The sequence below is a fragment of the Esox lucius genome, chromosome 19 (assembly GCF_011004845.1).
Source record: "Esox lucius isolate fEsoLuc1 chromosome 19, fEsoLuc1.pri, whole genome shotgun sequence".
Classification (NCBI taxonomy): Eukaryota; Metazoa; Chordata; class Actinopteri; order Esociformes; family Esocidae; genus Esox; species Esox lucius.
The window spans coordinates 35857269-35988582 of NC_047587.1; the positions used below are offsets into that span (position 1 = coordinate 35857269).

Here is a 131314-nt window from a genome sequence, read left to right on the forward strand (position 1 = left end):
TGTAGAGTGGCTTCTGTCACTTTGGTGATTTATGTGTGGTGGGCCACACTTCGGGTTTGATTTGACAGGTGGGTGGGCCATCCGGTTTGGTAGGCGGGACTTCCGTTTTGTTGGGTGGGACTTCTTCCTGTGTGATGTATAGGCTTCCTCTATGACGTGTGTTAGGGCAGAACTTCTGGAGTGACGTATGCATGTCTGGTGACTTTGTAATTTATGATTGCATTGTTGTGTTCATGTTTGATGTTTTACAACGATTGATAAACCCCCTCCAGACAAACTGATGTGTTACAACAGTAGCAAGATGTTTGATGTTTAACAATGGGTCTTAGGGTTCCAGAATGTTAAATTCCCAGGCAATAGATAACGCTGTATCAGCAGCAAGATCTTTGATGTTTAACAAAGGGGTGCCAGGGTTCAGCAATGCTAAATTCCCCCCTGCAATTGATGACACCACAAGTGGGTATGTAACAGGAGTCAACCTTTCCTGTTTTTGACGGTGTTTGTGTAACATGGAGTTGTGGAATATGTGACTTTAACAAGTATATAATTTCATACGTGAGAGCGTTTATTAAATCTTGCTTTTTTGAGGTAAGACATAAAGGAAACACCGAGGCGTTTTTTATTTTAATATGAAATGGGTCTTAAGATCCCTAAAACAACCCTTAGTACAAACTGTAGTATTTGCAGGTTGATAAACATAAAAGGTTTGTAATCCACCATAGCCATACCTTAAACGCACATCGAATGAGCAAAGTTGGTATTCTGAAGGAACAAACTACGCCTGGGTCAAGCAGACATTATGGCTAGGTTGATTGTATCATGGTTGGGTTGAAAATATTGTAAAAAATGAATATGATGACTTTTGTACATGTGTATGTATGAGCAATGATTATTTGTGAAATCAAAATGGGTATCTTAAGTCAGCATTAACTTTTGAGTTGCATTATATAGCAAAACGTTACAAAGTTACCCAGAAGGTTGAGTTAAAATGTACATGAACAACGGTGATTCATTGACAGCTTAAGAAATGTTATTTCAGGTAAACAAAACCTTTGTAATCGCGTCTTCTTAATACGAACAAATCAATAATGCTCAACAGCTGGCGGCTTATACTACTACACTGTCATAAAGCGCGATTGGAATTATTGATTAATAGATCTGGGGCAATTTTTTTGGGGTGGGGGTACATTTGAGATCCGGGGCTGTTCAAAAAGGACCTGGAGCTATAGACCCGTACGCCCAGGCCCAATGACGCCACTGACAACAGGGACAGCTGCTCTATCATCGACATCCTTTAGTTTTAAAATTATTATTTTTTTAAATTGTTTGTGGTTTATAAAGCAATTTTCCATTATAAATGATCAATAGCTCGGGCCCAATAAAACCATACCATACCATACCATCATCTTCCCAAAGCTCATGACCATAGGTGAGAGTAGGAACGTAGATTGACTGGTAAATCGAGAGCTTCGCCTTGCGGCTCAGCTCTTTCTTCACCACGACAGACCGATACATCGACCGCATTACTGCAGAAGCTGCACCGATCCGTCTGTCAATCTCCCGTTCCATCCTTCCCTCACTCGTGAACAGGACCCCTAGATACTTAAACTCCTCCACTTGAGGCAGGCACTCTCCACCAACCTGAAGTGGGCAAGCCACCCTTTTCCAATAAAACCTAAATGGAAATAATCAACTGATATTCCTTCAGGGACAACTGCTGTACCATAAACATTCTTTAGTTTTCCATCCATCCATCCATCCATCATCTTCCGCTTATCCGGGGCCGGGTCGCGGGGGCAGCAGTCTAAACAGGGATGTCCAGACTTCCCTCTCCATATACAATTAATGTTTAATGTGTTAATGTGACACTGAAAAGGTAGGGAATGTTTGCATACTTTCTCTGTAAGAAATGTTGTTGTTGTTCCAGTTTTTAGCTACATCAGAACAGTACCAAAACACCAACATGTAATTATATTCCAACTACCAAAGTACCAAGCTATTCTGCAAAATGTAGTGTAATTACCAGTTGAAATAAATTATGCAAAATCTGCTCAGCCTTGTCCCAGACATAGTATGTCTGATCACTCCTGGTAACAACCTTGAAGCCAGCCCATCTATCGCAGAGGCAGGGGAAGAGTTTAAACAACTCCTCCTTGCTGCTAAATTGAGATGGCCTCAGGTAAAACGTTAACTGCCATTACTATGCCAGATATTTGTCCTTCATTTTCCACACCACATTGATATGAAAAAGGACCAAAATTAACAAGAGCTGCTGGCCCTGGAGTATGAAACCCAAGCATGGGATCTGGATGTGACTTACGGAAGGGAGACGTCCAGGGCCTTCCGGGCCCTACGAGCAGTGGCCGAAAAGATTCATATGAGCAATGATTTTGAGATGCCAGTTATGGCTACCCTGATCAAGGACACTTTGTTTGAGGAAATACAGGTCATCGGTACAACTAGACATCTTTGTGCTGGGGTTCAAATTGTAAGCTCTCATAATTTAAGGTAATTTCTTTACTTACTAGTAATGCAAGTTCAATATAATCCACTGTTAATATATACAAATATCCACTGTTTAACTTCAAATATTCAAATAATTTATAAGGTGCTGTCAATGGTGATGTCATCAGCAACACCCAGATCCCCGTCAATGGTCAGCCTAACATGGACTCCTAAAAACAGTACGAGAAAAAACTGCAGGGCATCCTTCACCCACTAGTAAGTATCTGGCGTTACAGTATTTGGCGTTACATGCAAAGGTTGTGGACATTGTTCTAAAATATTAATTTTATCATCGTTGTGGGAATTTCTAAGCTCAGGAAGATGGAAGTAGTTGTGGTCCTTATGTGTGTTTGTTCGCTAAAGCGGTCCTATTTGGAGATAACATTCATTCATTCATTCAAAACAACATGAGATGTTCTATTTTATATGAATTATTAGCATTTTCTTTATTGCATTAATGTCACAACATATTCAGCTGATGGTGAAAGCCATTACATTTTTCTATGTACATTATTACAAGAAGTTTAGGTTGCAATAATGTGATCATGCAATAATGTGCACTAGCACTATGGCTCTCAGAAAGTTTTTTGTATTTCAGGTGCTGATATCCTGACCCTAATCTCACATAAGGACATCCAAGACATTTGCTCTGTTACTGTCTGGCAGGAGGTACTGGACCACCGGGGCTCTGAGACAATGTCTGTACCCAAGCAAGAAGATTATGGCTGGAATTTTGCTGAAATAAAATATATCCCTCTAATAGAGTTGATTAAGTTGAACTTGTTCTAGTATGTAATAGTTAGAAATTGGTTATGATGTGACTTTATTGTAAAAATTATTTTGCATATCTAAAAAGTATAAAACTGTAAACAGTCTTTTGGGCTCAACTACATCTCTAAAGGTGGTACAACAGGCTAATGACCAGTTAAAGTAATTGACAACTACATTAGGTCATGGCTGAATTGGTAAGTAATCACCATGTGGTGATTATCACCTCCATTAACAAAAGGAGTAATGGATTTAAATCGAAGGCTATTCAGAAATTTGGAATGTGGCCAATGGTTATATGTATTTCATATCCATTGAGTTACATTGTTGGCCAATGGGTGGAGTAAAATGCCAGCAACAATTGCAAATACACAGTGCCCCTTGATATCTTTGCATATGATTACTCTATCCACTCTCCTGAACATTTCCTACAGTACATTTTTACAATATACACTTAGCAAAGTGGCAAAATAGATTCATTTTATATTATTACATTTGCGTTACCCCTTCATGAACTGCCACCTTAACATGGTGGAGGGGTTTGAGTACCCGAGTGACCCTAGGAGCTATGTTGTCTGGGGCTATATGCCCCTGGTAGGGTCTCCCAAGGCAAACAGGTCTTAGGCGACAGGTCAGACTAAGAGCGGTTCAAAACCCTTTAATGATGAAAAAGAATTTGAGGACCGTGACGTCGCCCGGTATGGCGCAGCCGGGGCCCCACCCTGGAGCCAGGCCCGGGGTTGGGGCTCGTATGCAAGTGCCTGATGGCCGGGCCTTTTCCCCATGGGGCCCGGCCGGGCTCAGCCCGAAGGAGCAACGTGGGGCCGCCTTCCCGTGGGCTCACCACCTACAGGAGGGACAATAAGGGGTCGGTGCGTAGAGGATCGACCCGGCCCCGGATAAGCGGAAGAAGATGGATGGACATTCGCGTTATACCACTGACTTTTATTTTGAAGACAAAATCCGAAAACGGAAGTCTAATTGTTGCTACGGAATCTCTAATGTTGCCAGCATGACGCTACTCCGTCCGTGACTTCCCCCGAAAAGACAACGTAAAGTTCCGATACAAGGCATCAACAGCGACCCCGGGAAACTGTAGGCGGTTCCCACTTGAACTGACCAATTATAAAAGAGAATCCCCCTTGGTTATATGGTTCAGTCCGAACGCCTCAGCCCTTCTGAGCTGGAAATAAGAACAAGATGCCGTTTAGCCTTTCAGTCGATAAACCAAAAATAAATAAAAAATTTAAAAAAACATAAACCATTCAACCCATTTTGTTAATTCTCTATTTACGGATATTAATTAGATTAATAAAATGATAAGCGTTACACAGACCGATGTGGTAGTTGTGTCTGGGTCTTGATGTATTCACCATTGGATTTAAGGTAAAGATGAAATACCTCCTAAATTAATTCTTTAGTTGTTACTGAGGTTTATTTCTTTTAAGAAAAAATATTTGTTCATTTGAATTCCTGCTCATTTTATGAGCTAACAGAGGAGCATAAATTACATCAGTCATCAACAAGGCTTCCCAAAGTTGATACACTGATCCCCCCACCACTCTGAGTGTCACCTTCAGAGAGCCGCAACACTTGACCAGAAAGTATTTACATACCAGCTCAAGTGAAGCGTATTTTAGGGCTGACAGGTGGGCTCCAGGAAAAATATGTTTGGCTAAACAATAACTCACAATAAGTCACCATGACTCTCTGTGACTCATAATAAGGAAACCAGAGTTAGGTGGTAACATTATGTTTCAATTAACGTAAATAGATATTATCAGAGAAATTAATTGATTTGCACTGTCATTTTACTGACAATGATTAGCTATTAAAGAATATAATGGGTAAGCAGATTTTTATGGGGGGACTGAAACATTCATTTCTACTCGTATGTATAATCAGAAAGGGAAAGTTCAGTGAGATGATAGAGTTACAGAGTTCATTTTCAGAATCATGAATTTTTCCCTTACACACAATCCTATTTAAATATTGAAATCAATAAGAAACACTGTAATACTTGTTGTGTATTGTTAATATTTCCCATAACAAGAAAGCTTATTGAATCAGTAAATATTAACATATAATATTAACAATAATTTGATCTGTTTCAGACTATAAATTCCAAATTAAAATATTATACAATAGTTCAATTCTGAAGATCAGTGAATATTGTTAGATACTGTCCACTTTTGATCCATGAACAAAATTAATGCAACCAGGAGTCAGGGGAGAACCTTTATTTAGCATGAGTCCAAAATGTTGATTTTCCATAGGTCTTGCTTGTTCTCCAATACTTACAAAGTTAACACAGTCTTTTATGCCAATACACATAGGAGGTGCTCAGTGTTCATAGCCAGTCATTACACAGTCCATTATCCTCCAGCATCTGGCTGTCTTCCAATCACATGTATTCTATATCCTAACCTTACATGGGCTGGTAATGTCCCTTCTTAAGTTCCTGGCTCCACATGCTTATCAGGTTGTGTGGGGCCCCTCAATAGTGGATACCAACTGTTTTTGATACGGTACATATAGCACAAGATAACGAACTACCACTCCACTAACAAGAGAATAGAACTAAAATACATGTATCATCAGGTAAAGACAGGCTTCCTCACAATGGTATGTTCCAACCTACGGTCCATGGGTCTATTCATAGAGTCTATGACAGTCACATGGAAAACTCCTATCAGGAGGTATGGCCAGGATGTGTGGGTAGGGTGTGTTGGGCTCATCAATAACAGGCCCAGCACCACATCCCATCTATTGTACTTTGTTCAGAGTAAGTCAGCACATACGCATTGTGTTAAGTTTGTCATGCCCAAATTCTATTAATATGTTGAAACCTATTTGTTTTAAGTTTAGTCAAATGCTCAACCTGCTGGACAGGTTGATTGATGACTGTAGTATGACATGCCACTGAGGTAAACATTCCAGATGAATGTACAAGACTGAAACATTTAGGAAAATATCACATTAGGGCTTAAAGTCAAACCAGACTGCAACAGATCAGTAAAACAGCACATTTGTCATGTTAAGGTATATTCCAATTCATTTGACATTTGCATCATTAAAGGTGAATGAACAGACTTAGCAAACACAGACATTTATTTCAAAAGCTGCTTTAATGAGAAGATTAAATTGAAAAATGACAGAAATCTCTTTAGATCAAATCAGTTGGAAAAACCACATTGTAATGAAAAACAGAGCAAAATAAAGCATCAGATACGGTGACTATCAACATGTCCTTTATCTATGAGACCCCTGCTACAGTTTGTAGCTCAGCAGTACCACTACTGTAGATTTAGAGACTAAACCCATGATGGAAGGGCTAATGAGTGAATCTGGTCTGGGCTCTGTGGAGGAGGGTCATTGTGACATAGACACTATAATAGGACAGATAGTACATGTCAACAAAAATTATCTGACCACAAAAAAATGTACAATCCAAAGCGACTTAAGGAGTCAGTAATCACACCTAAACTACAATTTCCTTCCCACACAAAGTTTTAAAGGCACTTAGAATTAATAAAATGATCTGTATTATTTTATATCGTCATAAACCATTTAATTAAAGAATAAGCGCTACAAAACTGATCTGTCCCAGACTTAAAATCTCTGATGAATATATTATAGTACAATTCGCAACATTACTGATACTGTGTTCAGTCAAGATAATTTGGTCAAAAGAACCCCTTGTGAGCAAGTACATTTTTGCTTGACTGAGCAGTAGGAAATAAAAGATATCTTACTTTGGTTCAGTTTCCCGGACATCACCATTGAAAATCTCCATTAAACAACCTTGTTGTGCATTTAGTTTCTGGTAGTGATTTGTTAATGTCTGGATGATCAGGATATGGTTGGACTTGCTGTGTATCAGTAACCTTCTTTTCCCCTTCAGGCAGAGAGAGTTGTTTAACCGCTGAGCGGCTGAGTTCATATAAATTGGTGTCAGGTGAGATAATTGAGATGGTGTTCCCTTGACAACAATAAATGAATGTGCTGTAAAGCTGGTATGTTGCCTTTGTCTGGTCTTAACTTTCCTACAGTTACATTTTAACAATAGTATATAGTAGAACTATTGCTTTATATAAACACTCCAAAAAGTGTATAACATCTATTAATATCTGACCACCAACTATAGTTCACACAGTTCAGCAACGCCATTGAAATTATGTAGATGTAACCCAGGATAGAGGGGCTGAGTGAATGTGGTCTGGACTCTGTGGAGGAGGGTCATTGTGTCAGAGACACTGTAGAAGGACAGAGTACCTGCCTTGTAATCCAGGTAGACTCCTATTCTGGAGGACTGAGGGCCTGATACTTTAGTCTCAACATTATTGTGTCTGAAATAATAACCACCACTAGAGAACTTTAAACTCCAGGAGTTGTCATTGGATCCAAATGTATCATCTGTCTTGCTGATGTCTTTATATGAGACTGCTGTATCAACCAAGTACCCACTCCCCTCCACCTCCCAGTAACAGCATTCAGTCAGACCCTCTCCACACAGAACCATCCTGCTGTTAGTAAATCTGTCTGGATGGTCAGGATATGTTTGGACTAGGAGTGTACCAGTAACCTTTCTGTTCCCTTTAGACAGAAAGAGTTGTTTGTGTACTGTGTTTGGGTCCAGTGTGAGCTGACAGGAATCTGGGGCAAGAGCAGATTCCAATGAGGGGAGTTAGAAAAATGAGTTAAATGAGTTAATGTTATTTTTTTTTACTTTTAGTAGAATAGAGATCAAATCAGAGGAGAATGATAGCTTCCCAGGCTGGGATCATACAGTATCTACTACTAAATGCAATACTTTGTTAAGATTGTTTTAAGATTGTTTTATTAAAAAGAGACTCACATTGTATGAACTGTTCTCTGGTCTTGGGCTCTGGAGGCAGTAAAACATCCACTATATTCACTACAAAAATACAAACACATTCACAGAGAGGGAATGTTATCATCATACCATATTAAACATATATATGACTAGTAAATAACTTTCTGAAGCAGGGATCTATACACTTTTCCCAACAAGAATGAGATCTTGCTGTTTTTTTGTCTTATCTCATCAATTATTGAACCCACCTGGTGTCCCAAGTATGAATAGATCCCTGATGTGAGGGTTGAAATGAAAAAAAATAGTGGAATAGGCTTAAAGGTCCAGAGTTGAGTTTGAGGGGTCTGAAGTGTAATGTTCTGATTATTAACACACCTGTAGTGGAGATCTTGGTCCATTCTCCTTTAAGGACGTCTTCTAGTTTCTCTCTCAGATCAGAGACAGTCTTACTCACATCTCCAAAGTACTGAACAGGACGGACAGTGATGCTGGGTAAATCTGAAGATACACTGGTACTGGAGAGAGACTGATAACTCTGGGGGGAGACATGATGTTGTAGAGAGAGAGCCAGAAGGTGGGATGGGAGAGCAAATATGTATAATTAATTTACCTTGAGCAAATTGTAAATATATACAGTACAATGAAAATACATATTTCTTAAAGAAAGACATTGTACACTAATAAATAGAACAGAGACAACAGAAATCAGATCAGAATGATAGTTTCATATTAAGTTTTTCATATCAAATGTATCAAGTCAGTTTAGTTACCTTGAGGAAATGGATATGATCCTCTATGTGTGAGATCTGCTCCAGCTCAGTGCTTCTCTTCCTCAGCTCAGCAATCTCCTGCTTCAGTTTCTCCAGGAGTCCTTCAGCTTGACTCACTTGAGTCTTCTCTTGGGCTCTGATCAGGTCCTTCAACTCAGAGCATCTTCTCTCTATAGAGCGGATCAGCTCCGTAAAGATCTTCTCACTGTCTTCCACTGCTGTCTGTGCACAGAGCTGAATGTTCTCTTAAATTAGACAACCTCATCACTCTAAGAATTCACCATCTCTCCCACCACCCTCTACACAAACAAGCATAGTTCATTGTAGACAAACAAATTACCATACAACACAATCTCAACACAAATATTTTACATTATACAAACCTCTATTACCAAACACCTATACAAAATCATATACACACCACCATACAAACATACCACAGCACCTATTTACAAACTGACATCCAAATCCTTCTGTCCAACTACACAAACAGCCCTCCAAGTCCCCAAACAATTCCACATTGTTCATCATCATTTTGTTAAACTCTAATTCAACCCTAAGGTGTCCAGAGACCGTCTCCTTAATTAATAACACAGGGTCTGTAGCACCCAACCCTCTGACCCAGTCACTTCTAGTCAACCAAACTGACAGTTTTGGTCAAACTAATAATGAAACATACATCTTCTTCCTCAGCCCAATGACATCCCTAGACAGTAAACATCTCCCCAACCTCACACACATTTTCTAACAAATCAGTTAACTGTATCCCCCCGTCACATACAGAAAACAAACAGACTCAGTTGTTGTTTAGAAAAGACATCCCTCCCCAACTCCAGGGTCAATCTGACCACGTAGAACCCTGGATTGGAGGTCACCTGAACTTTTTAAAAGCACCTTACATATGACCCTGGAACCCCTTGCCACTGGTGACCCCTGGAAAGTGCTTTCTTCCCAGGTCTCACACCTTCCTCTAGTGTGACTCTTATCAGTTGCCGGGCCTTTAAAACTGGAGCATAAAAGTCTGAGACCCCTTCCATTTGTAGCCTCTGTAGTGTAATGAGGAGGAGCTGCTGGTCCAGCCCCAGACCGCCAGCCCCAGATGATCAGCCCTAGACCACCAGCCCCAGAGGACCAGCCGTAGACCACCAGTCCTACATCACCAACTCCAGACCACCAGGCTCAGACGACCAGCCCCAGACCGCCAGCCCCAGACGATCAGCCCTAGACCACCAGCCCCAGAGGACCAGCCGTAGACCACCAGTCCTACATCACCAACTCCAGACCACCAGGCTCAGACAAACAGCCCTAGACCACCAGCCCCAGACGATCAGCCCTAGACCGCCAGCCCCAGACAACCAGCCCTAGACGACCGGCCCCAGACGACCAGCCGTAGACCACCAGTCCTACATCACCAACCCCAGACCACCAGGCTCAGACGACCAGCCCTAGACCACCAGCCCCAGACGATCAGCCCTAGACCACCAGCCCCAGACCACCAGCCACAGACCACCAGCCCCAAACGATCAGCCCTAGACCACCAGCCCCAGACGATCAGCCCTAGACCACCAGCCCCAGAGGACCAGCCGTAGACCACCAGTCCTACATCACCAACTCCAGACCACCAGGCTCAGACGACCAGCCCTAGACCACCAGCCCCAGACGATCAGCCCTAGACCACCAGCCCCAGACCACCCAGCCCCAGACGATCAGCCCTAGACCACCAGCCCCAGACCACCAGCCCCAAACGATCAGCCCTAGACCACCAGCCCCAGACGATCTGCCACAAACCACCAGCCCTCCTCAGTAGAGTCCATGCCAGTACCCTCCAGCTGACATCTGTGTAGTAGAGTCGTCTCTGACACCCTGCTCTCCATGTCCACCAGGCCTTGTCCTCCGTCCTAGACAGTAAAAACAACTCCTCCTACGTCTTCTAGAGCCACTCCTCTAAGCCCAGATACACCCCTAGAACCCCTCAATGCCCCAGTACAATCCCCCTGGAGGACGTGGAGGTTCCTTGTCCCACAGAACGCCTCAATTTTAACATATCTGATTACGCCCACCTTCAAACCTCATCCTGCACCTGAATCCCTCTAAGACTAGTATCTCATCCTGTACTATCAGTGCAGTGCCTTTCTTAAACACCCAAAATTGACTCCCTTCTCGCTGTATTAAGTTCATACACATTTATGAAAACAAAAATAATGTTGTCAATTTCAGGGTTAACCACCAACAACATGCCCAAAACACACCTCCTCAGAGGAGATAATGTTAACGCCCAAACCAGGGGAAAGCACTGCTACTGTGGCATATGGGAAACAGAAACTCAGATATAGGGCGAACTGCACACCTACATTTTTGGCAGAGTGCATAAGCGGCCTAGAGGGAATATCTCTTACTGAGTGAGTGAGTCAGTGGGTGGCTGGCTGGCTACTCCTTGTTAAATAGCGTAGTGGTTAATGACGCAGACTTTCATGTTAATGACGCAGATACATCAGAAAAGCAGAACTTAATATTTGGTACAGAAACCTTTGTTTGCAATTACAGAGATCATACGTTTCCTGTAGTTTGCACACACTGCAGCAGGGATTTTGGCCCACTCCTCCATACAGACCTTCTCAAGACCCTTCGGGTTTCGGGCCTGTCGCTGGGCAATATGGACTTTCAGCTCCCTCCAAAGATTTTCTATTGGGTTCATGTCTGGAGACTGGCTAGGCCACTCCAGGACCTTGAGATAATTCTTACGGAGCCCCTCCTTAGTTGCCCTGGCTGTGTGTTTCGGGTCGTTGTCATGCTGGAAGACCCAGCCACAACCCATCTTCAATGCTCTTACTGAGGGAAGGAGGTTGTTGGCCAAGATCTCGCGATACATGGCCCCATCCATCCTCCCCTCAATTCAGTGCAGTCGTCCTGTCCCCTTTGCAGAAAAGCATCCCCAAAGAATGGTTTCCATCTCCATGCTTCACGGTTGGGATGGTGTTCTTGGGGTTGTACTCATCCTTCTTCTTCCTCCAAACACGGCGAGTGGAGTTAAGACCAAAAAGCTCTATTTTTGTCTCATCAGACCACATGACCTTCTTCCATTCCTCCTCTGGATCATCCAGATGGTCATTGGCAAACATCAGATGGGCCTGGACATGCACTGGCTTGAGCAGGGGGACATTGCGTGCGCTGCAGGATTTTAATCCATGACGGCGTAATGTGTTACTAATGGTTTTTTTGAGACTGTGGTCCCAGCTCTCTTCAGGTCATTGACCAGGTCCTGTCGTGTAGTTCTGGGCTGATCCCTCACCTTCCTCATAATCATTGATGCCCCAGGAGGTGAGATCTTGCATGGAGCCCCAGACCGAGGGAGATTGACCGTCAGCTTGAACTTCTTCCATTTTCTAATAATTGCGCCAACAGTTGTTGCCTTCTGACCAAGCTGCTTGCCTATTGTCCTGTAGACCATCCCAGCCTTGTGCAGGTCTACAATTGTATCCCTGATGTCCTTACACAGCTCTCTGGTCTTGGCTGTTAGATTCTGTCGAAGTTTGAGTCATGAACAAAATAAATGCAACCAGAAGTCAGGGGAGAGCCATCTTTATTCAGCATGAGTTTATGATGTTGTCCTTCCATTTCTCATTTCTATCTCTTCCATAATTACAGAGGCTACACAGTCTTATATGCAAGGATACATAGGAGGGGGCCAGTGGTCATAACCAACCATTACACATTCCAATACCCTCCAATAAGAAAGGTTTATCCTACAACAGACCCTTGTATGGTATGTTCCAACCTATGGTCAATGGACCTATCCATATAGCCTATGTCAGTCACATGGGCAACTCCTAGCAGGAGGTATAGACAAGATGTATGGACAGGATGTGTGGGGCCCATCAATAACAGGCAACACGTCCTATCGATGGTCCTTCTTTCAGAGTTAGTCAGCACATCTGTGTTGTGTTAAGTTTCTCATGCCCATTTCTTATCATGGCCATTGTGGAGAGGTTGGAGTCTGTTTGATTGAGTGTGTGGACAGGTGTCTTTTATACAAGTAACGAGTTCAAACAGGTGCAGTTAATACAGGTAATGAGTGGAGAACAAGAGGGCTTCTTAAAGAAAAATTAACAGGTCTGTGAGAGCCGGAATTCTTACTGGTTGGTAGGTGATCAAATACTTATGTCATGCAATAAAATGCTAATTAATTATTTAAAAATCATACAATGTGATTTTCGGGATTTTTGTTTTAGATTCCGTCTCTTACAGTTGATGTGTACCTATGATAAAAAAAATTACAGACCTCTACATGCTTTGCAAGTACGAAAACCTGCAAAATCAGCATTGTTTCAAATACTGGTTCTCCCCACTGTATCTAAACCAGCCAGGGACAACAACATTCATCCCTTCTAATTGCGGGCCAACAGAACTAGGCTTGCCTGTTCCTTTTCTGGTTTGTTAAGTTTTTTAGTTTGTCTCATCAGATACTGGCATTCTGAATATGATATGTAGTTCCAGCTTCCCACCACTAGTGGACATAAGTAAACATAGTCGAGGTGGATGCACTCAAGTTGCAGCTTATGCTAAGATGAAACATTGAATAACTTCCTCCATTTATTGCAGAATAAATGACACTGAGAGAGCAGCATCGCCAGGTGTCATCACTTATCTCAAGTATGTAGCGCTGCCTGAACAGACAGATTTAGAGGGGCAACAATTCCTCTGTCTGCGGTAATATTAGTCCCCTGACTCAACACCAGAGCACCCAATCCACTTTATTAACAGCATCATTGTGTCTCCTATAAAAACACACACATTTCCTCCCAGTGAAAAATAGTCACACAAAATTCTAAATGTGATGTAGGCCTATATCAACAGTCATGAGACAAATAAAGGTCCAGAGAGCCTGTGGTCTCAGTGGGATTAAAGAGGGGCTCCTCAACCTCTCTCTGACTGGAGATGTGAAAAGGTGTCTCCTCTTGTCAACAATACTGACCTTGAGAGACTCCACAGCTTGTTGGACCTCCTTCACCTCCTTCTCTCTCTCCTGGACTCTCTGATGGACCTTCTGCTGACTGATCCCCAGCTGACTCTGTAGAGAATCACTCTTCAATGATTATCTGTCCAGTGAGTAGTTCAGCAGTTTAAAAATGTTTCATTTGGCTCATTAAAGATTAGGATTAAAGTGTTGAGGGAGTCATGTTGCAATATTATGTTTCATTGTCTTATGTGAATGGTGATAGATTTTATAGCAGACCAACATGTATCAAGAATGGTAGACTGAACTTTGGATTCATAAAAAAACATTCAAAATGATAAGAGTTGATCTTTCAAAAATACTTAACCTGTATATTCATGTATGTTCTGCTGTAGATCGATTTCCTTTGAATTGTCTGATAATCATAGTTCCAATTTCTACTTATCTTTAATTCTTTGATTATTAAATACTAAACGTTGTGATCATACCTGTTTCTCAGTCCTCTCTGCTGTAGCTGACACTGTATCATGGCCTTTATGTTCCCCCAACGCACATAGCAGACAGATACACTGCTGATCAGTACGACAGAAAACCTCCAGCAGTTTGTCATGATCAGAGCAGATCTTTTCCTGTAGTTGTTTGGTGGCTTTGATCAGCTTGTGTTTCTTTAATGGAGGTACCTCATAGTGAGGTTGGAGGTGAGTCTCACAATAAGAAGCCAGACACACCAGACAGGACATGAGGGCTTTCTGCTTCCTGGTCCCTGTACAGAAATCACAAACCACATCTCCAGGTTCAGCAGAGCACACAGCAGGAGAAACAGTCTGGAGTCCTGTCTTCTTCAGTTTCTCCACCACCTCAGCCAACATGTTATTTTTCCTCAGAGTTGGCCTTGTAGTGAAGGTCTGTCTGCACTGGGGACAGCTATAGACCCCTTTCAGATCATCCTGATCCCAGCAGCCCTCAATACAACTCCTACAGTAACTGTGTCCACATGCAGTTGTGACTGGCTCCTTCAGTAGATCCAGACAGACAGAACAACACAACTGGTTCTGATCCAGCAGAACTCCTTGCTGAGCCATTTGGACGGTTGTTGTTCACTCTCTCCCAGACAACACAGTGATTTGGATCAGTTTGGTTTTCTCAGAAGCAATATGTCTAGGGGGAAGGATACTTCCTGGTTCTGTTGAAGGGGTGTGGTTAGAGGAAAAGGGTGCAGGAGGGAGTTTGATTAGAATAAACCAGATATGGCCTGTCATGTGACTGGGAAATGAGGTGAGAGAGGAGAGCCTTTTTCAACTTATGCTGTAATCAGTCAAATTGTCAACAAGACACCATTCAGAACCACAGAATATGTTGTTTTCTAAAAAGTACAGAATATTATTTCAAACCAGATGAGCAGAAAAAACAACACATTTTAATGTCAAATCTCTGAATCTTGAGTCGTTACTCCATGTGCTTGACATTATTTCACTTTAATTTAAAATTACTTTGACATCAGAACCAAGATATTTTTTCAGCATAGAGATTGAAAGAGCTGTCATCTGTGTATTTGGGTAAGAGCATTTCCCTGATGGTCCATGACAATCACACACTTCATCCCTTTGATTCACATTCAGCAGCAAAACAACATGGTTCTCAGTTTTAAGTCCCTTATTATATGGGTTATAATTCCTTCACAAAGGTGACTGTGTTGCACATTTTATGTCTTTGATTATGTTTGTTTTTGACATGTTCACTTTGGTTTTTTTTTCTGAATGTAGTATGCAACACCTTCTCGGATGGATTCTCAATCTATTCTTGGTACCAGTTTTCAGTTTTTCCCATCTGTCCTGAAGTCATGGCCAGTGTGAAGTGGGACAGCAATTCCATCGAATAGAACCTATTTGGAAGTAGGTACAGAGACAATCCTCTTGGCACAATTATCAGTTTTATTACTTACAAGGAGAGTGGAAGCAGAGTTCACAAAAGGTAGCTCAGAGAATCATCAGTACTTATACAACATAAGGGGGTGGTGAGACACAACACAGCTGTCAACAGTGCATGTTCCCTCCCTAAGTGTTTACCCAAGGAGCCAAACTGCCCCTCCGTTCTCCAAGGGGCTAAAGGGGCGTGGTATACAGCCTTTTTAACTGAAATGGGCCACAAACCTTCAAGAAAAAGAACAGATACACTGATGGTTTTAGCAGATTGGTTCAGAGGACCCAATGATTCACTGATACCATTCAGACATGAGTGTCACAAACAAACAAAGACTAGATCCCCTCTTCTACATTAACAACACTGTCAGCACCTCTGACATTCCCCTTCTAGTCTAAACACAACAACTCAGTACTATTCTATGAACTCAATACCTTACTAGAAATATGCAATGTACCATCCATTAACACATAAGTTCAGTAAAATTATCACTACAGCACAGGAGGTGCTTTTGTACCTGCTGTAGTATAGCTCACCAGCTAAGAAGTAAGCACAAACGTATTGAGTGGACACATTATGAGACATGATAAAAGTATTTATCCTCGTTGACGCTTTTTTATCATTGTACCCAAACTGTACTGTATGTGGGAACATGTATACACAGCTGCAAAAGAGCCCCTAGTCTCAGTCCATGTTTCTTGCTGAAATAAAGGTATAATAATAACAAGAGTTCTTGTAACAATTAAGCAAAAGAGGGTTTTCCACTCATAAATGGTATTAAAGGTTTGATATGGTATAATATACAAGTTAATTACTACAGACTTCTACTGTTGACTGAAATACGGTTATCATCCACCATCTGAAAACATGATACACAAATAATATCCCAGTTTCTTTTATTTATTAGAATAAACTACGATTAATCAATAGGCCTATATGATAAACTATGCAAAAATGAAATGTATACAAATTACTCAGTTGTTTGGAGTTGATTGTGATTTGCAACTGTGTGTTTTGAGTTAAACTTGTAAACGTGGCATTATAAATCCTAACGATAAATTAAATGATGACAGTTTTACGCTGCTAGGTCTTACCTTGATATTGCAAGGGTTCGGTAAACTTCATATTTACACAACAACATTAACTTGACACAAGCTATCTATATGGAGGGCCTATGGGATACTAATGGACAACACTTGGCGTGGTGTCGTAACAGCTTTGAATTGCTGTAAGACGACAGTCACGGTAAAAGATAAGACAACGCTTTGATAGTTTATGTCAAACAATAATGGAATAATCAACAGATGTGTACTTGCAAATCTCACCTAACCAAAACCTTAATTGTTCCTTGGTTTCCTTGGTTAAGCTTTCGGGATATCCACCATAGTTTTGGTCATTCACAGTGTTATTGGATGTTGCAGGATCCATTGTTTTGATAACATACTATTCAATATGATATTAAATGCTGTCCAATAATCTAAAGTTTATAAAATTTGCAAGTGGTGTTATCTTGATAATGAATTGAGATTGCCTAATGCCAGTATTCAATGAAGCGCTTGTTGCTGTTTTACTAACAGGCAACATGCAAATAAGCTGTTTTGTGAAGTTTATGTAGGTAGGCAAGAGTTGTTATGACACCTAATACAAAAAAGGAAAATCTTTACTTAGCAAAAAACATGATCCACAGAACAACCTAAGCGTTAACAATGTACCAGAAATAATGCAATTTCCCTATAGTTTGGTCAATAGCATCACCTGGTGGCCAGGTTTATTGATGTGGTGGAAATTTCCACACATGAGATAATTGAGATGGTGTTGCCTTGACAACAATAAAATGTAATGTCTTGTAAAGCTAGTAGGTTGCCTTTGTCTGGTCTTAACTAGTGTATAGTGGAACTATATTCAGTTAAACTTCCACTGTCTGAATTCTACATAGTGTTTTATCTATCTAGGCACAATCTACAGTTTGCATAGTTCCGCTGTTTTATAATACCTACAAAGACGAAACCCAGGATAGAGGGGCTGAGTGAATGTGGTCTGGACTCTGTGGAGGAGGGTCATTGTGTCAGAGACACTGTAGAAGGACAGAGTACCTGCCTTGTAATCCAGGTAGACTCCTATTCTGGAGGACTGAGGGCCTGATACTTTAGTCTCAACATTATTGTGTCTAAAACAGTAACCACCCCTAGAGAACTCTAAAACCCAGGACTTTTTATTGTATCCAAATGCATTACCATTAACTTTTCTGCTAATGTCTTTATATGAGACTGACGTACAAACCCAGTTCCCACTACACTCCACCTCCCAGTAACAGCGTCCAGTCAGACCCTCTCTACATAGAACCATGCCCTCGCTTGTAAATCTGTCTGGATGGTCAGGATATGGTTGGACATCATGGGTAGAAGTCACTTTTCTGTTCCCTTCTGACAGAGAGAGTTGTTTATGTACTGTGTTTGGGTCCAGTGTGAGCTGACAGGAATCTAAGAGAAGAGCAAAGAAGAGACCAATGAGAGGAGTTAGAAAATCAGATACTGTTTCTACTGTGTCATTCAAATCAAGAGTCAGATATTCACAGTCTAATTACATATACAGGCGGAAAAGACGTCCTCACCCCACAAATCAGCATCGCACCAATGCCCCCAAAAGAAACAGCTGCTACCATCCAAAAGATTCCGGAAGCTACCTGCTTGGCCAGCCCCGCCCCTAAACACCTGTCTCCCCTTAGGATCTCATCAGAGAATGTACAATATTTAAGGGCTCCCAGGGAACAGCTCGTGGTGGAGGCCAGAACAGAAGTGGAAGAAAAAAAAAAAAAGAGTAGAAGATGAAAAAAGAAAGAACAAAGGAGGAGGAGGTTGGTGATACTGGAGTAGCCACCAAAATTACAAATACCTGCACCCAAAAAAGAATTATCCCCATAAATGGAGTTTGTCTTTCAAGATATATTTCTCCCTCACCTCCTCCTCACCCTTCTAGTTTTGTTAATTAAACACCCACCAGGGCACTGAAGACACCTTCTGTGTCCTCTACCAGTGAACCATCCAAGTTGGTTTCAAAATGGATGTAAATCTGAAGTAAATGTAAGACCAAAGAGCATGGTACAAGTTAGAGATAGTCATAAAAATGCATACATTTGGAAAAGTATTCAAAATGTAATCAGAAAAACAGAAGCTGCATTACAACACCCAGTAACAGTCAAGAAAAGTCAGTCCCTCAAAACTCTGCACTTAATAAAAGTGAGACAGAGTGGCTGAGTCACTTTGAAAGAGCTGGAGTGGAATAATGGTACACCATTCAGTCATATCAACCGCTCTGCATAAAAATGGCCTGTATATGAGGGTGGCAAGAAAGAAGCTGTTACTCAGAAATATCATCACAAAGCTTAAGAGTGTCCCAGCAAGGAGCTCAACGAGGAGATCAAGATTAACCTTTTTAGCCAAAACTCTGTTATACACTCACCTAAAGGATTATTAGGAACACCTGTTCAATTTCTCATTAATGCAATTATCTAATCAACCAATCACATGGCAGTTGCTTCAATGCATTTAGGGGTGTGGTCCTGGTCAAGACAATCTCCTGAACTCCAAACTGAATGTCAGAATGGGAAAGAAAGGTGACTTAAGGAATTCTGAGCATGGCATGGTCGTTGGTGCCAGACGGGCCGGTCTGAGTATTTCACAATCTGCTCAGTTACTGGGATTTTCACGCGCAACCATTTCTAGGGTTTACAAAGAATGGTGTGAAAATGGAAAAAACATCCAGTATGCGGCAGTCCTGTGGGCAAAAATGCCTTGTTGATGCTAGAGGTCAGAGGCGAATGGGCCGACTGATTCAAGCTGATAGAAGAGCAACTTTGACTGAAATAACCACTCGTTACAACCGAGGTATGCAGCAAAGCATTTGTGAAGCCACAACACGCACAACCTTGAGGCGGATGGCCTACAACAGCAGAAGACCCCACCGGGTACCACTCATCTCCACTACAAATAGGGAAAAGAGGCTATAATTTGCACAAGCTCACCAAAATTGGACAGTTGAACACTGGAAGAATGTTGCCTGGTCTGATAAGTCTCGATTTCTGTTGAGACATTCAGATGGTAGAGTCAGAATTTGGCGTAAACAGAATGAGAACATGGATCCATCATGCCTTGTTACCACTGTGCAGGCTGGTGGTGGTGGTGTAATGGTGTAGGGGATGTTTTCTTGACACACTTTAGGCCCCTTAGTGCCAATTGGGCATCGTTTAAATGCCACGGCCTACCTGAGCATTGTTTCTGACCATGTCCATACCTTTATGACCACCATGTACCCATCCTCTGATGGCTACTTCCAGCAGGATAATGCACCATGTCACAAAGCTCGAATCATTTCAAATTGGTTTCTTGAACATGACAATGAGTTCACTGTACTGAAATGGCCCCCACAGTCACCCAATCTCATTCCAATAGAACATCTTTGGGATGTGGTGGAACGGGAGCTTCGTGCCCTGGATGTGCATCCCACAAATCTCCATCAACTGCAAGATGTTATCCTATCAATATGGGCCAACATTTCTAAAGAATGCTTTCACACCTTGTTGAATCAATGCTACGTAGAATTAAGGCAGTTCTGAAGGCGAAAGGGGGTTCAAACACAGTATTAGTATGGTGTTGCTAATAATCCTTTAGGTGAGTGTATAACAGTGTACATTTGTTGTCCCCTCAAAACAACTCAACGCACAGCCATTAATGTGAACTTCCAGTGACCAGTATGAGGGAGTGTGAGAGCGATAACACCAAATTCAACACACCTGCTCCCCATTCACACTAACGAGTCACATGACACCAGGGAGGGAAAATAGCTAATTGGGCCCAATTTGGAGATTGTCATTGTCACATGAAAAGATATAATCAAATATTTACAAAAATGTGAGGGGTGTACTCACTTTTGTGAGATACTGTATATACCATGCATTTGGATATTATTCAGACCTCTTCACATTCTCCACACTATTTTGTTTTATAAACATATAATAAATTCAATATACAGTACCGTATAATGACAAAGAAAAACCTTATTCAGAAATGTTTGCCAACTTATTGAATATAAAAAAACGGAAATATCTTATGTACACAGGTATTTACACCCTATATTCAGTGTAGAACATCCTATATACTGTGTTGAAGCACCATTGGCAGCGATCACATTTTCATATCTTCTTATGAATGCCTCTACCAGCTCTGCACACCTGGATTTAGGCAGTTTCTCTCATTCTTCCCCACGGATCATCTCAAGCTCTGTCAGATTGGATGGCGAGTGACAGTGAATTTTGATATTTAGGTCTCCCCACACATGTTCAATCGGATTCAAGTCTGGCTGGTCCACTTATGGTCATTCATTGACATGTTCCAAAGCCAATCCAGTGTTGTCTTGGCTGTGTAGGCCTACTTCAGGTCGCTGTTGTGCTGAAAGATGAATGTTTGTCCCAGTCGGAGGTCCCACGCTCTCTGGATCAAGTTTTATTCATGGATCTCTCTGTATTTTGTCACGTTCATCTTTCCCTCAATCATGACTGGTCTCCCATTCCCTGCTGATGAGTTGCATCCCCAAATCATGATGCTCCCTCCACCATGCTTAACCATAGGGATAATTATAGCCAGGTGATGAGCAGTAACTTATTTTAAGTAGCACTTGGCATTACAGCTGTGGAATCTGAGCATTATCAATTACCATATGAATGTACGTTTCATTGGAAGTGCATGTGCCTAATAATGAGAACAATAGAAACATCTCTGTTTAGATTATCTCTCTGTAGGTTGTGCTCTGATGACCACAGAAATGTTTACATTGACCATTTGGCATGGGGGTTACTGTCTTGGAAACCTGATCTTTGCTAGGTAGACACACCCTTTAATGTATATGCTAGCTTGTAACCAACATTACAGGTAGAAGATAATGGAACGTTCACCGAATGACATCTGTGCTGCAATTTTCCAATAAACGTGAGCGAACTTCTCCCTCGATTTGATACGGGTTCTACATTATTTGACCACTATACGAAACCGCCGATTTCTAACAAAGCCTAATAGTTTAGTTTCATTTTGTACAGTTTCAATAGACCCCCCCCCACCCCCCCAAAAAAAAAAAAACTCTCATGCTCTCAGCATCCTTTGGATGGCATGTGATCGTCATTTTACTCAGGAGTGGAATCCATCGAGCAAATCTACCACAAAGGTCTGATTGACATAGTGCTGCAGAGATGTTTGTCCTCCTGGCAGGTTCTCCCATCTCTGTAGAGAAACTTTGAAGCTCTGTTAAAGTCGCCATTAGGTTCTTGATCATCTCCCTGACCAAGACTTACTCTGAAGTTTTGTTATAGAATCTCCTAGAATACCTCAAAATTCATGGTTCCCTTAATGATGTGCAGTTGATCAGGTCCAGAGGAAAAGCAACCTCAGAACTTGACATTCCCACCACAATGCTTGACTGTTGGGATAAGGTTCATTGGTTGGTAGGCAGTGTTGGGTTTTTGCCAAAACTAGCTGTTTTGATTGTGACCAAAAAGGTCAATTTTGGACTCATCTTCACAGAGAATGGACTCCAGGTGGTCTCTCGCTAAGTTAAGATGGCCAGGTTATTTTTGACTGCTGAGGCTTCTTCCTAGCAACCCTCCCATGAATTTCATTTTGATTATGTGTTCTTATTATTGAAGAACAGTAATCTGAGATGCAAAAATTTTGGTTCAGGCATTGTTTAACAATTTTTTTAAGAAAACATACTCAACAATACACTTAAATTGTCTTGGTGTTAGGTTCTGTTTCTTAGGAGTAACTCACCGCCATCACATGGTAGTGCATACAATCCTACCAGTAACATTAACACTGTAATATTAGAATAGCAATACAGATAGGCTGGGGTGGTGAGTGGGTTTAGCAACCACATGCAAGACGACCAACAGGGTAGCAGACAGAGTGAGTACCCTGACTAACTTAAATAGACCGCCATTTTAGATTAGGAATCTTGAGACTGTGGTAGGTTTGATTCTGAGGTCAGCTGATGCATCACTGAGCCAATGCCCACTCAGGTTTCCTGGCTGAACTATGTTGTGGAAATTCTGAAACCTGATGCATTCTTACTTTTTAAAGGACTGAGTCCCATTGTTTGGATGTGAAGATGAGTGTGTTAGGGAGGGATCTGGTGTTTGTCCTAGGGGGCATTCTTGATTGGTAACAGAAAATTATTAGGTTAATCGTAAATCTGCATATCTGTAGGTTGTCCAGATGAAGTCCCCCTCAAGGGTTGAGAAAGTTAACCACATGGGGGAAGACACCATGTCCCTTGTGTCAAGCCCAGGACATGTGATAGAACAAAGGGTGTGTGTTTGATTGACATGAGACCGATGGGCAACAACTTACCACACCCCTTTTTCTGTGTAATATATAATATATATATATGAGTTAGAGACTCCTCAGACGATTATGTTTGTAAGCGGTTGACGCGTCTCTTATTTGCAAATAAATAATTAATAAACTGTTAATTGTGCCGAGAGTATTTCGTCTCTGTACTTCCTTCTTAAAGAGTTCTGATCGATAAAATTACCATCACAACTACCTTTGCATTCTGCAAATGTCCATATGTTATGTTTGGGTTGGCATTTACCCGTTTTATTATATTTTTTGTGGCTCATCTGGATATTTCTAGTCCAAGTTGCTGTCATGTTAAATGCTCTCCATTTACAGTGATTTGCCTCACAGCGAAGGGTTGTATAGACTTCCACTAGACTGGTGCTCTCACTACCCTCTTCCAGATGTCCTCTGAGATCTCCTTTACTCTCAGCATGGAGTGTTTTTCATTCACCTATATGGGTAACACCAAATCTGACCAAGTTTCTAGTCTCTATTTATCATAGTCCTACCCAGACTCTTTCCTAAAGATCCCTCCTTTAATTGGGTTTTCAAATCATTTACCCACCTGATCATATTTACCTACTTTATTAACCAAATTATTTTTGAATGTGCACTAATTACACCTCTAAACCAGCATATGGAATTGATAGTTTTACAAACCTGTTTTGTTATGTCAGATGAAAGACCGTTTCTGATTTTTAAATAAAGATTTCATGGTGAACACAAAAACAATGACAGTATAATTGCAAAAAGGGTTCACATACGTTCAATCAGGACTTTATAGGAATGTAAGGAGCATCAGTAAAAATATTTTTTATCCAACAAATAAGTTACTCACATTGTAAGAACTGTTCTCTGGTCTTGGGCTCTGAAGGCAGTAAAAAATCCACTATATTGACTACAGAAATACAAACACATTCAACAGAGAGGGAATGTTATCATCATACCATATTAAAGATGTACAGTGGGGAGAACAAGTATTTGATACACTGCCGATTTTTCAGGTTTTCCCACTTACAAAGCATGTAGAGGTCTGTAATTTTTATCATACGTTTCCTGTAGTTCTTGAACAGGTTTGAACACACTGCAGCAGGGATTTTGGCCCACTCCTCCATATAGACCTTCTCCAGATCCTGTTGTTGGGCAATATGGACTTTCAGCTCCCTCTAAAGATTTTCTATTAGGTTCAGGTCTGGAGACTGGCTAGGAAACTCCAGGACCTTGAGATGCTTCTTACGGAGCCACTCCTTAGTTGCCCTGGCTGTGTGTTTCGGGTCATTATCATGCTGGAAGACCCAGCCACGACCCATCTTCAATGCTCTTACTGAGGGAAGATCTCGCGATACATGGCCCTATCCATCCTCCCCTCAATACGGTGCAGTCGTCCTGTCCCCTTTGCAGAAAAGCATCCCCAAAGAATGATGATTCTACCTCCATGCTTCACGGTTGGGATGGTGTTCTTGTGGTTGTACTCATCCTTATTCTTCCTCCAAACACGGCGAGTGGAGTTTAGACCAAAAAGCTAAATTTTTGTCTCATCAGACCACATGACCTTCTCCCATTCCTCCTCTGGATCATCCAGATGGTCATTGGCAAACTTCAGACGGGCCTGGACATGCGCTGGCTTGAGCAGGGGGACCTTCCGTGTGCTACAGGATTTTAATCCATGACGGCATAATGTGTTGCTAATGGTTTTCTTTGAGATTGTGGTCTCAGCTCTCTTCAGGTCATTGACCAGGTCCTGCCGAGTAGTTCTGGGCTGATCCCTCACCTTCTTCATGATCATTGATGCCCCACAAGGTGAGATCTTGAATGGAGCCCCAGACCGAGGGAGATTGACCATCATCTTGAACTTCTTCCATTTTCAAATAATTGCGACTACAGTTGTTGCCTTCTCACCAAGCTGCTTGCCTATTGTCCTGTAGCCCATCCCAGCCTTGTGCAGGTCTACAATTTTATCCTTGATGTCCTTACACAGCTCTCTGGTCTAGGCCATTGTGGAGCGGTTGGTGTCTGTTTGATTGAGTGTGTGGACAGGTGTTTTTTTATACAGGTAACGAGTTCAAACAGATGCAGTTAATACAGGTAATGAGTGGAGAACAGGAGGGCTTCTTAAAAAAAACTAACAGGTCTGTGAGAGCCAGAATTCTTACTGGTAGTTGGTGATCAAATAATTATGTCATGCAATAAAATGCTAATTAATTATTTAAAAATCATACAATGTGATTTTCTGGATTGATGTGATCTTCTGGACCTCTACATGCTTTGTAAGTGGGAAAACCTGAAAAATCGGCAGTGTATAAAATACTTGATCTCCCCACTGTATATGACTAGTAAGGAACTTTCAGTGCTCTAAAGTGTAATATTCTGATAATCAACACACCTGTAGTGGAGATCTTGGTCCATTCTGCTTTAAGGAAGTCTTCTAGTTTCTCTCTCAGATCAGAGACAAACTTACTCACATCTACAAAATACTGAAGAGGACGGAGATTGAAGCTGGGTAAGTCAGAAGACACACTGATACTGGAGAGAGACTGATAACTCTGAAGAAAGAGAAATGGAGAAAGAAAAAGAGAGAAATTATATTTATTAAGTCATATATTATGAGATAAGATTTCTAGGCACATTCATGTATCAAACCAAACACACACATCACAAGCTTTGAACAGAACATAATAGCACATGAAGAGTTTCATACTAAGTAAATGTTCATATTACATGTGACAAGAAAGTTTAGTCACCTTGAGGAAATGGATGTGATCTTCTGTGTGTGAGAACTTCTCCAGCTCAGTGCTTCTCTTCTTCAGCTCAGCAATCTCCTGCTTCAGTTTCTCTAGGAGTCCTTCAGCTTGAATCAGTTGAGTCTTCTCTTGGGCTCTGATCAGATCCTTCATCTCAGAGCGTTTTCTCTCTATGGAGCGGATCAGCTCAGTAAAGACCATCTCACTGTCCTCAATTGCTGTCTTTGCAGAGCGCTGAGAGAGAGAGAAATCTCCATGTAAAACGTTCTATTCTCTCTCTAGAGCCCAGACAGCTTCTTCCTCGGAGTGGGTCTCAGTGGGACTAAAGTTGGCCCCTTCTACCTCTCTCTCTGATTGACTAGAAGAGAGAAGTGAAAAGGTGTCGCCTTTATCAACGATACTCACCTTGAGGGACTCCACAGCTTGTTGGACCTCCTTCATCTCCTTCTCTCTCTCCTGGACTCTCTGTTGAATCTTTTGCTGTCTGATCCCCAGCTGACTCTGCAGAGAATCACTCTTCAATGAGCTATCAAGATTCACAGTTAGGTCCGGAAATAATTGGATACTGACACAACTTTGGTTCTTTTGGCTGTTTACCAAGATATATTCAAGTTACAGTTAAATAATGAATATGGGATAAAAGTGCAGTCTCTCAGCTTTAATTTGAATGTATTCACATATGTAGCCCCCTCTTTTTTAAGGGACCAAAAGTAACTGGACAATAGACTCAAAAGCTGTTTCATGGACAGATGTGGGCTATTCCTTCATTCTTTCTTCATCAATTAAGCAGGTATATATGTTCTGGAGTGGATTCCAGGTGTGGCTGTAAACCCACAACATGCGGTCAAAGGAGATCTCCAAAAAAAATCCATCAGAAAGATAGCGGGAACATTAGGAGTGGCCAAATCTACAGTTTGAGAAGAAAAAAAAACACACTGGTGAGCTCTGCAATACAAAAATGCCTGATATCCACGGAATACAACAGTGGTGGATGATTTTAGGATCCTTGCCATGGTAAAGAAAAACCCCTTCACAACATCAAGCCAAGTGAAGAACACTCTCCAGGAGGTAGGCATATCATTATCCAAGTTTACCACGAAGAGAAGGCTTCACAAGAGCAAATGCAGAGGGTTCACCACAAGGTCCAAACCATTAATTAGCCTCAAGAATAAAAAGGCCAGATTAGACTTTGTCAAAAAACTTCTAAAAAAGCCAGCCCAGTTTTGGAACAGCATTCTTTGGACAGATGAAACTAAGATCAACCTGTACCAGAATGATGGAAAGAAAAAGTATGGAGTAGCTTAAAATGGCTCATGATCCAAAGCTTACCACATCATCTGTAAAACACAGTGAAGGCAGTGTGATGGCACAGGCATGCATGGCTTCCAGTGGCACTGGGTCACTAGTGTTATTGATGATGTGACAGAAGCAGCTGGATGAATTCTGAAGTGTATATGAATATATTGTCTGCTCAGATTCAGACAGATTCAGCAAAGTTAATTGGACGGCGCTTCACTTCACAGATGGACAGTGACCCAAAACATACTACGAAAGAAACCAGGTGTTTTTTAAGGCAAAGAAGCAGAATATTCTGCATTGACCAAGTCAATCACATGATCTCAACCCGATCGAGGATGCATTTCACTTGCTGAAGACAAAACTTAAGGCAGGAAAACCCAGGAACAAACAACTGAAGACCATTGCAGTAAAAGTCTGGCAAAGCATCAAAAAGGAGGAAACCCAGCGTTTGGTAATCTCCATTCGTTCCAGACTTCAAGCAGTCATTGCCTGCAAAGGATTCTCGACTAAATGTAAAAAACCTTTATGATTGTGTTATTTTTTCCAATTACCTTTGAGCCCTTTAAATTATACTAAAAGTGGACTGTGTATGAAAATGTTTGCAATTGCTAAACATTTCATACAATATTTTTGTTCAACCCCTTGAATTAATGCTGAACTTTGATTGTATCTCAGTTGTTTAATTTCAAATCCATTGTGGTGGTGTACAGAGCAAAAATTATGAAAAGTGTGTCAGTGTTCCAATATTTCTGGACCTAACTGTATTTGTCCAGTTTATTAATGTGACATTGGGCTCACAGAAGATGAGGATTAGTGTTGAAGTTTCGTTATGTGAATGATTATCATTTGTACATGGACCTCCATGTATCATTGAGTGTAAACTGAATTTTGGAATGATAAACGGGCATTCTGAATTTGAATGGATTTAGAGATATACTGAGCGATTTAAAATAGTCTTCTACTAGAATACTCAAAGTGTGTTAATATTTGTTCTGCCATGATAGATTTCTTTGGAATTGTCTACATTTCAAACAGCATTAATTACTGCTGTATCTTTACAACTTGTTTGTGGTCTTACCAGTTTCTCAGTCCTCTCTGTTGTAGCTGACACTGTATCATGGCCTTTATGTTCATCCATCACACACAGCAGACAGATACACTGCTGATCAGTACGACAGAAAACCTCCAGCAATTTGTCATGATGAGAGCAGATCTTCTCCTGTAGTTGTGCGGTGGCTTTGATCAGCTTGTGTTTCTTTAATGGAGCTACTTCATAGTGAGGTTGGAGGTGAGTCTCACAGTAAGAAGCCAGACACACCAGACAGGACATGAGGGCTTTCGGCTTCCTGGTCCCAGCACAGAAATCACACACCACATCTCCAGGTTCAGCAGAGCACAGAGCAGGAGAAGTAGTTTGGAGTCCTGTCTTCTTCAGTTTCTCCACCACTTCAGCCAACATGTTATTTTTCCTCAGAGTTGGCCTTGGAGTGAAAGTCTGTCTGCACTGGGGACAGCTATAGACCCCTTTCAGATCATCCTGATCCCAGCAGCCCTCAATACAGCTCAGACAGTAACTGTGTCCACAGTGGATTGTTACTGGATCCGTCAGTAGATCCAGACAGACAGAACAACAGAACTGGTCCTGGTCTAGTAGAACAGCCATTTGGAAGGTTTTTGTTCACTCTTACACAGACAACACAGAGATTTAGATCATTTTCATTTTCTCAGACGAGTTAGGGAGATGTAAAACACTTCCTGGTTCTGTCAGAGCGAGGTTTAAAGAGGGAGTTTGATATGGCTGCCCCAAGTGGCCTGTCATTTGACTGGGATAAAGTGCTGAGGAAGGAGTAACTCAAATTCAACATTTACACACCTTTAGAAGATACTACATTCAATGAAAAATATGTGTGTATGTTATGACTTTAAACTAACCCCACACACACTGGCCCAATCCAAATGTTCACACTCACGGACTTTGAAGCACATTCTTGCTAAGGCTGTGAGTGCTTAGGGCTGTCCCACTGTCAAATTGTCAAGTGTACAAAGGCCCTCTCACAGACATTTTGAGCCCTTTATGCACCCTTTTCATTAGTCAACATTTCCGTAGACTTTGCCTGAGGGAATTCCCCACAATTCATAGCGTTGTGGCGTGAAACACGTGGGTTACCAGGGGAAGCCTGGATGTGAGAAAGGTCCCAGCAAAACCGCCTTTTAAGAGAAGAAAGAAGAACGGTAAACTACACCACATTAAGAATATAAGATGGCACATAGCATAAATGAAATCAGAGGAATGCATTCACCTTATTACACACCTTGTTTATTCAACTATTTATTAAAATGAACAATCCTGTTTTTACCAAAAATTTTACATTGATTATTGACAAATATTGATTATTATTGACAATGACCTCTCATCCTCTCTGTAGGGCAAGAGCCTTCAAGACATATAAATCAGGCAGTCGGTCTATTAAGTGCCTTGGCCGCGAAGAAAGTAAAAAATTCAAAATAAAAAGTCCCAAACCCACAATAGTGTGCAACATGTTTCAGTGTCGTCAAGGTAACATGATAAAGTGGCAAAGTTCTGTCCCATTACTATTTAAAGCATTGAGAGCTGCAGCCCCTTGCACTCAATCACTTACCAGGAGACGTCGGGTAGGTCTGTCAGGGTTCAGGGTTTAGGGGCGACATTGGGATTGGGCCTCCCCCTCACTCCATCACCACACCTGCTCAATCCTTCATACACTGATAGAAGATTATTTCGTTCCTTAAGCTCACCTCTCAATGTTTCATGTCCGCTGATGTTGTTTTGACCTTTTTTATTTCACCACTTGGGCCTTTCAAAAACTGTATATAATTCCCATTAATTTTTTTTGAATTATCATTAAGTTGAAGCTAGCAGAGGCCATGATCCAGAGTCATTGATGCCATCTCCATGTTCAGTAGTCAATTTTGGTATAGTCTTGCGAGGCCACACGTCCAATCACCTCCTCTCACCTCCTAGCGACTTTCTAGGCCTGGTTTAAGAGGCTAATTTCAGTATAACTCATGTCATTGTGACTACATAAAAAGGGCGTATACTTTCAATAATGTCTATGTTGGAATATGTTTTCTCCCAGTTATCTTTGAGGTTTCAATGAGTGTGGAGACAACCAACATCTAAAGGTCTTAGAGGAGCTGTTTGGAGTCCTTTCCTCTTCAGTTTCTATACCAGTTCTGAGAGAAATCACTTAAAACATGGCTTTCTGTTTGGTTCTGTGTGAATTTGGAAATCAGACAGCATCTGCCCAGCAGAGGTCATCAGAATCCCTTTATTTACAAAGTGTACCTAGAAACTGACTGAGTGGGTGCTGTACGCATAGACAAGGTAGGCCTACAATCAAAATATATAACCACAAGTCAACAAATAGGCTATACATACAATAAATGGCAAGCATAACCCTGAAGTATCAACAGTGATGATACAGCATTTAGAGGGGATAGAAGCCACAGAGGCCGGGATGAATAATCAGTATACTGCACATAATGCTGTGCATAGGTCCGCAGCAAAAATGCAGATTAGGGTGGTTATTAGGATCGCATGTATCGGACGGCAAGGTGCAGTGTTTCGCTCAAATCCAAAATATCGTAAACCGAATGATATGTGGTCTGTCACAACCAGAGAATAAATCCTGATGTTGATTTAAAAAGTGTTGTCAAACAATTACAATGGTTAAATCAGATGAATTACAACATAAAAATGTGTCAGGCCTGAATAAAAATAAATCTGTATTATGTTAAAGACGTAATGTGTTTCATAGTAACGGAAATAAAAATGCAAGAATAATAGGACATGGACTTTTTGGCTGGTTTAAGGCATTATGGAATTAATCAGCTGTTGCAGCGCTACCAAAGATAAAGTGCAGGCCAGTCCTTAAATTTCACCCCTCAATTTACCACAATAATTGCTGGTGTCTATTTGTAGCCCATGTAAATCGAAATAGAAGGTTGGTGGTCTTTGATCCCATATGGTTTTGACTATCTCCTGTCTTGATCAAGGCACCAAGTAGAATAACTTCTGTTAGGCTACAGAATAAAACACTCCAGCCACTCAGATCTGGAGAGCTGTTGGATGTACAGACAGTTGATCCAACCTTGGATCACACCAAAGCTTCAAGGTATTGTCCTGTAACTTGCCTGCACACAGTAGCTCACTTGGTTGGCCATCTTTGACAAAAATTATTGCAACATTACAAATAATATACCTTCTTTACTAAATTACTCCTGGATTCAAAGAATGAGCAAGGAAATCCTAAAGGTGTAGGCTCCTTTAAAGCAAGGTGGGTTCTAAAGTATATAGCATTTGTCATTTCAGCTATTAGAATATGTTTTGGTGGAAACGTGAGTAGTGACGACATAAATGCTTACCTTGGGCTCGCAAAAATAATAATTTACCTTGCAAACAACTACGTGTTAGTACCTGATGCTGAAGTCATGCTCTCTTCGTATAACAACCCACTCGTTTACAGGCACACACAGCCTCTTCCAAAACCTGATCTTGGAGATGAGGGTCAGATTGGAGGCACCGGTTTCCCTATGGAGATAGAGTTCTATCAAAATGTTGTAAACTCAGGGGCAACTGGTCATTAGGGGCAGGCACAGCCCCACCTGTTGTCAACAGAAAGAACTGCAACAAAATTGTTATTTTTATTTCTTGAAGATTACTTCCTATAATTTATTATCTATGTATATAGCATCTTCCTGAATTGCATATAATTGGTGTTAGGATTTTATATAATGTTCATTGGTTCCTGCCTTGCTGCTTCAGACTGTGTTCTGCCGATTCGAGTTCGTAGTAGTAGACCATAGGCTAAGCATGAATGTGGAGCTAGCCCCTCTCTCACAATGCAATGTACATTGTACTTTTGAAAATCTTAATACGCATGCTTAGAATGTTAGTATGATCAATGTAGATCACACGAATTTGATGCCAAGTGGGGCTGACAGCCAGTAGCCCCACTACAGCATAATTTCGTATTTCAGACCTGATAGGCTGTCTGTCTGTCTGGCACCAACATTAGTGGGCAAGAAGAGCGAGGAGGGTAGATTGTCTTAGCTAGCTTGTTAGCTTCACAAAGCCAGATAACTTGAGAAAATGAATAAAGTGGATTTCATACTCGAGCACCGGTTTGAAACTTGAAATAAAGCGACTTGGTACCCATCATCCACAGGATATTGTCATCACACAAACTGCTGGTAAAAGTGACCGCGGGTTTAACGTGGAGTGGTTTTTGAAGAAAAAGTGGCTAACGGTTAGCATACAAAAGAAGGCACTCTTCTGTTTTCCATGTCTGCTATTTGGTGGAGATGGTACTTGGACGAGGACGGGTTACAAAGATTTGAAACATCTTTCTGAGAAGACTGCAAAACATGAGAGCAGCGGGATTCATAACCAAAAGTTGATCGCTAATTAACATCTAAATACATTCTGTTTCTAAATGTAATTATTCTGAATTATTTAAAAACAGATTTAGTAATTACTCACCAATGATTAAAGTCATGAAACATTAATGGATTATGCACATTTCAAATTGCAATGTGTCAAATGTTTTTTTAGAAGGTTTGTTTATCAATGAATTCTACAGCTGTCTTTTGTTCTTCATTGTTCACACTGCAAAGTATCTATTTAGTATTAAAGTCTGCAGGCAGTTGAATCAGCTAGGCCTGAAAATGTGGAGGCACTTGCAATACAAAATAAAGTATTTTGTTTCTCATTATGGTATATGATTACTTGAGATAATAGGATTGGTCACTCTTGCTGTATAATGATTAAAGATTTTATATGTTTGTGACATATTTGTGATATATGGTGGCTGTTTGAAACCTCTCAGGACTCAATGGTTTAACTCCTTACAGTGGGGAGAGCAAGTTTTGATACACTACCGATTTTGCAGGTTTTCCCACTTCCAAATCATGTAGAGGTCTGTCATTTTTATCATAGGTACACTTCAACTGTGAGAGACAGAATCTAAAACAAAAATTCAGAAAATCACACTATATTTTCAAAAAATAAGTATTTGATCACCTACCAACCAATAAGAATTTAATCTCTCACAGACCTGTTAGTTTTTCTTTAAGAAGCCCTCCTGTTCTCCACTCATTACCTGTATTAACTGCACCTGTTTGAACTCGTTACCTGTATAAAAGACACCTGTCCACACACTCAATCAAACAGACTCCGATATCGCCACAATGGCCAAGACCAGAGAGCTGTGTAAGAACATCAGGGATAAAATTGTAGACCTGCACAAGGCTGGGATGGGCTACAGGACAATAGGCAAGCAGCTTGGTGAGAAGGCAACAACTGTTGGTGCAATTATTAGAAAATGGAAGAAGTTCAAGATGACGGTCAATCTCCCTCGGTCTGGGGCTCCATGCAAGATCTCACCTCGTGGGACATCAATGATCATGAGGAAGGTGAGGGATCAGCCCAGAACTACACGGCAAGACCTAGTCAATGACCTGAAGAGAGCTGGGACCACAGTCTCAAAGAAAACCATTAGTAACACACTACCCTGTCATAGATTAAAATCCTGTAGCGCATGCAAGGTCCCCATGCTCAAGCCAGCGCATGTCCAGGCCCGTCTGAAGTTTGCCAATGACCTTCTGGATGATCCAAAGGAGGAATGGGAGAAGGTCATGTGGTCTGATGAGACAAAAATATAGCGTTTTGGTCTAAACTCCACTCGCTGTGTTTGGAGGAAGAAGGATGAGTACAACACCAAGAACACCATCCCAACCATGAAGCATGGAGGTGGAAACATTCTTTGGGGATGCTTTTCTGCAAAGGGGACAGGACGACTGCACCGTATTGAGGGGAGGATGGATGGGGCCATGTATCATGAGATAAGAGCATTGAAGATGGGTCATGGCTGGCTCTTCCAGCATGACAATGACCCAAAACACACAGCCAGGGCAACTAAGGAGCATCTCAAGGTCCTGGAATGGCCTAGCCAATTCTCCAGACGTGAACCCAATAGAAAATCTTTGGAGGGAGCTGAAAGTCCGTATTGCCCAGCGACAGCCCCGAAACCTGAAGGATCTGGAGAAGGTCTGTATGGAGGAGTGGGCCAAAATCCCTGCTGCCGTGTGTGCAAACCTGGTCAAGAACTACAGGAAACGTATTTGCAAACAAAGATTTCTGTACCAAATATTAAGTTCTGCTTTTCTGATGTATCAAATACTTATGTCATGCTATAAAATGCAAATGAATTACCAAAAAATCATACAATGAGATTTTCTGGATTGTTTTAGATTCTGTCACACAGTCAAAGAGTACCTATGATAGAAATGACAGACTTCTACACTTTTTACAAGTGGGAAACACTGCCGATGTTGCAGGTTATCAAATACTTGTTCTCCCCACTGTATCATCTGTGCATGTCCTACAGAGTAATGATCAGCTAGTATTGGAAATCCCAGACTGTGGACTTATATAATGACTTAAAGTAGTAGTCCCCCACCTCAAATTTTTTTTCATTAATATTCCAGTATGGTTTATTTATTTTTTTCACAAACTAATAAATAGAATTGAGTAAACATTAACCAGTATTCAGGATACAGATAACACTTTGAAAGATTCAGTCACTTTACTGCAAACTTATGTAGAGATCTGCAAAGTAGCATATTCATTAATCATGTAGGTACAACTCTTATCTGAGAAATACCACAAAAACAACCATAATGGACTTTTCTATGCTGCAACACAAACAATATGCACAATCTAAAAAAAATTAACTGGAGTTGTGAGGTTTCAATAGAATAGAAAATACACTGATAGATGTTAATACCCAAACGCATAAGCATATTTTGGCATGTCATACCACTGTGATTAAGATTCTGGCTTCCAAAGCCCATGAACAATAAAGGGTCACCATCAATTCAAAGAGTGCATATTTCCAAGAAAAACAAATGTATAAAAAGACTCCCGTGCACACAAACGCAAATAACAAATAGCTGGGGACAGTGCTCCTGTGCCACTAACACAGTATTCAGTGCACAACACACAGAATAATTCAAGTATTTTCACTGTTTGTAACACACATGGAAGAAGCAGATCTACAAATGGGATCTTGTGTAATGTATACTCTGCTAATGTTCTCAGATCCTACAGGGAACAGTGTGCTGGTTTACACCCTGACAATCATATCAGCCACTGCTTCAGACCAGACTAACTAGACTATGTGGCCACAATTCTAAAGACAGTAGATTGCATTGACCTCCTGCTGCATGCCGGTGTTTCTATCGAACCTGTAGGTACAGAGTAAAGCCCTTGGCCTGGGTTACGGATGCCCTACTCCGCAGGGACTGAGCAGAGCTTTAAGCCTGGGATACAGAAGCTCTACTTCAAAGGGACTGAGCAGAGGCCTGGGTTATGGAAGCGCTACTCGACAGGTACAGAGTAGAGCCCTGGGCCTGGGCAACGGATTCTCCTCCACAGTACAGAGTAGAGCTCTAAGCCGGGATTACTGACGCTCTACTCTGCAGTTACTGAGTCTGGTCCCTCATCCCTCAGTACGCCTATCTCAGGGCTAGGTGGGGCTGGGTCAGAGGTGGGCGTGTCTGCCTGCTCCTGGGAGAGGTCTTCCGAACACCGGCTCACAGTTGGGGAAATGACATCAGGACTGGTGTCACACGATTCGGTGCTCTGCTCCGATGTAGCAGTGGTGAGTGTCGTGGCGATGCTGGGCAGGACAGGATCAAACTCGTCATCTTCCTCCTCCAGTGCAGGTGATTCATGAACGTCTGTGTGAGAGAGAATTGGACGCTCGCTTAATCTCAACAGTCTAAAGTGGCCTACATCTACAAATTTGAAATAAATAACAGCACAGGTGAAAGCAAATGGTGCATCACCTCTCCAATTCCTTTACTATCAGTATAGAGAAAAGCAGAGACAATTGAATACTATTAAGATGCACCCACAGAGAGGTGCCCTGCAAAATAATTCACAGTATATGGAAACACCACATTCTGTTACATCTCGTCCAGTAAGTGCCTGTGTGGGGGGGGGCTAATTTAACCAGATAAAAGAACATGGTTACGATGGAAACTATTTACATGAAATGTACGATTTGTCTGCCAGTGGTGTTGTCGTGATTGAACAATGTCAAACTCACTGCTGAAGGCCTCTGGGTACTGCTTGGCGATCTTGCTCTTTAACGTCCTGCATGGTCCAATGAAGCCATAAATGAGTACAACGTTCACAGAACAGAAGGAAAGCAAGGTTAATTAGGTCTACCCCTTTAATGAGCTAGAGAAGAAAATTGGACTAGACACACTAGATATTCTAAGCATTAACGTTAATAAAGCATATTAATTGATTCAAGAAAAGTCACTTTCTTTGGTTAGAGTGACTGGTCAGATTGTATGGATCCCTGATATTCTATTGCCGAGTGGAAATTATTGGAGGAAGTATACCAAAAGAATAATGCCAAATTATCAAGTAACCCATTGGCACATCCCCATGGATATTTAGTGTAGATCTGGGGTCGTATTCACAAAACTTCTTAAGGCCAAAAGTAGCTCCTAACTTGCTGATTTAGGAGGAACTCATAAAGAATGAGTGGTGTTTAGAACCAGTTCCTAAATCTGGGAAAAGTTAGGAGCAGTCAAGAGGACTCCTAAGTCACTAAGACCAGGTCACAAACAATCCTGAAAGGGCTGCCGTCAATCTGCCTCGTAATCAGGTCGGTGTTGTAGAAACATTTAATGATACTGAGAATTCAGAGTTTTTATTGAACTGATGTTTAATCAGTAACACTTCAGCTACATTTTTATTTTAATATCTTTACTTTAATATGGCAACATGACATCCTTCTACAGTATTGCTATGATGAATTAACTGACAAAGACCCCTCCCCTATCAGCCAATCACTGTGGGCTTAGTAAGTAAGCTTGTTCATGGAACATGACATCACCCATAACAACTGGGTCAACCCCCGCCCCTTCTCCCAGTTTCCTTAGTAAAAGATGGTGTTAGCAGTATTGTGAATAGGTTTTAAGAGGAACATCATGGCTTGGAACTTTTAGTGCTGTTTTGGAGTCCTCCTACTGGTAAGATAAAAGGTTTTGTGAATAAGGCCCCTGAACAAAATAGAAAACTTGGTAGTATTTTCCATCTTGTGGCCTTATAGGCTGTTCCCAGACATATGTTGCCATATTGCTAAAACCAACCCAACAATATCAGAGCTGGAAAAAGGTTTAGGGAGAAGTTGTTTTGTGTAAGCACTGGATAGGATTACAATGGGCCAGGTCCAGGGGTAGAAACACTATTTGACAGCAATGAGTGGTGTTTAGAAAAACATAATTGGTCAAAAGACAGTAGGGGTAGGTATCAGGACTGGTCCATCACCTGATTCTCCTGAAGATACTGTCCAGGTCCTTCTTCATCTCCACCAGGGTACGTGTGTGAAGCACAAAGTGTTCGTTCATCTGCTGCAGCCGCACGTTGGACAGCCCATTGAAGTTGATCAGCATCTCATTGGTCTTCTCAAAGCGGTCAAGCCTAGGAGGTGAGCAAATTATGGGCTAGGTTGAATAGGCAAAATTATATTGCTCATTATGAAATTAATGGTGAGTGGAAGACTTTCAAATCCCTTTTGCAGCCAGTTAGTCTGTCCTATATGTAAGCAATATGAATTCTCTCTTTAGATATTAGAATGGACTCCATGTACAAATTTAGAGTGTCACTCACATGTGCCTCTGGGCTTGGATGATGGCGTTGACATCCTCAGAATTGACCATACTGAGCATTCTGTTACAGAACATTCCCGAGGCCGTGGGTTCCATGGTGGTTGTTATACTGGAAAACTAATTATAAACAATCAATACGTTAAAATGACCAATTATATCAAGACATCTTGCTAGCTAAGACAATTATGTCGAGCCTGCCAATGCTATTGAGTAGGCCGTTGTTGTCAGTGAAGTGACTTAGCACTGCCGGCAAGATGCAATGCTAATTTGCGATGATATTTACAGTAACGATGGTAGTTACAGTACAGTAGACTCTTGTTGGTTGCAAAGTAGCTAGTTAGCCAGCTAACAAGACGTCGTTAGTTGGCTTGCATACTATCTTTTATACGAACTTGCTAGTCATGTAGATAACACGGTGGAAAGACAGACTGGTAAGATAAAAGACAATAGTGCCTACTTACAATTTGATAGGTCTCTAACTCGTTTTATCCTTTAATGTTCTTTAACACATGAATGGGAAATATAAAACCTTACATTAAGAAACTGTGGGTTAATTCCATAACTGGGTGTACAGTAATTGAACAAAAAAAAGAAGAGAGAAACACGTCTTGTGACATTTAAAACAGCACTTCCGGTTCACGTAAGCTTGGACATCTTCAAATTAAAAGTGGCCATTGGAATTAGTTCAAAACTGACAAATTAAATACATAAATTGTTAAAGAAAATATGCCTCTGTAAACATGAACAATAAAGAATATTTGTTCGTATTTAAGAGAAATGTGTCAAAAGACATGTTCCAAGATTAAAAATGCATCTAATACGAATGACTGAATATGGATTACATATTGCCTTACAGCTTATTGTCTCACTTCCGTGTTGTTGAACGTTTATTTATTACGTGACATGGCAAATACATAACAGTCGTTTCCTATGGTTTTCCTTATTAATAATGTTATCATTTGTTTTATATATTTTTTAATATTAATCTGTTGGTCAGACTCTTGACACAAGTTATGCATGATTGATCCACGACTGACGCTTTTAAAGCAACAGGGAACTGGGATAAGAACAAGGTCAGGGATTGATGACTGTTCTTAACGATTTTTCCCAGTCGGAACTGGTAGGAACTAATGATATCATTGGTCGGCGCTCGCTTTCCCCTTGGGATTCTTGTTCTCGTGCAACCACATTGGTGGGAGAACTCCGAGTTCCCAGTCCAAATAAATAAAAAGGTTAATGGCACCGTAAACTAAGAAAATTGTTGTGGGATGCATGTATTAATTAACATTTCATAGATTATAATGGTAAATATGCAACATATATATTTATTTCATGTTACTGCTTTTTAAAACTGGTGGACGAAGACAAAAGGAAAAAGTAAACCTACAATTTGAAACCCACACTGAGATCCAGAAGAACCAGGATGGAACCAGGATGGGTCGGGTGCTGCATCTGTGGCCATGGGGTAATTTACGACCTTCACCAAGGCAGTGTCAGTATTGAGAATGTGTCTGAAGCCAAATTGAAGAGCCTCCTGAAGTGGATTAAGCGCTGAGGCAAGAGTGAAGTTGAGTTGCCACTGTCTTGTACATGACTTTAGAAAGAAACATGGACATAGGCCTGTAGTTTGAGAAGAGGTCAACAGGTGTTTTTTCTCGGCCAACGTGTTGCACTGTTTGGTAGCTGTACTGGGAGGGCCAGAGGCCTGTAACCTGGAGGTGGCAACAGATGGCAGAAAACAAGCTCCTGGGATTTCCCCTGCTGGATTTCCTTTTTCTGCAATCACAGAAAAATAGGAGGTGAAACGGTCTGCTTTTCGTGCTTTGAACTAACAAGGCCTTGGTGGTCTTTATTGCAGGGGTTCTCAACTTCGAGCCTGGGGACCGAGACTAGAGATTTTTCTATTCAGCCTGAAAGTTAATTGCATTTACCTGGTGTGCCAGGTCTAAATTAGTCAATATTTAGAGGGCTCAAATGAAAACCAGCAGTATTTTGGGTGCATTTTGTATAAATGAGGGGGCATGACTAATGAAACGTATATATGCTTGTCGAAACTCGTTGGTCTATGATGAACGCAACGTGTTGACTGCGACAATCGGACTGGATCAAACTCATATACGATCGGCTATTTATATGGGGAAACATAACCGAAGGGGCACAAATTGCATACCTGAGGGTGCAATGCCCCCTTTTGCCCCCCCGTGAAACCGGGCCTGGGGGACCACAGAAAATGTACATCACGTTTACAGAAGCCTGGGTGTTTGGAGAGTTCCTTCAAGTGGACAGGAAGGGATCTTCACTGGTGCAGAAGCTTTGGGATCTTTTCTGAAAAATATGTTTTTTTTGTCTTCATAAAGTGAGAGAAAGGGGATCTGCAGCCACAGACTTATTAAAGGAGATAAAAAAATACAAAATAAATTTGCAACAAACAAAACTCACTATGACAAATGTTAGTGGCAAGAATTTTGGCCAAGACCCGAATAATGCCAAAAAGAGAGAAAATCCAGACTCAAACTCACAAAAGTACTTTTATTGAAAGTCTAGTAAAAAAAAGGTACATCATGTATAAAAATACAAAACGTTGCTTTGTCTAAATATAACCTGGTAAATAAATGCAAGTGTATAGCTACAATACATGCATGTATCACTAAAGCTAAGAGTCAACTTCAAATTTTATTCAGGACATATACAATATCACATGGCAAAGATGAGAGGAAAGGAACGTTTTAATATACGTCATATCACAGAAAATCATTATTCAACCAGCTGGACACCTGGTATAGGGATACAGTCCTAATGAAATGTTTACATAATAAATTACTACACAATAATGTTGATAAAATAATCACAAGTACTAATTCCATTATCTCGCAAATACTGTCAATTGTTGAATTTCAGACTAGAACATTAATTACTTAAAGCGACAATCCTTAATTAGCAAAGTGTACTCCCGGCACAGATTCAGTCAAAAGCTGAAGCAGGAGGGGCTTGGAAAATGCAACCTCAATAGCCAACACTATGGATGCACCCATGATATCAGGCTGGTTTAAAATAAATTGTTTTAACCATGTTTTTAGGCTATGTATTGTTAGTTTAAGATTTATTTTGTTGAAAAACACTGGAGTACATCAAGCTTATATTTTGGTTCTGATGGAGTACAACTTTTGAATTAGGCTCATGAGGAATTTATATGTTATATTATTTAAAAAAAGAAATGGGTACATATTAATTTCTAAGTCAAATATATGTAATAATTAAGGTTTGCCCCTTTAAGAACTACAATAAAGCTAATCATATAGAACTACAAAACTTTAAATGTAAAATCGTTAAGCAATTACAAAGTGAGAAACCAGCATCAGAATACAGTTATAGAGGAAAAATTGCTGTCATACAAATAAATATAAAATAAATAACAGAAAAACTGACCTAGAAAGCCCACCTTCCCATTTAAATATGTACATTTACATACATTCCCCACTACAGTTTGGATAATTTAAATCACCAACAGATTTTAGTGTCCTTTTAATACTACTAATAGCCTAATAATAAAGTACCTGTTTTGCATTTGAAATTGAATGAATTTAAGTGTGCTTTGGTTTTGTTTGATAATGTTGCCTAGTATAATGTAATCACTTGACTAACCACAGAATGAGGAAGGTCTTAGTTATGAATATGAAAGTATGTCCTCTAATATAAAACACTTAAATAACGATTGACATGGGAATCATAAGTAGGCCTGTCATTCTATTAAAGTTGAAATCACATGCAGCACCACAAGAGCAAGTGATGTGGAAGTCCTGCAGACAAACAAATCAAATTACACAAAAAAAGGAAACACACAAACCAATTCCCCAGCCAAGGAAAAAAACGACACTGTTTTTGTCAGCAGGGTTACAGATTTAAAAGCTTGTGCTCAAGTGGAGAGAAGACACTTATTGCATTGTAGGCCTACGTTGTTGCAGTGAATCCAGTGTGTGCGTACATGTGTTCATTACATAATCCCAGTGACAGTAAGGAACCAAGCACTCCAGCCAGACCTTTAGTAGGAATCATTTATGATCTCAACCGGTTGCTATTAGAAATGTGGCGGAAAAGACAATCATTTATTTTTATTTATTTTACCTTTTAAATAAATAAAAATACTTTGGGGCTTCGGGGCACTGGGTCTAGAAAATAATAACGAGATTTACAATACAATATAGTAAATGCTTTTAAGGCCATGCAATAGCTTATTATACTCATGCATCTGATCTACAGATGTTTTAGGTGAGAGGAGTTTTTCTTCGGCATTCATGCACAACACACCCGTGTTGCTTTTCTTCATTTCAAAAAGCCCAAGGCATCCATTGCAAACTTTAACACATAATAATCAGAAAACTCACAAACTACCCATCTAGCACAAACTATTTGGCCTTAAATGGCCATTTCACCATATTCATCAACTCCAGCACACAGAGGCTGCACTACAGCAAAGAAATCATTGACACAATTATTATCTGGGCTATTTTCTTTTTGGGGAAAAGTACTAACATTTGCTAGCTCACAGTTGAGGGTGAAAATCACATGGTGCACAACCGATGTTGTCAAAGGTTTTTCTAATGACATTCCCCTGGGACATAATTTTAACGTCATCAGGTGTGCATCATTTTGACAAAGAAATACAGAAACATGCCATTTTAAAAAAAGTGGATTTCTATGTGCTGGAGATAATGAATATTAAGCTGGGGGGGTGGGGGGGAATCTGTCATTGCCCTTTAATATCATCCCTTAGTACCAACAGTGACAAAACACTAGCGCTGCCTTCCCTCGCTTAATTAAGGCTGGTGTATTGGCTGTTGGTGCTGTGATCAGGCCTTTCTTGACCAAGGCCCATATAGAAATATATACAGGCTCATATATACAGAATAGATAAATATAGTGTGAATGTGAATTTGTTTCACAATTATACTACTCTACTAATACTAGTGCTACTGTACAACTGTTACCTGTGAAGGTAGACGGCTGATCATTCAAAGCTCCAGCATTTTATGTTATTGAGAAGAACACAGAGAGACTGTGAGGTGTCCGAACATATTGGTCGTGTTCATTAGGCACCAAAAGAAAGAGTGGACTACACCGACCTAACCAATGAGAAACTACTATTTGTATTTTCCAAGCGTTTTCAAAAATGTTCCACTGCATGCTCTTTAGTGTTGTTCCGATACCCGAATGTTCATTAATTAATGATGGAAGATTTTATATCACAATAGTCAATACCAAGACGATATACTCTGTACCAAAATGAAACTTAATATCACAGCAAAAAATATATGCCGATTACTGCCGGACTACATGTTTTTGCCTATAGAACACATCGTAAATGACAGCCAAATTTGCAATGATTAAAATGTTTTGGTTGCCCTGTAATTCAAATGACCGTGGACTTACCACAATAGTGCTATTGTAGTGCAGACGCTAAGGAACGAGCTGTCCTTTTAAGCATAGCTTGTATTTTAGTAAACTATTCCACATACTCAAAGACGTATGTCTTATCATTCATTTGGGCAAATTCAATAACTCAATGAATTCATTAGTTTAGCTGATTTCCAAATGTGAGACGTGACAGCGGAACCATAAGTAACCAAAAACCGTTGGAAATGTTTCGGAACTGTACCGTGGTACCGTGCAACACTAAGGGGTACCGAGCAACACTAATGCTCTGCCTAATGAGGACAAAACCAGAACAAGGAAAATACTTAGTACAAGACCAGATGAATCTGGGTTGGGGGGTGGGGGCAAGAGTCCGTATGGCTCAGTGAGTTCAGAAGTTACCAGAAACAAACAAAATGAGAAAGAAAATCCTAACAGGATTCAGCTGCTCGCTGGCTGAAGGCAATCCGAGGTAACTACTTTTTGTAAGTGCTTGTAAACCAGGAGCACTCGCAGGGCTTCCTCAAATATGCACAATGATGCAAAATCACCAGTCCACCTCCTCCGCTTCCTCTTTGGTCTGAGACATGGTAACAGTGACCTGTAGCTGAGGCGTCTCTGTACTCTCCTGGGTGTAGTTTGACCTCTTCACCTCCTCTACTTTCTCCTCGGCTTCCTCGTTTCTCTCCACCTCCCCTTCCTTCCCCACCTCCCCCTCCACCTCCTCTGCCACTTCTACCTCCTCCACCTCTTCCTCCACCACCTCTTCCTCCTCATAGCCTTCCTCTTCTTCCAGCTCCTGGCGCTGCTTCTTCTTGCGGCAGCAGGGCTTGAAGAGATGAGGGTCGATGAGCACCTCCCCAAAGCGGCCCTTGTAGATAATCCCACAACACACTTTCTGCCTGGAGGAGTAGTGGAGCATGGAGTCATTCATGTGGTACTGATACCATTAACCATGCCAGAAACAGACAATTACAGTTACAACAACAAATACATCGACTGAATTACAACAGCAAAATATCCTCTGCTACTTTCCTCTTTCTTTCTATACTTCCTGTTTTTAATCAGACCTCCACAGCATCTGCTGAAAATTAACCAGGAAGCTTCCGGGGTGGATGTTACAGATGTTGTTTGGAAACACATGAGCTCACTGCACACACACGCACATACTCAACTACAGTATGAGAGGTTGATGCATGTATCATACATTCAGGTTCAATCTGGTACCACATTAAAGGAACAGGTTTCCACTTGAGATGTGGGAGACTGCATAGGGCTTCATACATACAATATGTGCTTCATTAACGTTCTGACTGCTAGTTAGTAAATGTGCACCTTTCCATTGCACTCTCTTTCTACTCGTATCTACCCACTTTTATCACAGAAACTGAGCAGTGACAGAAAACCTGTCCAAATACAATGATATTAATCTTATTTTAGCACTAATTGGTGTATTTTAAGATACTAAATGCTAGGAAATTCACTTATTATTACAAAAAAGCCTTTTGTTTCAACAGCCTTTACACATGAGGCAGACAAAAATGACAGAATTGAGAGTGAAAGCCTCAAATTGAGTGTGCAAGATTCAAAAGAATAATTCACCAACATTGTGAAAAAGTTTAAATTCAGTTTTTTCAGCAACAACCACACGTTGGTTAACAGAATTAACAGAATGCATGTAACAGAACACTCCACCAAATGATTGTAAGTATATTGGCAGCTAAATATGTGGGGTAATTAGCCCAACTGATTGCTGATACAGACAGTGGCTGTTATTCAACATATTAGAAATAGAAAATGGAACATTATGGTATATAATTAAAACATTGGATCTAGCAGATTGGATGTACAGTACATATATATCGATAAAAGAGTCAGTTATCAAATTAGTGTTTCATGGCAATACAGCCATTAGAAAAATCTCCAATCTCCAACAGAGTTTGCAGAACACAGGGTATGGTTTCCCACACCAAGACATCAATGCACTTTCAGTGGACATTTCCAGTCCAGGACCAGGTATAATCTGGCTCCTGGGAAAATGGGTCATACCTTACCTTTTCCAGTAGGTGAGGTCCAGGAAGGAGAAGACAGGGGAGCGGCTGGAGCCAGGAGAGAGCTCGGTCTCCGAACCCTCATCTGAGGGGCTATAGCTGGGAGACTGGGCCGGGGAGGTACTGGACGTGGTGCTGTGAGCATCGGAGTCTGGGAAGGGGGGTGGGTTTGGAACCATTAATGTAGTAGGCTACGATGTACTGAACATCATCAGGTAGAATGCAGAAAGAGGTATTCCGCGGGGTATGTATACCGGCCCAAGTTAAGGCCTTAACCCTTAGGGATTATACATATTAAGGCTACAATACAAGGGTGGAATCAAATAACAAAAAACTGCCTTAGCACCTCATCTTTGGAAAAGCACGGAGATTGGGGTCGTATTGATCTTGGATTGAATTGGCAAAACAAACCTAAAAGGGGGACCGACCCCAGTGTGTTTTTATGGAGCAGTGTGAATAGGACTTACTGTTTCTCTTCAGCTCTTTCTGCAGTCGGCTGATCTGGCTTGGCCTTGCTCTCTTGGAGAGGGACTTCAGCTTTTTTGGCCTGGAAGACATTTTAAGGCTGGGGCCGCCTCGGGCATCGACCACCTAGAATAGGACGGAAGAGGAGCAGGGATGGGAATGAGAGGAGAGGACATGGGGGAGGACAGAAGCTCCCACTAAATCTATAGCAGTATTCTTAACCATTTTCAAAAGGCAGTTGAGCTGGGACGACATTTACACAAAATGGGGAGCTTACATGATTCCAGTTTTTCTTGGACCCCACTGGGAGTTTCTTCCATCGTTTCACTAGGAGTACACATGCGTTACAGATTTCTCCAGACCTAGTTTCACACAGTCTACAAGAAGGAAAACGTGAAATATAGATTAAGCAGGGCAATACGATTGTAAATATTATGGTTGTTCCTATTCAATTACATTTTGGTTAGCAACACATTTGCTTACATGTTTTTGAAGAATGTAGGTCCTCACAGGAACAACAATGTTTTTCTCATATTCAGTGTGAACTCGGGAGGCAGCAGTGTGTTTGTGCTTTTTCTTACAATGTCTGCAGCCGTCATTGTAGTCATTACATTTTTAAAAGAAGGTAGAAACGTATAAATTCACTATAATTCACAAATCATTGCTTACCCGAAACAAATAGTGAAGTCCTTTTCGTACCGCTTGCTGTCGGTAAAGCGCGAACTGGAGGACTTGGCGCGGCAGATGCAACAGCCGTCTAAACTCCGGTACATCTTTGGCTTGTGAAAGCCAAACATCTGTTTAAAAAAAAAAAAAAAAAAAAAAAAGAAGCAAATGCATTTGTAGTCTAATAAAATAACAAAAATTGTACGAATAATTATGGACATCATAGCTTAACAGGCTATGGTTATATTTTACCTTTTTGTCATTTATAAGACTTATCCAAAGCGTTAAAGGCTATAACTCTACATATAGCGTTATATTGTTGATGTCGGACATCTATTCCCTATAAATTGTTACGTGATTTAAAATGATTATTCCAGGAGAACAATAGACCACAATTGCAATCATTATACCATGTAGACATGAAATACTTTTTAAACGGCTATTGCCCGTCAGATAAAAGTGAGCATCTTGCCATGCGTGACCCAAATGTAGCGAATATAGGTCAGCAGTCTGCGTGTCAGACAGATAATGTCACCCTGCTGAGCACTCTTATCGGCCCCTCGCAGATCACCCAGATAGCCCAATGGCACGATGTTAGGCCCTACATAGATTATCAAAATGAAAACAGTTTTAATGCTTAAAGGCAGACGCGTCGACTTAAATAACGTGTAGGCCTGAAGTTGTTCAGACCTGCTTGTTTATTAGGATGCTCAGTAGCAGCTCATTCTATCGTCAACACAAAACAAGCCATTATATGCGAAATACTGATAAACAACCGCTCCGGACAGATCTGCATATAGTTTAAAACAATAGAAAATAAATCGTCAAATTCAAACGCATATATCTAAGATCTGTCTATTCTGTCAATTTAATGTACACAGCACATACTAGCATAAATGTCCACATAAACATACACAGCAGCAGACCCGCGGCCTAAATATCAACATCAACTGCATGACATTATCAGATCACGGGAAGATCATTACGCAGACTGAAATGATAAAGGAGAGTCACGGTGTCATCATGTTTTATTATTTTCTAGCCTAATTCTTTGAGTTAATTGATATGAAAGGAGATGTGTTACCATGGTTCTGACACCGCATTGTCAACATGTGTTTGGGGACTGAGAAGAGACCATACAATGTCTTGTTGGATTTGTCTTTCAGAAATGAGTGTGAAGGCCCACCTCGTAGGTAAAGAAATTGTAAGAAAATGTAAGGATGTTCTTTATTTCATATCCACATTTATATGACAATGATATACTATGTTACTATGCTATTACCAAGCACATGGGGATCTTTAAAATAATCATGCGGCAAAACCGTGAGCCGCGCCCCCATGCTACTTGTTTTGCCGTCGAAGCGGCAGTCCTTCGGGTGTCTTGACAGTGCAGTGGCACAGCCACACAGACAGTAGCAGGATAATACAGTACGTGACGTAACATACATGGCAACTGACTTCAAAGGCAGGGCGGGGGGATGAGGGAGGGGGACAGGGTGGCAGGAATTGTGATCGTAGGTAATGCGCCGATATGTGCAAAATATTTCGAATTTTGAAGTAAAAAACGACTAAACACGTTAGTCAATTAAATTACCTATGTTTAATAACAAAAGTATTCGGTCTTGGTGAAAAAGAGAACATTTCCACCGAGGACAGACTAGACTACTGTAAATCGACACGTTCACCGCCCACTTTCGCGAGAAAGCATGGCACACGAGCAGCCTCATGCGCACCCATTTTAACCGAACCGTTCAACCCACCGTCGAGTCCATAAACTCTATTATGTGGGTGATAAAAACGCAATATCAAACACATTTCAGAAAATAGACATGTTTATTTATTAAACGAGGCAATTACGCTTTGGGGTAGACTTGTAATGTGATCTTTACTCTTTGTTATTAAAGCGATGCTGCGTCGGCCAGTGCACCTCCAAACACCAAATGCGCAACTAAGTTCCAAAGCTTTGGTTTCTAACCGTGACAACTTGGCTACTTCAGTCATTTCAAATAGTTTTTTATTGTTGCTATCATTTGGATGAGTTGATATGATTTGGTTAGGCTATGACATATTTGTGTCTAAATAGATTAACCCGTGTTTACAGAGGAATCGCCGGCGTGTTGAAAGCGCACTAGATCGGGTGGGCGTGATGGGTGTTCGAACTTGAGCATTATTTACATCAGTATAAAGTCATATATCACAAGCAATACGTGGACATTGCAAATTTTAAAATCAGTGGACTTTGTAAAATTAATCCACCCCTGGAATAACAAATAAACAGATCAAATAAACAGGAATACACAGCCAAACACATTCAAAAAGCCCCAGAGCTAGAATTAAGGGGGGTACAATGCTTAGGCCTAAACAAGCTTTATGTCAACCACTGAATTTTAGTTCACTTTCACCATCACAAGTATTCAAACCTAGGCCTATTGTTGCCATCGTTTCTCCAATATTACAATGCAAAATTACCTATCACATGTCGTAAGTGTTAAAAACAACTATAACTAGTCTTAGTTTAATTAATGCTGTTTTTCTAACTGTAAAAATCCGTGTTACTTGTTCGCCTTGTCAGGCGGCCAATATAACTCGAAGCTTGCTTGTTTTGAACCATAGCTTAGCTACAATAGCCATGCAAACAGACACCAACATTTTGCACATTTTGAGTAGCTTAACTTTGAATAATCGCCGACACAATTCTTACCTTGATGCACGTCGAACGTAGCTGATACAAAGTAATAACCTTGAACACGCGTCGTAACAATGTAACTACTCTCAATTCACCAGCATCAGTTACCGCTCTCTTGTTGATGTCTCGAACGCTGTGTATGGGACTGGGTAGTTGTGGACTCAGTGCGCATGCGCATCATCCACGCCTCCATTTTCTGATTTTCTTCAATCAACCTGATTTGCATAAACGACTGACGTTTCAGTGCGTCTGCACTCTGCTGGCCTTATAAGGATGGGAATATTGCGCGGGAACAGGGGGCTCGTCTCTCGTTGCTATGGTACATTGGAGAATGTAAGCAAAGAGGCGGAGACAATCGTTTTACTATGGAACGCCAGATGGCTTGTCTGAAGCGAGGCATTCAGGGAATCGTATTAAATGCATTTGCTTGAGTAGGCGCCATGTTAAACACGTAGCTATCACAACAAAGCATTTAGTTGACTCGTAAAAAATGTAAAAGTTTAGGGCGGTCATCAATACAGGTTATTTTTGCCCAAGTTTGTTATACAACAGTTCCCATCGCATCAGATTACATGTGGGCCAATTGCATACCAATCCTGAATTGTTGTGAGAATTGTCACACCACAAACATAAAATACTCAGTTTTATGTGTTAAGAGACTTTAATCTCTATAGACATTTCATATATATTTACAATAACTATTTGCGATTACCCATATGTATTTTCAGTTCATAATAATAGTATTCTAGAGACTTGGTGAATAATATGGAGAGTGCTTGCAGGACAGTGAAGGAGACAGCATCTTACACACATACAAAAATCAAATCTAGCCTAAAGCCTACAAATATCTGAAGCTTGTTTTCCAATACTATTCTTTGTGTTCAATGTTTTGTCCTAGCAATTAAAAGGGAATGGGCAACATTGACTAAGATGCAAAATGCAAGTTTCCTTCAAGTGTTGTAAATTGTAACACTTCTTAACAGATGTATTTATTTGAATTTAAAGGAAAAACAAATGATACTCTAACATAGTATATTGTAACACTGTATGACTGACAGGCAACTTCTTACAAGGCAACAGAAAAAAAACATTCACGGTAAAAACAAAAAATAAACATTTGAAAATGAATGCAATTTTTTTTTTTTATTCACTAACCAATATATTTGTCAGCAAAACTAGAATGAACAAGGAGACCAACAGTGAATTGAACAGTAGACTGTAAGTCAGGGAACACTGAGAATAGTAGGGCTTTAAGGGCTTAAATGTACAACACCTGATTTAGAGGACCAGGCAAATGTTGCACAGAGATATTTTGAAGAAAGAAATAGTCTACAGGAGCTTTTGGTAACACTTTATATCATCAACCTGAATAGGCATTGACAGAAAAAAGTTCATAAAATACTAAGAAATACATTTTATAAGCATTTTATAACATTTAGAAAGCATTCATAATGATCTAGTCATGAAAAGTATTATAAAGTGTTACCAAGTTTTGGAGGACACAAAAGCACACAAGCTTGTGAACAGAGCAACTATCCTAAACGAATCCATTCACATTGCTCATTCCGTAATGACACAGATTACCTGGCTGCAGGAAACTAGCTAAAAACCACACCACAGACAGCAAAAAAACTAAAACAAAAAAAACCGGGGTGTATTCATCAGTGCACTCAATCGAAAACCGTACCAACATTTATTCTTTTTTTATTTTCTTATTGGATTAGTTCAGGTCAGTTCCTAGGCTGGTTCTGGGCGAATACACCCCTGATATGGCCATGCATGTGTCAGGTTTATATTCCAAGGGTAAGCATAACAGCAATAAGTAGGCCTGAAAGCCTAGGGTCAAAAGGTGGATGTCTCAGGCCTCTCTACCCCCGCAACTCTTTTCTCCTCACTGGTTCTTCGAGATGTGAGCTGAGACATTGAAGCCTGTCGAGTTAAAGGGAGCCTATCCAACATACTACTCCAAGAGAGGGATCACAGTGTAATCAAGCGTAAGAAGAGAATAATACTTAGTCACGTTTTCATTGAAGTGGATTTAATGGCATTTACATCAGCGAATGAGGCAACAAGCCCACTGTCCTGTGGCACTATAGACCTGCAGAAGTTGCTCATCGGCACCCTCCCAGATTGAGCTTATCCCTCCCGTCCCCAAGTCTCACACCATCAGTTCCTCTTCTCATTAGTGTTCAGCGGTCCAGCTCTGGTCTGGCTCATGGCCTGGCTGGCTTCGTCTCAAGAGTTTCAAGTGACTTCCCAGGAGGGGGGCGGTCACTGGACACTGTTGAGGTCCGGCTGCCCGTTTGTGCGATGTGCAGCCTGGAGATGGGGGGGGGGCGATGCTCCAAATCCTCTGCGGCAGTCGGGGTTAGAGGTCGACCCCCTTGACGAGGGCCGTCTCCAGGGCGATAGGGAACTCGCGGAGGGTGTGAAGGAGGCGGGAGAGGGAGTGGACGGCGGCGCGGTCCCGGAACAGCGCCGTCTCCTCGTAGAGACGCGCTGCCAGGTGGCTCTCAGCCAACAGGGGGAGCCACAGGGACAGCAGTTGGTCCCTGCCAACAGAGGGGTCAAAGGTCCAAATCCGCATTTTTTTTTAACAACAGGGCCATTAAGGAGGTGGCCTACACTATATAACGGACAGACAAACAGGCATTGTGCAGAAAACAAACAAATTTGACTGCCTATCATGTAAACTCATGTCAGACGTCTTACATTTCTACCTGCAATGTTCTGAACATTTCACAAATTTCATGATTTCTCTAATTACGATTATAATGCCGTCATGAGGCAACTGATCTAAGATCTGATGTCTACGTATTTTATAACGGTTGGAATGATTTTGGATCACTAACACACCAGGCGCTCTGCAAGCATTTAGGGTCAACTTTCTTGCTCAGGGGCAGAAAGACAGATTGGTCTTTGCCGGCTCTGCGATTCAATCTAGCTCTAAACCAGGAGCGGGTCCACATCGGATTACAAAATTCAATTTTTTGTCCATTATGTATGTCGAAATTCAGGTTGTAATTTGCCTACCCAGGCACTGCACCTCTTAAAGGTTTTCAATCTCTTAAAGTTATTGTACCACCCCAAGCCCAGTACCAGAAAGGGCTAACATCAAAATAAGGTTATTTTTGGTGAAAGTTTGATGAAAGTACATTTATCTCATAGTTTGTGTTAGACACTGATCTAATATGACTTACTTAAATTCTATCCAAATGAAGAAATTGAAGTCCAGTCCAACACCAACACAAGGCACAAAAATGGCTGTACTAGACTTTTGTCAACTATTGTTTATAGTAAATGTACATTTATAGTACATACAGATTCTGTTTTTAAATGCGATTTCTCTGAATAATTTCAAAACAGATTCAGTCATTTGCCCATTCATCTTAGAATGAAGTCATAAAAAAATATATTTTACTTAAAAAAAGAAACATTAAATAACCAGATCTCCCTTCCTCTAGACAGAATACGTTGAAATACGTTGACTTCAAACCCAAACAAACATGTTTCTGTGAAACACGCACGGTTTTGCAATTCTGTTCCATTAAAACCAGAGAATTTAACATAACTAATCTCGTAGAAGTCCCTATTTATTATCGGTATATCCAACAGCAATTTTGAAATACATCTTTTTGTACCAAGTAATCATTTTATCAAGTTATTAATGTTTATCATGATTATTAGTGATTATTAGTTAGCTATGTCATTAATTATCCTTTTGGAAATAAATATTTTCAGGCAGTTGGTTAACGACATAGCTAAAAAATATGCACGCCTATTATCGGCCAACGAGAAATAATTCATTTTTATTCTTTATAAATGACAGACCATAGTCTTCTCTGATGTGTCTACTAGAAAGTTGTAGCTAGCTTTCTTGACTTCTGGTAAAGAAAAACCAGAAAAGCAACAAGGCAAACCTAGTTCAACCGGCTAGCAACTAGAAGCAGTGAATGTTGTTGCCCTCACTGGAACTGAGCCTGTGTCTCTAACCACTATGCCAAAGAGCTATACGTTTACTGGGTATCGGTATAGTTTCTCAACATTAGATCATTTTGTCTGGTATCATCAACATCACACCAAGTTTTAATATGTTGCTAGACACCATTAAGCATTGTGTTAAACTGACTAATGTTTCTTATTAAGTTTACCTCCACCATAGCGTCTATGAACTGTATGGCTTTTGCCACTGGCCGTTTTAACAGCTTATTAGCCAGTAATAGGCTTACTAGTATCTACTAACTTACTACTTGGAATAGTCATAAGAATTGAGCAGTTGCTAGCAAGACTGAAGATAAACTTTACACTGCCAAAGCTATTTCATTTCATGGCACAACAACGTTTGTTTTTCTTTCATTTGTGAATGACATTGATACAATAACTATCAATATAGGTGACGATAACTGACTTTTTTGTGAAAAGACGAGAGAATCATGGAAACCTCTACTCTTTTACTGCCCAAGGGGTTGTGATCTAGCCTATATTACCCCAAAAAGCATGCATGGATGCGTACTTCAAAAGTCCACCAGAAATAGTGGCAATATAACCGTAAAGAGTTTTATTTTAGGCTTACTGTAACGTAGGTACTAAAGGTTGTAGCCAGTGAAGTTTTTGTCTATCCTGAACAAATCCAAACGCATCATTTTTTTTTACTGTGACGAGTCTCGAACATGGGACCTCTGGCTTGGTGGCCGATAATACAGAACACGGTAGCTACTCTTTACAGAAGGAAGCTTGCTTCAGATGAGCATGTGATGTTTAACGCATCAAAGTCAACCAAACATGCTGCCAAATTAACAAAATTCTATACAAGTTCTATACAATTTATAAGAGGTTTAAGATGCGATGGAACATTTGACAAAAAAAATGTATCACAGAAAATACATTGACAGATATATTGATATTTAATTGGGGGGGGCTACTGAATATTTTAGGGAGGCTAAAGCCCCCCTAAAATAGGCCTAGCAAAATCCCTGCATTGAAGGAGGGTCTTAAGAAGGAGTGAAAGTATGTCACTGACAAAAAAAGCACGACCACCAGAGGGCAACGGTGCTTTTCCTATATTTTCAAAAGAGGGCACCGTTCATTCATCTGTCAAGTCACACCTGATAGTTGACACTAACGTGTAGATGGAAATAATATGATCAAAGGTGAAATTATTCCCTACTTTGCATGATAGTCATGTCTTAGGGAGCTGTCTGGAAAATCTATTAAAAAAACAGTGCTACAAGAATCCTGAAAGAGATCGAGGTCTGCCCACTTCGCCCCCATCCTTGCTGACCTCTAATAAATTACTTTCCACCCGTAGTCTAATAATCCCTAAACAGGCCTGCCTACCTCTCTGATCTACTCTCTCCTCATGGACCTCCATGAACCCTTCATTCAAGCCACGCCCAACTGCTTCATGAACCAATGACCTGTCTCTGAACAATGGGGGGGCCGTGCTTTTTCTCCCATAGACCACGATCACAGGGCTTTTCAGACTGTAGTGGCTTTCAAAGCAAGCCTCAAGACATCATTTTCTGCTGGCCTACCTTTCATCCAATCACAACATGATTATGTCCACAAAACTGGCCCATGAACTAAAGAGCGATTAATGTTTATATGATAAAAAAAAAAAGCACTTCACTAATGTAATAAATTATTTCAACCATTTTGTAACAGCTCTAAACCATTCAGTTGTTGGACATTAGGTGTCACACTGATATCTAAAATTTGACCTCTCACCTCACTCCAAGACACACCCACAGCTGGAACTTGCCCTCCTTTCCGATGTTCCGCGATGTGGCGTTGATGGCGTTAACATAGTGACACATCGAGTCACACAGTTCCGTTGACCCCTGCAAGTCACCCATCTGATCTGCTGTCTCCATGGAAACCACCGCCTTCTCTGCGGGCGTGGGGAGGACAGGTGACATGTTAGATTAGATGGACAGGAATCGTCGAGATACAGTGGTGTTTCCTATGCTGAGTGTGTTTCCTATGCTGAGTGTGTTTCCTATGCTGAGTGTGTTTACTATGCTGAGTGTGTTTCCTATGCTGAGTGTGTTTCCTATGCTGAGTGTGTTTTCAGGATGTTGTTGACACTGTTAATTTAAAGAAATTTAAAGACGATGCTGTGCGAACTGGGTGAATCGTGCTCCAGTGCATTCAGGTCATTTCAACATGTAATTGTACCACTAGATGGAGACAAATAGCAAGGATTGTGCATTACTACACACATGTTGACCATGAGGTGATACACACTCCACGCACACTCACCCACAAAGTCCCATATGAACACACTCCTCTGGAATAAGCGTGAGGACTTGAAGCCGTGGAGGAGTAACTGTTCCAGGGAGCGCACCAGCCCCACCTCTCCACACAGCAGAGCAGTCAGGTTCCCCCTCTGAAAGGAAAGCTTTCACATTCAGAAGCGTTTCGGCATAATTTAATATTATATTGGAAAGCAGGTTTAGTAAGGCATGATCCTACCAGTTATGACATTTGGCCTACGGGTTTAATGGTATCAGAGTAGTCGATTTTCACAGATCCTGTAACAATTGAAGTCTAAAATGTTACAATAGCGGCTCTTTAAAACTTGGACCCAGCAGAAACCAGAGCGTTGAGATATTTTCTGATATCTGACTAAAATGGGATTTTGCCCTCTGTAGGCTGTCTCTTGAACCAGATGTCCCTACACTGTGGCCCATTAAAAGTCCTGTGGTACTTCTCCTGACATATTGGGGTGGACCACAGTGTCCTGGCTTAATTATCAGCATTAACCCATTTCATTATAGATGCCTTAGAATCCCCCATATCCCTAAATGTCCTATCACTCCTCAACAATGCTAGCTGATGTGTGCTGAGAGCTGATGTGTGCTGAGAGTTCAGAACGGTTGCTATGAATACCCTCTGTTGGTGCTACACAGGTCGTGGATGGGGAGTTGTGGTGTGCGAAAGGTGTAGCTGATACGCCTCCCTTGTTACATTTATTTGTAGTGAATGTTCAACCTTGTGTAAGGCATCATGGAATCTTAGTGACCACAATGAGCCAGGGCTTTCATTTAACGTCCCGTCTAATAGAGACCACCCTAAGCAGGGCAGCATCCCCATCACCGCACTGGCATTTGGATCCCAGACAAACAGGAACACAAACAGTCAGCCCTCCAAACCCATTTCCACCATCTGGTTTCCCATCCAGGGACCACAATGTTACTGTATTTATGAACAATGTGTCTGTTTTCAAATGGTTTTATGAATTCTTTGCAATATTAAATTTGTATTTAAATACCGTTTTTTTTTTACTTTATTACCATACTTTTAATTTGAAATACTTCATTTTGTGAATGGTTCAAATATAATAAAATGTTTAACAACCACACCCTCCAGGTTATAAAGTGTTTTGCTGTAAACCAAATACCAAAAGATGCTGATGTTTTCGTGGGTGCTCTTCGATCAAATAAATACATGCATTTGAATGCTTTTTTTCCAGTGTTCTTTAGTTTGCGATTAAGAGAAGGGTGTGAATCTGCATGACTCCTCAGTCTCAGCTGTGTTAAAGGGATTCTTTTGAGAGATTTTGAGAGTATTTTCTTATTTATTCACAGTTAGATGAACCGTAGGAAACCCTTTTATTCATGCAGTGTGAAGAAAATTGACATGTAGCATAACATCGGCTTAGCTCAATCTGTAGATGTCAACAAGAAACGACCCAGCTCTTCTCAAAACAGGGAAATTGCTCCATCCATTCAGGCTGAAAAAGATGCCTAGATACTAGAAACACTACTGTAAATTCATCAACAGTCTAGAGGGCAGATCTTTAAAGGGAAGGTCAAACTAGACATTTTAAAGGAGGGGCCGGAGCAGGCTTTTGGAGTCAGTCTGCCATTCAACTGTGAAAGTTACTTCCTTGCGCAGGGAAGATGGTCATTTTTTCTAATGACAACCTCCAGAATAAATGAATGCAGACACTGGTAAACCCAGGCAGCCAAAAAGCTGGCAACAGTGGCAGAATCAAAGGCTGAGAGGCTAATCCCCTTCTCTTCATAGATAAACCTCTCTGCTGTGGTCCCTGTTTTCTGTATCCGTAGATAATGCTCGCGCTCTCGCACTCACCCACACACACACCCCCCCCCCACCCCACACCCCCACACACACACACACACACACACACACCCCCTCCACACACACCCCCTCCACACACACACACCCCCACACACACCTCCGGCTCAGCTTTGTGAAAGTGCTTGACGAGGTTGTTCACTGCTTCCCTTATTTCCTCCTGAACCTGGACGGAGGACAGTCCTGAGAGCAGGGAGGTGGAGAGAGGAGGAGGGAGGTGGAGAGGACGAGGGAGGTGGAGAGGACGAGGGAGGTGGAGAGAGGAGGAGGGAGGAGGAGAGGACGAGGGAGGTGGAGAGGACGAGGGAGGTGGAGAGGACGAGGGAGGTGGAGAGAGGACGAGGGAGGTGGAGAGAGGACGAGGGAGGTGGAGAAAGGAGGAGGGAGGTGGAGAGAGGAGGAGGACGAGGGAGGTGGAGAGAGGAGGAGGGAGGAGGAGAGGACGAGGGAGGTGGAGAGAGGAGGAGGGAGGTGGAGAGAGGAGGAGGGCGAGGGAGGTGGAGAGATGGTGGGAGAGAAGGAGAGGACGAGGGAGGTGGAGAGATGAAGGGAGAGAGGGAGGATGGGAAAGAGAGGAATGAGTTCAGAGATGAAAGAAAATCAGAATTCACCACACTCATACATTGCTTTTCATTGAGTCTCAAAGCGCTTCAAGTTTGCGAAAAACAAACTTTATAGACTATATGAAGGACCATATGAGTCCTCTGAAGACGAAGAGGATCAGGAGTGGAGAGAGGTGGTCAGACATAATACGGACACTTACATAAAGTATATTTGTCAGATTCTGCACAGTGTGTTCAGTGGTGTGTGTGTGTGTGTCTGTACATACTGTTGTGGCTGCTGCAGCGCCCCAGGGACCCAAGACCACCTGTGAGTCCAATCTGAGGGGGCGAGCCCTGCTCCGGGGGCGTCCCCGCCCACCTTCCAGAATCCTCCTCTCCTCCGGGTGACACCAGCTGACCAATCAGCACCCTCTCCAGGCTGCCGTCGCCCACGCCCTTCCCCAGCCAGCGCCCACACGGGAACCTGGGAGGAGAGCGGGGCGTAATAAGGAGGTCAGAGGTTAGATGTCAAAGGTCACACGGAAACAGGTATCGTTCAAAGAGGGCCGTGTGACCAGAACTTGTGTGTAGAAAGTGTGTGGGTGAAAAAAGGTGCTTGCAGACAGCGTGTGTGAGTGCACATGTGTGCATGTGTAGATAGTGTGTATTACCTGTAGGTGTGTCCAGTGATCTCATTGTGTACGATCACACAGTCCACCAGACACTTGGCTAATAGACCAGAGTTCTCCTGACCTAACTGCAGGGTGCTCAGACGGCCCAGATTCTGACACTGACACACACGCACACACACACGGACGCACACACGCACGCGCACATATGGAGAGAGACCAGAGTGAGAACAGCGTTGGTGTGGAAATGTGTATTCCTGAGTAGCTTCCCTCCCAGCCCAGTGTGTATACCCTTCCAGACCAGTGTGTATACCCTTCCAGACCAGTGTGTATACCCTTCCAGACCAGTGTGTATACCCTTCCAGACCAGTGTGTATACCCTTCCAGACCAGTGTGTATACCCTCCCAGACCAGTGTGTATACCCTCCCAGCCCAGTGTGTATACCCTTCCAGACCAGGTGTGTATACCCTTCCAGACCAGTGTGTATACCCTTCCAGACCAGGTGTGTATACCCTTCCAGACCAGTGTGTATACCCTTCCAGACCAGTGTGTATACCCTTCCAGACCAGTGTGTATACCCTTCCAGACCAGGTGTGTATACCCTTCCAGACCAGTGTGTATACCCTTCCAGACCAGTGTGTATACCCTTCCAGACCAGTGTGTATACCCTTCCAGACCAGTGTGTATACCCTTCCAGACCAGTGTGTATACCCTCCCAGCCCAGTGTGTATACCCTCCCAGCCCAGTGTGTATACCCTTCCAGACCAGTGTGTATAACCTTCCAGACCAGTGTGTATACCCTTCCAGACCAGTGTGTATACCCTCCCAGACCAGATGACCAGAACTCCTCACGTGGAAGTAGATCTCCTGTGTGTTTTTAGGGATCTGCCTGATCCCAGAGTCACCCAGCTCTCCAGACACGCACACCCAGGGGTTGGACATTGCCATGGCAATGCTCAGCTTCTTCATGGGCATTATGACGACACGGTACGGAATGCCTGAAGGGACACAAGAATACATTTACATTTTGGTAATTTTACAGATACTCTCATTGTATATTTAAGCAGGAGGTTGTGGTTTATGGCCAATATACCATGGCTAAGAGCTGTTCTTAGGCACAACGCAACATTGAGGAGTGTCTGGATCTAGCATTTAGTTATGTGTAACATCATTGCTATCATAAACTGGTTCCCAATACCAATAGAGCACTAAGGAGTTGTCATTGTCCTACCGTAGGACACAGACTCATACACCACGTCACAGCCAATCATAGCTCACGGTGTGATACAATGTTACAGGTTACCATACTTTCTTATAGGTTGTTATACTTTAAACCAGTGGCTCCCAACCCTTTTCAGTTACTGTACCCCCAAAAAGAATTTGCACTGCTTGGAGTACCCCTGAAGTACCCCCTCATGTTCATTTCACTAGTAAGTCTATGGTGTCATGAGTGTTTTCAAGTACCCACTGTGGAAAGGCCAAGTACCCCCAGGGGTCCTAGTACCCCTGGTTGGGAACCACTGCTTTAAACCAACAAACTATGTTAGGATCCTAGAACACTTATTATATTAGCGCAAACACTCCAAGATGCCAGTGTCCTTAGAAGGTTCCTTCCGGGAACGTTCCAGGAACGTTCCAGGAAGTCTGAACACATTATTAGAACTGCTTGGGGATGTCGACATAAGATATGAAGATAATGTTTCTTATCACGGTAAAAACCAAAAGGTTCCTAAAAAAGAAAGTGAGAAAATTCTCATTATGTAATCCGACCAAATAGGAAGAAACCCATGAGAACACCCTCGGGCCGAATATGTTCCAGGAACATTTCTGGGTTAACCATCACGGTAGCTGGGTCCTTTTCTATTAGGGCATGCAACGGAATCCCATTTTTCAACAGAAAACTAAAATGAACACTCCTCACTGGACCATTGCAGTCATGTTACAGTGGGTCTTTTCCATTTGGTGCATAATGCACACAGCCTTGTGGAATATAGCAGACTTACTGATGGAGGTGAATGTGCGTGTGAAGCAGAAGTAGTCCACAGTGTTTAGGGACAGCAGGTGAAACAGGAACTGCTCTCTCTCTTCCTCACACAGGAGGAACGCATGGGGCTTATACAGCTGCCTGTAGGCAGGAAACACACACACACACACAAGCATGCACGCACGCACACACACACACACACACACAGTATGCTTACATCTGAAGATTAATTTGTCATTATTCTTTCCTCATTAAATGTATAAACCAGAATGATGCCGGGTAAAATGTTCTTTTCACATTGTCATTTCCAGACAAAAATGGTTCTTATACGTGTTTGAACATCTCGTATTTAATATTTATTTTCTCAGTATTAGAGAATTTTCAAGTACTTTGGTTTGAGTAGTTAAATCTACAATATATTTGGAAAACATAGGTGAAAATTTGAAATAATATTTTCAAATACAACACCTTTATTAAATGTGTGTATTTGAGTCAGTGACTATCTTGTTTATTTATGTTTCAAAAGATACATAAGGGTAACTTACAAACAAAATCGAAAATATACATAAATACTTGCTTAAAATAAATGGGAAAGTAAATTGTAGATTTGAAACTATTTCTAGCAGCTATAAAGAACCTGCTACCAAGCCAGCTCACAACTTCTGGTCTCAGCACTGTCAAGAGGGCACATGGGAGTTGTCAGTATACCGCAGTAGGTCCTGATTGGTCAGCAGCAGTTTGAGGTGCTGTGAGAGAAGTTTCTTCTCCAGCGCCAGATAGACCCAGGCCCGTGCCCGTCCCACTTCACTCAGACTTTCGTTCATAGTCTGGACAAACCTGAGGGGCAAAAACAACAGCAATGCCCTTTTTATTCAAAGAAAGCAGTGTGTTGGGTGACGTTGCGCTGGCCGCCGGGGACGTTGGCGGACTTTCAACTCGATACAATGGTGTCGATCATTTGAAAACTGTGATGAACGAGCCTCCTTTTCAAATAGAACAGTAATCTGCACTGTTCAGTCATGGGGTCACTGAAGCAGTATCTTCCATTGTCCCAAACACAGCATCTTTTGTGATTTTTTTTTTTTTAATTTTTTAACTTGCTATCACTGGTACAGCAGGTTGAGCAATTCAATCAAGGACTTGTGTCAAACCCACGGCATCATCGCCCTCCTCTGTGCCCATTCTCATCCCTTCCGCCGATTATCCATTACCTTATTTCCTGTGCGAAGGAGCCTTTCGGGGGTGGAAGCCCATCCCTGAGCCTCCTGCTGTCCGACCCACCGGACACTGAAACCAGGAAGAGAGAGTGATTGGCCAACACTATGCGACTTGAGCGTAGCGTTAAAATGATCACCTTAATATCAGGTGACGCAAACAGACCAGACCATAGAAGAATCCCCTTCCTAGCACGCATCTAGCCTGGCAGCAAATCTGTTTGTACCGTGTGACCCCATCCAATCCTAACGGCCGTTGTGATCGGCAGCGCAAACAGATCATGCGCCAGGATTGGATGTCATCCGCTCTCACCTGGAGACTCGGCTGGGGACCCTGGCTCCGCCTTCTCCTCGTTGGCCTGGTAGTGGAGCAGGTGAGACCACAGTGCAGATCTCTTCTAGACGTAACAAAGAACATCCACAACACCCCGTCAGGTGAACTGCTTTGACCAGTGTATGGGAGTGGCCTGGGGGAGGGTCAAGGCTCTGAACACACATGCTCTGCTGCAGCCTGGGTTCTAATCCATCCCACTGCTCTTTCAGGAAGACAAAAACTGTCCTTCAACTTTCCCTACTGTCTCCATCGATAAAGCATAAATGCCTGACAAACACATCTTACATTTGTATTCACGTGTGCCAAATAAATTGTGCCCGGTCTTTGAGTGGGTCTCTGTGTGTTTGTGCGTGTTTCTAACCTGTTTCATCTTCAGCCCGTGGGCCCAGGTCCTCTCCAGCAGAACGCAGATGCTGTGGATCAGCGTGTTTTCCTGCAGGCCCGTGATGCCGGCCTCCACCTGGCTCGACTCCGCCCTCTCCTTCCCCATCCTCTCCATCAACATACGCCTGGTCTGCGCCGCGCCGACAACACAAACGACACACATTCAGGCCCGCGCTCTTTTCGGGGCGTACGCTGCGCTCCAGCTCCACAACGCCCCGCCCGAGTGCGCAACAGCGCGCTTAAACCTCCACAGTGTCAATACATGAAGCGCACGCAACTGGAATTCTGGATACAAAGCTGGATACAGGCGCAGGACACACGCTGAATTTCCCTCCCGAGGAACGCAGTAACTGACGTCACGTAACAGCATGCACCTTGAAGCTTCTTTCTCTAGGACGACGTGTGAGATTGCAACCTGTTCCATATATGGTGCTCTACTGAGATCCTACGCAAAGGTGTTGTGCAATGTAGGGGATAGGGCGCTACATTGGACACAAACACTGTATGAAGTGTATCCATCTATAACACTCCTTGTTAGAGGCCACGCCCAATCATTTAGCTTCCATGCCCCTGCTGTGATGAGTCAGGAGACCCCTTACCTTCAGACGACACTCCCGCAGCAGCCCGTCCACAAACCCACGCTTGGTTTGAGTGACAGCCGAGGGGGAGGGGTCAAGGAGCTTGGACTGGCGTAGGCTCCTCCGTCCCGGAGAGTACTTCTATAGGAAGAACCCAGAGAGCGACAGTCTATCAGACACAAACCAAAAAGATTCGGAAAGCTACTAATAGCACTTTTCCCGGCCTAGCTCCGCCCACTACCCATCCTGAGTTTGTAGGTCAGACTGAAACACAGGCTCAAGACTAAAAGTGGTCCAAATACAGTCCCATACATGTTTTCCATCGACCCTGATGAGGGGGCCCTGAATGGCGCAGTTGTCAAGGCACCACATTGCAGTAAGCTTTGACACAGAGAGACAAGGGTTGAAGTCCAGCTCTCTGATGAACCCAAAAGGACAGCGCAAAACTCCTCAATGTACTATAGCGACTCGTTGATGATGTAGGACTTATATACACAGCAGGTGTTCACCTCTCTCAGATCATTGTCCAGTCCAGACGTGGTCTCCGGGGAGGTCACTGGTTTCCTAGGGTCGCTTCTGCGAGCGTTACGACCTGACCACCTACACACAGGGGTAAAACCATCAAACAGTCCGTGTGTTGTGTTCATGCAGGTTTCACCTGTGGAGGTTTGTGTGTTTCCTTGGTAACGTTGTGTTCATGCAGGTTTCACGTGTGGAGGTTTGTGTGTTTACTTGGTAGTGTTGTGTCCCTGGGCCAGGACGTCAGCCTGGAGCCGAGGGAAGCAGCCCTGATGGTGTCGTCCCTGGCCGATCCTCATGTCCAACAGGTGGGGGTGGATGGCCGTGTGGTCCGCCTTCAGCAGCCTGCGCTCCACGGCCTGGGCTGGGGGACAGAGGGAAACCAACATGGGGGATGAGAGTCCTACTGGAGAGGGATATTACATTTACACCTCTGACCTCGACTCATGGTGTTGATATTTTATATAATAATAATAATAATAATAATAATAATAATAATAATAATAATAATAATAATAATAAAATAATAATAATAATACTAATAATTATTATTATTATTATTATTATATATATATAATAATGAAAAAATTATAATAATAATTCAATTCCATTTAGCAGACGGTTATTTTCAAAGCTATTGTTAGTGGTTAGGGCGCTGACAGGGCGGGGCTAGGAGGGAGAGACACAAAACAAGTAAAGACTGAACAGACTAGCCCACGACCTCCTCACACCGGGCCAACACAGACTAGCCCACGACCTCCTCACACCGGGCCAACACAGACTAGCCCACGACCTCCTCACACCGGGCCAACACAGACTAGCCCACTACCTCCTCACACCGGGCCAACACAGACTAGCCCACTACCTCCTCACACCGGGCCAACACAGACTAGCCCACTACCTCCTCACACCGGGCCAACACAGACTAGCCCACTACCTCCTCACACCGGGCCAACACAGACTAGCCCACGACCTCCTCACACCGGGCCAACACAGACTAGCCCACTACCTCCTCACACCGGGCCAACACAGACTAGCCCACTACCTCCTCACACCGGGCCAACACAGACTAGCCCACGACCTCCTCACACCGGGCCAACACAGACTAGCCCACTACCTCCTCACACCGGGTCAACACAGACTAGCCCACGACCTCCTCACACCGGGCCAACACAGACTAGCCCACGACCTCCTCACACTGGGCCAACACAGACTAGCCCACGACCTCCTCACACTGGGCCAACACAGACTAGCCCACACAGCCTAGTTACTTTCTAATGTAGATGTAAACATTAGCATCGTTCAGGGCATGGTTCCTTTGTTACTGGGGGTATTGTTCCAGTCGGGTTTATGTTGTATGACGTCCATAAAAAAAGGATATCATAAACTGCCAATGGGGAAGTCTGTAAAAAAGACTTGAGGATAAGTGCAGGTGACATTTCCGAAACTTAAAACTACTCTCATAAAACTTTGAGTATTAAATCCCTAGGCAGCTGATCCAAATTGGCTTATTTCAAAGTAAATGCTTCCAGCATGGAGCCAATTAATAATGGCACATTGGCCCGATGTTGGCAGCCTAAACTGGTATTTAACATGATTTGGTTCACCTGTTCATTATGCTAAATTGCTTTGAGCAACTTAGTTAATGCGTTCATCTGAAGCTAGCTAGTTGGGACAAACACACAACCTGGAAATAGTAAATACATATTCATGCAGTAGCTGTCAGTGACAGAAAGAAGAAAAACAAAAAGGGGGGTTCTGGGGAATTATTTAAGACCAGATATTGCTTGCCCAGACTACGCCTTGGAAGCCAACATGGAGCCGATAAGTAGCGGCCAATTGGCATAATTTTGGCAGCCAACCCGGGACAATATTTTAGGCAGCATCTTGACAGTGTGGACATGGTTGCTGGGAGCCTGCATTCAAATACAGAATTTTTACATTTATCTATCACCTTTAAAGCTTTTTGTACACAGTCATAACAATGCAGCGTTGATATGACAGGAAAGTGAAGCCATATCAGGTTTACTTTGAAAGAGATTTGAGGGAAAGGAACAGATAAACTAAAACTCAGAGGAGATATCAAGTTTAAAAAAGAGCAGTATAAGCAGAGAGGGACAGACAGAGACAGAGGGAGAAACAGAGAAAGAGAAACAGAGAGAGAGAGAGAGCTAAAGAGAGAGAGAGAAACAGAGAACAGAGAGCTGCATAGGAGACAGAGCGGTGCAGTCTCTGCAGAGCCCCTGGCACAACTTCAAAGCAGAGTATTGAGGATCTCATTATAAGGACATCATGTACAATCCCCCTCCTCATGTGCTACTTATCCCTCACCCCCATTCTCCACCCTCACCCCCACCCCATCCCCCTATCCTCCACGCATCCCACTGTCATCCATCCTCCACCCATCCCCCTATCCTCCACCCATCCCCCTGTCCTCCACGCATCCCACTGTCATCCATCCTCACCCCATCCCCCTATCCTCCACCCATCCCCCCGTCCTCCACGCATCCCACTGTCATCCATCCTCACCCCATCCCCCTATCCTCCACGCATCCCACTGTCATCCATCCTCACCCCATCCCCCTATCCTCACCCTATCCCCCTATCCTCCACGCATCCCACTGTCATCCATCCTCACTCCATCCCCCTATCCTCCACGCATCCTACTGTCATCCATCCTCAACCCATCCCCCTGTCCTCCACCCATCCCCCTGTCCTCCACGCATCCTCCCGTCATTCTGTCTTCAGATTGACATCGACAAATACCCATGATCTTTCGCTGGTCTTTCATTCTGTCTCTCCATCAATGCGTGGAACAGAGAGATTACAGGAGTAGAAAGACAAAAGGCCAACATGATTCCCCAAAGCCACACAATGTGTGTGGGACATTGTGACATTCCCGGTTGTGGAGCTGATAGCATCCCTAGCTAATCCCTTTCAGTCAATATCCTCTAAGCTTTTTGACAGAGGATAAACAGTTTATCACACACCAAACAGAAAGAGGACTAAAGCAATGAGGTATTACGTGAACTTGTACGATACAAAGAACTCATTTTTGTTTATCGATGCCAAAGCTTTTAAAAATGTTTCTAATGTTTCCATTGGGTGTGAGAACGAAGTGTGTTTGAAGTGTGTGACAACCTCAGAGAGACTCTGAGGTTGTAAAAAAAGAATAAGTAAAAAAAGAATAATCTGGAAGTTGTGGTGGGCGACAGTTCTCACACCCAGCCGCTGCGCTCCAGCCGCTGCGTTCCAGCCGCTGCGTTCTGCCCACCTGACTCATGGAGCACAGCACACTTCCTGTAGCGGCGGTTTCCGGGGTCGTCCTCGAACGTGTCGTAAAGGCGGTCCTTCTCCAAGCGCCTGTCGAACACCCGCTGGATCGGATCCCGGTCAGCCCAGCGAGACAACACCTTGCTGTCAACGAACGACGAGAACATGGCCGTTTCCAGGAACCTGGACAGGAAGTGCAAGTGCTGGGTCGGCTGCGTCGACAGGAAGGAGCCCTGGCGATATGTAAGGTCACAAAATGTTACCAACAATTCACAAGAACTCGGTAACAAGTTGAATCACTAACAGTCAGACAATAATGCTCCTAATCACAACTGAGGCTTTCTAGTGTAGGTGCTCTAGGAACAGACTGCTATGACTCAATCTTCACCATTACCTTATCGAAGTTGCTCACTCCCTCTCGGTTGCTCAGCCAAGACTCCAGGTCAGGCGCGCTGTGGATCACAAACTCCTCGTACCTCCCAAACAAGGTGGCGAAGCGCCCGGCAAACACCTCCCTCAGCTGCACATTCATCTTGGCCTCCTTCAGTTCCTCCTCCTCCTCCTCGAACGCCCGTCCCAGTGTCTTCCCTCCTGCCGTTCCTCCGCACCTCCTGGCTAGCGCCTGCAGCCGCTCCAGCACGGCCAGCTGCTCCCTTCCCAGGTTGCCATTGCGCCTGTCTTCCATCAGGTCCTCCAAGACGAGGCTGCTGAGGCAGGGGGGAGCGGCTGGGTCGGGCTTGTTGGTGATGGTGGCACCAGCGTGTGTCTGCAGGCCGAAGCGAAGCAGCACCTCGTTTAGCTCCTGGATGAGCTCCAGCTGGTCTGGGAAGAGGGGAAGATCTTCGGGCAGATCCACATGATGGTTGTCGATGTCCACAAAGCACAGGTTGGCCTGGAAGATGGGGTTCAAACAGAACAGTTCTCATCTGTATGACGACTTTTAACTGCAATTATGTCTGAGTGTGATTACTCTGGTCACATGACCAGCCGCCAACCAATCATTGGTTTGCAAGACAACATAAGAGGAACAACAAGTTCTAGCCCATTAAAATAGAGCGACAGAATTGTGATTGGTGGTGATGGGTCTGAGACAGTGTGCGGTCACGTTTAGACAAGGTAAGATCATCTTTTAAGAACGGTGTGTTTCAGGAGGAGCTTGGCCATTTCAATGGTCTGATCATCTGACCTGAGTGGACCTTTTGCACACTTGCACACTCCACATGATCGACCAGAAGCAGTTTCCAATGTTTTTACATTTCTGACTGTGAGAATGCAATTTTAGTGCATACTTTAGGGAGAAGTGTGAGGTACCGTATCACAAAACGGCACTTATACATTCAGAAGAAGCAATACATTTGCAGTAAATCCTATATAAAATCTATACACTTATATAGAGTATTGCTGGCAGTCTGCCAAATGAAAAATATGTAGCTTTAATTAATGTCATTCATATTGTACAATGATCACAACCAGTCCAACGACATTTAGGCCAAGTATGCAAACCATCCAATTAAATTTGAAAGATTTAACCACGCTCTTTGGCATTAGATAACAATAAGTGCAGACACAGACACATTACAAAAACATGAACAATTTAAAACCAATTACCGTTATCGCTTACACAGGTGGAAACACCAAGGTGTGATGGCAAAAAGAAGCAACGCTAGAAATATCATGCATTATTCAAATAGCACATTCTTAGCTTGTCAGAGACATCTCGGCTAGGACAGAAGCCTGCACACCCTGGGTGTGTCCTGATCATTACATATTCCTCCCTGCGCTTTCATGTCACATTGCCTTCTAGATGTTGAAAGGAACGAACTGGAACGTGGCAATAAAACAATTGTAGCCAACTTCATGCTTGGCATGGGCTATTTATGGGGAGGACAAGTGATGTGCACACTTTAGGAGCAGAGAGATTTTTTACAAATCCTGTAAACACAGGTCCATGTAATTTAAATCAAGCCGTTGTGCCTACTAAAAGGTCTGCCTTTATACAAATCATGGACATCCTGTAAGTCTAAAACCCCGTACCGGAGCGCCATGTAGCGTGAAAAGGCAAGTGTGCTGTCAATGCCACAACTCATCTGTGATGAGGATATATGTCGTGTAATAAACTGGAGTGGCTAAGTCGTTTGATAAAAATCATGGCCTTGTGGTTATGGGCACCATTAGAGTAATGCCAAAGCCTAATAAAACGGGACATGATGTCTCTGCTTGGCAATAAGCAACACGGGTCGGGGGAGGGGGGTAGGTGCCTGTGATAGAGCTGCGTCCCGTCCAGGGGGGTGTACTTGTACGTCCAGCTTCACACTACAGAAACAGGTGACATGCACCTGAGCAACAGACTCTTCCGCCTCGAACACAGCCCTGACTCTGCAACGTCTGACCATGACCTCTGACACAGAGCGCGCTGCCCCAGGGCAATGTGGGAGATGTAGTGTGGGTGAGCCAGCTGCAATGGTGCATTTCGCCCACATCCACCCGGCTCTTTACAGATCCACCCTGAGAGATCGTCACGCTTTGGCCAGGTGACACTTTCGGTTTTGTGTGGCCTGGTCCTCGATTTCTTTTGCAAGGCAACAGCCGACTCCATCGCCTGAACCGATTGAGGAGCGGGCAAAGTTTCACGCGTGTCACCTTGTTCTCTGCAACGCCATTTGCATAAATGCGAAACCAGCCTGAGAAATGAGTCAACCTCTGGAGATAGGCCAAGGAAGCACTGTCTCAGCACAGGGACGACGTCATACTGCCACCTCGCAGTCACATTTAACAGCAGCGCCCTCCGCTTAAATGTCACTTTGTCCTTCCAAACACAGCAGCACAGGCTCTTTCGTTAATGGCCTGTGATGAGACCCCCCATTTGTCTGCTATTTTAAAGGCCTGCTCTTTATCGAGGAACAACAAGACAAAGAGATATTCTACAAGAATGGGTATGACCAATGGGCAACCTTCGTTAAAACAATAAAACGACCGCGATATAACAAAGAATGGGAAGGGTCGTAGGACGAAATTACCTTTGCTCCACTTCTCATGGGGAAGGCAAAATAAAGAAACACATTTCTGAGTGAGGGTGAGATAAATGGAGAAGCTAAAGCCTGGAGAAAACATTGATTCTAAAATAGAAAGAGTTTATGGCAGGCTACCAGAATATTTTGGGTACTGGGTTCAAAAATTAATAATGACAAGAAGGAAATCCTGCACCCAACGGAATATTGGAGCAGTTCTAATGGGTTTTAGCAGCAGCGGAATTCAGCAAACAGACACATTACGGCCTCAGCCTTGGTGAACCCTGACGGGATGCGAATTGGCCTCTGGCTTCGTCGGCTGCTTCCACAACGTGCCCTTTTTTTGACCTCCGCTGCAAAAAAACTAAACTTTCAAAAGGACACATAAACCCTAGAAGAATAAACCATGCTCTCGCCCCTCCCCCTTAGAGAACTTCGTCCCAGTTAACCATGACGAGATACGTGGACAGCTCTTTGTATTGTGACACAGACGAATTCCAGCAAAAAAAAAAAACGTTGTCCTGTTCCAATGGACTAGGGTACAGATGAAAAGCACGTAATCCTGAAGGACGGAACTATAAGAAGACGATTACTGATAGGCAGTTCTACACGTAGGCTAGAGTAGGTTCCAAATGCTGCCTAAAATATCACTTCAATCCTCTCACACACACATCCAGAAATAAACTGGGCAAAACCTGGTTAATTATTCACACTGTTTGATTCCTCTGGAAATGTGAAGCTTGTGTCTTCCTCCTCCTCCTCCTCCTCCTCCTCCTCCTCCTCCTCCTCCTCTCGCCCACGGCTCAGCTGCTCACTCTCCCTCCCAACCGTTTTTGGGACAGCTCTACTACAACAAAAAAGGGCACTCCTTCTAACCAATGCTGAGTTGGGAGTAGGGAGGTATTGGGGAAGCAAACCAAGGGTAACGCTTAAGCAGCATGGTCTGATCTTCCAAGGAGTGGCGAATAGGATTTGAAGAGAGAAGGGAGAAGCGGGCGGATCTCATAGGAAGAAGTTCAGGTTTTTTTGGGGTTGGCCAGCCCCAGAGAGCCCGGGGGGGGTTGTTCATTCCCTACTAGAATAGGATGGATTAGTACAGGAACTGCAAGACTGCGGCAAATGTGACAATGCACTTTTCACTGCCTGTCAGAATGCGTAATGCGGAATGTCTGTTATTAGAACGCCTGATACAGTGGGCATTACGCTGTGTTTTGAATGGTTGTTGGAATGTTTTTGCAAGGTCAGCAAGTGCAAGCTAGAATGCCAGTAAGAATGTGTATCAAAATAGTAGCTACAAATAATGTGAACTAGAATGCCTTAGAGTATGTGCACAAGAATGCTAACTAGAATATAAACTAGAACGCTAACTAGAATGTGAACTAGAACAATGCTAGCTAGTGTGTGAACTAGAAAAAGAATGCTAACTAGAATGTAAACTACAACTAGAATACTAGCTAGAATGTGAACTACAACAAGAATGCTAGCTAGAATGTGAACAAGATACAGAATGCTAACTAGAATGTGAACTAAAACAGGAATGTTAATAGGAATGTTAACTAGAACTACAGAAAATGTGGACTACAATGCTTCAGATTTGAGGTAGTATAACCTGCAGAACTGTGAATAATGGATTGAACTCACAAACTATATGGATATGGAAGTAAAAGCATTTTAAGGATAGCGCTTTTTGCCTCTGTCACAGTCCCAAACACAGAGTGCTAAGAATGGATTATTCTCGTACCTCATGGGACAGATCCATAGTAGAGCGCTGGGCGCTGGCATCCCGGCGCTGGATCCCGATAATGAAGGGCACGGGGGCATCTAGCAGGTGGTGCAGGGATGCGGGCAGGACAGGCAGGTAGATGTGCCACCACTGGAACGGGAAGAGCAGGGTGGAGATGCTCTCCGCCACCGTCATCAGCCGCTGATAGTCTGGATGGAAAGACGGAGTGGGTATTTGTGAAACCCCACCTTGGCGCACTCAGTGGGTAAGCAACATTGTTGTCAAGTTGTCGCGCTCAACCTCTGGCTGTCTGGAGAAAGACAGAGGGGGGACAGGACTAAGCGTGCATTTGGTGAGATTAGTCTGTCAACCCTTCTTCCAGCGCGTCATACATTTCAAACGTCTAAAAGTGGATCTGGATGGTGACGGAAACTCTTTATACTTTAGACATGTGACGGGAAATGAACAAGTGCACTTTGTTGCGTTTGTTTCTTTGAGTTTTAAGACATTATTTTCATTCGACATGGAAAAGTGACAATGCGACCCAAGTCATTGACTTTTCCGTAAACAGCCCCCGCTCCACGGTCCTTACCGTTTGACAATAGCAGGACCTGGCTCTCCAGCAGTACGGAGGTGAGCAGCCTCACCAGGTTCTCCACCCCCAGCAGAGAGAAGGCCTCTCCCAGTGGGTAGTCGCCCAGCGGGAGCTCCTCTTGGCCGGGCTGCTGGCACATGATGGGCCCCTGGACGCCGTGGAACCGGAGGGAGCGTCCAGGTGGCGGCACGGGCACCTCGTACAGGATGTTGTGGATGTAGCTCTCCAGGGGGAGCGGGGGGGCGTCGCTCGCCGCCACTGCCTGATGCAGCTGCGTCAGGAAGTGGCGGGAGGCTTGCAGGAAGGGGAGGGGCGTGAGGAGACAGAGGGCCTTGGAGGCGTACAGGGTGTCCTGAGCCGACTGGAAGAAGCCGGTCGCGCAGCAAGGACAAGCCGACAGGGGGCGCTCTGCCAGGGAGTCGGCGTCCGACTCATCCAGGCTGTTCACCAGAGAGTCCATGCTGGAAGTGGAGGGGGAGGAGGCGGAGGAGGAGGTGGAAGAGGACGAGGAGTGGTGTTCGACACGATGCATCTGATGAAGGGTCTGCATCGCCATGGTGATCTGGGCACTCGTCACCTCCTCGTAGTAGGTCTGCACGAAGCCGTAGAAGCGCGTGCCGTCGTCCTGGGAGACGGTGAAGGAGTGGAAGAAGGGGACACGGTCGTCCGTCTGAGTGCGGAAGGACAGGCCCCGAGGCATGCAGAGCTGGTGAGGAGAGGGACGGGAGGAGGGAGGATAGCGAGAAGGGAGAAAAAGAAGGAATAGAGAAAGAGAGGGCGTTGAAGTAGAGCAGAGGAAGAGGAAATTAGGAAGAGCATGGGATGTTTTGTAGAACAAACCGAAGAGGGAAAAGAAGGAAAGGGATGATACCAGAAAACAGGGAAGGAAGGAACTGAATGTCAAACCTTTTCTGAACTTGTCAGTCGTGATTTTTTAGGGGTCTAATATTAGGTTATTTTATCAAACACTCCGGATTACAGACAGGGATAAAAGGGAGTCAAATCTTTCTGGAGAGGATTCTCAACATTAAAGGCTAGCTGTTAAAAGGATCCTTATTTCGTAGAGAGAGCCAGAGTACCAGAGTCAGATCTGTGGCTCCTTGAAAAGGCTCTTTATGTGTCTCTGCTGGAAAGTACTAGTCCATAGGGAAGCCAACCACAACAAACTAACTTATTATGGAAAACAACTTGAGATTATTTAAACAGGTTCATCTAAACCAAATAATGTCGAAGTCCTGCCTAACACTTTCATCCACCAGACATACAACTGTGCTATTAAAAAACACTCAAAACACTCATTTGCATAAAAGAGAAATGCCATTCTGTACAAGAGAACAAAACACTGACGTGACAGCACAGCTTTGAGGGCTCATTCAGTTTCAATCATCCCTGTCCATTATTCGCTTAATAATCAAACCATTTCATGGTTATATGACTAATTAACACTGACAGAGATTTCTGAGTGTTTTGTTTAAACTGTGGTTGTGAAACTGGCCTCAAATGTGCGCTCTGTACAATAAGTTGTCTAAACATATCCTAGCCCTATATACTGAGCTGTCTGAACAGTTCCTGAATCTGTATATTGAATTGCCTCGACGTCGCCTGGCTCTGAATATTGAGTTGTCTGAATGTCGCCTAGCTCTTTATAATGACTTGTATGAACATTGCCTAGATCTCTCTTACCATATTGACTGCATCTCTGTTGAAGGGCCGCCTCTCTGTGCTCTCAGGGTAGTGGGCCAAAACCTTGGACTTAAAGGACCTCCGGATGGGGCTCTGCTCAAAGCTCTCACCTATGGAGGAGAGATATACAGAGAAAGAGAGATAGAAGTAAAGAACATCAGCGTTGCCAAACTGGCAAAGAAAAATCAAGTGACCTTCATTGCTGCACTGAATTCTTAATAAGGGGACAGGGCGGAAAGCAACACTGTAGTCAGGAATTATTATCTGATACAGCTCAACCGTTTAGCCTTTATCCAACGCCAGCAAAAAACCCTGGGTGTTGAATGCCTTTATTGAGCCAGAGGTAAGCCAGGAAGAGAGAGACCAGGAAGGAAGTAAAGGTGCCTGCCCTAACCTAATGCTAATCAATGTCAGACTGGGCACCTAAAAAATGGAGATTGGTGAGACAGCAGAAGAGTGGTTCCACAGGGAAGAGAAGCTTGTACATAACCAGTAACTCTTCCCCAATCCTCTACACTGGACCCTCATTACCATGTCAGGTAGAAAATAACCACCCAGGAGATTGAACAGCACATTATATTATGACCATGGGTTATCAACCATTTACAACTGACCTAAGTGGGAGTGACGTTATCAACCAATTGGAGTTTCGTCATTATTTGATTGAAGCCCACCATTGCTAGGCGTCTACAATTACAGTCAAGAAACATACTTTACCGGGAGGGTTAGGGGGAGAGGACAGATAGGTACATTAAGCTGATTGAGCCAATGCTCTAAGAACTTTTCCCAGTCTTTCTATTTGATATCGAAGGCCAAGTTTGACGCTTTGGCTACTAGACTTCTATCTGATAAAAGAGGGGAGGGAAGAAAAGGGTTAAGCAACCTTCTTACCAGAAAACCAGTTTTGTGGCCAGGAGACAAAACATGATTCACACTTTATCGCAAATTTGCTTTGGCTAGTAAAACACGCACATTTTCCAAAAGGAGGTTTTGCATAGGTTCAGTTTTACGTTTTTTCTCTGCCACATAGTATCCAACGTGGTGGTGATGATAGACTTTGTCACAACAACCCCAGAGAAAAGATATGCGATGGAGATAAGGGCCGAGGAGATACAGAGCGATGACAACTGTTTATTTGAATTCCGATTAGCTTTTGCTACACAAAACATGACAAATAGCAGTTCTAAGAACAAATGTGATGTAGCAGCAGGAGTAATAGACAGAATGCATGCCAACACACTGCAGAGTGAACCTCAGTGAACCTGGGGCCTGACAGCAAAGGGCATCCTTGGTTTGGCAGGAAATCCTCTTACATATTACACTCACCTAAAGGATTATTAGGAACACCATACTAATACTGTGTTTGACCCCCTTTCGCCTTCAAAACTGCCTTAATTCTACGTGGCATTGATTCAACAAGGTGCTGAAAGAATTCTTTAGAAATGTTGGCCCATATTGATAGGATAGCATCTTGCAGTTGGAGATTTGTGGGATGCACATCCAGGGCATGAAGCTACCGTTCCACCACATCCCAAACATGCTCTATTGGGTTGAGATCTGGTTAATGTGGGGGCCATTTCAGTACAGTGAACTCATTGTCATGTTCAAGAAACCAATTTGAAATGATTCGAGCTTTGTGACATGGTGCATTATCCTGCTGGAAGTAGCCATCAGAGGATGGGTACATGGTGGTCATAAAGGGATGGACATGGTCCGAAAAAATGCTCAGGTAGGCTGTGGCATTTAAACAATGCCCAATTGGCACTAAGGGGCCTAAAGTGTGCCAGGAAAACATCCCCCACACCATTACACCACCACCACCAGCCTGCACAGTGGTAACAAGGCATGATGGATCCATGTTCTCATTCTGTTTACGCCAAATTCTGACTCTACCATCTGAATGTCTCAACAGAAATCGAGACTCATCAGACCAGGCAACATTCTTCCAGTCTTCAACTGTCTAATTTTGGTGAGCTTGTGCAAATTGTAGCCTCTTTTTCCTTTTTGTAGTGGAGATGAGTGGTACCCGGTGGGCCCATTCTCCTCTGACCTCTAGCATCAACAAGGCATTTTCGCCCACAGGACTGCCGCATACTGGATGTTTTTCCCTTTTTACACCATTCTTTGTAAACCTTAGAAATGGTTGTGTGTGAAAATCCCAGTAACTGAGCAGATTGTGAAATACTCAGACCGGCCCGTCTGGCACCAACAACCATGCCACGCTCAAAATTACTTAAATCACCTTTCTTTCCCATTCTGACATTCGGTTTGGAGTTCAGGAGATTGTCTTGACCAGGACCACACCCCTAAATGCATTGAAGCAACTGCCATGTGATTGGTTGATTAGATAATTGCATTAATGAGAAATTGAACAGGTGTTCCTAATAATCCTTTAGGTGAGTGTATATTAAGCGTGTCATGTAGTTGTAGTCCTGTACGTGTGTTATGTGGCGCATGTTGTTTAGCTGTAGTCCTGTACGTGTGTTATGTGGCGCATGTTGTTTAGTTGTAGTCCTGTACGTGTGTTATGTATCGCATGTTGTTTAGTTGTAGTCCTGTACGTGTGTTATGTGGCGCATGTTGTTTAATTGTAGTCCTGTATGTGTTTTATGTGACGCATGTTGTTTAGTTGTAGTCCTGTACGTGTGTTATGTGACGCATGTTGTTTAGTTGTAGTCCTGTACGTGTGTTATGTGGCGCATGTTGTTTAGTTGTAGTCCTGTACGTGTGTTATGTATCACATGTTGTTTAATTGTAGTCCTGTACGTGTGTTATGTGGCGCATGTTGTTTAGTTGTAGTCCTGTACGTGTGTTATGTGGCGCATGTTGTTTAGTTGTAGTCCTGTACGTGTGTTATGTGACGCATGTTGTTTAGTTGTAGTCCTGTACGTGTGTTATGTGGCGCATGTTGTTTAGTTGTAGTCCTGTACGTGTGTTATGTGGCGCATGTTGTTTAGTTGTAGTCCTGTACGTGTGTTATGTGACGCATGTTGTTTAGTTGTAGTCCTGTACGTGTGTTGTGTGGCGCAAGTTATTAAGTTGTAATCCAGCACACCTGTACATTAACCAGGTAATAATGTGAAGAACACACTCTTATTTACAGCAAAGACATTAAGGTTTGGGGATTAGAACCAGCCACCTTCCGTCAACCCTGCACACACACTAACACACACTAACACCCATTAACACACACAACACACACTAACACACAGACTTTCCCTGACCTTGACGTATTTTCATGTGTCTAGTTTCTCCTGCATCTCCCCATCTCCCCTGTGTCAGCGATCTGCTCCAGTTACATACAGATAGCTCTCTGTGCGTGCGTGCGTGCGTGCGTGCACGTTGGGTGGTGGAGGGCGTTATCTGCAAGTCACTGGTGGGTACACTCAAACAAGCTATTTTATAAAAGGGCAGCTCTCCACGCCTGGAGTTCACTCTTTTCCCCCGATACTCCGCCTGGGATTCGGATGGTCGCAGTTCCACACAGAAACCAGACCAAACGCCACAGCGACAGAGCAGGACAAGCCCAACTCACTGCTCAAATCAGCACAGCTTCCAATCTGACACCTGCCATGACGCATCACCACTCATCCTGCAAGACTTCAGCCTTCCACCTCCTCCTCCCGTGACACACAGAACCCAGGAAACAGACAGGATGCCCAGGGCAAGAGACGGAACCGACGGAGAGGGTTGTTTTGAATCAGAGCGGTGGGTGGGTAGTGCGATTGAAGGCCGTCTCCAATTTACCATGATTGAGAGAGCAAGGCTGAAATGGGGACCGGCAAGCTGAACATGTTTTTTTTTTTCGATTTGAGTAGTGTTTTGCTAGGGTGTAAGCTATTGAACGTGACCCTGGTCAGTTTGTGGGTGAGTGGCTAGTAAAGTGTTTGAGAACTGAGCGGCCATGATGGATACCAGCTGAACGAGGAACTGAATCAGAGCCGGCTTTGAAAACAGTCATACATGTCTCGATAACAATCAAGGAACAGGACTGACAGATGTGTGATAACATGACAGTGTTCATCCTGCAAGCCTGAATCTTCCTCAGACCAAAACAAAAAAGAGGGAGAGACCAGAGGAGCACTGAAATTGGTCGTCAAGAAGAGAAGATCATCCGGTTGCCATGGTAGCATTTTCTCCCTGTGTTACGGTTGCCGAGGCCTTGGAGAAGAAGCCTGTCAGAAAACAAGCCTGTCATTCGCTACGTTTCATGGCGCTGACAGTTACACATCATAATCAGCTAGCAATGGGGATCACACCATACACATTCATTGAATAAAAACTAAGAATAATTTATTGTGTTGTCCAAAACGTAATTAAATGTCTACTATCTAGTGAGATGGCTATAAGAAAATGTCATAAATACATCTGAAGAATCTAATATGCATTAGAAGACAAAAAGCAGTTAGTATTTGATAAACAATATCCATAGGCCACTTCCTTGAGGCCATCCAGTGCAGCTCTTGCTCAGTCTTTGGCAAAGTCATCTGGCACCAAAGTAAAAAACTTAAACCATGAAAACCTTGTAGGGTGCCACTTTGACAATGAATTCTAGAGCACGTTGCAGATAAGAAACCATTATTGTGGTCCGTTCATAGCGGCAGAACGCCCTGCGAGGCCAATTCTTGCTAGGCTTCTCATGGTTGAATCTCAACATTTCATTATCACTCCTACAAGAGTGAATTTCAGAATTGTATGGCAATAAGACCCTTTAATGACCAAACCTGAGTATTTCAGTAGGTGCACTTATGAAAATAAATTGGGGAAGCACAGCTAGACTTTCTCAAACATTTGTCTCAATCACTTGTGTGTTTCAAATATTTGAAAAGGTTGTATACAACCTGCCGTAGTGGTTTGCTTTAAGTGTGTAATGGTCTTAGCAAACATTTGACTTTGACCCCCTAATTTTTTTGTTCAGCAGATATACAGCATGGCAGGGAGGAGAAAAACGAAACCTAAACACAGAGGCCTGTGGTGAGGTCACTGACATTTCCCCATTGATAGATATTTGAACATATGATTAACAGTCGTGTCCAATTTCCCATCCTTCAAACAGACAGAATCATGGATGACTGACTGGAGAGACATAAAGAGAGATGGATTCTACTTCTCCGCATTCAATTCATCACATTCTCGGGTGGGCAGAGGAGGAGGAAGAGCAGTGGCAGCGGTGGGAAGAGAGATAAAGACGAAACGCTAACTGGCTTTTATTCAGGGAGCACACACTGTCACAGTTCTAACCAGCTCCTTTGTCTTAGTCTCCTGGTTGTTACAACCATATCTTTTGCAGAACTATTTGGGTCAAATTATATTTCTTGTGACCCCTGTGGCACAGGTACTGTGGGAGGAGTTCACTATACTTCAGACAGCTGACAGAGCACTGGTTTAGGGGTTGAGAGGACGAGTGGACAAAGAGCAAGTTCGATGTAGATTACATTTGAATGAAGAGTGATCTCTCCACAGAGATCACCACCAATATTACAGTGAGCTGGTGAGTCAAATGGGTGTATTATTTCAGGACACTGAAACGTGGTTATGGTTTAACTTCTGTCTCCTGATATCGTAGTCCGCTAGCTAGGGACTGACGTCGTCCACAGATTGGACGACCTGCGTTACGGCTTTAACCACCTCCACAGAATGAACACACTCATCAAAGACTGACTTGGGTTTGACCACTGATCGATTACAGGAGCAACAAAGCCTCACGAGAGGTTAAAGCCAAGTGCATAACCACCATTCAATGTAGACTTGTTGTACTTTCAATAGTGTCCATTAACAGTTGGAGTTGTTGTGCCATCACAGCTTTTATTGACACCTGCTGAACACGTATGAAGCAAAACAATTGAATGTTGATGTTCCTATCCAGCGATGTCACAAGTTCCAAAGCATTGGTAACAACTTGGCGTCCCTGAAGCATCCATTGCGGTTCCCCTCTCCCGCGCTGATGTCCTTCACTGTGGCAGTCGAACAGCCTCCTGGAGCCGGGAGCTGAAACCACGGTGATCCGGCATTCCAGCCGGGGACGTCATGTGAAATTTGATTAGGGTGGCAGGAACAGAGGCATCTATTGAGGAGGGCAACAAGAGCAGGCTGTCTCTCTGCAGCCTCTATCCAATTACACACACACACACACACACACACCTCTCCAAAACACACATTCACCATCAACAGGCCAGCAAGACACAGACACCCTCAAAGAAAAACACATTTCTCCAGCGACACACACTCCGAGTCCACACAGGCATTATTCACAGGCACACAGTCCCTGCCAGAATACATTGTATAAGAAATTTCCACAACAGCCGTCCCCCGCTACAGAACAGATGAGGATGACCAACTGTTATATAAGCAGATTGGCGAAGGCCAGATTCAGCAGGCCGCAGGACCCTGTCCCCCACAGCAGGGAGCGTGCGATCACCATTGACCTTACTGAGACACATTCCACCAAGACCACACGCACGCACGCAGGCACGCACACTAATCTAAACACATTTCCCAGAGAAATAAGCTTACAACAGTACTACTGTCCTTTGATTGTGTACGCTCACCGGATAACGTAATGAAGGGCAGCCGGTTATCAATATGAAAGGACTAGTTTGGGATGCGGTTATTCGTTTTCCCAGACTGACACAAACACTGGGCAACGATTATACGTTTTCCCAGACTGACACAAACACTGGGAAACTGCGGTGCTGAACGTCAACAGTTGCAGAGAGTGAAAGAAGTCCAGTTACTCCACCACTGGTCCTGAGGTCAGGACACACACTCCACACAGGACATTGTGCTTCAGACACACCCAGTCTCTCCTCCCCCACTTCCAGGGAGAACACTGGCTGTGTCTGCGCGTGCGTGCGTTTTCTGTGCTTTGACAATGACAGCGAGGCAGGGGGAAGATGTGTAAATAGAATACACACTTTCACCTGCACACGTCCTTGTGACATTCCCACTGGGTTCATGTAACGTTTACCCCATAACCCAGAGACCTTCCCTGTTAACCGTGCATGAGGCCAAACAGAGATGTCCAAACTGTCGAAGCTGGTAAACCAGGGTTGAAAAAAAAAAACATACAGGGAGGAAGAATGACAAACGACGAGCGGTTAACATGGCATAGCAATCACTTTCTGGGTGGCAACGAACTGCGATGATTCAACTTTCAATCGAAACAGTGAAGGGAGATTAGAAAGAAAAACGAGCGCGGATGGGCTGAGGCATTAACATCCCCTCACCCCACCCCCACCGCTTTTAGCCATTTGTCTTGGCTGTCTGTCTCTTCCACAAAATGATGTCAGGAAAAAGCAGTACCCTGGAAGTGGCCACCCCTCCTCAGGTTTCCACCTTAGAAGACACCACTGTGGCTGACTGTTGCTGTCGCCGTGGCGATGTGACTCACTCCACCACTGCATTCTAGTGACCTGACCAGGAACGACTGTGACACCTGCAGTAGGTAGGCTACGGTCATCAGGAAAGGGTTGGAGACGGGAGAAACTGAACTGGTCTTAGTTGACTATGGTCACAGGACAGATTTTTTTGTTTCGCTGTAAAAGCTTCCGAATCATTTCCTGCAATAATCAAAGAACAACATGCCCAAGGCCAGGCCAAAACCACAGGGAGATGGATGACGTTATTAAGACGGACTCATCCGAGGAGAAGACTGTCCCTTTAGATCCGCCAAGCTCCACCTTTGGCTTCACAAGGCCACAGATCTATTTTGGGCCAAGGAGATAACAAATGAGCTTTAAAATGTAGTACCCTTAAAAAATACCTTTTCTCTACAAACTAAAACCTAATCCTAATTGTAAACCTAATTCTAACCCTAAACTTAACCCCGAGCCAAAAAACTAGTCTAAGGACCGATCAAAAGGTCTTAATGTCCCCAAAATGTCCTCACTCACATAGCGTAAAACTCTAACTGGAGCTCACATTGATAGCAATTCGCGTACACATTTTATGCCTGTGTATACATTATACGCTCCTATTCATCAGCATCAACAATGAGTGGGAGAGGAAAATGTTAGTATTAGACGTAATCAATGCCCAACCCACATCTCGTCTCTTGCCCCTAGGGAATAACATGCATTGTACAGAGCCAGAGGACAAGTGGGCTAAAAAAGCCAGACTTTACCGCCTAATGACATTATAAACACAGACGACATCGGATGCTAATCGAATTTCCATTGTGTTAAACAGAAACATAGCTTTATGTATGTATGTATAGGCTATAGGCTACAGGCTAGGCGCTCAACTGTCACAACAAACACAGCTCACAACTGACCCTCCTAGTCTGTGTTCCCGACGTCGTCTCCCACGATGGATGGCCGCTTTTCACCTGATAGTTGGCTTTTTGCCAGACACAAACCAAAAAAGCTTGATGTTTGTCTAATTACTCGAATAAATCAACGGGTCGATCATCCAATAGACTTAGCCTATGCTTGTTCGGGAGTTTACATTCATTTTGTGTTTATTACACAATATGCTAATATCACTCGACTATATTTACCTGCTTGTTCCTCGGGTTCTAGACCAGTCTTCGTGTCCAATCCACAAACCACGAAGTAGTGGGCAAAACGGCACGAAGCCGAGCCCGTGCCCGAAGTAATCCCGGTCATCATCGTTTTAGATACACTGGAATCTATTCCAAACACTGGATCTCCATAGTCTACGTCTACGCAGGATAAATGATGCCAACTAGATGTAATGTCCGTCTACTACACCGCGTTTTTAACTATTAGCATGAAATTGGCTCTTCTCGGTCTGTCCTCAATCCACGACCGTCAGCCAGTGTCAGCGCGAAATTGTGTTATCGTCGAGGCACGGGAGGCTGAAGAAGCAATCTCATTGTATGAGAAGTGGAGCAGAGCGGAGAGAGAGAGAGAGTGAAAGAATGAGAGTTCTCAGAAAATTGTCTCATCGGGTGAATTCAGCTTGTCATTTTCATCTAAGATGGCCAGTTATTGAGTGACTCATTTGAGATGTGAACTAACTGTGTCAAGGAAAATTACAATTAAAATAGCTATTGTGCGGTGCAGAAACGGACAGACTGATTCGTCAGAGGTAGGCTATTAGGCCTTGTTCACTTGTAGTTTGATGTCTAAGCCAATAAATTCTCATATCCGGTTTGAAATAGTTTTTTTCCCCTGTAATCTTTGTAAGCAAACAACAGAAGTAGGTTTGAATCCAGATTAAAATCTGACCGCTGGCTATGCAACGTAAAGGTAAAATCAGGTTGCTTGATTGAATTCCCGAACAAGCTAGGTTGTTGCAAAAACTGAAAATAGGACTGTGTCCTCAGTCGTAGTTAACTGGTAAATAAAAGTATGTATTTATCGCTTCTGAGCTACTCTGTTGATTGTTACATAGTTACATACAAGTTAGTTTGTTATGGGTAGCCAGTAAGTATTTGTTTTGACATTTTGACCATATCATTTAAGGCTTTGAGCTAGTGGGACATTGCTCTGCCAAGGCATTACTAACATGTGACGAATGTTAAAATGCCAGGATAAGTGTTTTACAATCAACCAACAGCATCCTATAATCTGTCAGTCAAGGATGCAGCCAATATCATTTGCTTGATGCATGGAAACGCAAAATAGGATTTCAAACTTTCAGAGCAACTGAAGAATCTTAAAGGCAAGCATTGCTTTTGACGCCTTATTCAAGAAGATCAAAACTGCACTGCATTATGGGAATATTTTGACTGACAAATCTACATATAAAAGTGAATTGTTTTTTATGATGCAACATGAGTCGTAGAATATTCAGTTGGCAGTCACCTGCGGTCATTTTGATCTTCTTCCTACACAACTTCAGAATTAGAGGAAGTACTATCACCATCACCAGTCAGTACACCACTTTGCACATTCCCATCGTTACTATGACAACACGTCTAGGCTACATAGCCATGTCTGGAAATGACTGCTGTATGAATACACTCATCTGATTTGATCCACTTATAACCCGATGTTTGGCCAGTCAGTGTTCCAAAATTGATTTGAAAAACAAAATCAAAGTAAGCATTAAAGATGTGGTCTGGGACATTTTTGGTTAACAAAATAATTTCAAAAACATTTTGGCCTGTGTTTGTAATATCTTGGTTATGTGTGGATAATCTATAAGTAGAATATACAGAATACCCTAGTAAACGATGAAATTCCAAGTTTGAAAATGAGCGTTTTTTATGACATTGGGCACAAATTAGCACATACATATATATATTTTCATGTGACAACACTGAAAAAATGACACTTTGCTACAATGTAAAGTAGGAAGTGTAAAGCTTTTATAACAGTGTAAATTTGCTGTCCCCTCAAAATAACATTGCCATTAATGTCTAAACTGCTGGCAACTAAAGTAAGTGAAAATGTCCAAATTGGGCCCAAAATGTCAATATTTTGTGTGGCCACCAACATTTTCCAGCACTGCCTTAACCCCCTTGGACATGGAGTTCACCAGAGCTTCACAGGTTGCCACTCCTCCATGACGACATCACAAAGCTGGTGGGTGTTAGAGACCTTGCACTCCTCCACTTTCCTCCTCAGTATGTCACAGTACATGTAGGCATTCATGGTTCCCTCAATGAACTGTAGCTCCCCAGTGCCGGCAGCACTCATGCAGCCCCAGACAATGACCCTCCCACCACCATGCTTGACTGTAGGCAAGACACACTTGTCTTTGTACTCCTCACCTGGTTGCCGCTACACACGCTTGACACCATCTGAACCAAATAAGTTTATCTTGGTCTTATCAGACCACAGGACATGGTTCCAGTAATCCATGTCCTAGTCTGCTTGTCTTCAGCAAACTGTTTGTGGGCTTTCTTGTGCATCTTTAGAAGAGGCGTCCTTCTGGGACGACAGCCATGCAGACCAATTTGATGCAGTGTGCGGCGTATGGTCTGAGCACTGACAGGCTGATCCCCCACCACTTCAACCTCTGCAGCAATGCTGGCAGCACTCATACGTCTATTTCCCAAAGACAACCTCTGGATATGACACTGAGCACGTGCACTCAACTTCTTTGGTCGACCATGGCGAGGCCTGTTCTGAGTGGAACCTGTCCTGTTAAACCGCTGTATGGTCTTGGCCACCAAGCTGCAGCTCAGTTACAGGCTATATCTTCTTATAACCTAGGCCATCTTTATGTAGAGCAACAATAATTATTTTCAGATTCTCAGAGTTCTTTGCCATGAGGTGCCATGTTGAACGAGTCACATGACACTGGGGATGGAAAATGGCTCATTGGATCCACTTAGGACATTTTCACTTAGGGGTGTATAATGTTTGATTGGATTGAGATCTGCAGGATTTGGAGGCCAAGTCAACACCTTGAACTCATTGTGTTCCTCAAACCATTCATGAACCATTTCTGATTTGTCGCAGGGCGCATTATCCTGCTGAAAGAGGCCAATGCCATCAGGGAATACCATTGCCATGGAGGTTGCACATGGTCTGTAACAATGCTCAGGTAGGTGGTACGTGTCATAGTAACATCCACATGAATGGCAGCACCCAAGGTGCTCTGACCTAGTCGTCTAGCCCTCATTATTTGGCCCTTGTCAAAATCAATCAGATCCTTATGTTTGCCCATTTTTCCTGCTTCTAAAACATTAACTTTGAGGACAGAATGTTCACTTGCTGCCTAATATATTCCACCCACTGACAGGTGCCATGACAACAAAATTAGCAGTGTTATTCAATTTACCTGTCAGTGGTCATAATGTTATGGCTGATCGGTGAAGTTCACAATGAACATTTCTGGCTCGATAGCACCACTTTTACCACCACTGGCCAAAAAGTGCAGACTACACCTTTAAGGCCTAAGCTTTGTTCATTTATGTTCTGAAATGTTCAGGGAGATACGCTATGCATATCAAACATGCATCTGTTGAATTTTTAATCGAGTCTTCTCTTTTCATTGAATTTCTATCTGCAGTGTTTTACAACAAAGGGGGGCACACAGTGTGAACAACGGTTACCATGCCTTTTTAATAAGCGTGGCCTGGAGGTTGATTACACTAATTAGTGACAGGGTGGAGTTACATTCAACCTGTTAACCACATGCATTTAAAAAAGTGCACGCTAGATACATGCATATTTTGCAGAAATGGGGTCCAGGCAGGAGCCAGGCAGGCTTTTGACTGCAGTTGCTTTATTTGTTTGTATCTGGGACGCTGCGTTATCGACACCATGGGCTTATCAACAACATTATTATGCGGCTGTGAAGCCCAAAGTACCGAAAGCCGCATTCAACAACCAGAGGCAGTATTCAGTCGCCCAGACAAAGCAGGCCTTGGCGCAACCGCTGATGTGGACGTTTCCAGAAGATCCAGTGCAAGCGGTCAAGCCTGAAACCTCCACCTTTGAGCTGAAGCAGCCTTTGCCTGCCAACACGGTGGGTGTGAGGTGCGGGAACAACCAGGTACGGGTGGAGGTCAAGCGAGACCTGTTCGCTATCGGCCAACTCATCCTGCCGTCGGATCTGACTTTGGGGGGGTGCGCCGCGATTGGTGAGGACGTTGAGGCCCAGAGGCTGAACTTTGAGTCTGATCTGCAGGGATGCAACAGCAAGTTGGAGGTAGCCCAATATATTAGACCATTACTTTTATTTTTTTATTTTCTATTCTGACACAAGGCAACTTTGTAGTACAGCTTTATAAACAGTACTCCTGTACCTGTTTTAGTGGCGTGTGTCCCATCTGGGTTGGTATCTGTAGTCGGTAACTAGTTCTGATTGAATGTGCTCTGATTGTGTTGCCAAACAGTGTGTGACAGGTGTCTAGCTGATCAGCCTCAGTGTTACAGGGCTACCAGATGCTGCAGAGGGGAAGAAAATGTATCTACAATGAAAAGAGTGCAGCGGTCTCTGTATAGGGATTGTCACATTTGAAAATCGGAAAGGACAAAGTTGGATCCTCCATCCACTTAACTGCGTTAAGAGTGGATGTGCATACCTCCTCAGGCTCCACAATAGGAACTATACAGGAATGAGTCCTCTAACCTTCTCTATGCACTGCCCATACTGAAACAGCCTTTAGGTTAATAGAGGCCTCTCTCTGTGGCGCAAACATGGACATCAATCTATGAAGTACATTAAATAACACTGGACAGGGTGGGGTGGCATAAAACAATTGAATTTAAATTATTTCCTGGAAACTGCTTGGTGACACAATGCACGTTCAGTCAGAATGTTCTGATAACTGATGCTTTCCAAAGCTGGGCAGGTGCTGGTAGAACAGTGACAGTTAACAGGATACCAACCTAAAATGTGCATGTGTAATACCCCAAGACAGAATGTCTCTGTTTAATATATTTGCTGTTAATTGACAGGCTTTGTACCGTATGGTTGTTTTGAATACGAATGTTTTCTTAAAGTATTTGTTGGGTTAGCAGATATCAGAAGCTTCAATAGTAACGCCATAAAACGAGTCTTGGAGTAACACGCAATATTAATGGGGATTACTTTTTTCTCTCTCAGCGAAAAGTACTAAATCAAGGCTTAATCTGGGTCAGGATATTATGCCTACACGTTCAAGGCATTTAAACTATAAGTGCTTTTAAATGCAGTTGATTCAAAGACCCTTGTATTTACCATCCCACTTTCCAGATGACTGAGGAGTTCCTCACCTATTCCTTCAAACTGATCTACCAACCGAGCCCCATCGGCAGCACCCCTGTTATCAGGACCAGCCAGACTGTCGTAGACATCGAGTGCTATTACACGAGGTGGGGGATTCTCCACTGTGCGACATTGTGGAATTCATGAGTTAACTTTGCTGACGAGTCCCACTTTCCCACTTTCCAGGAGGAACAACTTGAGCAGCAGTGCTCTGAAGCCCAGCTGGCTGTCCTTCGCTGACTCTAAAGTGGCTGAAGAAAACTTATATTTCTCTCTCAGGCTGATGACTGGTGGGTCAGCATTCTTGATAGCTAACTAGGTGGGTTAAAGACGCTCTCAGATGTTTAGTTCACTAGGGGTACATGCTAAGGTGTTGGGCTAGCGGGTCCCCAGTCAGCGTACAGCACTGAAATTGCTTTCAGAAGACAAGACCACACAACACTGAATTGCGCTGGACAAGGTTAACCCTGGGGTTTTCCCGAGATGTTATTAAACCACAGTTTATTCTGCCCCCTTCTAGACAACTGGCAGCTCATGAGGAAGTCCAGTCATTACTTCCTGGGTGAGCGGATCCACGTGGAGGCCGGGGTCCTGCCATACCTGCGGGTCTTTGTGGACCACTGCGTTGCCACTCTGACGCCCGATCGAAATACCGAGCCCAGATACACATTCATTGAGAATTACGGGTGAGCCCGGAAGGCTTTGCTCAAATGTTACATGTTTCAATTTAGAAAGTTTAAGCTTCCACTTGTCTTTATTGCTAGCATTACTTTGTTTATGGCTTATATTGAGGAAAAGCTTGTTTTATAAATGTGTGACCAAGATGTCAGCTAAATTACAATGGAATAATTCTCCAAAGAGTTTGAGTCTAGAACTGTAAGGTCTTTATTGGCACTCTTAGTTGATGCTGTTTTACAGTAGCTGTTGTAGTAATCTTTATGTGAAGTGTGATATTTTCTATTTCTGATCCTTCAGGTGTCTGGTTGATGCTGTGTTGACAGACTCCACCTCCCAGTTCCTGCCTCGCTCCCAGGACCACATGCTTCAATTTTACCTTGAGGCATTCAGATTCAAACCGCAGAATACCAGCTCCGGAAGCAACCGCAAAACAGGCCAAGATGTTGACCGGATTTACATCACCTGCCACTTAAAGGCAACTGCAGCCTCTTCCCCATCTGATGCTCAACACAAGGCTTGTTCTTTTGTCGACGTGTAAGTGTACATTATCACATTTGTATTCTATGCTGTGAGGGGGGTTGAGTTCATTAGGGTAACTCATTTCTTAAGTTTTCGCAACCAAAGCTGGCATATCTTTCTTCAATCAATCAAATGTAATTATGAAGCCCTTTTTACATCAGCAGTTGTCACAAAGTGCTTTTACAAAGCAACCAGCCTGAAACCCCAAAGAGCAAGCAACAACAGTGTTGAAGCACAGTTGCTAGGAAAAACTCCCTAAAAGAGGTCTACATTTAGGAGGAAACCTAGAGGAACCTTGCTCAGAGGCTTAGCAGTCCTCTTCTGGCTGTGCCAGGTGAACATTTTAAGAGTAATAATTAATAAATGCATGTGGGCTGTGCCCAGAGTCTATGAAGCCTAAACCGGGTCAGAAGCATGACCAGATTGATACAGACCACCCGGGGAGGGGGAATCCTCAGGTATCGTCTTGACCTGCAACACAACCAGGAGGACTTTGGACAGGGGCAGTGACAAGTCTTTTGAGCCTGGTACTCTGGAGGTGTGGGCCAAGACCTCATGTCCTTCTAAGTTTAAACAGAACAGGAGGACATCCCATCAACACATACAAACTGATTTCTTTCAGATAAATAAGATTTAAACCAGGCTAGAATGTGTCCATTTCTTGTACCTAATGACAGTTGCTTTTTAAAATCGTCTTAGTCTTGTCTACTAAATACAGTTGCCACAAAGCATTGCCGACTTTAAACTGGAGTTATTTTCACAGGTGGAGGGCTGTGGATGGAGATGATGAGGTGTGCAGCTGTTGTGACTCCAGCTGTACTACAAGAACAGCTAGAGATGTCTCCATTGACACAGGTAGGCCTTGGTGGCTTAAAGGGGCATTATGTAGACCTTTTGCATTGTAATATTAGAATGTCCATAACCCGTTCTAACGTTTTCCCGTTGAGGTAGTGTTTAAAATGGACGTGCATGATTGTTCTTTTCCCCTTAAAGTTGTCTTCTATCCCCAGATGTGCAGTGGGAGGCGGATGCTGTTCTAGGCCCCATATACATTCACTGAGCCAAGACATCAATAGGCTCCAGAAGAAAATAAAACTCTTCATGGTTAAGTGCTGCATGCCTATGGGTTTTTTGTCAGTTAAAACATTTTAGGAAAATTTAATAGCCGTGAAGACTGTTCAAATTGTTTCTTGGAAGCTCTCAGATTAGGGTTGGTTTACACTGTTACTCTTAAACATATCCTTTGAAAGCAAAGTTAATCTGCCATTAATTCCAGGAATGATTTAGTCCATACTTGAAACCGAGAAAGGTAGGGAACTTTCTTTCAGAAGGCCCATGTTACAGTGATTTGTAAACACATTGTACGTTTTGAGTTGATTGGGGCGGGAACGCAAATGTTTTTGTTAGAAACAATGAATTCTGTGGAAGTTCAGTAACCTAACAGTAGGTGGCCTTAAAGTCTAATCAAAAATACAGTACAATGCTCTGCTGAGCCTACATTAAATCATAACCTTATCATCTGTGTGTAACTTGGCTATGGGAGAAGGGCCTTTCATCCTCTGGGTTAGTTAACCCCTCACTGGGCTTTTGAAAAAGGGTTTGAGGTTAACTGCAAAGGCACATTGACAATTGCAGGTGTATGAAATTAGTCTCTGCAAGACATCAAACTAATTAGATTTACTAGGGTGGATCTCAAGTTGTAATGATAAAGGTAAGCAGCACAGGATGTTTTGTAGCTTAAGTTTACTTTAACTTTTTTTTTAATGTATGTTCTTTTGCTCAAAGAACAGTGGGTCAGGTTTAAATCCATGTTGCAGTAGTTGATGCGCACCTGGGACAACAGCTTAGATAATCTTATACCACAATGATCTACTTAGAGATGCGTTCTGTAATTTTGGCCACTTGATGTGAAGGAAAAGTGCTCCCAAAATGGTTCAAATCGCATACTGTCCAATATGCGCGCCATGTCTTCAAAACCACTCTGACTGGAATTTCATGGCTTACTGAGGTATGATTGTGATTCTACTAAAATAGTATGCACAAATAAAACATCCAGCTTAAATGGGAACAACGTTTTTATAAAATGTCCTTCAATGCCAAACAATTATTAATCAACAGCGGGGTCTACTGGCGTTGGTGTGGAAGAGCCTCTTGAGGAAGAACAGCTGCAGGTAACCAGCCACGACGATGACCACACTCTGGGCCGCCGACCACCAGGTGACGTAGTTGGAGTTGGAGAGGAGGAGGTAGTGGTCCGCACCTCTCCTCATGCGGGCGTAGCTGTAGTGACGCCACATCTGTACCACCTGGTTTTGTATCTTGTTGATACTCGCCTACAGAAAGAGAATTAAAGGTTTTCCAAAAAAACTTGTATCTGTTAAAGGTGACCCTACTAGTGGTATTATATATGTAGGTTGCTTAGCTGTGGTATAAAAACAAATTGGACCCAGTGATTGCGAAACGTTTAGACAGCGCAAGTGTGGTGTAAACGTGTGTGCCGTCAAACAATCAGTCAACTTGTGACCCGGGACACAGGCTACAGTACCTCAATGTTGGACAGTGTGTTGTTTAGGACTTTTTCTCCTTCCTTTGCCTGTCGCCGCATCTCCTCAGCGCCCTCATAGTAAACGCCAAAGTTGACAAAGACACGTACGCCGCCAAAGTGGTTCTTATAGTTTCCCAAACACAACTGATAAAAACCTACAGATCACAAATGGTTCAATCAACGGGACATAAACGAACATGATGCACAACGTGAGACAGCCTCACTGTTTGACCTCACCTGTCGCTTTGGTTTCAAAGCTGATTAGACCCACGGTGTCCTCTACTGATGCCATGAGTTTCCCTTCTGGGGAAATGACGGTAACGTAAAGATGGTGGTCAGTTGCTAACCCTGTCATCCACTGGACCTGCACACCACACAGAACAGTGCACAGCCATGGTAACGTGATGTCACCACATTAAACATAATACACACAATGTTTATTCTTTGTAAACGGCATTTTAATCATATTCAACACTTTTTGTTCTACTTTAAGTTTTGCGAAGAAGATATAGGAACAGACTAGCTAGCTGATTATGTCCAAGAAGAACATTGTTAGACAGACCCAACAAGCCAGGTTCCACAATGGTACTGTGTTATAGGACATGTTGTTCATCTATTCAGCACTGACAAAACATTATCTTCAAACTCTGATTGGAGCACATCATGTAGACAAGGCAGAGCAGAGTTGCAAATTGTCAGGCCAAGTTGTTCCCTCAAAAGATCCTAACCCCTGTCATAAAGTCAAAAGGTTTTGGTTTAAGGAAGTTCCTGTAAATGTACTTACCAAGTAAGTTAGGTAGAAGTTCCCACTCTGGTGTGCAAAGTGCCAGAAGCACTCTAGCCCTGAGGCTGGCACTACAATGGCAAAGTCATAGTGATCGGACCCTCGGAACAGGTCCTTCAGGCGGGGTTCTGTCTTTTGTCCAACAGCCCAAAGCCCCATGAGGAGTGTGAAAACAGAGTACCGAACCACAGCTCTCATTTCTTGCATTCATTTACACCCAAAGTCATACTTTGTGCGGGTGGCTGACTAGAGGTCACAAATTATTTTGTTAAGCTGATTATAAGATACTATATCACCCCCGGGACAATCATTAACCCCAGCTGTGTGCTTTAGGCACCAAATGGATGGCTTAGTAAAACAAGGAGAACTGGACCACTCCAAATAAATAATGCTTCTTTTCTAATGCAGCACAGAAACACATTTTAGCATGACCCACACTTGTAACATGTACTTGAATCTGAGCCCTAGAGTCATCCAGCTGTCGAGACAACTTACTGTGGTACACATGTACTGTTGCAGTAATGTTAGAATGACATATTTTGTGTGTGTGTGTGTGTGTGTGTGTGTGTGTGTGTGTGTGTGTGTGTGTGTGTGTGTGTGTGTGTGTGTGTGTGTGTGTGTGTGTGTGTGTGTGTGTGTGTGTGTGTGTGTGTGTGTGTGTGTGACCTCCATGTCGAGAAGGATTTATATGTGAAAATGTTGGCTGGTGGAAACGGCTTTAAAAATGTAAACTTGTGAATCAGCTGCACTCATGTATTAACCGCTGTCGCTGAAAAAAAAATCTAAATCTGTGTATAAGCCTTGGTTTACAAACAGGAAATGACGGTGTTATTGTACATGCATGTTATTTTTTATATACAAATGCAAGACTCACAGAGAATCCAGACCAAATGTGTAGCCATGGAGATTGAATTGCATTCAAATAGATGGGTCCTTTGATTCATCGTGTTGGCAAAGGGAAAGTCCTGTTAATTTGTTGCTATTGGGGAGTTTGGAGTTCAACCTAAATACCAAGAAATATCAACATTTTGGAGGTTTTCTGTGACAGGACTAATTCCACAGTTGGTGTGTGCAATAGCAATAATGTAATATACATTATATTTTCTGTAAAAGAACTCCAAGCGTGATATAGATGTGCAGTTTGACATTAGATTGGACACATTACTACCTGGCATGTACATTTGTGCTCAAACGTTTGCATACCCTTGGAGAATTTGTAATATATGTACCATTTGTAAAGAAAACATGAGTGAGCAGACAAAACACATTTATTTTATTTTCACATTCAACTGTAGGTCATAACAGAATGGCACAATCATAAAACAAAAAATCTGTGAGCCACCACCATGCTTCACAGTGGGGATGGTATTCTGTTTACAATAAGCCTTGTTGACCCATCTCCAAACATAGCGCTTATGGTTGTGACCATAAAGCTCTAATTTGGTCTCGTCACTCCAAATAACAATGTGCCAGAAGCTGTGAGGCGTCTCAAGGTGTTGTCAGCCATACTGTAACTGGGCTTTTTTTGTGGCATTGGCGCAGTAAAGGCTTCTTTCTGGCAACTCGACCATGCAGCTAATTTTTGTTCAAGTATCGTCGTATTGTGCTCCTTGAAACAACCACACCATCTTTTTCCAGAGCAGCCTGTATTTATCCTGAGGTTACCTATGGGTTTTTGATTGTATCCCGAACAATTCTTCAGGCAGTTTTGGCTGAAATCTTTCTTGGTCTACCTGACCTTGGCTTGGTATCAAGAGATCCCAAAATATTCCACTTCTTAATAAGTGATTGAACAGTACTGACTGGCATTAGCATGGCTTTGGTTATCCTTTTCCCATCTTTATAAAGTTTCATTACCTTGTTACACAGGTCTTTTGACAGATATTTTCTGCTTCCCATGGCTCAGTATCTAGCCTGCTCAGTGCATCCACATGAGAGCTAATAAACTCATTGACTATTTATACAGACACTAAAAGCCACTGCTGTGGGAAATTAACCTTTCATTGCCATTTTAACCTGTGTGTGTCACCTTGTGTGTCTGTAACAAGGCCAAACATTCAAGGGTATGTAAATTTTTGATCAGGGCTATTTGGGTGATTTCTGTTATCATTATGATTTAAAAAGGAGCTAAACAACTATGTGATAATAAATGGCTTCATATGATCACTATCCTTAAATAAAATATATATTTTTTGCATGATCAGTCATATTTTCAAAATCAATGCCAAAATTTCACAGTTTCTGCCAGGATATGCAAACCTATGAGCACAACTGTATAAATGTGTGAGGAACTATAACTCTATTGCTTAACGTTAATAAATGAATTTACTTCGACATATAGAGATGCATTCCTTGTAAATGTGGTGTAATTAACTTCAATGTAGTCTATATGTATGCTCACAATGTCGGCTATCAAACTGAAATTCCCGCTTCCTGGATAAACTGGATTCTCAACTTAGATGTCGCATGGAATCTACTGTTAAATTCATTACTCATAACTGATTGTAGACTGGGATCACATGTGCATTACAATGCAAAAATCATGACGTCAGGTGTCACTTGCTAGTGATAGACTACATCAGACATTCATGGTATGAACATATAGAAAATATGTAGTCAGATTTATTCAGGTAGATGATTAGTTAATATTTCCACTCAATTATTGTTAAGGCACAAAGACTGAACATTTGTCACCATCTTCTTTGCTACACTCACAAACACATTCAAACTTTAATCAATTCCAACAGAGATGCACTGGTGAGTTGACCATTTGAGTAACATTAACAACAGGTTCAGTTCAATTCCCTTTGAATTCAGTCAAAGCAGGTTGTTCTAGTATTTTCTATCTAGATGGAAAAGCCGATTTGAGGATGTGGCCTCAGCAGCAAGGTTTCTCAGGGGCCTCGGGAGATGGTTTGGTGTTGAATAGCCTCTTGAGGAAGTAGAGCTGCAGGTAACCTGCCATGATGATGACCACACTCTGGACCGCCGACCACCAGGTGACGTATTTGGAGTTGGACTGGAGGAGGTAGTGGTCCGCACCTCTCCTCATGCGGCCAAAATTGTAGTGTCGAAACATGTGGAACACGTAATTCTCCAGGCGATGGGAAGCCTCCTAAAGCCGTTTCGGGGAGCAGTGTTTTAGAACTGGATTTCATATTTAAATGAACACTGCCACGTCAGTGATGTTACACTTTAGCAGCTAGTAAGCCATCATTGTGATCAAACTGTTTCCGTTTACTTGTCTGTAACGTACCACATCTTTTCACACTTCTCCGATGGCCTAGTGCATTGGGTATGCATTTGGTTGATTTTATTGTGTTAAAACAATGTCTACACATCATGCAATTGTATAAGCTTAACGAAGCCCTAATAAATCAGAGACGTGCAGTACCCAACATCAGCCCAGTACTTTACCTCTATGGAAGACAGGGTGTTGTTCAAGTCTTTCTTCACTTCCTCCTTTTCCTTTTTCTCTTCCTCCTTCTGTTTCTGTTTGTCAGCAAAACCCTCATAGTAGACACCAAAGTTGAGAAAGACCTGCATGCTGCCAAATCGGTTGTGGAAGTTGCTGAAGCACATTTGGTAGAAACCTAGAATACAAAAGCTGTATTGTAGGTCTACCACAAAATGACATTTTAAATGTTTATCATGCACTTCACATCACTGTGTATGTGTAGAGATGGGCAGAATTTCAGTTAACTTTTGAAACATCGTTTTATTTGAAATTAGTATATGCATTAAAAATGTTGTTAGTTTACATATTCTTCTTTCATAATTTCTGCCATCTACGTGTGTGTGTGTGTCACCGTATGTGTGTGTGTATTTATATATTGTTTGCGCATTGAAAAGAGGAACAATGTACCCGTCTCCTCAGCAATGAATTTGATTTGACCTGAAGCTTCGTCAATTTTGGACACAAGCAACCCTTGTGGAGAGTTGACGGTTACAGATAAATGTCTGTCGTTGCCGACACCAGTCACCCACTGGACCTAAACACAGACACAGTCAGTAGCAACAACAGACAGATGTCGCTCATTGCCGCAAGAAAACCATGTGTGCAATCCATATGCTAAAAGCTCATAAGACTGCCTTAGTGAATGACTACGGACAAGCCCTTCAGAGCCCTTTAATGAGACCATTTAGGCAGAGACAGGAAATAGTAGTAGAAACAAGAACATAACCAGATATCTACCGTATGTAATGAGCGTTAGGGATATTATAATATACCGTTTTACTACTAAACTGGAATTGCGTCTCACCATAAAAGTCAAGTAGAAGTGCTCCCCTTGGTGTGCAAAGTGCCAGAAGCACTCCAGTCCAGAAGCACCAAGCACCACGGCAAAGTCATACTGGTCTGATCCCCAGAACAAGTCCTGGTCCGCTGGTAGGGGAGGATGGGGGCCGGTCAAGGGATCACCTAAACCCTGTCCCCCCAAACCCACTAGAGCCATAAGTACAACAAAGGATCCTGCGGATAACATGGCTGCCTTCCCTGAATGTACTTTTAATAAAGTGACGAGGAGTTGCAGCCAACTGCCATCTGCCTGTGTGGATGAGTTGTGACCCAACAAGAAATGATTAACTACAACTTCAGTGTCTGCTCCACTGTAGGTGGATCACCGGGGTGATGTTAGGTACAGATCTAGGATCAGCTTCTCCTCCTCGATACTAACCTTAACCATCGGTGTAACACCGATCCAAGGTCAGTGTGTGGATGGAACCTCCCCCAACTCATGCTGGGTTATGGGAAAACTAGGTCCTTCAACACATGGTGTCACCTCAGCCCAATTCACTCACCAGCGTTTCCTTCTAGCCATAAGCCTTCCATGTTTGCAGATAGGAAAAAAGTGTATTGGTTGAGGCTCCCATCTCACAGCAATGGACTAAAAACCAAGGGGAAAGGGAGCAAACAGACAGTGCTGTAATAAAGCTGCTTGTGTACAGCGTGTCATTCACTAATTCAAAGCAGACTTTTTGAAGTACTGTCTCCTAGGTTTCCACTCTTCACGTTTGTGGTCAGTAATATATGCACACCGATCAGGATATTAGAGGTAGAAATGAAGTCCATTTAATGGGAGTCCAGCAAATGTTTGCAAAAAAAGCATGAAAGGTTTTGAAACAGAGGAACATAACAATAAAATACTGTCAAACCTCAGCGCAGAATATTTAAAAACAGCTCAGTCCCAACACTGCTTTATCCAGTTGATATGTCCCCAAACCATGTCCATGTGAAACAAAAACATAAGAAAAAGATCATGGTTTATCACTTTTGAAATCATACATCTTACAATCAGTGGGATATGAAGTCTTGTCTACATGAGGAGACTAAAGAATGGGATACTTTTGAAAGCAGCACATGCACATATGTATATTTTCCACAGCTCAGAAGGTTGTTCACAGTTGTGTGTATTGGTGAAAACCATATGAAACCATTTTTCATTGACTCTTCTGAAGGAATATAATCCATTGGACACAACTAACCATCTTATAAAGGTGGAGTCAAGTCAGGATAAGAGCAACACCACATACACTGAGATGAGCGTGATGCAAGATATATCTGCCGATGTATGCTTCCGCTGCTACACTGGGTAGCTACAACTGGACAACAGCCTAGACAGATTTGCCACACGGTTCAATGGTCTAAGTTTTTACAGAAATCAGCCTAATGTTTCTCTACTTTGTTCATCGATGATTCGTTTTATATCACAGCATAATTTTTAAAAGGATTGTTTTAGTCCAAAGTATAGTACAAACAAACAGTTAATGCTAACCTTTGCTTAAATAAAATGGTTCCTATGGTTTTCATTTGTCCACTTAACAGTAAAAGTGTCAGATACATTACCAAAAGTTAATGTGATTGCTGCATGCAGAATCCAAACTGCTGATCTTAGAATCTCTACCATCTTGCTGGCATCCATTAATTATTCATATTTTAAACTCCTCTAACACCTTTTTGAAGTATCAGAAAATGCAATTCAGATAATTTTTACAGACATATGCAAAACAAACATGATGCACCAGAAATATATTCATAAAAAAGTATGATACAGACAGTGCTCAACACCACATCTAGCACATTGTTGTTCCAGAGGTACAGCTAGCTGGCCTCGGGGGTAGTCGTTACATAGTATACTGTACGTATATCTGGGACGCACCTTTGGGTATGATGTTACATTAGGTGACGTAACATGTTAACAATTAGTTAAACTTTTATGTTTAACTTTTCCAAAACAGATATGATTGTGGAAAAACTTGCAAAAATCTATATGCCACAACGGTATGTTGAAAATTAACAAAAATGTTTGGTATTCATTCCTAATGGTTATGGTTAACGTCAACTTCGTCCCCAGGTTTGATTGCGCACAGCACATATTAGCCTGGAAAAACAACAACCATTCGAAGTGTTTACGTAGTGCTTTTCTCTAAACAGATTAAAATACACACCAGCTGGATCCTGCGGCTTTACCACCTAAACATCCACCTACCCTGAAACTGCTCACCCCTTCACCCAGTGGCCATACTAAACGCAACATATCATGCGAATTGGATTGTCAAAAATGGAAGCATCCTATTCAACGTCTAGTCTATGAGACAGGGTTGGCCTTACTAATGCAACACATTTGACTACACAGTGAGAGCTGTTGTTAGCCAGTCAGCAAGCTACTGCTAGAGGGCCACTCAAGTAAACCCTACACATAGATTTAAGGACTAGCCAACAATTAGCTGTGCAAAATTGTTATCTCGCATAGTTGTGTAGCAAAAATATACAGATAAGCGCAGCCCACCAATTTGTAATTCAACACAAATATACAAAGTGACAATTTTGCATAGTTAGTGTTCTATGCGTTGTATGTACGTAATGGTTAGGCTTTACTCACTCGCATACCACCAGTATGAGCAGAGACAGAACACAACCAGAGGTAACTCAAACAGAATTTTAAACATGTTCTAATTGGTCTATCAAAACATTGATTACTTCTTGGTGTCAACTGTGATGTTAAGAAGCACTACTGTGCCGGCTGTTAGAGGACGTGAGTGTTCGTGCTAGCTGGGCCCTGTTCAGAAGGGCACACAGTGGAAATTGTTTGCAACCGAAAACAAAAATTAGCATTCCTTGTCTGGAGCGTCCCTTCCGTATAGTCAAAGACTGTTCCAGATACATGTTCCAAAGACTGTCCGGAACGGTACACCATGAAGCAGCTGATAAGTTGAAAGGTCAGACCGAGAACTCTGTGCCGGCTTTCCTGGTTCGAGTGGTGAGTAGCCGGCGCAATCTAAGCCCTGCAAATGGGTTGATCCACACTAGTGATGGCTGGCCCCCAAACACACTCCTCATGCCCTCCCAGCGGACCTGCCTCTCCCATGTAGGTTTCTCGTTCTTCAGACGCTCTATTTCCTGTGGTATAAAGACACACGCACAGAAAGTTCAGCAAAACAGCAGTAAGAATTAGATAAAAGACAAATTACATACAAAAATATACACACACTCCATATATACATACACTACCGTTCAAAAGTTGAGACATTGTTAATGTTGTAAATGACTATACTGGAAATGGCTGATTTTCAATGGAATATCGACATAGGCATAGAGGCCTTTTGTCAGCAACCATCACTTCGGTGTTCCAATGACAAGCTTGCTAATCCATATTTATCAATTTAAAATGCTAATTGATCATCAGTAAAGCCTTTTGCAATTATGTTAGCACAGCTGAAAACTGTTGTGGTGATTAAAGAAGAAATTAAACTGGCCTTCTTTGACTAGTTCAGTCTCTTCAGGAGGTTTGTAGGTTCGATTACAGGCTCAAAATGGACAGAAACAAATAACTGTCTTCTGAAAGTTCAGTCTATTCTTATTATGAGAAATGAATGCTATTCCATGCGAGAAATTGCCAAGAAAATGTTGTACAACGATGTGTAGTACTTCCTTCTCAGAACAGCGTAAACTGTCTCTAACTAGAACAGAAAGAGAAGTCGGAGGCCCCGGTGAAAAAACCGACAAGAGGACAAATACATTAGTGTCTAGGTTGAGAAGCAGATGCCTCAAGGGTCCTCAACTGGCAGCTTCATTAAATAGTAACTGCAAAACCCCAGTCTCAACAACATCAGTGAGGAGGGAACTCTGGGATGTTTGCCTTCTAGGCAGAGTTGCAAAGAAAAATACATTTCAGACTGGGCAATAAAAATAAAGGATTAAGATGGGCAAAAAAATTAAGACACTGGCCAGAGGAAAAACTCTGCCTAGAAGGCCTGCATCCCGGAGTCGCCAAACTTTTGAACAATAGTGTGTGTACACGTGCACACACCCCCACAAACCCCCACACACAGTTCCAGAAAAGATTTAAGAGACCACTGTACCTTTTTCTTTCCTTCCCGAAAAATGTGAAAAGGAAGGTTTTGAGTGAGGAACAGAAGGGTGCAAATGGAAAACTTCTGTTTCTCACTCAAAATTCTTTTTTTTTTTTACTTTTGTGGAAAGGAAAGAAAAAGGTGCAGTGGTCTCTTAATTCTTTTCAGGGCATGCTGGCTGGCTGGCTGTGTGTATACACACACACACACACACACACACATAATTGCAAAAGGGTTTTCTAATGAATCCGCTTTTTAAAATGATAAACACAGTCTGAGGTATCACCCCCTTGGACTTTTCCACTATTTGTGTAACAGCATGAAATCCAAATGGATTTAATCAAATTTTTTTTTTTTCACTGATGAACCCATACAATGTCTGTAATGGTAAGTGAAAAATAAAATATGCAAGTTGTTCTAAATGAATTACCAATATAAAACAGAAATTCATTGATTGCATACCATCTTTAGTCAATATTTGGTACTTTTGGCAGCAATTACAGCCATGAGTCAATTTGGATAAGCCTCTACCAGGTTTTTCACATCTGGACACAGCAATTCTTGCACATTCTTCTTGGCAGAATTTTTCCAGCTTTGTCAAACTGAAAAGGGACATTTGGTGAACAGCAATTTTCAAACCCCTTTCCACAACAAGGGCCACCACTCCAATGTGGGTTTGGCTGTACGTTTGGGGTTACTGTCTGCTGGTTCTCTCTGCTTTCCTACATCCATTTTGGCCTCTATCTTCCCAAGCATCCCATTCCCAGACACAGACAAGAATCCCCATAGCATGATGCTGCCACCACCATGCTTCACTGAAGGGATGGACTTCTCAGGATGATGTGCTATGTTAGGATTGCACCAAACATTGTGCTTAGCTCAATATTGTTAGTTTTTTTTGGTTGCGCCACAGCTCATATAGATGTGTTGAAGCAAATGGGGTGAATACTTTTCTGTTTATCAGTGGAAAAACTCCAGATAACATCCATTTTGATTTCATGTTGTAACAATAAAAATGGGAATATTTCCAAGGGGGTGAATACTATAAAAGGAAAAAAAAATGGGTCAATTAATGGGTAACTAGACTGATCAACATCACAGTTCTCTGTTTTGCCATCAACACTCAAGATCCTATTAACAACACTACTGCGGCCACATGCTTATTCAGAAGGGCAGGACACTTGGAAACCAACACTAGTCATATAGCACAGACAATCCAATCTGTTCAACACCCTTAACAGAAATGGCCAATGTAACATGGCATTGTCCTGCTGAATAAGCCCTATCCATCTACAGTCTGTCTATGCGATTTGGCTCCTCACCGTCGTCTTGTTGCATATGCAATGGACCTGAGAACCTAACATATGAAATGGAAATAACTCTTGATTACACTTAATCTAGTCTACACAGTAAATCTTAGATTGTGGGTTCAAATCCCACAGGAGTCACAAACAGAAAGCATAGGTACTCAGTGTGAAGGACATTTCTTACGACAAAACACGTCTAAGCGTCTATGATTATGAACGCCCTTACAGTCTGGTCATTGCAGATCGAGTGGACCTGGGTACCAAACATGACGGCAGTGAAGGTGAGGAAGAGGAGGCCCTCCAGGCAGAGGAAGATCATCAGCATCACCGTCACCGGTGGGGAGAAGTCACTGCACTCTGAAGGGGAAACACCACAGAAACACCATCCAGGATAAACACATGAACACAGAGCCTCAATGTAGATGTGTTTAAAGCCCTTGAATTACAAAAATCAACTAAGAAATAAATTACTTGGTTTACTTTAACGTTGGGAGATGGGGCACGTAAAAAGTACCAGCTCTCAAATTCATTGTTGGAGCGATGAATGCCAATAATGACAGCCTAATCGCGTGGAATTTGAATCTGTACGTTTTGGTAATCAAACACACTTGCGTAAAACAACCCAATAGTATTTTGGCAAGAAACATTTAAGTTTGTGCCTTCAAACAGGGCACATTGAAGTTAATAATGGTTCCAGTGAACATAATTGTATTTGACGGGGGATTGTATATTTAGACTCATACACGTTAGAAAACTCACCACTCCACTGGACCTTGACACAACTAACAAACTGGTATCCGCTCAGGGCAAGAGCGTGGGTGGAGATCATCGCTATGTACATCTGCAAAGACCCAAGGAACATTTATTACAATCAACCCAAGCGTGTAGTGATGCATAAGCGTCTGTTGTAATTTAGTGTGCACTGACAATGACCATATTTGCCTTAAAGCTAAATAAATATAAACCCCCAATGCCAATGCTCTGCTTTAGGTTGCCTTGTGCTACAAACACGCTTTTAAAATACCATTTAAAGACACGACTTTGAAGTACGTGGTGACATCTGTACTTGGTCTCTGTGACATGCTAAGGCAGAGCCTTCCCAGGCAGTTATCAGGAAAGCACTTGGTATCTCATATTGTTGTTAACTAAGCAAAAGACGAGTAGTCATTTGAAGCTTAACTTTTGTGTCGGTCAGGCCTTTGAGTGGATAGATACAAAGTAGGATTTTAAGCTTCGATTCCTAAAGACTTAGTTATATGCATACAGCAATAGTTTCATTGCAAACAACTCCCTGGTTTGATATTAATGAAATGCGGTAAGAAAGCTTATTTTGGCGTTCATTCTTCCTGGATGAATCCATTTTATTATCCACTTTTTTCAGGCTTTTAGAGCGACAGTATTACTTATCATACTGATCAGCTTATCAGCTCCCAGAGAAAGACATTACAAACTGAATACACAATGGTGATTTTATTGTGATCAAATTATCGTTATCATGACTGCACTAATAAAACACTGATGAGATCTGTTACAAACAGTTTTGAAATTCCTAAGAGGCCCTATATGAATTAGGCAATCATGTTAAATGATGCTAACTAGTTGCTGACCCGGAGTTTACCTGTTCATAGCCTGTCCTAACAATAAATCAGATTATTCTTCCTGGCAAGTGATAAAATAGCACAGCAGCACCAATCTGGTCTCCATATGGCAAATAAAGATGACATCCTAATTGTTCTGTCAAAACCATTGCTTCCGTGCGAAACAACCATTACCTAGAAGCTACGCTACAGCCATTGAGCGTTCAGCGTGGACTTCAGCCGTCAACCGTTAAGGAATGCCTCCTTTGAATTTTTTTTTTATTTCAATCTTGTTAGTAAAAATATGAGGGGAAAAATGTTGATTTGGAACGGCTTCTGGTGTATCAGGAAGAACGTCACTTTGATATGACGCTGATGGCAAAGCAACGTGACGCTTGTGGTGTATCCGCACGCTGAGTATGAAATTGGAACATCAGCCAGTTAATGAAATCGGTTGAATACATTTTTCCTACTTGATAAACAGATCCAATGATTCCCCCCCGCCCCAGTATTTCTTTCCACACCTGAAAAACATCCAAGTGGAAGGAAGCTGGAACTCACAGTGAAGAGGACAAAGAAGCGCTGGTTGTTCTCTCCAACACAGTTGTTCACCCAGGGACAGTGGTGATCCATCTTACGGATACAGCGCTTACAAATACTGCCAGAAAGGGAAATGAAAGCAAACAAGACTGAAAATGTGTGGGAGTTTCTGGACTAATCCAATAAAAAGGGATCAATTTCTCTCTCCATTAAAAAAATTTAACCACAGTAGGGACTAACGAACAGGGCCCATAACACACCTAAACACATAATTAATGATAATAAATGAAAGCACACGCGACATTCTTTAGATAATTATGAATGATAATAAACGGAAGCACACGTGACATTCATTTGATGATTATTAATGATAATAAATGCACACATGAAATTAATTTGACAATTATTAATGAAAATAAATGAAAGCACACCTTACATTTATTTGATGATTATTAATGATAACAAATGAATGCACGTGACATTCATATCATGATTATTAATGATAATAAATGGAAGCACACGTGACATTAATGTCCCACCTGCAGTGGTGGGCTCTTTCAGGTTTAATGCTGCAGCACTTGGGACACTTATAGATGACCTCTCCAGGTTTCAGGTTCAGGCTTTCCATGTACTTCTTGGTGGCGTTGCCTTTGGGCACTGCTCCCTGTGAACAGACACAGTGTTGGCCAGAATAGGACACAGTCAGACCGAACAGGGGGAAAAATTTGGAGAGACTCAAGCAGAACCTCAAGGAAATGGGTCAGCCCTTTGAATGCCAGTAGGACAACATACGGTTCCCATTCGGAACCCGGGAGCAGTCTACAATCCCATGCCTTTGTCATCCGGACAGCTTTTAACAGCTAGCGTCGGTTCCTATCCTCCCCTCAAAGTGCCCACGTTTCCTTTTTCTCACCCGGCCTGGGGGCGGGTCACTCACCGGGTCAGTGAGCATGGTGCGCAGGTGCGAGGTCAGCGCCAGCACAGCCAGGCAGTTGAAGACCACTCCATTGACCACAGCATACCAGAAGCTCTTGGAGGGCAGCAGCATGACGAAGGTGACCACAAAGTCGGCATAGAGCACCAGGAACCAGGTGATGAAGGCACAGACCATACCGCAGCCGTCCTGGATAAACCAGAGGCGCTCCACCTCCCCCGCGGATCCCGCCGCAGCCTCGTCCCCGTCCAGCAGGGGGTGGTGCTGCTCCATGTCTCGCAGCCGGTGACCTGAAGACATGCCGCCCTGCAGGAAGGAAGCGGGACGACTAGGGAGGATGAAAGCAAGAGGGGGGGTTGATAAAATGTGTCTGGTCAAAATGAGGATGTATTCTATACAGCCCATGTTTCCAGACAAACTGAAAATCTAGAAAATACCATGTATGCCTTCTGGAAAACAGCATTTACCAGTATAGGCTAGTCATGCTGGTCACCAGTCTTTAATGTTTTTTCACCTGTGTTTTCTTTGTATTTTTTGGTGGTCGCCAGTCTTCGAACACACCGACAAAATGTGTCACTAGTGTAACAGAATATGCCAGCCACCAGCAAAACCAGCCTTACCGTGCTTAATTATTTAAGATAATAAATTACCATAATATTATAAGCCCTTACTTAGATGACCCAGTTTTTCACTAAACATGCCTGCAAGACGCATAATGTTGGCTTGCAAAGGGATGTTTAACTAGGAATTCACAGCAATGCTACATGCACCTCACATTTCCAGAGGGGGATCTCTCCTACTTGTACAATTTGATTCAATTTGTAAGCATTAGTAAACATTACAGAGGAGCCTTGTCCAAAACCAGGCTAGCCTAAACACCAAGCCTGGGGAAGTCTATAGTAGCTAAATATCTAAGGAGGAGTGAAGCCGGAAACAAGTCAAACCAATAATATACAAACCCGATTCCAAAATAGTTGGGACACTGTACAAATTCTGAGTAAAAAAGGAATGGAATAATTTACAAATCTCATAAACGTATATTTAATTCACAAAAGAATATAGATAACATATCGAATGTTGAAAGTGAGACATTTTATAATGTCATGCCAAATATTGGCTCATTTTGGATTTCATGAGAGCTACACAGTCCAAAAAAGTTGGGACAGGTAGCAATAAGAGGCCGGAAAAGTTAAATGTACAGATAAGGAACAGTTGGGGGACCAATTTGCAACTTTTTATGTCAATTGGCCACATGATTGGGTATAAAAAGAGCCTCTCAGAGTGGCAGTGTCTCTCAGAAGTCAAGATGGGCAGAGGGTCACCAATTCCCCCAATTCTGCGGCGGAAAATAGTGGAGCAATATCAGAAAGGAGTTTCTCAGAGACAAATTGCAAAGAGTATGAAGTTATCATCACCTACAGTACATAATATCATCCAAAGATTCAGAGAATCTGGAACAATCTCTGCGTAAGGGTCAAGGCCGGAAAACCATACTGGATGCCCGGGATCTTCGGGCCCTCAGTCTGCGTCACATACAGGAATGATACTGTAATGGAAATCACTACATGGGCTCAGGAATACTTCCAGAAAACATTGTTGGTGAACACAATCCAGCGTGCCATTCGCCTTTGCCGGCTAAAACTCGTATCTAAACAGGCATTTTCTCTGGGCCAAGGATAATTTAAAAGGGACTGTGGCATGAGTGCGTATGGCATGGGCAGCCTACACATCTGGAAAGGCACCATCAATGCTGACAGTTATATCCAAGTTCTAGAACAACATATGCTCCCATCCAGACGTCGTCTCTTTCAGGGAAGACCATGCATTTTCCAACATGACAATGCCAGACCACATACTGCATCAATTACAATGTCATGGCTGCATAGAAGAAGGATCCGGCTACTGAAATGGCCAGCCTGCAGTCCAGATCTTTCACACATAGAAAACATTAGGTGCATCATAAAGAGGAAGGTGCGACAAAGAAGACCTAAGACAGTTGAGCAACTAGAAGCCTGTATTGGACAAGAATGGGGCAACATTCCTATTCATAAACTTGAGCCACACTGCAGGGGTAACAGTGTGTGAAGAGGACGGCTTGGAAATTGTGGCTATAAACATACAAAAATGTTGATGTGATGATTTTATGTAGAATTAAAATGTTCCTCCAGGTGGTCCGCGATATTCTGCAGCGTTGCAAACTAGCATATGAAATAACTCCTGTTTTCTACCCGATCTAAATGAGTGTTGCACACAACACATAGTTCCAACAGGCCTGTCAGGAAGGGGGGAGGGCTCTTCCAGTGTAACTCTCAATAAAAGTAGGGATGCTGGGAGCATGTGTTATTAAAACCGGTTGGCCTACTACAATATCGTCCAGACCACCAAGGCCAGGTGGGGTGCAGACAAGCCACAGGAGAGTGGATGGCAGGATTCGTATAAGCTAACCCGGGGTCCCGGACGGGCATGCCTGGCGCAGGTTCAACCAGGCCCAGGGTAATAAAAGAACCATTCTTCCTGTAGAAAATGGGCCGTAACCAACAAAACAAACAGATATCCCAATAAGCCTTAATAAGCTTGCTTTTTACATGTACAGTTACAACTTAATGTGACGCAAGATTTCTCCCATCATTTCTAATCCCCCATTCATTTATTTGTATTTTTTTGTGCTCTCTCGTTACCCATGAAAACCCACCACGCATATCAACCCCCCAATCCTATTTTATTTTTTCTTCTTCCTACAATGATTTATCATTCTTCTACCCATCCCACACTAACAACTGGAAAAGACAGAAAACCTCCATCCATTTTTCATTAGTACAGTATCAGTAGTTAACTTAATATCAGTGGTTAACTTAATCAGTATCAGTAGTTAACTTAACACTGTCTACAGATCAGCACATCTCTCCCAGTATGTAATCCATCTATTCACTACTGCTGCACCTCCACCAGGTCCCTGAGCCACCAGGTCCCTGAGCCACCAGGTCCCTGAGCCACCAGGTCCCTGAGCCACCAGGTCCCTGAGCCACCAGGTCCCTGAGCCACCAGGTCCCTGAGCCACCAGGTCCCTGAGCCACCAGGTCCCTGACTGCATCATATCTGCTGATTGTTTATTTCGGGCCACTTTCTTTTCAAGAGTACAGCAATGTTTCCAACTGACTGACCACAGCTACTTACATCCTCCAACAGTATGGACAATACCAGAAGATATGATCCATCAATTTGTTAATTATGTCAGACTCTAGACTGTCCAACACCCTAAATGCTGAGCCTTTTTTTGTAGAACACATTCTACATATCTTAAATTGAAATTAATGTATAGATGCCAGTTGATGTTTATGTATAAGAGTAGTGATAAAAGCTTCAATAGGGTCATTACCCAAGAATATAGATGGGGAGAGAATTCTGTTTTGTCTTATGAACAGATCAGCCATTATTAATAAACGCATACTGTTAGTGGAGGAGATATCTGCCAGCCTGAGGACAATGCGTATGGTCTCCTCCCAGATGCCTTTCTCCCCTCTCTGTATAAAGAATGTCGTGTTCATTAAGTCAGCTATCCATGACGGTACAAGACTGTTTCTGCATATACACATGCATGAATAAAGGTTCACTCGTTGGTATGTAGACTCATCTCATTTCTGCTTGGTTTTCCACAATAAGATCTTAGAACCGGTGTCCTTGTATTGGTACCGATCCAAACCGGCTTTATTTTTATACAGAACGGCTGTCCAATAAATGGAACTGGTCCTGGATATTTCACGGTTTTCATTAGTCATTTTGCAAAGTGTTTTTTGATTGGTGGCAGACAGATCATGTCAATGCTTTCTGTTTTGATTACCCAGCTCTTCCAGTGTTGCTGTAGGGTCACCAAGAGATGATGATACTTTCCCATATACACTTGCCTAAGTGACATTTACCACCCCTAAACATAATGCATACATCATTCATTATTCACAACAATTATCTTTCTTGTCAATAAATCAATACATTTCAGGTAAGGCATACACACTGGCATATAAAAAAGTATAACCTTGCATATTATTTTTCATAATTAATTAGGAATATTTTAAATGTTTTCCAAGTAAACTATAAAATTGCTGAGCAAGGGGTAAAGCTTTGTATGAAACCAATGTTTTTTTTATAAGCACATATACTGAACTGAATGACAAGTTGGAAAACAGGGTGGGTTGGGTTGTAGGTTAGAAAAGAACCACCCCCCTGCCTTATAAGCCGTCTCATATTGCATCAAGCCACACCCTAGCACAACCAACGGATGGAGCAAACCTCTAAGTCAGCTCAGAAACGTGGAACCACATTTAAGTGCGTTGTTGAGTACAAACCATAAAACACAATATTGAAAACATCAAAGCATCTTACACAGACTATGCTGGACATTGTAGCTTGAAATCCATGCAGTAATGTTAAGCAGGAGTTGTTGGTGTGAAAACCCAGAAATGACTTGGCATACTAGTACTCACTTTTTGTTGGTGTCTTTTATAGTGTCATTGTGTCCAATCTTCAGAACTATTTAAGAGAGCATCCAGGGCCTGGCTTTTCACGCAACATAGTTGAAAGTGAAACAGCGGTTACTAAAAAAAATAAACAAGGTGACAATTCTATCAGTTTAAGAACCCACATTTTTAAATCAGAGGTCAATAACTGATCCTTATCTTATCCAATAACAATGTGACGTGCAGAGTAGATTAAATACTTTTTGCACGTAGGTAGCTTGTAAACTGACACTTAGAGAATGTCATTATGCAGAACAAGCGTTCAAAATAGCTGATGTTAAGTTCGTGATCTTTTAGCTAGCATTTTAAGCCCCCCAGTGAAGGTGATGTCAGTACTATATGCACCACCAAAGTAAATGCAACAAACATGACTTACGAAAAAAAAAAACATTGATCTCTGTCAAAAACAAACTTGAGGCTAATTCTCTATTGGCGTTTCTAATAGAATGTTGTATTGGCCGAGAAACGCCTCCGCTAGACAGCTGCAACCTGCAAAAGTCTATTAGCACGCTAGATAGCTACAAACGTCTAGCTGCAGGCACTAGCTATAATTATTTACGTAGCTAGCGAAGACACCTTCATTCTTACCATCAGACCGTTTGGTTTCCCTGCTAAGGCTTCCTTCAAAAGAAAAATGGCTGAGATGTTATTCATGACATTACCCCACTGGCAAGTAAGCCATAGCTGCTTAGATTATATCAAAAATGTTTGCGACGGTGCATTTCCGGTGTGGTAATACTGAGGTGATTCGATTATCTGGCCCGGGTTACTCCGGCAGGAATTGGGTATTCTGATAGCATTCGCGTTGCAAGAGATCTATCTCCAGTGAGTGCAACATTGATTGCTTTTGATATAATTTTTTTATCTTTATTTCCAATTAAATGGAGCTAGAACATGTGGCTTGTAGGGAGATGGCTTCGATTCCCACAGTCCCGCTCTGAATTGCTGCAATGAGACAAGGCACTACTTGGATATCATGAAATGCATGGGGTAAAATATGTAATGGAAAACAGATGTTGTATGTTTGTCGACGATGCACACGCTTCGTTGTTGACAAAACGACTGAGCAAAACATATTAGCCTACAATTGATTCGAGACGGGCGCTCCTCCCTCACGATCCATTGATCGCTGAACACAGCTCGTGTTAATACAACTCAGTATTTTTTTTATTATTTTATTATTTACTGTCAAATTTTAAAATGATCATATTTGTTTATTTAGTTTTTTTATAATACCAATAGCATACTTAGTGCCAGGTTGGGTTTGGTCCCTGCAGCAGTTGAATGAGCGGACCCCTGGTACGGAGGCAGTACAGTCTGGTGCGATAGAATCATGAATGGACGTTACTTTTTTGAGAATCATCCCTATGACATTGGTGGAATGCATGAATAAATGTTACACATTTTGGAACAGGTTCAGAAACTGTTAACATACACATAATAGAATTACAATGTCTGTTTCTTTAATTAAATTATGGAATATTTGTTACGAAAACATGGAGTGATAATATAACGTGGAAAATTCCGTTTCAGGCCAATACTTTGTATACATTTGTCTAGACAATTAGACATTATCAAATAATCTAATCTAAAATTATCTAGTTAGTTTAAAAAAAACATTGTAAATTGTTAGTGGTCCTCTACATAGCTAACATGGATAGTGTTATTTAAGTATACAGTGTACTCCCAAGTTAAATACAGCTTTGGTTTGTGCGTGGCCAGAACGGTTCATAGACTTTCTCTTTTTTCTGTACCATCTGCTGGACATTCAATAGTTAATCACAGAGCCTTCCCTATCTGTTTATTTGTTAGTTCCGAGCGGAAACCCATCAGGTCCCATTGTCACAGTCTGGTAAGAATCAACCGGGAATCAAACTCCCAATCCGCAAATCTCAGTGTTGATAATCCAACCAGAATGCCACCTGGTTCCGTAACAGACAGACCAGGGGATTTTTTTTATTTCGCCTTCCAACTTTTCTTAGCAGAAGAATAAACAATATTAATAATTTGTAATTGTAATTGTATTTCTTGGACGTAAAAGACTGCAAACCACAGAAAATCATATCAAAGTAATTTTAATTTAGGAAAACTGTTCCCAAATGTTCTGAAGCATATACACTGATATCCCAATGTAATCAAGGTTTGAAATTATACTGTGTATGTGAAACACTATATCTGTTTGAGATTCTTTCAGTCAATTGTCAGTGTACAAGTTATTTACAACTATGTTACAGCCCCCAGGCCCCAACCATCCACTCCCAAGACATTATTCAACTGTGAACTTGTATGCCACATAGTATACTCCGAAAATAAGTGTAACAATAAGAGGTCAATTGATCGAATTTCCCTGTGGCAACATAACCAATAGTCAAAGTCATAAAAGTATGAAATGCTCCTATCTGTGATCTAGGCTGTTAATTGCTTGTCCTGGGAGCTACCCACGTCCCTTCAATGCGGAGAAGTTGTGTTAAAAATGGAAGCCACATCTCAGTTAGACCTTGTGTGCAAACTGACAAATATCCCTTGTTCTCCAGGCAGGCGATGTTATCGGGTGCCTAGACAGTTTTTATTTTCTACCCCAGGATAATCTAATCCATAAACACATGCACAGCTACACTGATGACAGCTTTATATCTTCTAAGCCAGATAGATCACATCCCAGTTCGCTTTGAGAAAATACATAATCCCGGGAAAACTTAAAGAATTTGACACAAACATTGGTCAGTGCATTAGATTAGACTACTGTAATGTATCCGGCTGTTCTGACACTACTGTTGGATGCGTAGAACTTGTACAGAACACAGACAGGATTTTAACCGACACTAGCAGGACAGTTTTATCTTCAAAGTGCTGAGAAGGAAGAATGCTGCTTTGGCATCAAATGTACAACCTTGTTTCCAAAAAACCTTTCCAGAAACGCCAGCACCTTCTCTGCGTCCGGGTGCTAAACCTGCTGGCATTATATAATATAACATTTGTTATATTATGAAATGACAAATACAGCAAAGGAGACCACTAAATTGTATGCAGCTGCAATCCTATATCAAGCAAGAATGGGTCAACATTTCACTTTCAAAACTACAACAATTGGTCTTAGTTCCCAAATGTTTACAGAGTATTGTAAAAAGAAGAGGTGATGCAACACATTGGAACCATGCCCCTGTCCAAATTCTTGTGTTGCTGGCTTCAAATTCAAAATGGGCATGTATTTATCCAAAAACAATAACATTTCTCAGCTTCAACATTTGACGTGTTGTATTTGTACTATTTTCAATAAAATATAAGGATACATGAGTTTCACATCACTGCATTCTGTTTTTATTTGCATTTTACGCAGCGTCAAAACATGCTTGGAAACAGGGTTTCAGTGGAAGAGGTGCTCATTAGCCAGCAGGGGGGAGATAGATCGATGACACCCTGAAGAAGGCCAATGAGCCGCAACGCATCACTGCTTTTTCATTGTGATGATATCCTATTAAAGGCTTTTTTTATTATAATCAGAGAAGAGTGCCTTGGACTTTTTTGAAGTACGGTCATATGGCTATGTCTGCAGCTTCAACTGTCATTCAACTGCTCTGTATTGGCTTATTCCAGATAGAGATGTCAGTCTATGCACTAAGCTGGTCTACTTCAATATCATAGCTTTAGGAAAGTATTTCACACCTTCACTTTCTACACATTTTGTTGTGCTTTTTTTTTTATGAAGTACCGAAATATCTCATGTACATAATTATTCAGACCCTTTATTCGGTACTTTGTAGAAGTGCCTTTGGCAGCAATCACAGCTTTTAATTGTCTTTGGGTTTGCCTCTATGAGCTTTGTACACCTGGATTTGAGCAGTTTCTCTTCCTTGCAAGTGCTGTTAGATAGGGATGGAGAGCTTCGGCGAACTGCAATGGGGTTCAAGTCCTGGCTTTGGCTGGGTCACTCATGGACATTCACATACTTGTCCTGAAACAACTCCAGCATTATCTTGGCTGGGAGCTTTTTCTTCTCTGTATTTTGCTCTGTTCATCCTTCCCTCAATCATGACTAGTCTCCCAGTCCCTCCTGCTGAGAAGGATCCCCATGTCATGATGCTCCCACCACCATGCTTTACCATAGGGATAATATTAGCCAGGTGATGAGCAGTACCTTGTTTATTGAGATTTACCGCTGCACTTTCAGGCATAATACATAATACTAAATATTTTCAAGCATGCTCTCAAAGTCTTTCAGAAAGCATGTCAAATGCCTTTTATTCAGGAGTGAAATCTGCCTAGCCACTCCATACATGCCTGATTAATTGTATGCAGCATGGATGGTTGTTCTTTTGGCATATTCTCCCATTTCTGCAGAAAACTCTGAAGCCCAGCTGGAGTGTCAATTGGGTTCTTGGATACTTCCCTGACCAAGGCCTTCTTGCCCAGTTACTTAGTTTTGCGGGAAATTCTTCCATTTCACAAAGACAGAGCCCACTGTTCTCCTAGGAGCTGTCAATACGTCGTCACAATACCATATCAGAAGTGAAATATATTATATTAGACCCTTGGCAAAGTGTTTGAGTATGTAATGGTCATTGCAGTTCTATGTTCTATGTGTTTTAGTTCTAGTTTTCTTGTTTCTATGTTCAGTCTCATCATTGGAATTGGTTTCACCTGTGTCTGGTTAACCCCTTGTTGAGTCCCTATTTAAGTTAATCCTGCACTAGTGTTTCTTGTCTGTCATTGTTTAATTGCTATGTTCCTGCCCAAGTCCTCGTTTGATTATTAAAACAACCTTTTTTGGAAAACCTCTGTGCCTGTGTCCTGCAAACTACTCCTTAACGTGACAGAATACTTATACTTATGTACATGAAAGTGTTTCTTAATTTAAACACATTTGCACAAATTAAATATTATTATTATTGGGTGTTGTGTGTAGATTAATAGCAAAAAACAACATCAATTTATAACATAATCAATTATGAATTAAGTCTACAGCACAAAAATGAGAAAAAGTGAATACTTTTCCTTGGGTAGATTCATTCTAATTGCACAGCTCACTAAATTACAATGAACTTCTGCTTCTCAGCGTAAAACTGTACCTAGATGCACAGCATGCAGGCAGGGAGCAGATAATCTCTATTAAAGTCCTACAGTTTTGGAACTGCTTGCCCTGTAAGGTAAAAGGTGCTGTCACCCTTAAGGTTTTGAAACCACTTTTAAGGTCCTATCATTTTAGCATGGCCTTCAAATGTAAACATCCTCTGTGCTTTTGTCATTTTGTTAATATTCATTATGTCATTTTGTTAATATTGGGTTTTTTAGCATAAAGTGTTGGGATTTTGAATGCATTTCAAGTTAAGTTTGATTTGATTAATGCAAAGACTAAAGAAAGGTTTTGAAGAAAGTTCTGTATAATAAAGACAGACAAAAGGAAAATGTCGATTGAGACTTAAAATCATAATAATAATGAAAGTTATATTTACTGAAAAGTTCATGATTTAAGTTGGAAAATGAATTCCCACTTGACATTTCAGATTAGTTGGCTTTGATAAGAACTAGGCTAAATATGTTCCCTGATGACATTTTAGTAATTCACATACACAATGGCATGTGATGACTACATTGTTGTGTGTCAAGGCATCTTAAAAAAGGGGGGAGGTCTGTTTAACTTCTCTTGGCTTTAGGAGGGTTGTGTTCCTTTTTTATTGGACACGGGGAAGGGTAGTGTTTCCCCCCTTATTTAGCAAGTTTAACTTTATCATTTTGTATTTGTTTTGGCAAAATTTGCACACAGCAGTAAGCTAATGTTCCAAAATCCTTTGGAATCTTTCTCAATGTTCAGTACATTTGAGCCAGAGACATACAGTATGTAACAATGTAGTCATACCTAAAAAAATAGGTAACATTTCCCCCCAATGGTGGATCTAATGGTTAAATAGTTTAAAATTGCTGACTGCTTCGGCATAGATGACGTCTGCTAAACGACTGCTTATGACTGAAATGTAAATATGAATTTCCCAGAATAACATTTAAAGTACACTATGTTCTTCCAATTCCTTTCTTCTTCTCCTCCTTTTCATTAGTCAAATTCCACTTAAATTGGTGGAAATGTTGTTGCACAAACACTATTTTCTTTAGCCTATCATCAATCCACATATGAGTAACAGGCGAGTACAGATGGATGATGGATTGATGGAGGTGAAGGTTATTTCACAAAACACAGCAATGTGAGTATGTCAGGAAAGGCCAAAAACTATACTGTACAGTATTCACAATTGAAGATGCAGTAGATGGCAGTAGAAGGCTTCTCAAACCTCCATTGAAAGGTGCCCTCTTACCCACTTCAGAATTAGATGGCTGTATAAAACCACAATTCCTCTCTCTCTGCAAACTAAAACTTGAGGACTGACAAACAATAAATGACTCCTCTGAATTACATTTTAATTAAACATGTTTAGATTAGTTCAGCAGTTCTAGTAGTCTTTGTGGTTTACTATGGTTTCTTTGTAGTGCCTATTCAACCATCCATATCCACTCTCCATGGAAACTTTCAGAGCAATGCGGGAAGAGGAACTGGGGAATGAAATACCAATGTCTGATTGGATTGCTAGTTTGGCATACATTTATACCTGCTCAATTAACTCTAAACATTCTCTCATTCAATCGAAAATCCTGCATAGATTGCATTATCCCAAGACTAAACTGCACAATGTATTTCCCGCTTACTATTCGAAGTGTAATACAAATTGTTTCTGTGAGGGCACACTACCATACAGTTTTGTTCTCTGACTGTCCTCTCAGATGCTCTGGGGAAATGATAGACCCAGACCAGCAACCTATCATTCTATTAGTCTCAGACCCTCTGAGAAGACTGTCCAGAACCACAAAAACAATTAATGTTAACATAGTTTTGTCTCACAAAAAATAAATCTGATGTTTTAGAAAAAAGAGTTCCCCACTACTTTATTATAGCTAAGCAAATGGGCACTTTTTAAATCATTTTTTTCTGCACATTCCCTTCTTTGTTTGGTTGTAATGAAAGGAAGCACATCTGATTGGTATGTACTTTGGTCATTAATTTGCTACAAAATAAGTATATTTGACAATTAAGTCCCAGTGCAGTCTCATCATTGGATTATAAAATAAAACTTAATGCTGCATAAATTGCTCTGTGTTCATATTTTGAATATAACTGTATTTTGTTATTTATTACCATAGCTTTCTTTTGGCCCTTGATATTATGAGTTGGATATCGTGTGGTCATTAGGAAACCTCTTTTTACACACAGACCTACCTGTAGTTAGTGTAGAAAATACAACCTAAAAATTACAATGCCAGTTAAAGAAGCTGCTCAAGTACAGGAAAAACATAGGTTTCTGGTTGACTTCAGGTGTATGGATATTTTAATGTTTAACCATAATGCTTAGCTTTACATTAACAAGCAGCTATTGGCCAAAAAAGATAAACTGCAGTAACACAGTGCAGAACTGGTACAATCATAAAAGTTACAAAGCCTTTATACTCTTTCTTGGATGTATACAACAGACTTCATCTTCATACATAGTTGCATATTGTATACCATACATTTAAATATAAGGTAATGATATATATATATATATATATATATATATATATATATATATATATATATATATATATATATATATATATATATATATATGTATATTTATATATACTTCAGCTTCTATACACACTGGTAATAAACAAATACTGTATGTATATAAATTGCACGTATGGCTATATACACAAAGACATGTTGAAATAGAGCATCCTTTGTGAGTACAGAGTACATAAACCAAGGCCTTGATAACTGCAACAGTGTGTCACATAGCCAAACATTGTAGTCCCAAATCTGGTACAATCTGGTACACAATTGTTTATCATTTTGAATGGATACTGAATGTACTGTAAATATATAATAAGTCCAGACTATGTTATATGTCATTATATTATCTGGTTTGGCCCTTGGGGTAACAGTGTTCAACCAAGCCACTCATTCTGTGCTGCCAAAGGGGTGACGAAAGTCTTGTGAGCTGGGAAAGAGACAGGCTTCACAACTCTAAAAAGGGCAGATGTTACTTACTGCAACACACACATAACCTACTTTCTCTCCTTTCTTACTTCTGCGAAGTGGCGTGATATTTATTTTCCCGGCTCCATTCCCCTTCCCACACAGGAATAGGATGCTCAGAAAGATGGCTTCAGTAGTATCTCAGCAACCAGACATAGGAAAAGCGCTGAGCATTCGCTAGCTGGATGTTCATTTTCTCCCCAATTCAAGCTAGTCTGAGCACAGTGGCCTGTAAGTGAAACACATGGCTGTGCTCAGAGCTGAATTCCAGTGTCATCCTCTCTGCCTGAAAATCTAGTGCTGAAGTTATGTGGGAGCGTCAGTGGCGACCTTCGACGGCGACCATAACCATGGGCGCCGATCTTTTTCTCCGGTGCTTTGTTGACCTTTGAACTGTCATTGAGGTGGTGCACCTTATGGATGAGATCTTGCATGATGCACGTGCCGAGAGAGCAGCCGGGTCTATTCATTGTTGTCACACCGGATCGTCTGGACCTGAAAAAAAAACAAAAGATCAAATGGGCAAAGACATCTAAGATATCTAACGAATGGCAGAATTTCAAATGGTCCGAAAAAAAATTCATAGCAATAAAAAATATATGGACAAAACATATTATTAAAATAACGCTTCTTACCTTAAATGAAGAACTGAGGGGTCTGTCCCCTCTCTCTGCTCTGGTCTACTGAAGAATCCTCTGTGTACTGCAGGGGTTCTTTGGAGATCTCCCCTCGTGCGGCTCTGGAGCCAGACTCTAAATATACTACAGAAGAGATCATGGCTAATGCACTACCCTCTAGACATAAAGACAGAGCACACTTCTTATTCAATGGCCCTTCACACTGTACTGAATTAGACAGTGTTTGTCATTCGTCTTTCGGCGTACCTCTTCTTGAAGTTGGAGTTGAGGTCAACTTTGTTGCCTTTCACAAGAGCTACAACTGTGACTAGAACACACCAGCAGATGATGGTCTGAAGAACCACTTTCATCTTGTCTGAGGCCTGTGAATGTGAATGAAATAGGAAAAAAACATAATTTCCACACTTTACATAATTCCTACCTACACTTACTGTATATGACACCATGCTTTTATAGGACAGACCAAAATACTGTCAACTCTGAACATCTCCAAACTTGGTCCATTAATTTAATTGAGGGGTTATTTTAGGTTTACATTTAATGCAAATAAATGGATGGCTTGAATATTTCTATGCTTATATTCCATACATTCTACATGGATGACACATAAAAAAACATATTGGACAACAAAGATAATGACTCTTCCCATGCATTCCTGCCTTGGCTTCTGAGAAAGCTCAAATTACCTTATACAAGTCAGAAAGTAAAATCTACCTTGTCAAAATGAAATGTGAAGTTCAAAGGGATACTTACCTCAGGCTTAAAGTGATTTGCTTCACTGGGTTGCTGTGAGGGACAGTAATATGTATCCCAACGGTTCCCAGTTGCATAGAATCTATTCAGTTAGCCCTGGTTGTCTGTTTAAGGGCTGCAGAGTTTACTATTAGTCTGAGTATACAAAGCCAACGTGAGAAGCTTTATAGGGGGGATGGGAGGGCCTTATACCTGAGTGACAGTCACTGTGGGAGGGGTTATGTGACAGATTTTCTCATACCCATCCTCTCCTTGCCTGACCACTCAAAATGTCGTTTCTGACATATTTCAGTATGAGACCCCTTCCACTGCAGTCATTTAGATAGCCCGACCACAAGGGATTTGTCATCTCTAACCATCAATCATTCAAAGCAAATAAGACATTTTCTAAATGTTGCACAACCCACACAGGTAAAATCCAACCCATCGATTCTGGGACCAATCAGACAAAACCCATCGGTTTCTGGGATGAATGAGAACATTTAAATCGTTTGCCAATCTAATAAATCGTCTTGGAGGCACTTAAGATCAAGAGTCCTTGCAGAGAGGAAACCAAGTCCATGGATGTGGCTTAACATTTGGCTGAAGGGGTCTGAGTAGCCAGGTTACTTCCCTCTAGCAGGCTGACAGGAATAAGTCATACTAGCCTCAGGAGGCCTGGCTAGTAGTGGTAGAGATACTATAGTGCACACATGAATATGATTTGGACAGTCATACTGACACCCAAATAAGTTTGTATGCATGCCCTTCTGTGATATCCTTTTTCAAAATGGTGCTCCATTTCTGCCAAAAAAGATAACATGCATCAAACATGCATTAAATGCATCAAATCAAGATAATACCTGTAAAACAATAGCAAAATAAAGACTTTTTATACATTTAGAAATTGGGATAATTACAGTTAAGTATTTACTAAGGGAAATATTGGTGTGTATTTGATCAGATGGGAAACACCAAAAACATCATAGGACAACTCCAGAACTGAAAACACCTGAATACAATGTGCAGATCATGTTTCCAACATGTTAGACTCCCAATGCGTTTTGTAGTTCAATAGCTAGGTAATTTCCAAATGCTAACCTCAGTGACACATTTGGGCATAATCATATTTCTTTTACAACTACATCAAGCTTTAGGGAGGAGTGAGGTTGACTTTCTGATCTCAGTTTGTCCCACCAAAAAACGTGGAGGATTTGAAAACGTGGGCATTCTTATAAATGAAAGAAATCATGTCTGCAGTGAGTTAGAGAGAGCTTTTGCTACAAACGATGAGCCCCCTAAAGAGTCGGACAATTAAAACTTTTATCAAGTGTTATTGAATGCTAGCCGCCAGCTATGTGTTAGCTACTAGACAACATCACCAGTGATATTGACAAACTCTGACCGATGCAAACTTAATTGTTTGTAAAGAGTGGGACGTTTTTTGGAGTCAACCGACATATAGTTTCAACATATATGCATGTTGTTCCCATGTCTATGGTCCCTAGGGACTATGTTCTCCCAATCTATGCACATCAAACTCAACTCTGGACCTCAAAGTCCGTTATACTATTTTGTTTCACTGCAACCCTTTAATCAAGGCCTGATTTAGGCTTGAGACACCAGGTGGGTGCAATCAATGATGCGGTAGAACAGAAAACCAGTATGCTCTGGACATCATTCCTAGATAACCATCAACAATCATCGGTTTCTGACTAAACGTTAAAGATTACTACGCCTACATCTAAGTTGCGGGGGAGTAGTGGAGACAAACCTTAGAAGTATCCTGTAACAAACTGCAAAATACCCCAAAGACACTAAAAACTTTTGCAACTTATTGTATTTAGTTAAAGGAGCAGTCTCGTGACATGTACAGCCTATTGAAAGTACAAAGCTCCTAAAAAGGGGATCACATCTAAAAAAGTGATCTCACCTAATGATTGGTTTGCGAGGTACTTTTAGATGAAGAGATATCAGATGGATGATCATGTGACAGGAGGGCACATTTTAAATAAACATTACATTTTCAATATTTAACATATGCAGTCTGCCAAATTAGTATCTAAAGCTCCAGAAAAAATGTAAAGACCACTGCACCTTTTTCTTTCCTTTCCAAAAAAGTTGAAAAGGAAGGCTTTTAGTGAAGAACAGAAGCGTTCAATTTGCAGTGGTCTCTTTATTTTAACCCTTCTGTTCCTCACTTAAAACCTTATTTTTCAACTTTTTTTGAAAGGAAAGAAAAAGGTGCATTGATCTCTTAATTATATCCGGAGCTGTATGCAACCGTATTTCTGTAGGCTTGTGACATAGCAACCAGAAATAAAAAATGTGAAAGCTTTTTTTTTTTTTATCCAAACAACTGTGTATTCCAGACATTATGGTAAAGCTTTTGAGTCAGCGCTGTTAGAACCTAAGTGTTACACACTCATAAACAAACAAGGCAACAAACGATGTTCCTACTGCCTTTTTAAATCCACTTTTGTGACTGAACACTAGATACATATTGTTTTATCAAAGCAATATCAAAGCTTTTTTTTAGAAATTCCCATGTAGTGGAACCTACCCTAGGTAACACTACCCTAGGTAACACTACAGTAGGTAACACTACCCTAGGTAACACTACCCTAAGTAACACTACAGTAGGTAACACTACCCTAGGTAACACTACAGTAGGTAACACTACAGTAGGTAACACTACCCTAGGTAACACTACCCTAGGTAACACTACAGTAGGTAACACTACCCTAGGTAACACTAAAGTAGGTAACACTACCCTAGGTAACACTACCCTAGGTAACACTACAGTAGGTAACACTACCTTAGGTAACACTACAGTAGGTAACACTACCCTAGGTAACACTACCCTAGGTAAACGTGTACCCACTTGTAACAGTGGTCCCACTGAATCTGAAGGTCATGCCTTGTTTTACTGTGGATTATACAACAAGCAACTAATGTATCTTTTTTGTTTGTTAATGCATACATGTGTATGGACAGTGACTATCAGGAATAATGCCTGAACCATGTTTTTCAATATTGTGTCTAAAACGTATTTTAACTAATATGTTGTGTTAATGTATCATTGTGGAGTGACACTCACTACCGTTCAAAGGTTTCTGGTCACTTAGAAATGTCCTTGTTTTCCATGAAAACATACATGAAAACATACATGAAATGAGTCTGAGTAGGAAATATAGCAAAATGAATAGGAAGTATAGACATTGACAAAGTTAGAAATAGTTGTTTTTAATTGAAATAATAACTGTGTCCATCAAACTTTACTTTCATTATAGAATCCTCCATTTGCAGCAATTACAGCCTTGCAGAACTTTAGTATTCTAGATGTCAGTTTGAGGTAATCTGAAGAGATTTTACCCCAAGTTAACAGAAGCACCTCCCACAGATTGGATTGGCTTGATTGACACTTCATATGTACCATACAGTCAAGATGCTCCCACAACAGCTCAATAAGGTTGAGATCCAGTGACTGTGCTGGCCACTCAATTATAGACAGAATACCAGCTGACTGCTTCTTCCCCAAATTCCCCAAATTGCATAGTTTGGAGCTGTGCTTTGGGCCATTGTCCTGTTGTAGGAGGAAACTGGCTCCAATCAAGTGCTGTCCACAAGGTATGGCATGGTGTTGCAAAATGGAATGATAGCAATCCTTCTTCAAGATCCCTTTTACCCTGTACAAAGCTCCCATTTTACCACCATCAAAGCGCTCCCAGACCATCACAGTGCCTCCACCATGCTTGACAGATTGTGTGAAGCACTCCTCCGGCATCTTTTCATTTGGTCTGCATTTCATGATTGTTCTTCTTTGTGATCCAAACACCTCAAACGTAGATTTGTCTGTCCATAACACTTATTTTTCCAATCTTTCTCTGTTCAGTGTCTTTGTTCTTTTGCCCATCATAATCTTTTCTTTTTATTGGCCAGTCTGAGAAATAGCTTTTTCTTTGCAACTCTGCCTAGAAGACCAGCATCCCGGAGTTGCCTCTTCACTGTTGATGTTGACACTGGTGTTTTGTGGGTACTATTTAATGAAGCTGCCAGTTAAGGACTTGTGAGACATCTGTTTCTGACACTCTAATGTATTTGTCTTCTTGCTCAGTTGTGCATTGGGGCCTCACATTTCTCTTTTTATTCTTGTTAGAGCCGGTATGTGCTGTTCAGTGAAAGGAGTAGTACACAGAGTTGTTTCTTGGCAGTTTCCCACATGAAATAGCCTTCATTTCTCAGAATAAGAATAGACTGACGGGTTTCAGAAGAAAGTTATTTGTTTCTGGCCAAATGATAGCCTGTAGTTTTATTGCTTCTTTAATCAGCACAGCAGTTTTCAGCTGTGCTGACATAGTTGCAAAAATGTTTTCTAATGATTAATTAGCCTTTTAAAATTATAAATAAAGCAACCACAACATGCCATTGGAACACAGGACAGATGGTAGGTGATAATGGGCCTCTTTATACCTATGCAGATATTTTATTACAAATCTATCGTTTCCAGCTACAATAGTAATTTACACTGTATTTCTGATCAATCTGATGTTATTTTAACATCCCTTGAATGCATCTCACTTTCCCAATGCCATGAACGCTCCTCACTCTCCACACTCTCCTCACTCTCCCAATCACCTGAACACACCTCACTCCTCAGATCACGATCACCAGAATTCTAGTCACCTGTTCACTCACCTGTTTCTCATCAGCCCCACTATTTAGTTCTTTTCAGTGCACCTTTTCCTTTGTGAGGTATTGTATGTTTTCGACAACTCTACTAAGCTGGTTTAGTGCTTCACATCACAATATTTTGCCTTGTGTACTAACAAGTTTCTGCCTGTTTTACTCAGACAACGTTTATAGCCTTTACCCGACTTGTGCCTTTGTCTGTTCATCCTGTGATTCTGTGTATGACACTCAGCCTGCCTCCTGACCATGATTTCTGACTTCTCCTTGGGATTGTTTGCCAATAAAGCCTGCATTTGTTTCACAATGCACCAAATGTTTTCAAAGGGTGAAAGGTCTGGATTGCAGGCATGCCAGTTTAGCACCCATACTCTTACTACGGAGCCATGTTGCTGTAATACGTGCTGAATGTGGTTGGGCATTGTCTTGCTGAAATAAGCAAGGCCTTCCCTGAGAAATATGTAATCTGGATGGCAGCATATGTTGCTCCAAAACCTGAATATATTGTTCAGCATTAATAGTGCCTTCACAGATGTGCAAGTCACCCATGCCATGTGCACTAATGCACCCCCATACCATCACAAATGCTGGCTTTTTAACTGTGCGTTGATAAGAAGCCAGATGGTCCCTCTCCTCTTTAGTCCGGAGGACACAGTGCCCATGATTCCCAAAAATAATTTTACATTTTGATATGTCAGACCCCAGGACAGTTTTCAACTTCACCTCAGTCCATCTTAAATGAGCTGGGGCCCAGAGAAGGCGGTGGCGTTTCAGGATCTTGTTTATGCATGGTTTCAGAGTTTTAAATTGCATTTGTGGATGCAGCAATGTACTGTGTTAAGAGACAATGGTTTTCGTAAGCGTTCCTGAGCCCATGCAGTGATGTCCACTACAGAATCATGTCTGTTTTTAATGCAGTGCCACCTGAGGTCCCAAAGATCACGACCATCCAATAATAATTTGCACATCATGGCATTCTGTTTTTATTTCCATTTTATGCAGAGTCCCAACTTTCTTGGATATGGGTTGTAGCTATAAGTACTAAAGTAGAGCCTGAGGACGAGTTGATGTACTTAGCTACCCCCATGTTTACCCACAACACCATGATTCAATGTTATTGTGACTTTTCGATTTTACTGCAACATGTTTAGAATTGCAAATAAGCAGTTTATTTGGTAGTTATGACAACGGCACGTTATATGCTCTATTAAGTACTGCGGATGTAATCTAAACCGGTCAAAGCCGTGAACTGCTAATTAAAATGCATGGCCATACTGCATAGTTTCCACTAAATAATAATAATTTCCCAGTAGCCATTAATTCTATGGCCAAATATCAAGTACTTTGGTTGTCTGATGCTATCACTGTTTTATGTCATTGATCATTGTTCATCTTCCTTACTTCTGAATATACAAGCCCTTAAAACGACCAACATGTGGCTACAATCAAACACTGTGCTGATCAGCTTTCCACTCTTTTCACATACATAATCAATGTCACTAGGGCAATGCACTGTCCATACCTATCGTAAATCCTCTATCATTGTTGTGTCCCCCCTTAATGACTACAGATCTGTACCACTCACCTCGAAATCGTGAAAATATGTTCTGTTCAATATCAAAATCATTACTGAAGTCAAGGTACCATGAATAGGTTGACATGGCCTGGTTTAGTTCTCTGGTTCCTGGTCCTCAAGGACCTCCAACAGTAGACATTGTTATTGTATCCCCAGCCACGCCTAGCTTATTCAACTTATCAACTAATCAGGTCCTCATTTACCTGAAGTGCGTATGCTCGTCCGTGGCTTCAACAAAACATTAACATTACCAGCTATAATAGTATTTGTTGCTAGGATGCACAAGACATGTGGGGGGAGTTGTGTCAGATGATAAATTGGTAGACTTAACTGGTTAATCCCATGCCTACTGCAGTGAGAATGTCTCACAACATATTGGGTAATGAAGGCCAAGATCGATGCATTGTCCCACCAGATCTCCTATCCATTTGGGCAAAAGTGTCTAAGAGCAAGATTATTAAGTCTAATCCTGGGCAGTACATCTTAAACAAAGTTCATTGCACAATTAAATGTGCCAAACATCAATGTTTTTATGTCAATGTAATTTTATCCAAAATTACACTTGACTTAAATTGAGGGAATAAGGGAATGTAAGCAGAATGCTTAGACAGATGGCATAATGAAGTCTAGCTGTTTGGTGAGTGAAGATAGACCATAAATGAAACCAAACTATGCAGCACAAAATCTGTGGAAATGGGACTATGGAATGAGTGTTGTCTACGAAGTATTGAACAGCCGAGGAACAGGCATGTGGCTTGAATAAGACCAACAGATGCGCTTATGTGTTTGCCGAAGGAGTGTAGGTGTCAGTAGGTTCTTAAGAGAGCATTCTTGCAGGACCCGCCAAGGTAAATAACTTCCACAACCTTCACAGAAATGAATAATCGCAAGGCATGTAGCTGATTCAAGAGGAATGGAAAGCAACGAATGAGCCAGTTTAAAGCAAGATGCCAAGAGCCAAGTTGAACACCATAACACTATTAATTCTGGAAAATATCCATTCACTCATTTTATTTATTTTCTGACAGTGCCACATTTTTTTAATGATCAAGATTGAGTGTTTTGGTTCACTTGATAACATGATTAGACATATTTTCATTGTGGTCAATTGGAACTGATAACTCAACAAAATGTCACATCCAATTCTGCAACCAAACAAAGCAAGAGTGAAAATCAGAAAGGTCACATAAAAAAAAAAAATATCTCCTTTAACTTGCAGGGTTTGTAGCAAGTTGTTGCAAATTCCAATATTGCTCAAAGTAAGTTGGAACTTAATGTTCTCCATAAGAAAAGAATGGCAAGAAAAGTGACGACTTCTTAAATCTAACATTTATTACAATTTTGTAAATTGAAAAAGCATACTTCATTCAATCTAGGCCAATCTACTGATTGAGATTGCCTGACGCCTTAATGTTCCATTACACTATCTTTTGCTAAACAAAGAAACATCTGTGAGTTGGTGTATTGTTTGTTTGTAGCAAATAGTTTGGTAGCCAGTCAAATATTTGGAATGTTTTCAGTGTATTTTCAAAGGAAATATGTGCATGTAATGGTACTTCAAGATGTATTCTGTGATTTTTGGCCACTGGTTTTAAAGTGGAGCTACTGAGCCAAAACATGTCCTGGGAAATGTTGTACTGTCATGTATGAGCGTATATGTGCTCCATGTCATTAACATCAGTCGCTTTACAACACCCGAGCATCACACCTACATGAGCCACTGGCATTCCAAAACCACTGGCATTAATATGGAGTGGCCCCCCTTTGCAGATAGAGCAGACACCACTCTTCTAGGAAGGCTTTCCACAAGATCTTGGAGTGTCTCTGTAGGAACTTGCGCCCATTCACCCAGAAGTGCATTTGTGAGGTCATGCAGAGATGTGGGACGAGAAGGCCTGGCTCGCATTCGCTGTTCCAATTAATCCCAAAGGTGTTCAATGGGGTTGAGGTCAGGGCTCAGTGCAAGGCACTCGAGTTCCTCCACAACAACCAGTTCAAACCATGTCTTTATGGACCCCGCTTTGTGCACAAGGGCACTGTCATACTAGAACAGGAAACTTCCTTCCGCCATAAACGTTTGGAAGAACCCAACTGTCTCCTATGATGACCCTTCACTGGAACTAAGGGGCCTATCCAAACCCTGAAATACAGCCCCAGACCATTATCCCTCATTATCCCTCCACCAAACTTTACAGTAGGCACTCTGCATTCCGGTAGGGTAGCGCTCTCCTGGCATCCGCTACACCCAGATTCGTCCATCAGAATGACAGACAGTGAAGCGTGATCACTCCAGAGAACATGTTACCACCGCTCCAGAGTACAATGGCAGCACGCTTTACACCACTCCAACTGATGCATGGAATCGAGCATGTTGATTTGAGGCTTGCATATAGCTGCTTGACTATGGGAACCCAATTCGTGAAACTCCCAACGCACAGTTCTTATGCTGATGTTGCTTCCAGAGGCAGTTGGGAACTGTGAGTTGTGCAACAGATGATAGGCGATTTTTACGCATGCATGCTTTAGCTCTCGGCTACCCCGAGCTGTGAGTTTGCATGGTTTACCAATTCATAGCTGGGCCGCTTTTGCTCCTAGACGGTTACATTGCACAGTGATAGCATTTACAGTTGACCTGGGCAGATCTAGTAGGGCAGGAATGTCACTAACTGACTTGTGAAGGTGGCGAAGGTGGCATCCTATGACAGTGCCACGTTTAAAGTCACTGAGCTCACGAGTACAACCCACTGTACTGCTAATGTTTGTCTATGGCGATATCATGGTAATGTGCTGGATTTTATGCACCAGTGAGCAATGGGTGTGGCTAAAACATTTGAACTCAATAATTAGTAGGGGTGTCCACATAACTTTGGCCATATTGTGTACATTACACATCCAACCTATAATGGGAGGTTGTGTGCGTTCACTGTATGTTCCAGTGAAAACGTCCTGTTTGACCAATCAGTGCGATAAGATTCAGAACGGCTGTACCCCATTTCCAACCCCGCGATGAGTTGCTAGGGTGTGTCAAAACAAGTACCTTTTGTCCAACATCCACCCATCCACTCCAGATGCTGCTGCGTCAATTTGCACCACCCTCTGGGGGACCCTGAGCACTTTGGCAATGACAATGTTAGATGCAGTCAACGCATGCTAGGAACATGTGACAAAATGAATCCTTTAATAACAAGTAAATTGGTCGAAATATGACACTTTCAAATTGGGGGGAAAGGTAAAGTAGATGTACTATGTCATTTTGTAAAATAAAAAAGTGACATTCTGTAAACTGTTACCTCATAAAAAAGTTTCATGTCAAATCCAAAATCCAAAAGTGATGGAGTCAAATTAAACATTTCAGCTTTACTGTCTAAATAAATATGTTGGGAGTGTATGACTGATCCTTCTAAATCTTTTCCATATGTGATGTTATAAATAACAAAGCTGTAATCAGTTTCCGGCATTAAAGGCCATTACGGTTAGCAAGGTAATCCCACATTACAATGACATCCTGCTGCTTTTCACTATATTTCCAGGGGTAACTTCTACAAAGGTGTCATTGTGGAGCAAAGGTGTACATTTGCGGCTTCATCTGTCTGCGATAGTGTTGTTCTACAAAAATAGCCAGAAAGCCTTCCCTCTGATGAATCTCCAGGGAAAGGGATGATGTAGGCCCTATGAAATGTGACCCTGGCACTATGTGTATGGCGGTTGTATAACGACTCATTAGAAAGGAATTAATCCAACATAGCTGTCTGAGCTAAAGGATGACTGTCACATTGTCCTCGTTATGATTTCATTGTTTTGGCACTGACAAAAAACATATTTCATCACTTACAACGAACAATTTAGATGTGTTGGATAAAAATACAAATATATTTTCCTGAGGCGAAGTTGTTTACGCCAGTGTTGCTCTGCAAAGATAAGACGGTTGTTGTTGCCAGAGCAAACAAGGTTGAATTAAAGAGTGGTAACTGCTAAATCCTGTTAATTTGACATTTAAATGGGGCATTGTTAAGCCTGTATCTACACATTGAAATATGATTCAGGTCTAAGCTGATGCCTCCGGTGCATATACACTGTTGCAGCATGGGTCCGAATCCGTCCCTCCGCCTTTTCAGCACACTCTCTTCCATATCTTTCTCTCTTTCAAATAAATCATAAAAATTCACTACACACACACACACACACACACATATATATATATATATATATATATATAATGTGCAAATTAGCGGAGGGGGTTACAATTGGCTAGCATCATCCAAATTTCATGGTAATTATTTGAATATGGTTGCCTTGCCTTGTTATGTAGTAGTGCATCCTTGTAGCAGCATGGGAGCATGTGCGCTCAATCGAGGTAGAAGTCCAGAGTACTCCGGAGAGTCTGTTCCTTCCATCGAAAAGGACTCTGGTATAAACCTCCTGGTTGAGTAAGGACTCTGGTATAAACCTCCTGGTTGAGTAAGGACTCTGGTATAAACCTCCTGGTTGAGTAAGGATTCTGGTATAAACCTCCTTGGTTGAGTAAGGACTCTGTTACAAACCTCCTGGTTGAGTAAGGACTCTGGTATAAACCTCCTGGTTGAGTAAGGACTCTGGTACAAACCTCCTGGTTTAGTAAGGATTCTGGTATAAACCTTCTGGTTGAGTAAGGACTCTGGTATAAACCTCTTGGTTGAGTAAGGATTCTGGTATAAACCTCCTGGTTGAGTAAGGACTCTGGTACACACCTCCTGGTTGAGTAAGGATTCTGGTATAAACCCTCTGGTTGAGTAAGGATTCTGGTATAAACCTCCTGGTTGAGTAAGGACTCTGGTATAAACCCTCTGGTTGAGTAAGTACTCTGGTATAAACCTCCTGGTTGAGTAAGGACTCTGGTATAAACCCTCTGGTTGAGTAAGTACTCTGGTATAAACCTCCTGGTTGAGTAAGGACTCAGGTATAAACCTCCTGGTTGAGTAAGGACTCAGGTATAAACCTCCTGGTTGAGTAAGGACTCAGGTATAAACCTCCTGGTTGAGTAAGGACTCTGGTATAAACCTCCTGGTTGAGTAAGGACTCTGGTATAAACCTCCTAGTTGTGTAAGGACTCAGGTATAAACCTCCTGGTTGAGTAAGCAGTGTGATAAGAATCAGAATGCCATTGAACATGCTTCAGGAGGCACCCATCTCAACATTGACTCTCCAGAGTCTGCTGGATGTTGAAGCAATGAATCTGGGTCTTAATCACAAATTGGATATCGCAAAATTGGGGGAAAAACAAGGTTGGTGACACCCAGAAAAACAAAACTGCAATTTGCCCGCATACAGTGAGATGGGTTTATGAGGACCGCAGTTAAAGAAAATTTTGTTTGGAATCTTGAGGTCAGCAAATCTCAGACTGTTGGTTATGAACATAAACGTTGCTCCTTTAAGGTGGGAATGAGGTGCCACTCAAGGGAAAAGATAAGCAACAGTGATCACAAATACAATCCCACCTATTATGGCCCAGCAGGTGTGAAGCAGCCAGGAGCCCCACCTCCTATAGTATATGTACCCATTGAACACCTACACAGATTTCAGGACCCCTTGTCACTGCCACTCAAACAGTGTGGGGTGGAATAACCAAAGGCCCACAAGACAAAGGTGGCTTAAAATGTGCCTGGGCGGAACTGCTGCCACACAGCTTGATGTTTAAGCAACTTTGTCCATTCTTCTGCAGCATCAATTCAAATATGAAATGTGTGAGCATAACACAAACCTAATCAAGTCTGGTTATTTAATTTAAAATGTAATATTTTACTTTTCAGGCATTTCACAGACCCTGACATATTAGTGATGTTTATGTAATGTTCTAAAAAACTAAAATAAATTAATTCTCCACTTGTCAGCTTGAGACAAATTTTTGTTTAGTGATGCAATAACATCTATGCTAACTGCTGCCTGCCTGCTGGCTTCTGATAGCAAACCAGAAATAATATTGTAATATTTTATATTTAAAAAGCCACCACACTCTTTGACTTTTTTGCTCAGCTATTTGTGGCCAACAGTTGGAGAACATATATATTCCCTCAGTTTCATCTTTTCTCAACTTTATATTCTCTCAACATTGCTCCCCCAACTCTGTGTTCCTTCAACCCTGTTTTCTCAGCCCTAATGTTCTCTCAACACCATGTTCCATCAGCCCCATGTTCTCTCAGCCCTATTTTCTCTCAAACGTATGTTCCCTCTGCCCTATGTTCTCTCAGCCTCATGTTCTCTCCACCTTAAGTTCTCTCAGCTCTACGTTCTCTCCACCTTATGTTCTCTCTGGCCTATGTTCTCTCAGCCTCATGTTCTCTCAGCCCTATGTTCCCTCAGCCTGTAGTATACAGCAATGAAACATAGGGTCCAAACTGAGGGACCATACACGTTTGCATTCTACCTCCCATTCTTATATTCTTGTAACATCAAGCTCACTGCCTTTCACCCACTATGAGAGCTCTTCTGAACCATTCATTACTTCCTCTTATCAATTATGTACACTGTTTTC

General features: G+C 42.1%; 10 protein-coding genes across 19 annotated transcripts; 1 reads left to right on the forward strand and 9 right to left on the reverse strand.

Moving 5' to 3' along the window:
• Nucleotides 1-6382: 6382 nt before the first annotated feature.
• LOC105018650 (tripartite motif-containing protein 16-like) lies at nucleotides 6383-15004 on the reverse strand. 2 transcript variants are annotated; one of them, XM_020040322.3, is made up of 6 exons: nucleotides 14323-15004; nucleotides 13853-13948; nucleotides 8881-9102; nucleotides 8486-8645; nucleotides 8132-8191; nucleotides 6383-7929 (listed from the first exon to the last, which is right to left on the reverse strand). In XM_020040322.3, the coding sequence occupies exons 1-6, from the start codon at nucleotides 14914-14916 to the stop codon at nucleotides 7415-7417; spliced, it is 1647 nt and encodes a 548-aa protein (XP_019895881.3). In that variant the 5' UTR covers nucleotides 14917-15004; the 3' UTR covers nucleotides 6383-7414. The 2 variants fall into 2 exon arrangements, with proteins under 2 accessions (XP_019895881.3, XP_010882557.4); XM_010884255.5 differs by having other exon boundaries at nucleotides 8881-9114.
• Nucleotides 15005-15334: 330 nt separating this feature from the next.
• Nucleotides 15335-29047, reverse strand: LOC105018651 (tripartite motif-containing protein 16-like). Of its 3 annotated transcripts, none has more exons than XM_034288321.1 (6): nucleotides 28258-29047; nucleotides 26286-26381; nucleotides 25881-26114; nucleotides 25523-25682; nucleotides 23978-24007; nucleotides 15335-18234 (listed from the first exon to the last, which is right to left on the reverse strand). In XM_034288321.1, the coding sequence occupies exons 1-6, from the start codon at nucleotides 28840-28842 to the stop codon at nucleotides 17714-17716; spliced, it is 1626 nt and encodes a 541-aa protein (XP_034144212.1). In that variant the 5' UTR covers nucleotides 28843-29047; the 3' UTR covers nucleotides 15335-17713. The 3 variants fall into 3 exon arrangements, with proteins under 3 accessions (XP_034144212.1, XP_010882558.4, XP_010882560.4); XM_010884256.5 differs by having other exon boundaries at nucleotides 23978-24037; XM_010884258.5 differs by lacking the exon at nucleotides 23978-24007.
• Nucleotides 29048-34705: 5658 nt separating this feature from the next.
• On the reverse strand, nucleotides 34706-38547 carry kxd1 (KxDL motif containing 1). 2 transcript variants are annotated; one of them, XM_010884253.4, is made up of 5 exons: nucleotides 38369-38547; nucleotides 37909-38024; nucleotides 37567-37719; nucleotides 36332-36378; nucleotides 34706-35960 (listed from the first exon to the last, which is right to left on the reverse strand). In XM_010884253.4, exons 2-5 carry the CDS (start codon nucleotides 38001-38003, stop codon nucleotides 35692-35694), a joined length of 564 nt encoding a protein of 187 aa, XP_010882555.2. In that variant the 5' UTR covers nucleotides 38004-38024; nucleotides 38369-38547; the 3' UTR covers nucleotides 34706-35691. The 2 variants fall into 2 exon arrangements, with proteins under 2 accessions (XP_010882555.2, XP_010882556.2); XM_010884254.4 differs by having other exon boundaries at nucleotides 38442-38533.
• Nucleotides 38548-40416: 1869 nt separating this feature from the next.
• Nucleotides 40417-49336, reverse strand: LOC105018648 (SIN3-HDAC complex-associated factor). The gene is made up of 6 exons (XM_029114805.2): nucleotides 49200-49336; nucleotides 46502-46629; nucleotides 46110-46209; nucleotides 45835-45958; nucleotides 45371-45518; nucleotides 40417-44218 (listed from the first exon to the last, which is right to left on the reverse strand). Exons 2-6 carry the CDS (start codon nucleotides 46627-46629, stop codon nucleotides 43864-43866), a joined length of 855 nt encoding a protein of 284 aa, XP_028970638.1. The 5' UTR covers nucleotides 49200-49336; the 3' UTR covers nucleotides 40417-43863.
• Nucleotides 49337-50891: 1555 nt separating this feature from the next.
• On the reverse strand, nucleotides 50892-82793 carry LOC105018647 (DENN domain-containing protein 5B). 2 transcript variants are annotated; one of them, XM_029115202.2, is made up of 21 exons: nucleotides 82252-82782; nucleotides 73755-73864; nucleotides 72069-72777; nucleotides 71495-71685; nucleotides 67140-67637; nucleotides 66747-66978; nucleotides 63686-63836; nucleotides 63463-63553; nucleotides 62975-63094; nucleotides 62353-62505; nucleotides 61971-62055; nucleotides 61655-61730; nucleotides 61152-61280; nucleotides 60463-60584; nucleotides 59312-59457; nucleotides 58501-58619; nucleotides 58117-58313; nucleotides 57388-57470; nucleotides 55446-55572; nucleotides 54912-55074; nucleotides 50892-51736 (listed from the first exon to the last, which is right to left on the reverse strand). In XM_029115202.2, the coding sequence occupies exons 1-21, from the start codon at nucleotides 82361-82363 to the stop codon at nucleotides 51553-51555; spliced, it is 3798 nt and encodes a 1265-aa protein (XP_028971035.2). In that variant the 5' UTR covers nucleotides 82364-82782; the 3' UTR covers nucleotides 50892-51552. The 2 variants fall into 2 exon arrangements, 1 of the variants encoding a protein (XP_028971035.2); XR_004574807.1 differs by lacking the exons at nucleotides 50892-51736; nucleotides 54912-55074; nucleotides 55446-55572; nucleotides 57388-57470 and having other exon boundaries at nucleotides 58199-58313; nucleotides 58501-59202; nucleotides 59269-59457; nucleotides 82252-82793.
• Nucleotides 82794-85805: 3012 nt separating this feature from the next.
• Nucleotides 85806-89671, forward strand: LOC105018646 (zona pellucida sperm-binding protein 3-like). 2 transcript variants are annotated; one of them, XM_010884248.3, is made up of 7 exons: nucleotides 85806-86324; nucleotides 87354-87472; nucleotides 87552-87655; nucleotides 87886-88051; nucleotides 88341-88577; nucleotides 89326-89417; nucleotides 89573-89671. In XM_010884248.3, the coding sequence occupies exons 1-7, from the start codon at nucleotides 85854-85856 to the stop codon at nucleotides 89620-89622; spliced, it is 1239 nt and encodes a 412-aa protein (XP_010882550.1). In that variant the 5' UTR covers nucleotides 85806-85853; the 3' UTR covers nucleotides 89623-89671. The 2 variants fall into 2 exon arrangements, with proteins under 2 accessions (XP_010882550.1, XP_010882551.1); XM_010884249.2 differs by having other exon boundaries at nucleotides 85806-86141.
• Nucleotides 89672-90619: 948 nt separating this feature from the next.
• On the reverse strand, nucleotides 90620-92120 carry LOC105018645 (transmembrane emp24 domain-containing protein 6). 2 transcript variants are annotated; one of them, XM_013139099.2, is made up of 4 exons: nucleotides 91892-92120; nucleotides 91345-91410; nucleotides 91108-91262; nucleotides 90620-90895 (listed from the first exon to the last, which is right to left on the reverse strand). In XM_013139099.2, the coding sequence occupies exons 2-4, from the start codon at nucleotides 91397-91399 to the stop codon at nucleotides 90674-90676; spliced, it is 432 nt and encodes a 143-aa protein (XP_012994553.2). In that variant the 5' UTR covers nucleotides 91400-91410; nucleotides 91892-92120; the 3' UTR covers nucleotides 90620-90673. The 2 variants fall into 2 exon arrangements, with proteins under 2 accessions (XP_012994553.2, XP_010882549.2); XM_010884247.2 differs by having other exon boundaries at nucleotides 91345-91471.
• Nucleotides 92121-94491: 2371 nt separating this feature from the next.
• Nucleotides 94492-96846, reverse strand: LOC105018656 (transmembrane emp24 domain-containing protein 6). 2 transcript variants are annotated; one of them, XM_034288401.1, is made up of 5 exons: nucleotides 96568-96846; nucleotides 96154-96318; nucleotides 95757-95883; nucleotides 95309-95484; nucleotides 94492-95006 (listed from the first exon to the last, which is right to left on the reverse strand). In XM_034288401.1, exons 1-5 carry the CDS (start codon nucleotides 96574-96576, stop codon nucleotides 94770-94772), a joined length of 714 nt encoding a protein of 237 aa, XP_034144292.1. In that variant the 5' UTR covers nucleotides 96577-96846; the 3' UTR covers nucleotides 94492-94769. The 2 variants fall into 2 exon arrangements, with proteins under 2 accessions (XP_034144292.1, XP_010882564.2); XM_010884262.3 differs by having other exon boundaries at nucleotides 96154-96846.
• A 93-nt stretch (nucleotides 96847-96939) lies between these two features.
• On the reverse strand, nucleotides 96940-110031 carry LOC105018644 (palmitoyltransferase ZDHHC7). Its single transcript, XM_010884246.5, has 8 exons — nucleotides 109701-110031; nucleotides 109080-109190; nucleotides 104605-104929; nucleotides 104207-104331; nucleotides 103689-103785; nucleotides 102310-102391; nucleotides 101777-101907; nucleotides 96940-99290 (listed from the first exon to the last, which is right to left on the reverse strand). Exons 3-8 carry the CDS (start codon nucleotides 104899-104901, stop codon nucleotides 99111-99113), a joined length of 912 nt encoding a protein of 303 aa, XP_010882548.1. The 5' UTR covers nucleotides 104902-104929; nucleotides 109080-109190; nucleotides 109701-110031; the 3' UTR covers nucleotides 96940-99110.
• A 6755-nt stretch (nucleotides 110032-116786) lies between these two features.
• Nucleotides 116787-118694, reverse strand: LOC105018643 (ADM). Of its 2 annotated transcripts, XM_010884245.3 has the most exons (4): nucleotides 118563-118694; nucleotides 118056-118171; nucleotides 117807-117932; nucleotides 116787-117666 (listed from the first exon to the last, which is right to left on the reverse strand). In XM_010884245.3, the coding sequence occupies exons 2-4, from the start codon at nucleotides 118157-118159 to the stop codon at nucleotides 117426-117428; spliced, it is 471 nt and encodes a 156-aa protein (XP_010882547.1). In that variant the 5' UTR covers nucleotides 118160-118171; nucleotides 118563-118694; the 3' UTR covers nucleotides 116787-117425. The 2 variants fall into 2 exon arrangements, with proteins under 2 accessions (XP_010882547.1, XP_019912343.1); XM_020056784.2 differs by lacking the exon at nucleotides 118563-118694 and having other exon boundaries at nucleotides 118056-118302.
• Nucleotides 118695-131314: the final 12620 nt, after the last annotated feature.

Bases quoted from the DNA above. Each gene is read 5' to 3' on its own strand.
- LOC105018644 (XM_010884246.5), bottom strand. From the start codon at position 104,901: ATGTCTTCAGGTCACCGGCTGCGAGACATGGAGCAGCACCACCCCCTG. The intron at 104,332-104,604 runs GTGAGTGACCCG...GTCTGTTCACAG, and splicing joins GCACCATGCTCACTGACCCG to GGAGCAGTGCCCAAAGGCAA. The intron at 101,908-102,309 runs GTGAGTTTTCTA...TTTCCCCTTCAG, and splicing joins TGTCAAGGTCCAGTGGAGTG to AGTGCAGTGACTTCTCCCCA.
- LOC105018656 (XM_010884262.3), bottom strand. From the start codon at position 96,375: ATGTTATCCGCAGGATCCTTTGTTGTACTTATGGCTCTAGTGGGTTTG. The intron at 95,884-96,153 runs GTGAGACGCAAT...GTCTGTGTTTAG, and splicing joins ACTTCTACTTGACTTTTATG to GTCCAGTGGGTGACTGGTGT. The intron at 95,007-95,308 runs GTAAAGTACTGG...AAACGGCTTTAG, and splicing joins ACACCCTGTCTTCCATAGAG to GAGGCTTCCCATCGCCTGGA.
- LOC105018646 (XM_010884248.3), top strand. From the start codon at position 85,854: ATGGGGTCCAGGCAGGAGCCAGGCAGGCTTTTGACTGCAGTTGCTTTA. The intron at 86,325-87,353 runs GTAGCCCAATAT...CCCACTTTCCAG, and splicing joins GATGCAACAGCAAGTTGGAG to ATGACTGAGGAGTTCCTCAC. The intron at 88,052-88,340 runs GTGAGCCCGGAA...CTGATCCTTCAG, and splicing joins ACATTCATTGAGAATTACGG to GTGTCTGGTTGATGCTGTGT.
- LOC105018645 (XM_010884247.2), bottom strand. From the start codon at position 92,098: ATGCAAGAAATGAGAGCTGTGGTTCGGTACTCTGTTTTCACACTCCTC. The intron at 91,472-91,891 runs GTAAGTACATTT...TGTGGTGTGCAG, and splicing joins ACTTCTACCTAACTTACTTG to GTCCAGTGGATGACAGGGTT. The intron at 91,263-91,344 runs GTGAGGTCAAAC...TGTGATCTGTAG, and splicing joins CTTTGAAACCAAAGCGACAG to GTTTTTATCAGTTGTGTTTG.
- LOC105018643 (XM_020056784.2), bottom strand. From the start codon at position 118,255: ATGGTGTCATATACAGTAAGTGTAGGTAGGAATTATGTAAAGTGTGGA. The intron at 117,933-118,055 runs GTACGCCGAAAG...TCTCTTCTGTAG, and splicing joins AACTCCAACTTCAAGAAGAG to TATATTTAGAGTCTGGCTCC. The intron at 117,667-117,806 runs GTAAGAAGCGTT...TTTTTTTTTCAG, and splicing joins CCCTCAGTTCTTCATTTAAG to GTCCAGACGATCCGGTGTGA.
- LOC105018647 (XM_029115202.2), bottom strand. From the start codon at position 82,363: ATGATGACCGGGATTACTTCGGGCACGGGCTCGGCTTCGTGCCGTTTT. The intron at 63,837-66,746 runs GTGGGCAGAACG...TCTGTCCCCCAG, and splicing joins TGCTGTGCTCCATGAGTCAG to CCCAGGCCGTGGAGCGCAGG. The intron at 61,731-61,970 runs GTGAGAGCGGAT...TCCTGGTTTCAG, and splicing joins GTCCCCAGCCGAGTCTCCAG to TGTCCGGTGGGTCGGACAGC.
- LOC105018648 (XM_029114805.2), bottom strand. From the start codon at position 46,629: ATGTTTGGCTTTCACAAGCCAAAGATGTACCGGAGTTTAGACGGCTGT. The intron at 45,959-46,109 runs GTAAGCTCCCCA...GTCCTATTCTAG, and splicing joins CCAAGAAAAACTGGAATCAT to GTGGTCGATGCCCGAGGCGG. The intron at 44,219-45,370 runs GTAAGGTATGAC...CTACTCCTCCAG, and splicing joins GACCTCACCTACTGGAAAAG to GCAGAAAGTGTGTTGTGGGA.
- LOC105018650 (XM_010884255.5), bottom strand. From the start codon at position 14,916: ATGGCTCAGCAAGGAGTTCTGCTGGATCAGAACCAGTTGTGTTGTTCT. The intron at 13,949-14,322 runs GTATGATCACAA...GATTCTCTACAG, and splicing joins CAGAGAGGACTGAGAAACAG to AGTCAGCTGGGGATCAGTCA. The intron at 9,115-13,852 runs GTCAGTATTGTT...GAGAACATTCAG, and splicing joins AAGCTGTGGAGTCTCTCAAG to CTCTGTGCACAGACAGCAGT.
- kxd1 (XM_010884253.4), bottom strand. From the start codon at position 38,003: ATGGAACCCACGGCCTCGGGAATGTTCTGTAACAGAATGCTCAGTATG. The intron at 36,379-37,566 runs GTGATGGACCAG...TGGACCATGCAG, and splicing joins AGTATCTTCAGGAGAATCAG to GACGTTAAAGAGCAAGATCG. The intron at 35,961-36,331 runs GTGAGTTTGACA...TCTCTCACACAG, and splicing joins GTACCCAGAGGCCTTCAGCA to ACGTTCATGAATCACCTGCA.
- LOC105018651 (XM_010884256.5), bottom strand. From the start codon at position 28,842: ATGGCTGTTCTACTAGACCAGGACCAGTTCTGTTGTTCTGTCTGTCTG. The intron at 26,382-28,257 runs GTAAGACCACAA...GATTCTCTGCAG, and splicing joins CAGAGAGGACTGAGAAACTG to AGTCAGCTGGGGATCAGACA. The intron at 26,115-26,285 runs GTGAGTATCGTT...TCTCTCTCTCAG, and splicing joins AAGCTGTGGAGTCCCTCAAG to CGCTCTGCAAAGACAGCAAT.